Source organism: Mytilus edulis, chromosome 8 (assembly GCF_963676685.1).
Source record: "Mytilus edulis chromosome 8, xbMytEdul2.2, whole genome shotgun sequence".
Taxonomy (NCBI): domain Eukaryota; kingdom Metazoa; phylum Mollusca; class Bivalvia; order Mytilida; family Mytilidae; genus Mytilus; species Mytilus edulis.
In genome coordinates, this window is record NC_092351.1 from 80,860,161 (window position 1) to 81,004,339 (window position 144,179).

Sequence of the window (144,179 nt, forward strand, 5' to 3'; positions counted from 1 at the left end):
AAGCATTGTTAGGCTAAATTAAATGTTTTTAAACAAAAAAATGTATGGTTGATAAATTGTTTTAATCAAAAAAGTAAACATTCCTTCACATACGTTTTTAGAATTCAAAATTTATTTTCTCAAAATCAATATCTCAAAAAAAGTTCAGGTTCATAATTTGAGTCTTTTAGGTATGTGTAGACATTCTAGTACACCTATCACTGACGGTTTAACTAGGATTTTGCGGTTATTATGTGAATGTTTATAAATAAATATATATGCATAGCTGTTTCCAAACCTAAGTAATTTTGATTTATTTGAATACAAGTGTTTCTAATTCCTCACTGACTTATCTGTTTCCTGACCTGATGAATAAATGTATTTCTCTAATTCTGAGCCGTTTATTTCTTTTCCTGACCTACTGATTATTTTTTATTTAATTACCCTGTGGTTATTTGATCTGTTTTCTTCATTAGTCAAAAATTAATAATGACGTTATCTTCTACTCTCCCACCTACATTTTTTAAGGGCACTCCAAACCAAACGTTTTGATGCAGGGCATATCCATGAAACTTGATTTTCAAGGGCAAGATTTAAAAAATCAGAATTGAATCTTTGATCTGTAGGAAAATAAAGTACCTTTCTCCTGCCATCATAAGTTAATATGCACTTCAAATGAAAATAAGGACATGTGATATGATTGCAAATATATGAGACTATTCAATAAAGATCAAATGAAGTGGAATTAATTAGAAATAAATTGACAAATATAAGGCTGTTTTTAGGAAAAAAACATACCGTTCAGTCAGCTACAATAGGCCTAGACATGAAAAATATGAATTAATTTAATTGAGAAGACTCACAGTCTACATGAACCAACTCCTGACTGGGAACAGACACATTAAAATATGTGGTGGGGTTAAACAATCCCCCTTATCCATTACAGTGCTACCTTGCATAAAGCAGATCTGACACATCTATACGTTATTAAATCAACATATGGCGGATTTTAAAATTTTTTGATATACATGAAAATTTAGTTAAGAATATACAAAAAAATGAGTTTTGTTTCTGTTGTTAATGGATCTATGCAACTGTTTAAAATATAACAATCTTGTCCCAAATTGATATAAATGTATCCAAACAAAGAAGTTTAGAAATATTAAGTAAAAAAAATGAATAATAATTTGAAAAAAACAACAACATTAGAGTTGTCATGACATGATCTGTAAAAAAATTAACTGTTGTTACTGAGAAGAACAAATGCTTCAATTAGTTGTCTTATATCTAAACAGGTTGGTGAAGGAACATAAAATGATTCTGTCTGGCATCTATGAAGAAGCAGCGCTATGAAGTTACTGTGTGTGTAACTGTTTCAGCTGACGAGAAAACCATGACAATTGATTTTGCTTATTGTCAGTGTTCTGTTAGGATTGTTATATTAATGTTTTCATCTTTTTTCTAATCATAATGTGTCATTCTTCTTAGTTCTATGATAGGTTAGTTACTACTGACAGTAGTTGGGATGCATTAACAATTTATACATAGCTTAGCCAAGTCATGCAGTCATATTGGCGGATTGCTATTTGCATTGTCTAACAGCCCCTCTAGTAAGCAACAGGAGGATAAGAGCTGCACATTATTGTCCTACCAGCGGATGGTCCATAGAACAGTCAACCAGAAGGCTCAAACACTAAATAGTTTGGATTTATCAAACCCAAAGATAAACAACAATAAACACGGAAAGACCACCAGTATGGCAACTTTTGACCCAAGACATTCTCCTGACAGAACTCCTTATATGAACAGAACACTAGATCATCTAGCAGAACTAAAAGCAGTATTTCCTAACAGTTTTTAGAATGAGGCAATAAGACAATTTTATCAAATGTTGAAAAATAGCTGTTTACTTACAAATGCAGAGACCACCAATTAAATCACTCACTTTTATTTTTGTAGAAATTTTAAAATTCAGACAACTTACATTTTTATGTATAAGCACTTTGGGACTCGGGGATCATTTTCTTTAACAAAGCAAGCAACACAGATTGAGTTTTAAAACTGAATTAAACATAAATATGTGTATGTATTAATAAAAAAGTGTAATTGACTTGATTGTCTCTATTCATAATTACTCTTAATTATCAATTTTTATTTTGTACTTTTTTCTCATTAATAAATTTTTAATATTCACTCCAAAATGTAGCAATTTTATAGTTATGAGGAGGACAGATTAAAAATTACACTCCGTAAATTTTACGGACACCATCACGAATTGGTTGCTCCATACGATGTATCTCTGTCCAAACTAACTATGGACATTTTTACCACGTGTGAGATTGTGGTCTGTCACTACGTCGTCTGATCTTTTTATTACCGAACGTGACTTATTCCTGATTGTAACTGATTTGCTGATTGTGAACTCGCCTTGCTACAAGACGTGTCACGGTACTTTTCCATCCTACATTCATTTATTTAGTTTTTATGTTATATTTTGTCAAATGTAATAACGTTTGTAGTTACATATCTTATTTTGTTCTGTTGTATTCTTGTGTTATGGTAAAGATATTTGATCATCCAGTTCATTTATTAGATTTTAGTTTGGATCAACAAAATTTACACTATATGTTTGGTTTACAGTTTGATTCAATAGAAAACCATCATAGCTAAATAATACAATTATTTATCTAGTAATTACTACTACAATTTTACTGTTAATAATAAACGTTAGAAAAGTCAAACACATCTAATTTTAAATTTCATTTAAATTCTTTCTTAATTTTGGGAACTCCTTTTAGAAATTCAAAAGTGACGTCACTTTGAGCGTAACACTGGTTATGGCTAACAAGGCTGTGAATTTTTGAAATTCATCCGTTTTTTTGTTCTGTAGTTAGTCACCACTTCAGTTTAATCATGTATATCTATTAAATAGTCATTTTATAAAATTTACTGTTTGCAAAAGAACGTATTATTCTGAATTCTAGATAATATTGAAGGATGTTCTTGTCCCAGGTGGATAACCCTGGCCGTATTGGTCACAACGTTTTGAAACTATTGGTCCTCAGCAGTGTACTTGTTTTGGCTTTCAAACTTTTGTCATCTGGGCGACGCTGGTTGGTGTTGTGTGGACGTGGCGTGCGTCTGGCGTTTTACATTTTTAACCAGGTACCTTTCAGAGGCGGATCCAGGGGTGGTCACCCGGTGACCGTTACCACCCCCTGGGTTTGCAAATATGGTGCACCATGTACCAAAAAATGGTGCACCTTGAACATTTTGAAAAATAAATTCGTCGATCAAATCAATTTGTCTATCGTAATCAACAGTCATAAAGTTGTCATTACTTACCTTAAGGCTAAATACATGTACCTTGACAGGTATGTTTATACAATGAACATGTAATCAACAATCGCTAATTACTTGGTCGATTTCTTTGATGTTAAGGTGTAAAAATGAAGAGACAGTCCTCAATCTTAGATGTTTTTAGCAGGTAATTTATATTTTTTTTACATTACGTTTATCAAAACTTTTGGATACATGTCAGACAAGGGTTTATTGAAAGGCATGACGCATTTGATGTATTTTGTGGGTTATATGATACAATTATACTGTCTCTTAATGACATGTCTCAAAGAAAAGACTTCAACAGGGAAACAAGTTCAGAATCAACAACACTTTTGGCAGCTATTACAAGTTTTAGTTTTGTCATTACTCTTATTACTGTAAAAAAATCTTATGGGTTACACAGTTGGTTTAAGCAGAAAACTTCAAGGAAGAAGTCAAGACATCAGATCTGCATATACTAGGGCAAAAATGCCACACATGTGTCACGCATGTACCTAAAAACGCATGTGTCACAGGTGTGTTACATGCGTAATACACATGTTTCTTGCCACGCATGGGAATCATGCGTTGTACACATGCGTTCACGTGCGTTACACACGCATGTGAATTACATGTGTCAGAAATACACCTGTGTGACGCATGTGTTGGATAACGCATGTGACACATGCGATATTTGCATGTGTAACACATGTATAGTAAAACGCATGTGTATCGCATGTGTAAATTACACAGGCAAATTTTGTTGACATGAAGTTAAATTATTTTTTTCATATAATTTTTACGATAAATTATTCACTTGAAATTCAAATAAAAAAAAAAAATAAAAAAAAAATTGTTTATTAACATCTTATACCTTGCAAGACAAGTATTCCATTGAAAATCTTAATTTACTTTAAACATGTTAAAAACAATCTAATTTCAGTGAAATTCATGTGAATAGTTCACACTAAATTCATGTGAACAATTCACACTAAATTCATGTGAACAATTCACAATAACAAAGTTCATGTGAAAAAATTATATTTTATGTTAAGTAACTGAATTAAAACATGGAATTCATTAGAGAAATTTAACATTCTTGAGTTCATTTTTTGTAACATACAAGTATGAGAAACAAATTCACCTGAATATTCCAATATTTATTCCATATATCTATTTGAAGAATTTAATCATTAAAGCTGTTCACCTTTGTCTGAAGATTTTCCATAAAAGGGGCACATATAATCATTGAAAGATTTTAATACTTATCTTTTTATATGGCATAAATTATGTCCCTTGATAGTGGATTAGATGCAACTACAAAAAGTTTTATATTTATCTCTTGTAGAGTCATAAGGGTGGAATTTGTACATATATATGTGTGTATACATTTTTGATTTCCAATTCCTAGATACCTAGATTAATTTGAAGGACTAATATTGCTTTATCAGTAATATAATATCTCAATGATTCTAGGATTAAACATTTTTTCTAGAGGTTATTGATGTATAAACCAAGGCGATTAACTCACTAACTGAATAAAGTCCTTTGGTAATGTTTGTGAGTAAGAGCCCCAGTTTGAAAAATGTGTTTAATCCTTATAATTCTTAAACCAAATCTGAGAATACTAAATCAGTTACACATATGACAGTGTTATAGTAGTCTAAGAACAAACAGGTGCTTTATACAGTAAGTTCTGGCACTTGATTAATAGATTTGCATATCTTATTTAGGATTTTCTTATTTGTAACCCTTGTGTTATAAAAATGACTGAATGTATATACATTAACATTGTACATGTGAGGCTAAATTAAAAATTACCTGGTTTTGGATGTTCAAACAAACGTGGCCAATTAACATTGCCAATACATGATTGTTGATCATTCTGATTATCTGTCCAAGTACAAAACTATGCTAACAAGAAAATACACATGAGCATATAGAAAGTACTTGAAAATGTTTCAGAGTGTAACTGTTTGAGGTCTGAGGTAATCTATCCTGTTCAATGCGGCTCATAAGGTTTAGGGGGAAAGAAATACTACTATCGTGTTTAAATCACGACAAACAGTGGTCTAGTCACTTAGTCTACATACTTCGTTCCGTACGGTACTGGATACCAATTAAAGTTGGACTTACGATGACATAAAACTAAAATTGTGCCAGTGACGAATCCAGCAATTTTCATAAGCAGGGCTGATCTAGAAATTTTCATAAGTGGGGTCCCATTGGCTGCCTAAGAGGGGGGACGCTCCGCTCATGAATGCTTCAGTGATTCCTTATATAATCAATCAATTTTTTTCTCAAAATCCGCCTCTGATAAGGGGGCCCACTGACTGCTAAAGAAGGGGCCTCTATCATGCTTCAGTGATACCTTAAAAAATCAATTAAATTTTGCCCACAAAAAGGTGAGGGGTAGAGTGCTCTAAATCCGCCTCTATGACGTGCAACACAAACCTCCGAAATATATGAGTGAATTCTGGTACAGTGACTGTGAATTATAAACAGTTAGGAACTTCAACATTAGAATATTTCACGGCAAATTTAGTATAGTAAAATTTTGATTTGATTGGTCATTTTGACAAACATTTGAAGATAAGAACTGGTGAGCTTTTTGTTGAATATAATGAGAAGATAGTGTTAAAAATGTTTGCATAGTTCATGAGTTGAAAATTATAAAACAAAATATATTGTTTAACCTTGGACAAAAAGATCAAGTCCAACATTTAGCCCCCCTCCCAATTGGATCGCTTATGATGCAATTTTAAATGAAGGAGGCAGTAGGAATTTGAAACTTCTAGCTGACTATGCGGTTGGGCTTTGCTTATTGTTGAAGGCCGTACGGTGACCTATAGTTGTTAATTTCTGTGTCATTTTGGACGATCGACAAATGGAGACATAAAGGCCACACCCAGCAGCTGCTTGCAGTATGGTCTTGAAAAAAAGGTATTAAATGTATCAGTTCGGCCAGAGACTTATATATGTGTATATATGTCTCTGGTTCGGCGAAATTGACATTCAAGTCACACATGCAAACCCCTGCCCTAAAAAAAAAATATGTCCATTTTTTTATTCATCATGTTTATTTAATGCTAAATAATTCTGTTGGAAATTTTCAACAGAATCATTTAGCATTAAATAAACATGATAAATAAAGCACTTGGCAAAAAAGTGGACAAGATTATTGTTTTCAATCCAGTTACGACCAGAATTTTTGTTTTTAAAAGGCAAAACCCAGAGTCAGATTTTTTCTTTCAAATATCTCAGACTGCCTTCTCAAACAAATGGTTCGTATCTAGAGCTTATGCGGACTGGGGATCATCATTCAGTTCATTCATGTTATTTCTAGTTAAAAAAAAAGGCTGAGGCGTTTTGGGTAACACATGTTTTCGTAGGTAAATAATATTGCTTTTTTTCATGAAAGTGTAATAGAGTATAACTTTCTGTCTCGTGGAATTGTGAAATAGAAGTCAATACATTCTTGCTCAATCCTGTGTCGCTTTGAAGATGTCATGATTGTCATCCTCAGTCTATCCATAGGCTTATTCTCATTTCGCCTTAGCTGTCAAAATTATTATATAAAATTAATCCCATTTCGCCTTAGTGCAAATTTTCAGGTTATAAAGAATAAACTAAGGTGAAATGGGAACTTGTGTAAACAATGGAATTAAATTATTCTTTGTTTGTATTGCAATTATGTTTGATATTTTTTATTTTAATGTCAAAATCTGCCTTGAAATACTTTTAAAAAGATTTTTTTTGTGTCTTGTACATGTAATATAGAATACTACTTCCATGCTTAAACTATCCTGGATTTGTACCAATCTTGGACAGAAGCTTGTTTATGATCATAAGATAGTATACAGTTCTAAGTAAATTTTGTAAAGTAAATATTCCATTTTTTCAGTATTTTCATATAAATGGACTCAGTTTTTCTGCCTGGAAACATTACATTCACTATAGTCACTATATGGTTAAAGTTTGTTTTAAATTTTAAAAGCTTTCCTGGATTTGTACCAAACTTGGACAGAAGCTTTTTTCTGATCAAAAGCTAGTATCTAGAAAGAAACTTAGTTTTAAAAAATCTTCTTTTTCCGTATTTTACTTATAAATGAACTTAGCTTTTCTTCCAGTTACATTACATATAGTTTGCAGTTAAATTTTGTAAAACATTTATTAGATTCATAAACTATCCAGGATTTTTACCAAACTTGGACAGAAGCTTCTTTCAATCAAAAGATAGTATAGAGAGGAATATTTTTATTATTTTTTTCCTCATTTTTGTTGAGCCTGCGATTAACAGCAAAAGTAGGTGAGACACCAGGTTCCGCGGAATCCTTACAAATTTATTAGATATAATTAGCACAGTTTTTATTTTTTTTATTAAAGTTTCTGTTATATAATAAACAAGTCTGTGGGAAGACATGTTTTTTTTTTGTTCTATTAAACTTTTTGTGTGTTTCATTATGTAAAGGATGAATAAATTATTTAGATTTTTAGACAATATTTCAAGAGAAGCAACTTTCCTACTCAAAAATGTTTTTATTGTAGATTTTTCCTGATTTCACAACTTTTGAAATAAAAAAAAATGGTCACTTTTATTAAAAATATTCACTCAAGAGAAACAATTCCCTAATTACATGTCGTTTAAATTGCTATAAAAACACAGAGGTTAAATTTGTTTATTTAGTATTTTTATCTAAATTCACATTTCGCCTTAGTTCAATTCCCACCTGGCCTTAGTATATTTTTTACCTTTTTTACCTGGAATTCACAGTTAAGGCGAAATGAGAACACACCTATCCATGTGTTACTGTAATTTGAATTTCAAAATGACTGAGTGACGTTTTTACGGCGAACTGGTCAACTCCACCATAACGAATCACGTGACCTTAAATAATCAGTAAATACCAGCAAAAATCATCATTATAAGTAAAGAATTGTCGCATAAAAAAAAATGCACGGGAAATGGCAAAGTTCTCGAAGTCTTGTCTTGAAGCTTTGTCTGATTAATCAGTTTACAAAAAAAATGTCCAAGCAAAGGGTGCGTATGCCCTCTACGCACCCCGCCCACCCTCTGGAACCGCCACTGACAGTGATACTAAAATTGCAGACTCTTATTAGTAATAACAAAAATCTGTGTTTTCTGTGGCCTCATTTTGTAAAATATATATTTTATTTATTACACTCTAACTGTCTAACATTTACATTCTCTGATTTAGAGTAATTCTCGTTTGTCAATTTTCCAAACTTCACCATCATGCCCCCACCCCCCTCAGCACAGTTATTTAATTATGAATGGAACAAAATGTGAATGAGTTATAAAATAATAGATAAATGATTGAATATTCTTTATTTAGTTTTTCTTTATTCTCATGATTCTTCCAGAGACATATATATATGCTCTGAGAATAATGATCCTTTATTCTTTATTTTTGCTTTTTAACTAACTTTGTTTTTTTTTTGTCCTTATTTAATTCCCCATTCTCGATTCCAGACTAAGTTAACTCTCACATATGATATTATACGTAAAGGCCGTAAGGGACGACATCAAAAGTTCAATGTAGGATAAAAAACTTAATTCACATAGTTTTTTCACTGACCCCCCCCCCCCCCTCTTAACTTAATTTGGGAAAAATTGAGATACCAATAGGAATATATATGTAAAAATCGATTTTACAAAACTTGCAGAATTTTACCCCCCCTTCCCCCCCCCCACCCCCAAACTATTTGATTTAAGTTTTTTATCCTACATCGATCTTTTGATGTCGTCCCTTATAAATGTACGAAAGCTTGGATCCTCGAGGGAATACGGAAAACCGGAAATCTTTTCACCGTGGTCGTTTTTTTATAATATGACGCGAAAGGACGCTCGTCTGCTGATGTTTGAAATGGTCAGACAGTTGATACAAAGAACTTGATATGTGATAGGTGGCGCTGTTGTCAATCAGCTGTTTTGAAAGGAGCTCCGTATATTTTAAAATTTAGTAAAATTCATATATATTGAGGAATCATTCAGTAGTGAAAAGATCAACATAGACTTATTACAGTTTTAAAAACATTTTGCAGCCGTTATTACAAACACTTTCAGTAAATTTAGTGGAAAAAACATTGATCGAAGTGAACTTGTATGGAAAGCGTCCATGGCAACAGGACAAATGCTAAACTAGATAACTGAGGAAGTATTCATTGTTTGAACATTTTTTTAAAAGGATAGGAGAATATATTTCAGAAGAATAATGCGGTAAGATTAGATTTACTTACTTTTTTGAACAAACGTAATCGGATTAAACCAGAAAAACATTCGTTGTTTACAAACATTAATTGTGACGTCACATATTCAAAATGGCAGCCCCCATGAAATATGTTGAGAAGAAGTAAAAGAAACGGGAAACCAAAAGATTTCTTCAGCCCAAAGGCACCAAAACAGGTAAAAAACTAAATAAATAAAACTGTGACCCCAACACAAACACCTACAAAAATAAAAGATACAGATATTGAACCCATATTTAAAGAATATGACATTTGCATTGGATGCGGTCAACATAAATGCTCATCTGAAACAGACTGAATGTGATGACTGTAGATGCTGGTGGCATTGTAACTGTGCTGGAATTAGTAATAGAGATTCAAATAAGTATACAACTTTCAGAATAAAATTTAAATGTGCATTTTGTGTCATCAAACAAAACCACATAATCCAAAGGGCTAAAAGAATAACAGAGAATCATTTAACTGTAAATATAGAATTAAACAAGGTACAAAAAGAAGAACCAAAGACAGAAGACATAAAGAAAACCAAGTCTGTTGAAAGTGACAAACAATCAGAAAAAGAAATAAAAAAAAACTACAAAAAGGATTGAAAAAACCGATCCAAACCTTATATTAGTTATAGACAATATAGAAAATCAAGAAATATTTTCAAGCAGTAAAGAAATAAGAAAAGAGCTCTGTACCCTAGAAAAGAGAGCAGAAAAGGTCAAACTAGCTTACAAATTACCACTTGGTGGAATAGCCTTACACTTTGAAAAGAAAGAGGATTTGACAGAATTTAAAACCTATAATACAGAAAAAATATTTGGGAAAGAAAGTAATATACATCTTCCAGCGTCTATAAGACCACACAGAGAATCAATTGGATTCATTCGTGATATACCTATACACAAAAATATCCAAGATATTAAAAGCCAAATCGAAAAACAAACAACAGCACAAATAACAAAGGTAACCAGAATTAGATATTGGGATACTAAAAAACCTATGCCAATTGTAAAGATAGAATTTGACACTCCACAAGACTTAAGACAAACCTTAAACCAAGAACTTCATAATTTATCATATGGGAACAACACTATTTTTGTGGAGAAAAGAAGAAACTATAGATTTATTCGCTGTTTTAAGTGTCAACATCTTGGTCATTCTTCTAATCAATGTAAATCTGACAGCTGTTGTAACAACTGTGGCTCTGAAAGTTGCAAGGAACAGTACTGTACTAAACCATCCCAATGTTGTAACTGTGGAGGGTCTCACAAATCATCATCATCAAAATGTCCAGAATTCATTAGATTTGTTAATCAAAGAAAATTTAGAAACACCATTTAAGCAGAAACATACCATAATATATTTAATCACCATGAGACTGTTATTTATCAATGCACAATCATTTAAAACTGCAGTGGAATTAAAAGATATTGTAAGAAATTATGATATAGATATTTTAATCATCAATGAAACATTTGAATCAAAACAAAATCCATTGAAATTTGAAAACTGGCAAATTTTTAGTTCACCACGACCAGATAAATCAAGAGGAGGATCGGCAATATGCATCAAGCCAAATTTGGAATTTGTGGCAGAAAGAAGACAACAATATGAAAAATATGATTTCGAAATGGTCTGTCTGGAAATAAAAGACCAACAAAATAAGAAGATAAACTTATGGGTGCCATATATTACCCCAGAAAATACAGAACATATGAAGAAATTATGTTTAGAAATTAATACACAGAAGCTGGAAAATTTGGTAATTCTAGGAGATCTCAATGCAAAATCATTTGAATGGAACAACAAAACAGAAAACAAACATGGAGAACTTTTGGAACAATGTATGACAAAAACAAGTTTAATTTGTGTAAATGATGGACAAGCAACACGTAGAAATTGTGACAGTATTATAGACCTAGCCCTAATATCACAGACCATTTATAATATTGTGGAAGAGTGTACAACACTAACACATGAAAAAGTTACATCAGACCACATTTGTATAATGTTAGATTTGAATATGGGAATTAAAAAGGGAAATTCAATGACAAGCAATAAGGATGAAAAAAATTGGAATATAAGGAAATGGAATTGGGAAGAGTGGAAGGAAACCACAGAAGAATATTTCAAAGATATGCTTTTGAAAGATGATGACTCTTTGGAAGTATGGTATGAATGTTTTGAAAGTTGTATGACAGCATGTATGGAACAGGTAATACCGAAATATAAATATCATCAAAATAGACCAAAAGTTAAACATCCTGTATGGTGGAATGAAGATGTAAAGTTAGCAAAAAAAGAGTTAAACAAGACACAGAGACATTTTAAAGAAAGAAGTATCCCTCAAAATTTTAATAAAATAATAGATGCGGAAAAGAACTTAGAAGTAATCAAAGATAAAGCCCAAAATGAATGGTCAACAACACTATGTGATGTGATAGGATCAGGAAAAACACCAAAGGTAAGATGGGGAGCTTTCAAAAAATTAACCAAGAAAACCTCAGACAACATAAAATATGATGGCAATGTAATTTTCGATGAGAAAGAAAAGTCAAAGGAATTGGAAAAAGTATTTTTTGGAGGAAAACACCTAGACCCAAGAAAATTTGACAACAAGTTTTATGAGGAAACAACTAAAGAATACATCAACATAACATTAGATAGTGACAACCAAGAAATGGATGATGACAAATATAACCAAAGTATTACCATGGATGAATTGGAGGGATCCATCTTCAGACTGAAGAAAGAAACTGCACCAGGACCAGATGGATTTTTTCCAGAGCTGTTTATTAATGCTGGAAAAGAATTTTTAGACAAATTATTAGAAATTATGAACAGATCATGGGAAGAAGGAATACTTCCACAAAATTGGAAAATGGCAAATGTAAAATTTTTTAAGAAAGCACACAAACTTAGTTACATTAACCCTTCAGCATACCGGCCAAATTAGTTTAACCAGTGTAGTATCCAAACTGATGGAAAGAATAGTTCTATACAGAATAGAAGAATATGTGGAAACCAACAACATCATTGATAATGAACAGGAAGGATTTAGACAATACAGATCAACAGTCAATGCTTTATTGTCACTCATCCAATCAATATATGGGGGATTCAACAAGAAAATGATTACGCTTGCTTTGTTCATTGACTTTGAAAAAGCCTATGACAGTATATGGCGAGAAGGATTATTAGTAAAACTTTATCAATATGGAATCAAAGGAAAAATCTGGAAATGGGTTCATTCATTTTTAAATAACCGTGAAGCAGTAATCAACATCAACAACACAAAAGGAGAATTATTTAAAACACATACTGGATTACCACAAGGTTCAGTCTTATCCCCTATTTTGTTCAACATCTTTATAGCAGATATTTTTCAAACCGTTCTGGCACAGAAATGTAAATTTGCAGATGATGCAACCATATGGCACACAGGTGAGGACATCAATATTCTACAACAAGATCTTCAAACAGATATTGACAAGGTGAATGAATGGAGCAACAAATGGAGGATGAAATTGAGTGTAGAAAAAACAGAATATTGTATTTTCAGTAAAAGTATACAAAATACTACATCCGTTCTACTTAAGCTTGGTAATTGAACTTTAAAACACAACAACAATCCTAAAATTCTTGGAGTTACACTTGACCAAAAACTGACTTTCAATACTCATATAGATAATGTACTGAAAACAGCAAAAATATCATTAGGAATAATTAGAGAAATTAAGGGTATAGCTAATATTCCAACAAAAAGACTAATAGAAATTTACCAAAGTCTTGTTTGTTCAACCATCACATATGCAAGCTGTGTTTGGCAGATTGGAAATTCAACAAACCTACACAAGTTGGATGAGGTTCAAAGACATGGCCTTGCCTTATGCCTTAATATGCCTTCAACTTCCAGCCTTGAAGTTCTTCAGATAATTGGTGGAGTCTTACCTTTAGAACTGAGAAGAGAAGAAATAGCAATTAGAGAATTGGCAAAAATTACCTCATCTTTAGAGTACATACAATCTAACTCTCTTTCATCTTGTAACAGTATTAAAACATTTGACTTTTCTACTCTGTACACAAGTATTCCACATTCCAAACTAAAAGACAAATTGAAAAAGTTGGTATTACTTTGCTTCATAAAAAAGAATGGCCAACGTAGATACAAGTATCTTGTCTTAGGGAGGGATAAATCATACTTTGTAAAGAATCACTCTGATTCAAACAAAAAATTCTCTGAAACTGATATTATCAAGATGCTTGATTTCTTGATTGGCAACATATTTGTTACGTTCGGAGGACGTGTTTTTCAACAGACTGTCGGCATTCCAATGGGAACAAACTGTGCCCCTCTACTCGCCGACTTGTTTCTTTATTATTATGAGGCTGACGTCATGCAGGAACTTCTTAGGAAGAAAGACAAGAAGTTAGCAATATCCTTTAACTCTACTTTCCGCTATATAGATGATGTTCTTTCACTAAACAATTCAAAATTTGGTGACTATGTGGAACGCATCTATCCAATCGAACTAGAGATAAAGGATACTACAGATACAATTAAGTCGGCTTCATATCTTGACTTACATCTAGAAATTGACAATGAGGGTCGGTTGAAAACAAAACTTTACGACAAAAGAGATGATTTCAGCTTTCCAATTGTGAACTTTCCATTTCTAAGTAGCAACATTCCAGCAGCACCTGCATACGGGGTATATATCTCCCAATTGATACGATATTCCCGTGCTTGCATTTCCTATCATGATTTTCTTGATAGAGGTTTGCTGCTCACAAGGAAGCTATTAAACCAAGAGTTCCAAATAGTGAAGTTGAAATCATCCCTTCGTAAATTTTACGGACGCCATCACGAGTTGGTTGACCGTTATGGAATAACCGTTTCACAAATGATATCGGATATGTTCCTTACGTCGTAACTGCAATCCCCTTCCCTTTCATGAATATGACCTACCGAATTAGACTATTTACCGGATTTGTAATCACATAAGCAACACGACGGGTGCCACATGTGGAGCAGGATCTGCTTACCCTTCCGGAGCACCTGAGATCACCCCTAGTTTTTGGTGGGGTTCGTGTTGTTTATTCTTTAGTTTTCTATGTTGTGTCGTGTGTACTATTGTTTTTCTGTTTGTCTTTTTCATTTTTAGCCATGGAGTTGTCAGTTTGTTTTAGATTTATACGTTTGACTGTCCCTTTGGTATCTTTCGTCCCTCTTTTACAACAGTCCCAATTAAGAAAAAGCTAGAAAACTTGAAAACAGAAACTTATCCGGAAACTTACATCTCTCCAATTGGAAAAATGATACTACAGGCAGATGATATGAAGAAGGAAACATCAATTGAAGTAAATAATATTGAACAGCAATATGAATGTCGTGGCATGTGTGCAATTAGAAGGGCACCGGAGTACTGGACCACATTGGGAAGTTCCAAAACAAGAACCAGTGAACAAGCCATTGAAGGACAAAGACTTATAAAACAACAATTAGAAGAACTTCCTCCAAATACAACAGTGGCATTCACAGATGGCTCATGCATGGGAAATCCAGTACCCTGTATCAAACAGAGGATCAATACTACTAGCAGAGCTAGTAGCCATTAAACTTGTGCTGGAAAAAATAGACAATTATAATTACCGCAATGTTAAACAACTTAACATATACTCTGACAGCCAATCCGCCATAGGCATTATAACCTTAAATTGGAAATCAGAAAACTATCACAAAACCATACAAGAAATCAAAAACAGGAAAATAAAATTGGAACAAAAGGGTTTTAGTATCAAAATCATTTGGACACCGGGGCACTCTGATATTTAGAGGGAAATGAACAGGCTGACCGTCTGGCAAAAGCAGCGGCAAAAGAGGCAGATAATAGGGAGGAAATGTCTTCAATCACGACAAAACAAGACATCAAACAAGCGGCGAGAACATCAGTCATTAAAAAATTGAAGACACAATGGGAATCTAGTGAGGTTGGGAGAAGATTTTTTAATCATCACCCAGATGCATCAAAAAGAATCAAACTCGACTTCCCATAAAAAAAACACTTCAATATACTAAACAGTCTCAGATCAGAATACTCCAAACTAAAGGAGTATCAACATTTCATTAACAGACATGTAGAAGACAACAAATGTACTTGCGGAGAAATAGAATCTGTAGAACATTTTTTATTATCTTGTGACAATTACAGTTTGGATAGAGAAAAACTCCGCCAGTCAATATATTTCAATACAGGAACACTTAATCTAGATCTAGAAGAATTACTTAACACAGAAGACAGTGCAAACATACAATATGCAGTTTCCAAGTTTATAGACGATACTAGAAGATTTGATCATTACCGTATTACCGTATCACCATGGTGATACGGTCTAATTAGTCAGAGGCTAAACGTCAGGTTCGGGTAAATCTGTTAACGGTATTTCTGTTATTTCATTGGTTATAAATACTATCTAATGGCTGCTTCGTGGCTGTTTCCGGAATGATTATGGGGGAAATGAAGGTCATTTTAACGTCTGATTGGCTATTAATGAGTGGCATGCATTATATGTTCTACAACGCGTCCGTAAGTGGGGTCGGATTGAAATCATGGTACTAGGTTATAGGTACATATTATGATAAAGTGTTCATTTGCTATAGTGATTAGTTATGATGATAACTCACCACAAACTGTCAATTTGGTACAGATTATATAATCATGTGACAATGTGATGATTTAATCTTGAAATTATGTTGCTATTTTGGTAAGAAACTGTACATTTATGTATTATTGCTATTCTCTAAAAATAGAACAGTAATGTGTATAATTTACACTTTAAACTGCGTATTAAAACGGTTAAATGATTGAGATACTTTTGTGTTAGATTTCTTCGTATAAAGCTCTATAGATTTTAAATAGTTAATACACAAAACGTATACTCTATGTATAAAAATAATAACCATTTATTTTTCATTGCTTGGACATATTGATTAGAAAATATTTAAATCACGGAATTTACCGAAGATGTAATTTCGTTTCCAGCACTTTCATCGCTTCATTGATTTCTGGTGTAAATAAACAAACCCGACGATAGTGATTAGAATACAAAAATTACAAGGTGAGCAATATGGTTTCTTATGTGCAAAGAAGCCTACACCAAGCATCACGGTATTTTTATTGGCAAGGGTTTTAGTGCACTATAGGATACTATAGTGCATATAAGGCACAAAATGTGCACCATAATTATTCAGTTACCTTGTTTTGTAACCCCCATTGACTTAATGGTTACATTGGTTCCATTGGTTACACTCATACAAACTATCATAAATCATCATATTCAGAAATTCTCAAATCCCGGTACATTTGTAACCTCCATTGACCTAATGGTTACATTGGTTACACTGGTTACACACATGCAAGAATCCCTTTTAGCCATCTTGTTACCATGGCAACCCCATTATTCATGGCTGTGAGGTTACATAAGTTATTTAGGTTACAATGATTTAGGGATTTAGTGTTACAATGGTTACATGTATAGGGAATCAGGTAACAATGGTTATATACATGCATGGGGAAGTCGGGTTACAATGGTTACATATAACATGCATGGGGAAGTCGGGACCTTAAGTAAATGATATGCAATAGTGGCTTTATCTGTTGCAAACTGTACATGTATAACAATTCAAACCAGAAAACCAAGGCCTTATTTATATACAAAAATGAAGGAAAAACAAATATGTAACACATAAACAAACGACAACCACTGAATTACAGGCTCCTGACTTGAGACAGAAACATACATAAATAATGTGGCGGGGTAGAACATGTTAGCGGGATTCCCATCCTCCCCCTAACCTTGGACAGTGGTACATGTATAACAGTACAACATAAGAACAAACTATAAAAAATCAGTCAAAAAAGGCTTAACTCATCAGATTGCCCATTGATATATCAAAAGCACTGAAAACTTCATTTGATATGTCTGATTTCAATTTATTCACTTCATCAGGTCTTACACTTAGTATATTTTTTCGTGACGAACATTAATATTTGGTTGATTATCATTATGTAGGAAATCACTGAAGCATGACTGGAGAAGCCCCCTCCCCCAGCCCCCCCCCCCCCCCCCCTTATTGTCCCAGCTGACCTGAGAATCTGTCCCATTTTAACCATTAACGTCATACAACAATTACTTTTCCATTGTGGCATCATATATTTTGTATTAAAACATCAAAATTTTACATGGAATATATGTGATGTTCATGTACAGTTTGTAATGGCAGACATATACATATTGTAGCAATAAGGTGTATCCAAAGCAAAATAATTAATAATAAATCAACTCAATGGATAGAAGCATACTGGTAAGTCAATTTTTTTTCTTCACACAGCATCTGCATAGAGTGATGAGATATAAATCAGGAGATCAATCACTGGTTTTAGAAGTCAAGAATTTTTATATTTTACTTATTTGGGTAGATACATGTACATGTAACACAACATTTATCTTGTCATAATACCTGTACGCTCAGTGTTCTTCAAGAAAACTATCACACTGATTTTAAATCATTATAGGAAAGCACAGTGTATAAGCAAACATTTCAGGAGGCAAAGAGTCTATTATAGGCTGACTGCAATAGTCTGTATATTATCTGAAAAAGCTTAGTTCTTGTCAACTTTCTTATTACTTCAAACATTTAAATAGATGTCTCCCAAATTTGGTGTATTTCTATTAGCTTTTTTTAAAGCCATTTTCATTTATTTTTCAACCCGGCCCAGAAATATGTATAATATAGCTGATTTAGAGAAAGGCGACCTGGGTCACCTCTAACAAAGGCTATATTTATTGTCACTGCAAACATTTTACCTGTTCAACACCAAATGCTGTCAAGTTTGGGGTCCCTGGCCATGGCTCTTTTTTTCATAATTCATCTTACATGTACATCTCCTTTGAATTGTTTGCTTATTTGTTCTATGGTCTATCTATGCATATCTATCTATATACCACATTTTCATAGTCCCACAAAAATGTTTAAAATGTATACATTTGACTTTTTTCTAGCTTCTCTCATGTGATAGCCATACCTTTTTGGTCACTATTTATGTGTTGCGTTTAAATATGAATTGTAACACTTTACAGTGACTGAACAGGTAAAACAAATACTTCTCAAGAAACAGAAAAAAGAAGACTACTTGGAACAGCACCAGACTACATGTATGTACATGTATGAATAAAAACTCAGATCGGAATAGCATGGTGGATATGATACATGTATGTCATTGTGAATATTAAGCAAGGAAAGCTTTTAATAATAGTGCCTATTTTTTAATTTACTAGATTTTTTATTCATTATCTGTGCAAATTTCAACATAATTTTCATAAATCCTTATCTAACTTTACTCAAACTTTCAGTGGTGGATCCAGAAATTTTCATAAGCGGGAACCCACTGACTGCCTTAGAAGGGGCCAACTCCAGTCATGCTTCAGTGATTCCCTATAAAAACAACAAAAATTTTCCTAAAAAAGGGGTGGCCCAGGCCCCCCCGAAAAACCCTCTAACTCCACCTCTGACTTTAATTTAATATGACAAGTGTTTCATTCACCAAAATACTGGTGCGTTTCTGTGATAAATATCATGCACAATTTTATAAATGAGAGGGGAAAGAAGATCCACATGTGGTGTACCTGCACATGACAATCACAACCAATCAACTGATCATGCTCAGATACTGACATTACCAGAGAGTACACATCAAATGAAAAATCACAAATAACTGATACATATTATCAGATATTACAGAATTAAATATGTTTTAAATTTATTACAAAAACATGTGTTCTCAATCTTGTAGATAGATATTACTGGATCTCATATACATGTAAGTACCAAAGACAACTGTCTATCCAAGTCACAATTTATAAAAGTAAACTATTAAAGGTTGTAATTTGGTCTTCAACGCAAAGCTTGGTTCACACCAAACAGCAATTTTATATAGTCCATATTAATCATGACAATGGCGTTTGGAGTTAAACATGTTTTCGTAGGTAAATAATATTGCCATGGAACTTTTTTCATGAGAGTGTTATAGTCTATAGAGCAGGGATTCCGCTGGCGGTCGCCATTTTCGCAATTTGCGAAAAAATAATAATTGTGGCGATAACAATTCGTCATTTGCGAAAGAATTTGGCGAAGGAAATATATAGAACGATTTATTTTCCTCCATCTTGTTTATTTACTTTTTTCGAGTTTCTCGGACTTTACCCGATCAGGCAATACTCGGAATTCACCTTGACCTCATTAATCAGCTGATTGCATTTTATAGCTATCGACAACAAAGGACTATATTAATAAAGGTGTTGATTGAATTGTTTGACAAAATGATATGGTTAAATGGCTTCTGCTAAATGTCACATACAGAACTTATTTACCACTTTGCGACGCACGTGTTTGAAGCAAACTTTTGACGTCTCCGCTTTTAAAGATAGTTTAGAAAAGAAAGCTGTTGTTGTGACGAAAAATGTCCAAAAGCAAGGAAAATCTCGGATTTAAAACTTTAATTATCCTTTGACTTAAATATCGGTAACTGATAAGGAAGACGTTTTTAAAGTCGTTTGAGTGACACACGTGTTTCAAGCCTAGTTTTACGTCTCAACTTTTTTTATTTACGATGGTCAAGAAAAGAAAACTGTCGTTATGAAGAAATCTATCCAAAAGGTTGGCTCGAATGAGAGTAGCTCTTCAATGTAATGACTACACATGAAACGAGGGATCAATTTCTTGTGATAAAAGCTTTTGTTTTGTTGGAAAAAAACCTTCTTAGTACAAAAGGGAACATCAGTATTTTTCTTTTAAAATAACTTTCCCTACGAACTTTACTGGTATTATATAATCAAAACATGTCTATAATTTTGTTATATTCCAGGACGTATATCTTCTTTATTATTAAAAATATAGTGGCCCAATCAATTAGAAAAGTTGTTTGAAATACAATGAATAGTTTTCCCTTTTAAATTAAAAAAATCTGTTGTTTTAAAGTAAATTTTTAGTGTTTATTCATTAACATGTAAACTCTAAAATAAGTTTGAGAGCATAATCATAGACACAATGGGCAAAATAATCTTATTTAAGGGAAAGGGGAGGGGGTGGGGAGTTAGAAAAAAATGTAAATTTTAAACGAAAAATATAGTTATGTTATTTGGCGAAAAAAATAATAAAGTGGCGAAAAATATATTGTTTTGGCGAAAGAGGTGGCGAAAAAAATTATTGACCCAGGGGAAACCCTGATAGAGTATTACTTCCTGTTTGGTGGAATAGTGAAATAGAAGTCAATACGTTCTTGCTCAATCCTTTGTCGCTTTGAAGGTGTCATGATTGTAATCCTCAGCTTAAGCAATGTGTTACTGTAATTTAAATTTCAAAATGACTGAGCGACGTTTTTCGAAGCACTGGTCAACTCCACCATAGCGAATCACATGACTTTGACAATCAGTAAATTCCAGGGAAAAATATCTCTATAAGTAACGAATTGTCGGATACAAATTAAATAATAGAGTACACAGGAAATGGCAAAGTTCACATAGTCGCGTATGATTAATCATTTTAAAAAAAAATGAGCAAAAGAGGGGGGGGGTACACATTTTACGTCCCCCTCTGGATCCGCCACTGCCTTCTGTTGTCCTTTTTGTCAAGTAGTATGTGTAGGTTATATGCTAATTTTTTTATTATAGACACAGAATACATTTTATTATAATATCATTCCCCATTTCCATTCTCAATTTTATAATGTCTCCTTCCATTATAACACGGGTCCACCAATAATACAACAAAAATGACAAATTAGTAGAAAAAAAGCGCTATGTTTTCATATTGCTTGAAGTGCAATATTCCAATAAAATTAAACTACTCACAAACCACTGATCTCAATATAATCAGCTAAAATACGGCAAGCTTTTTAGAAAAGCTATTACTTGTTTGTTTTTATAAATCAGTATCAACATAACCCGAATAATCCAGTCGTTATATTACGATCACTTCGATCACTCCATTAAAAGAAAAGTAGTGGATAGAGGGCGCTGAATTATTCGAGTTAGTATCAACAGCGCCTACCTAAATTAAAGTGAAAGTACAAAGAGAAAATACAAACGTGTATTCAAACGCGGAAGTGACCAAAGTACATATGAGAAAATCAGTGTCAAGATGACGCATACTAAAGACTAAAGACTAAAGAACTTTGGTTTTTCAAGGGTTACACTAATGACTGGACCGAATGACAGGACCGAATGACAGGACCAAATGAAAAATGCTAGTAACTTTTTCATTTCTCAAAGGATTGAACTCAAATTTGAAATATAATAAGATTTCATCATTTGATAAATAGATTTAAGAAAAAAAATAAAAAAATTTGTAAGAAACTTTAGAAAACGTGACATGACCAACTTTGATAATGACAGGACCAACATCGAGAATGACAGGACCAAATAAAAATGCTAATAACTTTTTTATTTTTCAAAGGAATTATCTCAGATTTGAAATATAAAATGGTATGTCATATTTTGAAACTAAAATGTTATAAAAAATATAAATTTATTTCAAAAACTCTCGAAAGCGAGACGTGACCATCGCTGACTGCCAGGACCAATCTCGACAATGACCGGACCAGATGAAATTTATAATTTCTCTTTTATTTCTCAAAATATTTTTCTGAAATTTGAAATATAATAAGATTTCATCATTTTATACATAGATTTAAGAAAAAAATTAAAAAAAATTGTAAGAAACTTTAGAAAACGTGACATGACCAACTCTGATAATGACATGACCAACATCGACAATGACAGGACCAAATAAAAATGCTAATAACTTTTTTATTTTTCAAAAGAATTATCTCAGATTTGAAACATAAAATGATATGTCACATTTTGAAACATTTATGCAGGAACATATATATTAACGGGACTTGACACTACCTAATTATCGCCGATTTCCTTGTCGTGAAGTTAATAATAAATGACACGATACGGAAACGGACATGGTATAAATTCGTATTCGCTATTATGGTCGATAATTAACGGCTCTACATTTTATATTCGAAACAGCTCAAAAACTATTGGTTTGGAAACTTGTTTTTCTTCATTCATTGAAATAGGAATATAATGAATCACTATTATAAATATACAATATAATAAAAAAGAGAAGAATTGGATTAAAAACGGCAAATTATTGTTATAATCGTCTTCTCTTTTCAAAATTAAATAATTAAAAAGTTTTTGGACACGTTTTTTTTTTTTAAATAAAAACAAACCTCTTCTAGAAAATCGTTTTATCTTGAGAAAATAACTTTTTTGTTCTTAAATGATTTATTTTAGTTTCCATATTAAAATAGAAAGCCTTAAATAATTCTTTTAAATAAAGAAGCATAGTGAAATAATTACAAAATTACTTGTTTATACAAGCCATCATTAAACTGAAGGTTCCAATATGAATAATTGTTTTTATTTAACTGCTTTTTAGCTGATTAAAATGTAATTTCTAATTTGATTGCGGATCAAAAGATTTGATTAACGCAATTAAAACAATTATCATCCTAATTAAAAATGATGAAAATATTATGAAAAACAACCCAAGCCGACCGAGAAAACTTGCTTTGATCATGATTCCTCAAAATTCATGACAAAATACACACAAGCCCACAACATGAGAATGAAGTTTGTAAATCCAAATCATTCATTTGCTAACCATGTACGACAAAGAGAACTTCTTATCTTGGTCTGATGATATCGACCTTGATGCTCTTCTAGAATGCTACACAGAGTCTGAAACTGCCGAGTTTTCAGATGAAGACTTTGAGCCTTCACCTGCCAAAAAGTCTAAGACTGCAGCAACAACACCATCTCAGCCTAGCCAACTCAACACACCCTGTTATCAGTGTCCAGATTGTGATAAAACGTACAAGTCAATTGCTGGGTTCAGAGGTCATGTACGACAAAAGCATGGCATTACAAGTATAAAAGGTATAAATCTTTTTACACATCTATATATACATATATTAATGCGTGTTCTTGACTGAATGCTTTAAAAACCTAATGAGACAAGATGTGGTATGATTGCCCATGAGCTTACTTTTATTGTTTGACAAGTTTGTGCAAGGTTTTCACTTTTCACTTTCCTAAGGAATGTGTTGAACAATTTGTTTGGGTATCCCATTATCTACATAAATTTCCAAAAGGCCGTTAGATTTTATTGTGCTTGATAGACAGATTTGCAATGCGAATGCTTATGAATGGTTTTTTTTGTCCATTTTATATTTTACTATGGAAAATCTGAAACCTCAATCATGACAAGTTCTTTGGTATATATTTAAAGTCTTCATATCCAAGTTTAATAGATTCAATGACTAACAAGCAGGAGACTGTAATTCATTAGTTGTCGTTTGTTTATGTGTTACATATTTGTGTTTTATTCATTCATTCTTTGTACATAAAAAATACCATTTGTTTTTGTTTGAATTTTGACCTTTTATAGCTGACTATGCGGTAAGCACTTTGCTCCTTGTTGACGCCCATACAATCCTATATTTGATAATTTCTTTGTCATTTGGTTTCTTGTGGAGAGTTGTCTCGTGTGCAATCATACCACATCTCCTTTTATATTGCTAGCTTTTGTGAATGTGATAAATTTCAGCATAATGAGATAAATTTGCTTCTTCAAGTTGCAAACATAAATATTGGTTCTTTGATCTCTGGTGAATATGTCTCATTGGCAATCATAATGTGTTTCAGGTTTTTATTTTATACATAATTTTGACTGCTACATAATTCTTGCAATGATGTATAAGCGTTTTCCATTTGTGATGATACCAATTAGACTTTTTATTGGATATGAAGTAAATAACAAACAAACTGGTAAATTGCTATGCTCTCTTTAATACAGAAAGCAGTTATTAATACTGCAGTGTGTATATATAAATGTATAAAACATACCAATATAAAATAATATCATACATTACAGAAGTATTTACATGATTTATATACAAAAGACTAAAACTTAAGCATGAGAAACTTTTAATTAAATATTTCTTTCTAAACATTCATTAATGCAAATAATGAATACTGTAAAATGATATAAATAAACACAGCAGTTCTATGATATTTAATATTAGGCTTAAAGGATCAAAAAGGCTAAATGTATAGGTTGACAATTGTAAGAGAAAGTAAATTTTTCATCATTTTCTGAACTATTAATATTCCATATTTGGTCAAGACTTTGGCCAAAATAAAATTCTTAGTAACAATACAACAGGAAATAAAAATCAGCAAATCTAATTAAAATATAATTATTTTTTTAGTGAAAAAAACACAAAAACAAATTTAAAAACTATTTCAATACATGCAATTAATAAATATATATATACATTGTTGTGTCTATAAGAACGGTTGATTAAATGTTCTTATTTTTAAAAGCTACATATTCAAAAGTGAACATGGTCAATGCTGAAAAAAGCATGATAATTGGTATGAAAATGTCTGAGAATGCCCGCGCATAAAGCACTATTTGAAACGGCTCAAACAAAAGCATCCCATTCATTATCATCACCATATATTACTAATAAAAATTGTTTTGATAAAAGGTCAACACTGAAATAGATTGAAAGTTAATATGAAAACTCCATATACTTGTACATGTATATAGAACAATTTCATGAATTTATGTGATATATTACAACTTTCATAGTAGTCTATTGTACCAAATTTTTTATGAATCAGAATTCTGAATTGTGATGTAAACATTAAACATCCAGATCTTATAAATGCACATTTGCACTCTACTCCATACCTTTTTTAATATCATATATTGATCTCAACATTGACCTTTAAAATAAGGAATAAATAAAAATACAATTTCAATACTACATGTATTATCTAATAACCTTCACTCTTTTCTGTAGAAGCATAAACTACATGTACATTGTAATATGGATTATTTTATACATGTTATATTTATTTCTTTTCTTATAAACAAACATGTATGGAAAATGTTTAAATCTAAACCCAGTATTCCTGATTTATTCATTCACTCATGCCAAAATAACAAAACTTCCCATAAAGGTAATATATACTTTTTCTAGTAGACCTATTTGAATTAATTAACTCCCCAACAGATAGAAAAATAATTAAGGTGCTTGTGCTTTTCAAGATATAAATAATTTGGTTGATTGTGGGTATTTTATAAGACTTATCATTACTTAAACATGTTAATCACTTAAAAGTTAAAATATCTTATGACTTAAATGTGTAAACTCAGATGATTTTGAATTTTTTTTTACAATAACATCAAAACATGACCATCAAACATCCTTATGATACACTTTCAAAAAATATGTCTATATTTGTACTATCTTTACAATGAGTGACGTGGACGCTTTGGAAGAGGATTATTGTCTATGACATGTGGATAGTTCAGTCTCCTTTTGGTATTACCCCTCACAGGTGCAATTGCATGCTGACCTACTGTCCTTATTTTGACCATAGCATGGTTAAACTGGTTTACAGTTGGATTGTTATTGCAACCACCACTGGTCCTATGTATCCCAAAATGCTGTTCAATTGGGTCTTGGTTAAACCTTTCTGTCAATACAAATGGCATTCCTTTACGTAATAACAGACGTGTACATTCCACAACAGAACGAACAGTTATCCGAAAGCCTTCTAATGTCTGGTAGCTTAACTGCATTTGATTTTTCTGTGTCTTGCTGTATTCTCCAGGTCTTGCTTCAACACTTTGCTTCCAATCATCAAAATACTTCAAAAAATCATCAGTCAGATAGTCCAACCTGGGATCATTTGGGTCTGTAAATGGTTTAAGATTGTCTTTTCTCTTCTGGTGACCTTCATTCAAGTTTCTGACATTGAGACAGTCAAAAAATTTGTCCATGTGGCGTATAAACTCTGTTGTAGCACTAGTTCTATCCCCATAAACCATTTCTAGAGCATTGGCCACAGTGGTACTTAAAACTTGGGCTGCCAGACTTTCTTTCATTGCACCAAAGGATGTTATGTCAATGTGGGCCCTTGATAACTTTGGACACAATCTAAAGACTCCAGTACAGTGGTCCTTATATAGATCTACAATATGCATCCATGACACATCTTTACCTCCACACCACATCTTTCTGGTATTCTTGTGTGAGCCTGAATTTGAGAAACAATTCCTTGCTGTTTTGATCAGATGGGGTGGATCTGAAACAAAATATATGTATCGTTCATCTGCAGCAAATCTGTTTATAGCGCGGTACACAGTTGTCTGTTGTTCATCTGTTTTGTGAAGTTTTATGAATCTTCTATTGGGTGAGGCACCATCAGCAGTAATGTACAACACCTTAAGTCCGGCATCAATCTCAACTAACTCTACACATTCCCATAAAATTCCAAACAGTTGGTCCGATGTTATTCCATTGGTGGCGAAATGAGCAAGTGGGAACTTGAGGTCAACTGATATTCCGCGTACCATTACAACTAAAATGTGCGTAGCTAGCTTCTTTGCTTCTTCTTTAATGCATTCCTCCATATGGATTAGACTATTTGACATGCTGTCGAGATCTATGAAGCCAATCAATTCACCTGAATGTTTGTCATATACTAACTCGCTCTTTACTTTTATTTCATCTTGTAGTAGTCCTACATATTGTTGCCATTCTTCTGTTGCACCTTTAGATTCCATTTCTTCTGCTAACATGTCGACGAGTTCAGGCTTAAATCCTACACCTTGCTTAATCACATGAGTGTAGTCGTAAAGCAATCTTTCACTAGGAAGCTTAATAAAACCTGAGTGTCTTAAACTGTCATAAGTTGATGTTGATTTACTTTTCAAATATATGCACCATTTAATTAGCATAGGATGCCACCGCATACCTCTTTTGTCAGCCAAATTGTTGAATTTTGCTTGCTGTGACCAAAATAGGCGCTGGAAGCAGTTTTCATCTGGAAATTGTTCATTGACGGTACTTTCACATGATGTCATCAAATTTACCATATCTTTACTGTTATTTTCACTAAGCGAGACACCTTCAGATCTAATGGACTTTTCGACTTTCTTCTTCAGTGCTGCAACCTGACTAACTAAGTTACTATTGTACTTCTTTAACTGTTTAATTTTTTCCACTTTCTCTGAATCAGTTAATCGACTGTTTCCTTTCCTGGATGTTAACCAGTTTTTACTTGGTGTAGGTGTTTTAAGTTTTCTTCTAGCTGCTTGTTTTTGAACAGTTTTACGATAGGTAATGCAATTCTTACATCTTGGTTTCCACCTGTCAGTCAATAACATACATGATACGGTTCGGATTGTACTTTGGTAGGCACAGTCGCCACGGTAAGCCCCATAATCTGCTTCAACATAGGCCAATTTTCCGGAACACAAATTCTGTAGCTCTTCATCTGGATTACCAATGCATACATCATAATGAAGCAGCACATTCAAAAGACTTTCAACCTGCTGAATTGTAACAAATTTTCCTGGTAACGTGTTCCAAAGGTCATGTTGATCACTTAATCTCTTGCCATGAACAAATACTTCTGCTGAGTAATTCTTCTTTATTGTACAAATGAACTTTACTCCAGGATTGTCACTATCATAAACAGATACATATCTTATAATTTCAGAAGAGCGCATAAATTCAACCTGTGCATATAAAGTGTTTTCCACAAGCTTCTGACAACTTCTTTTCAGTGCGGAATATTGTTCTTCCCTCTTGGTTGTTACAAATTTTTCCAAGTTGTAATTCGGATCGTATTGGTAGACTTTATCTAACACTACATAATGTTCTATATTTTCACTGTTCTCATCTTGCTCAATTAGGAAAGCTGGTGTCTGATCACTGCTTATACATGTATCACCTAATTCATTCAATTCAGTGATGGGCCAAAAACTACTATCTGTATAGGCAGTATCTGCAATAAAAATGAAAAAAGGCTAAAGATAAATTTTACAGCCAGTAAAGGTAAACTGACAGAAATTCAGGCCAAAATTATTAATATGTTTGTTTCCCCTCCCCTCCACTGGGTAAATAAGCCCCCTGGTCAAAAAAATGTTTTCCTATAAAAAAATCAGAAATTATTTTTATTCCTGAAAATGATTTGTTTCTATTCATGTAGCGCTTGAAAGCAAAAGGATCGAAACATTCAATAAATACACTCAAATTGAGCACACATATTGACATAACTGATAAGTGGCCTCAACTGAATAGTCATAATTATATGACGAGGCCATCGTCTTCCTGGTCTGTTTACCAAGGGTAGACCCAGGAGAGGGGAAACAGACATTCTCTTAAATGTGGCCTCACAGGACAAAATTGTTTGAATATCATTGATACATGTATATTTGAAGAGGAAAGATCTTAAATTATTTGCTTTCCATTGCATATTTAGGAAATTGTATATAAAAAATAATTACAAATTTAATAATGAAAAGGATAAATTTCTTTGCCAAATGAAGCCATTTAAAAACCAAGCCACCTTGACATTTTGCTTTCATAAAATTTATTTGATCATCATTGAATAAATTTTAATTACAATGTTGCCTCATCATGCTCATACATTCATATAAGATTTCTAGAAACAATTAACTTATTTTATTTCCAAATAAGTGTTTTCTATTTTTAAGGGAAAAAAATAAAAATGGATTGTAACTTTATGCTGAGACTTAAATAAACACCAGCTTTTTGTCATGCGACTGAAAAAGGGAAAATAATTAAAGAAATTAATAAAATTGATCTTCTGCTTAGAGGTAAACTACAAAGTTATTTGTCATGCTTGGGGCACACCAATCAAAAAGATTTAAATAACATCCACTCAAAATTTCAATATCCTGTAAATCTTTTAAATCACAAGGCCTTTTAAATTCACTAGATAAGTAATACACGAGTTCTAAGAAAAATATGGTTTTTACCTGTATAACACACCTGTTTTAAAATTTTTGTTTTTGCCTTCATAAATTAAAAGCGTTTAATTAGTTTTCTCCTTTGAATTGTTTTATAGCCTTGTATAGGTGACTATGCAGAATGGGCTTTGCTCATTGTTGAAATTTGGTCTCTTGTGGACAGTTGTCTCTTGGCAATCATACCATACCTTCTTTTTGATATTTGGTTGATTATGAATGAATTGAATGAATGGACCATAAACAGGAAGGCCATGAATATACTGGAGGAAGCAATGTAAAAACAGTTGAATGCTTTGATCTTTGAACACAATGCATTTATCCATAACCCTTTCATCCAAATTTTTGGTCATTTAATACAACTTACCATCAATAAGTATGAGCTGCTCTTCGATGGTATTGGCATCTGAATCAATAAGTATATGTTGCTGTTCAATGGTATGGGCATCCAAAACTTTGGGTTTTCTAACCCGCTTCCTTGCTCTACACTTATCCCTGTAGCCAATACAACGTCTCTTTGATGTTCGAGGCATTATCTGCAAATAGTACATAATTAACTCCATAAGTAATAAATATATGAAAAATATCTAAAATTGATTAAAAAGAAAAGCGGTTCACACCAACAGATATGTACAATTCACTTGTTGATTGTTGAGAGCCAAGGCTCCATGTTGAAGGCCGTACATTGACCTATAATGGTATACTTTTTAAATTGTTATTTGGATGGAGAGTTGTCTCATTAGCACTCATACCACATCTTCCTATATTTATATAAAAAGAATAACCATACTGTCTGAAAAAACAAATTTTTACTCTGCTCTACTTCAATGGTTACTTATATGTTTGTCAAAGTATAGGTATATATATTATATTGTTTACTGTTCCTAGCCTACATATTTCACTATCAAATGGTTAAGAAAATAAACAGCAACTTAACAACAAATTGTTTGTATCTCATAAAAAATCAATTATCATACATGACATATATATATTATTAAACTTTACATTCAAATATGAAAATAAATATGATCAGAGAGATTCACCCATAATTGACCCATCAATTGGATAGCATGCATATGATGCCCCTCTATTGTGTTAGGGATGACATTAAAATTATTTAAAATTATTTTTTATGGAAACAAAGAAATTTAACTTTCAAGTTTGATAAATCTGTTTTTCATGGAATGAAAAAATGCAGAACATGTACATGTACAAGTATCACATGTGAAACTGGAATAATGATTTATTCATCTTTATTAAATTTATAAAATGTAGAAAATAGGCTATAATTTTTTCTTGTCTTATAGTTTCAGAGCACAGAAAAGATGGGATTACAGAAAAATACAACAATAAAACATCTTTTAGTATGACCCCAGAAGAATTTACTAAGATCTTTGAAACATCTTATCAAGAAGCATTGGAAAACATAATGAACAGTCCTTTCAGGAACAGTAGCCGTTCTAAGCATGGGAAAGGTATTCTGGCAATTACTTTATATTACGCAACAAGTCAACAGACAAACACACAATTGTCAGAAGAACTAGCACCTGTTTTCGCAAACTTGTTTGAAAAAGTAGAGTCGGATTGCAATACCGATTTAAACACATCTGAGAAACTTTTCTCATCTTTTTATAAAATAACAGCTGATAATGAATTTCAATCGAAGTTATCTGCCATTGTTACATCTGAATTTGAGAACATTGACTTCGAAGGTGAACTTTCCGCTAAACTGTTTTTATCTGTGCTACAAGATGCCCTACTGAAGTCTCTAGTGAAAAACCGTGCACAGCTGTACCAAAAGAATGCAACCAAGCTAGATACCACAATGACCAATTCAGACCAATCAGTGCTTTACTACATTTCAGGGTATATAATTTCAAAACTTCAGAAGAAAACATACCAACACAAAAACTTGAAAAACCAGAAAATTCGTGAAGCTATGACTAATTTTGTGGTAAAACAATCAACAATGTTACAAGAGCATGTTAAAAAGTTTGCGGAGTGGACCGAGAAATTAAACAGAGGAGGACTCAAAATTCCAAGTGACAACTTTTATTATTTCATCCGGCATTGTGAAATTGTTCTCCGGCAAAGTATTGACCTTGGCAATGTGAATTCCCAAACACTTATGATTACAAACCTGAAAGAAGTTATAGTTTCCGCACATATGGTAAATTATTACTGGGAAATTTTGTGTGATAACAATGAATTTTCTTCATATATCATGGAATCATGTGTTTCATTATTTTTAACAATCCGTGGACACTCCTTAGCACGTGCAGTGCAACTCCAAATGCCCAACAGCACATCACAACATGAGAAGCCACTAAGGAAGGTTTTGAAAGACAAATCTGATAACCGCAAACAGTAATTTAGTGAAATTAAACTTTGTGACTTTTGAAGAGATCATATTAATTATGTGCATCTTAATCTGTTATAGTTTTTGGTTCTTTTAGTGCTTTATTTTCTTCATACATTTATGATTTACATGTATGACAACATGCTGTTAGATTTGTCTTTGTGTTGTTTGGTTTTTTTTTAATACCATAAAATGTCAGTGCTTCTCTTGGATATGTACAGACTTTTTATATATATATAACATATACATGTATGTAGCTGTTTATATTTTTAATGTACGTGTATGTTCATGCATTGGTGTGTTGTTGTTTTCAGAAAAATATTTTGAGAAATAAAAGAGAAATTAGCAATTTCATTTGGTCCGGTCATTGTCGAGATTGGTCCTGGCAGTCAGCGATGGTCATGTCATGTTTTCGAAAGTTTTTGAAAATAAATTTATACTTTTTATAACATTTTAGTTTCAAAATATGACATACCATTTTATATTTCAAATCTGAGATAATTCCTTTGAAAAATAAAAAAGTTATTAGCATTTTTATTTGGTCCTGTCATTCTCGATGTTGGTCCTGTCATTATCAGAGTTGGTCATGTCACGTTTTCTGAAGTTTCTTACAAATTTTTTTAATTTTTTTTTCTTAAATCTATTTATCAAATGATGAAATCTTATTATATTTCAAATTTGAGTTCAATCCTTTGAGAAATGAAAAAGAAATTAGCATTTTTCATTTGGTCCTGTCATTCGGTCCTGTCATTCGGTCCAGTCATTAGTGTAACCCGTTTTTCAAACAGATAATGAGATGGTTCAAAAAGCTATTGTAAACAGATATATTGAAATGGGCTACATTACCGATTAACTGGAAGAAACCGGGGAACAAAACATACATTTTAGAAAGTCATCGCAACAAAAGTGTATCGTTGTCCGGATCACTTTTTTGTACTTGTCCAATGAAAGGTAAATATAATCATGCACATTTTTAGAACGGTGTTAGTACTATATTATACTTTCATGAAAAAATATGTAGTCACTTTATCCACGTCATGCATGTAAACCCTGAAAATCAGTCAAAAATTGACAAAAACGGAAGCAAGTCAGCTCGCCCCACTGGTAAAACGCCCCACTTTTTGGAAAGTTTGCTATAGCTTGCTATTGCTACTTTCCTTAGGCGTCGGCCTCAACTTCCGGTGAGACAGACTATCCCAATGTTCTGCTCCAAGATAATGTAGTACTAGTGTTCGACTTCTGATTCTTGGATACTTTGAGTTGCTACTCTTTTGAAAAGATTACAGCTTGAATAAAAAAAGGACTGAATGTTTAACGACAATTTAGATGAATTTAGCTTCATATTGAAAATAAGTATCACAAACACTACTTTGCGGATCTGCCATTGGCTGAAGAGAAAATCAAAGAAATCTACGCGAGACAGCGTTTCATTCATGAATATTTCATGAATGAACATTTTCTCGCACTATTTTTTACTATGTACGATATTTACAACTGTTTATTATTGAATAAGTAAAAGCCCGAGTGCATCGAAAGAGTCCGGTATGCGAGAACAAGTTGATATTTGACAAAATTGTCGGATAATTGACAAGTGATAATGGTTTGATTTATTTTAACAATACACAGGTGATAGAATATAAAATAATCGATAATTATATGGCTTATGTCTCTCGCCAAGGACGATTAAAGGTACCCAGTGGGCACTCAACGTTGTGACAACGTTGAAATTTGGTTGAAATATGGTCGTGACGTTGATCGACCTAAATTCAACGTTGATCTAACGTCATGGTATTCAACGTTGACTACACAACGTTGTTTCAACGTTGAATTTACGTCGTTAAAATCAACGTTTAAACAACAACGTTAATGGCTCTGTTCCGCAATATTTTTTCCGGACGTATTTCCGTGTTTGTTCCGATCTTTAGTTTTATCTCGAAATCAACTTCCGGGGCGTTCAGGAACGCAGTCTTTGCAGTACACCTTGATGAATTTTACCGATAACAACGATTTGCAATGACACAATACAGTGTACCATTCAAGTAGAGATGTTTTAGTTACTTGGTTGAAGTTCTCATAATTGTAAGTATATGATTGACAGTTCTGTATGCGTCGTTCTTTATTTTCAGGGTACATTTCTTCATTTTTTGGCACATTTTTTGGCACATTTTTTTTCGCGCCGGGTTTGCCGTTAATTGTCTTTCAGTTTCATTTTCTGACCAGTAACGTCAAATTGATAAGTTTAGCACAATGGTTTAAAAAACTTGAATTTGTCAGGGTTCTAGGTAGGAATTTACCTGAGTACATGTGTATGTCCCAGGTGAATGACAATGAATGTAGTAAATAGAAAAAAAGAGATAAAGACTTTAAAAGAGTAAATGTGCATGGGTCAAAATTGCACACAATACATGTACATGGAAAAAAATTATCAATGATCAGGCCTTTTATTCCCGTTCTTTATCTTGATAGTCCCTGGAGGGTTTTCAACAATGAATGAATTATTCATACCCTACAAGGTCAAGAAGGCGTCTAGTGCGAGATTACTCTGACATCCAATGGCTGATTTGCCTGACAAGCTGGGCCTTGGCCCCTAGCACCCACTTCAGTGGTATTTAAAGTATTGTACTGTGAGTAAATTAAAGGTAAAAAAAATATTACTTCTAAGTCTAAACTAAAATTAAAATAGAGAATGGAAAGTCTAAACACATTAAAAAACCTAAACAGTCAGATCCTTCATTAATCAGTAGGTACACAATGTATATACGTAAGCGTACTTTCATTCCACCATGTTTTTATTCCGGGTAGCTGTTTTTCCCATGAGAATATTGGATGTAAATAGTGTGAAAGGGTCGATCTTGATATTGTTGCTTTTGTTTATTTTAGACCGATTTATTGTTTACATAAATAAAAGGATAAAATTAGATTTCCAAGGAACCAGTTTAAATAATCTGAGTCAATCTAATGGATAATGAGTACTAAAACACTTCATCAATGTATGGATCTAAAGCACTAGAGTAATCAATCCTGGTATAAAATAACTAGCTATAGTGCAATCATTCTGGTACAAAATCACTAGTGTAATCATTCCTGGTTCAGAAACAAAAGTGTGAACATTCCTTGGACGAGAACTCTCCATTTATTACATAGATCAACTATGCACGTTTCAATTACATGAAAAAATATCAATAAGCCCAATTTTATATATATTTCCCCTTCAAAAAAGCTTTTTTAGAATGTTATAGTGACTGGTGGATGTTTTACACTGGACCAGGATAAAAAAAAAACCTAGAGAATTTTTGTTGGTGGATAAAAATCACTAGGTATTTTATTCCTCCGGATAAAGTGCACTGGCAGAATCAAACCACTGTTACAATATACACATTAAATGGTGCAAGAAAATTGATACCGTTAATTTTATTAAAACTACACTAAAATGTAACAATGAGGTATAAGCATGATAAGAACAGGGTGGTGCTGATATTGAAATTACAATCACACAAGATCATTATCTGTTAATTAGGAAAAAGATAATCAAAATGAAATTAAACATGTTAAAGCCGTTGTAAAAAAAATTGTAATGAAGGCATGAATTTATACTTTTGAAGTAAAAATTGTTAAAAATTTTCAAGGTAAGGGTTGAGCTGAAAAATTTACGGTGGAGTAGCTCCACCATTAAATAGCCTCTGGTGATCCATAATTAACTACAGTAACTATTTGTATATTCATGAAATTTGTATGGCACCAATTTTTATATGACCCCAAAAAAAATTTGGGATCGTATAATGGTATGATGTCGTCGTCTAAGTCGTCTGCGTCGTCGTTGTAAGAAGACACATTGGTTTCCGGATAATAACTTTAGTTTAAGTAAATAGATCTTTATGAAATTTTTTCAGAAGGTTCAATACCACGAAATGAAGGTTGGGATTAATTTTGGGGATGAAGGTCCCATTCGTTTAGGAATTAGGGGCCCAAAAGGGGCCCAAAACAAGCATTTTCCTAGTTTCAGGATAATAACTTGTGTACAAGTATTTCAATTGCTCTGAAATTATATCACAATGTTTAAAACCACAAGTAGAAGGTTTGGATTCATTTTCAGGGTTATGGGGCCAAAGTTTAGGAAAACAAGCATTTTTCAAGCTTCCAGACAATAATTTAACTTGTGTGTAATTGTATGGATCTCTCTGAAATTGTACCACAACGTACCATATAACAAAGGGGAGGCTGGGATTAAGTTTTTGGGTTAATTGCCCAAAATATGTAGGATTTAGGGGCCTTTAAAGGGCCAAAAAGAATCATGTTTCTAGTTTCCAAACAATCATGACGATAACTTGTGTTTAAGTGTATGGATCGCTCTGAAATTGTACTACAAGGTTCAATACTACAAAAGAAAGCATGGGAATGAGTTTAAGGGTTATTGCTCCAATGGGGGTTTGAAAAAGTGGGGGGTGGGGATTTTTTGTTTACCAATTTTAAAGGGATTCCTTTTTTTCAAAATTTTTCAAATTTCAAATTTTGAAAAGTTTCAAGAAGAAATATTAAATTGCACAGTATTGTGCAATAGATTTGTTAGATCTTTGACCACATTAATTTTGGGACAAAAACCCATATAATGTAAAAAATTTGATCACAATCCAAATTCAGACAGTATCAAGCTTGAATATTGTGACCAAATTTGCCCACACTGTTCAGGGTTCGACCACTGGGGTCGTATATAGCTACGCCCTGCGGAGCACCTGGTTTTTCCTGAAAAGGGCAGGGCGTTTAGAAAACAAGGCAGGGCGCCATACCATGCCAAAGCCCCCTTGTAGGAAATACTACATGTATTTTATGTAAATATGTCTCTAATGCATATGTAATTTCAGTATTGCTTTTAAATAAAATTAATGTGGCTAATTGAAACACTAAGTTTATAAAATTTCAACAAAACAACTGAATGTCAAAATTTTTAACCTTAATTTTCTCAAAAACAAGTACAATATCCTATATGCTTCATTTCATGGCAATTCAATATGAAACTACATTGACTCCCCTTAAATGTGTTTTCTTAAACATGTTTTACATGATTTGAATAATTTACATGATTTTTAGTTCACCTGGACCGAAGGGCCGTGAGCTTTTCTCATCACTTGGCTTCCACTGTTGTCGTCGTCCGTCGTCGTTTACTTTTACAAAAATCTTCTCCTCTGAAACTACTGGGCCAAATTTAACCAAACTTGGTCCCAATCATCATTGGTGTATCTAATTTTAAAAATGTGTCCGATGACCCGGCAAACCAAACAAGATGGACGCCATGACTAAAAATAGAACATAGGGGTAAAATGTAGATTTTGGCTTATATCTCTGAAACCAAATTAAAGCATTTAGAGAAAATCTGACATGGGGTAAAATTGTTTATCAGGTAAAGATCTATCTGACCTGAAATTTTCAGATGAATCGGAAAACTCGTTGTTGGGTTGCTTACATTGAATTGATAATTTTAAGGAAATTTTGCCTTTTTTGGTTATTATCTTGAATATTCTAGAGATAAACTGTAAACAGCAATAGTGTTCAGCAAAGAAAGATCTACAAATAAGTCACCTGACCAAAATGGTCAGATGACCCCTTAAGGAGTTATTGCCCTTTATAGTCAATTTTTAACAATTTTCATAAATTTAGTAAATTTTTGTAAATTTTTACAAAATATTTTCCTCTTTAACTACTGGGCAAAGTTCATTTTAGATGGAGATAATTATAAGCAGCAAGAATGTTCAATAAAGTAAGATTTACAAACACATCTCACCATTACCAAGATCACAGTGTTTTCATGAATCCATCTGTGTTCTATTGTTTGATGTGCACATAGACCAAGGTGAGCGACACAGGCTCTTTAGATCCTCTAGTTAATATGTACCTGTAACAAGTATCCTGATGTAAATTATATTTTTTCTTATGTATATTTATTCTTTCAGATTTGAAAATGTTATCAGAAGATCTACAAGAATCAGAAACCGAGGAACCACCCGATTTACATTCAAGTCTTCCAGAGTTAAAATTATGGAAAGTGACAAAACTTCAAGAGTGGTTAGAAAAACACAAATTGAAAAAGTCAGGATTAAAGGAAGTATTGGTAAACCGGGTTTATCGAGCAATGTCTGGTTACATGGATTCAGATCCAGATAGCTCAGATGAGAGCTTAGGTGAGGATTTAATTCCTGTACATGAGATTTCAAATTGGAAGACACTAGACTTTAGTGACATTCCAAATGGTTTGGCCTCAAAAGATGTAGACGGTTATTTTCTCTACCAAAAAAACCCTACAACAGGAGCAAGATTGCACTTTGACCGACAAATGAAAAAGGCAAAACGACTATGCAATGAAGGGTTTATCAGAGATATACTATATAGTGATTTATCAGACTTTTGCTATATCAAGTCCAAGTGTTTACCCTCTATGAAACAGTCTGTTAGTATTGGGACATCTGGCATGACTGCCAAATTTTATAGTTTAAATGTATGCCTAGGTAGAAAATTTGGAAATATCTTCAATGCTAGATGCAACTGTAAGGCAGGTGGGGCTGGTCTCTGTGCGCATGTAGGTGCTTTACTGTATACTTTAGTTAAAACCAAAGATTCATGCACATCAAGTGAGTGTACTTGGGATCGTCCTAGACCTCTGCAGCGAAAGCCAAGTCCTGCAAGAGTCTGCGATATAACTTTTACTAAGACAGAAAAAGAAACACAAACAAAAAAAGTCCGACCATATCCTGGAATATACCAAGCTGGACCTATTAAGGAGATTCAGAATGAGACTTTTCTAGATGACATTTTAAAAGGGTTGGAGAATGCATATCCACAGTGTGTTTTATATCAGACACTTAGGTTTGAAAATGCAAATATTGATCCTTTTTTGGAATTGTTCTACCCGGACTATATGTTTTGTGACTTTGTAAGTCTTACACATGATACCTGTGTTAAAGACTTCACACACTTTTTTGACAACCTAAAAGTTACAGATGCAATTAGTCAAACCCTTGAAGAGGGAACAAGAGGTCAAAGTGTAAATACAAATTGGATAAAGGCTCGAAAAAACTTAATAACAGCATCTGTTATGGGAGAAGTTTATAAAAGAAAAAAGCTTGTGCCAGACAATTTGTTGAAAAAAATTTGTGGCTATGTGACTGTTCCAGATAGGGTCAAGAGCATAAAGTATGGACGCAAATATGAATCGGTTGCTGTAAGTCAGTACATTCAGAAACATACAAAGGAATGTGGAAATACTACAGTCGAGTCTCGTGGACTATTAGTCAACCCCAAATATCCCTTTTTAGGGGCTAGCATCGATTCACTGGTCACTTGCAACAAATGTGGTGTTGGCTTAGTTGAAGTAAAATGTCCGTATGGCTCAGACAGTAAAAAGGAACCATGGAGGAATAAAACTCCAGTTGAGTGTGCCAAAGATACCAACTTCTGTTGCAATGAAGTAGATGGACAGCTTGAATTAAAAGACACAAGTAATTATATGTATCAGGTTCAGGGTCAGTTAGGAGTGTATGAACTGAACTGGGTAGATTTTGTAATTTGGACTAAAAAAGGTATCAGTGTAGAGAGAATTAACTTTGATGAATCTACATGGAATTCTATGTTGCAAAAGCTCAAAGAATTTTATATTGGTTGTGTTATACCAGAAATATTTACAAGGAGAGTAGAACGGGGGAAACCACTGTATTAGAATTTAACTTGTTAACTACCATTTTGACTATCAGAAACCTACTTTAAGGGAGCTACCATTTGATTTTTATGGGGGGGCTAGGATGAAATTTGAAAAAAATAGGCAGGACAGGAGTTTTGAGTAAAAAAAAAGGCAGGATGAGACACTTTGCAAAAAAAAAGGCAGGATGACAATTTAGGTAAAAAAAAGTCAGGATAAACTAATAAAAAAAAAGGCAGGACCGAATAGAGTGAAAAATAAAAAGGCAGGACAGAGATTACAACTAAAAAAAAATGCAGGACAAAATTTTTCATCCTAGCCCCCCCATAAAAATCGAATGGTAGCTCCCTAATATACATGTATATCCAAAATAGCTGATATAAATATAAACAGCAATAAATGTTCCCTTACTTTTTTAAAAGGTGGTACTGAACACCTTGACTAAAATTTATTTGGCTCATTTAATTTCATAAAATTTTTACAAAATATTAACTTTGACACTTTCATGACTTTGACAAAAATATAAAAATTTCCAAAAAAAATTAACCACACACTTTATCAGAAAAAAATCATTGAATATATATAGCAGTTTGACAAATATTAATTTTGATCATTGAGAAGCTTATAATTTTTAATTCCTAGTAATTATTCACACATTTGTCCTTTAGTCTTTTTAATACTATACGGTAGTTATCATGGTTATATCATACCACAAACAAATTTTTCTATGACTATTATCTCTCATTTTTTGGCACTTGTATACATGTAAATGAAACAAACATAAAAACATCCAAAAACTTTGATCATGTTAATGGCAATAGTTTATAGCATAAAGCATTATGGAGTAATTCTTTTATTAAGGTAGAAAAGATGTCATTGATGGATGAGTTGGTGTTTTATATTACATGTAAGTGGCAAATATTATCTTTACCTATCATGCCTATGGCATGTACATGTATGATATTGCAAGTACTCGACATGTCCGTTTACTCAAATAATTTGCTTGTAAACATGAATTTTTATTATATATATTATTAGTATGGGGCTATGACAGATGTATAAGTTTTACCAAAAACATTATGGGACGAGCCATTGTTTAATGTAGTTTCAATTTTGCTTTATTTGATCAAAGCACTTTTATTTTCATGTCGTCGAAATGATTAATTTCTTATTTTAATATAAGTAGCATTTTCAAATTTTGGAAAGGCTTCAGAGTTTCAGAAACTATATAATAATAACCTCTCACTACACATTTCTTTTATACTGGACCTATATATAAGACTTTCCATTGGTATGTACCAGTTGATTGTGCAGCATTGAGACAAATTAAAGTTCATCTCGAGCTCTTATTCATATTTTTTATTTACTTTGGAAATTTCTTATTGAGGATTATTTTGATTTTTGAGACTTTTACATTATGATTTTTTAAATTAAGTTTTTTGAAATTAAGTTTTTATGATTTAGGAGTTTTTTACATTTATTATTTTGACATTTAAGGAATAACTGTAATATTTTTTCTGTCTATGAAGAAATAACATAAAAATTTGGTGCAGACTGAATAACCACGTACAAATGTAGCGGGTTATTTTAAAGTGTACACCACATATTTTATGTTATTTCGAATAGACAGAAAAAATATTAGTTATTTCTTATAATTTAATTCTAAATTTCATTTTAAACCGGAGTAAATCATGAAAAAATGTCACGGTCACATGACTATATTATGTCTATGGGCTGATAAACAAAACGACGTCAGCCAATCAGAAAATGCGTTACATCCAAAATCAAATTATTGTAAATTGTAAGAAATATTTTTTCCCCCCATATTTTTGTACTTAAATGAGAATCTTATTATTGCTGTATGACATTGTTTATTAATTGATTTGTTATCATCATTCATCAAAGGTGTTATTGTTAATTAAATTATTTAAACCTTCTTGGTGTTTTATCATGTTTATCATAGATGTCGGAAGATGTGGTATGAGTGCCAATGAGACAACTCTCCATCCAAATAACAATTTATAAAAGTAAACCATTATAGGTCAATGTACAGCCTTCAACACGGAGCCTTGGCTCACACTGAACAAAAAGCTTTAAAGGGCCCCAAAATTACTAGACGTGTAGAACCATTCAAACGGGAAAACCAACGGTCTAATCTACATGTATATAAAAAACCGAGAAACATGTATAAATTACATAAACAAACGACAACTACCGTACATCAGATTATGTATGCCTATCAGAACATTGAGTCTAGCTATAGACTCATGATACTGACCTCTTGTCCCTTTGTTCAGGTACAATGTATACGTACATGTACATACTATTTAGCCCCTCTTCTTATCTTATTATATTTGTTGAATGAAATGATTGTATGATACATGACTGCCTGGTCGGTTCATCTCAGTTGCAGGGTTCAATAGTCAAAGTTAAGTTTTCATGGTTAGTATAAATGAAATAAATATTAATAAAAAGATGTGGTACATGATTGCCAATGAGACAATTTTCCACATGAGACTAAATTTAAATGTCACAGAAATTTACAAAGACCTGTATGATCTTCAATAGTGAGTGAAACCCATATTGCATAGTAGGATATAAAAGGCCATAACCATGCTAACTGACAAATGTAAAACAATTGAAACCAGAAAACTAATGACCTGATTTATGTACAAAATAAAGAAAACAAACAAAAATAAAAGTAGTCATGCCAAAACATAAATCCAAGAACCATAACTCTGGACAAAATCATCAGACTTAAGACAAAATTCGAAATTGAAAGGAATCGAGTCATTATAAAATTATATACATTACCAAATATCAAATCAATATCTTCATGAACAAATAAATAAAAAAGAGTGAGAAACTGATAAGTCGGACTGACAGATGGACAGACAAACTGTTTACACCTAAAATTTCTCTCCAAAATACACATCTGTTGAGCATGTTGAGGATGGACATGGCGGATGAAAGTGAATTCAAAATAAATGAGGCAGGAACTGAATGTTTTTGTCAATCGAGTTGAAATACTTTTTCTTTGGTAATTTTAGGTTCTATGTTAATTAAAGTTTGTAAAATCCAAGAGGGCAATAAAATCAAGAAATGATTAAAAAAGTTTCATGATTTTTATTAACAGGATATAACCAAAAAAAACATAACATGAACACATTGCTTACTACCTTTTGAAAAGAATTCAAAACCGAGATTGACAGTTTTTTTTGCTCTGCAAATAATTGCAGGAAATATAGTTATTAGTTTCTGTCATAAATACAGTTTGTTTTACATTTTTTTTGGAGGCTCAGGTTCAAAAAAGATTTTATAATGATATAACAAATGATAAGGAAATGAAGATAAATTACTTTCCATGTAAGAGTAACCCTTTTAGAAGGCGTACACCAAAAACAATTATTCAAATATCAATAATAATAAATTAAAAAAAATAGTATATCAACACCGTGTTTAACCAGATTTTGTTGCACTCCGGGGGATCCTGACAGTAGACACTTTCCATTTACAACAGACAGAACAGTTGAAAGAAATTATATGAATTATAAAATGTAGGTTAAAGTTTTTAAATAATATAATCATTTGATAATTAAAGTAAAGGTTATTTTTTTCATATTAGTGTTGATTCTTTTGACAAAAATACACCAAGTATATATTAATTTTGTTAAAATAAATTTGTGTTTTAATCTTTTTTAAAAGAGTTCCCATGATTTAAATTTTTTTATTTTTAATGACAGACATGACAGACATACTGAAAATAACTATATGTATAATTTTAGTCATATTTTTCTATCGATTCTGCTTTTAAGCATACAAAAAAGTATACAACAATTTCAACTGATTATGTTGCATCCCTGACACTGTTTATGTACAACCATTAAATACAAAATATATGAATATCTTGGAATTTCCATTATTTGGTCTTAATTAATAAGTTTTAAATTTTGGAAGTTAAATTGGCATGATTAGCAAGCAAAATACATGAACATGATTTAGGTAATTTTTTTCATGTTTTATTTAAGAAGTGGAGGCAACAAATTTGTAAATGCGGCACAAATGAAAATCATTTGCTCTGATAAATGAGCCTCAGATATTGGTAAACGAGAGTTAAGTATATTATAGTTTTTTATTTGCTCCATTTTCATTTCCACAACTATTCTTGCAGAAGCAATGCTATTGGTCTTAAAAAATTCCAGGTGTGACATCTGTTTCTTCGTTGAGACTCTTGGTGGCATATTTAGTCCCACATCGGCTGGAAGCAGGTCTTCTACGGTGAAGCCCTTATCAGCCATAATTACATCCCCTTTGCTAAGTTTTGGCAAAAATTCATCATGTTGCACAATGTGACGATCTGACACATTTCCTCCCCACAGTCTAGAAATGAAAGTTACCATGCCACTTGGTGTTACACCAATCAGTACCTTGAAGGTGTTAGAGTGCTTGTATTCAGACCAAGTCATCCATTGAGCCTTTAATGATGAAGGTTTTTCAATGTAAAATTCAGTGCAATCTACCACAATTCTTGTATCTGGATGCCCAGTGAAAAGTTTTGGCAAGTTACAAACTATTTGTTCTCGTGTTGGCCAGGTTACTAATGATTTGCAATTATCAAATAGAAAGTTAATCCAAGTGTTCATTATACGAGAAACAGTGGATTCAGACACTCTAAAAATATCAGCTAAATGTTCCTGCAGAAGTCCTAGTCGCAATCGCATCATAACCATAAAGAATTCATCAATTGGTCTTAAAAAGCGTTTTCTTCCTGGTTTTAAATTTCCTTCTTGTTGGTAGGATTTTTCACCCATGGATCGGGATTCTCCTTCCCAATAATTCAGCTTATCTGCTCCATGTTTAAGTAGTACTGAAAAGAACATCCAAAAAACACTAAAATTAACAAATCCAGTGTAAAATCTCACTTTGGCATTATCATGTTTCACATTTTCAATTGTTATTTGTGGCAAGTCTGTCTGAATGCCTACACTCACAGAATGGATCTTGATATCTGTCTCAATATTGTCTGTTGTTGTACATGTACTTGCATTGGTTGTAAATGTAGTATTTTCAGTTTGTGTACAGCTTGTCCCGAATGAACACGTATTTACTTTGTCAATGTCAGAGGCAATATTAAGATCCTTCATGATACTAATGTTTGGTATTTTTATATTTTCATTTTCGTCTAACTCCGCTGTGTCAGTATTTGTATTTTCTGAATGGACTTCTTTTCTAAAAAGTGGACGACGTGTAGTCACCTTCTTCATTGGCTTAGAAGGAAAGATAGTAGGAATTGATTCATGTGTAAATGGTCCATCAAAATGAGCACTACAAACTCTTGTACTGTCATTAACAATTAAGTTTGCCCTCACATTTTTAAGTCTCTGAATCCACAGTTTTTTAATATGGGCTTTTTTTTCTGACATGGGAATACGGTGAAGTATAAATTTTGTTCCATCTGGTCCTATCTTGTCAGATGTATGACTGCATCCTGGGACACAACAATATTTCTTTCCAGTGCTGAAAAATATAAAAATAAACATGATAAAAAAGGTCATTTTATCATTTTATTTCTAAACAATCAATGTAATATAATTGGATATGTTGTCAGACAGTTAGAATTTTAAAATATTTTTATCAATTTTTTTTTCATTGTATTAATTTAACTTACTTCTTTTTTTTTTGGAGGGGGGGGGTCAAATGTGTTCAGATAGGTACACAATAGATTGAAAGTTCTGTCATTTTAGCAGAAAAGTTGGCATCCCAATTTATAGCACTTGACTAAAGTGCAGTATTACTGCCAGTAACTGACTAACACAATTAATAAATTGATACATATAGATTGCTATCCGGTCGTTCCGGCCACATACCGATCCGGCCCCAAGTCAATCCGGCCCAAAGTCGATCCAGCCCAAGTCGATCCGGCCCACGTCGATCCGTCCCCAAGTCAATCCGGCCCCATAATAAAATATGAATTAACTATATTGATTTTTGAGGAATTTGTCACAAATTTTAACAGAATGGAATTTGAAAAAAAGTGTCCAATGATGGATGACAACAGGTCAGTGAAGTATTGGAGTGGCCAGTTAAAGAACTATTTTAAATCGATAAGAAAATGAGTGTTATTGTGTCTGTTTGTATCGCAGTTTCTACATTTTTAAATTATGAAGTTATTTTCCATGATAACTTTTACTTTGAATTTCATGGTGATTTTTATTTTATTAAGTTCACACAATGGACCTTGTAAAACTTGTAAGGATCACAGTCAATTGAAAGAAAATGCTTTGAATTACTGCTGACAGAGATTATATTGTATTTTTTGTCTCTGTTGCTGATTAATTAATGTTGATGTCTGAATTTTTTTATATACGTTTTAATATAATTATACCCAATAATCTTGAAAACTTGTAATAAAAACATAATCAACCTAGTTGTTTTGAACTCATCTAAAGAAAATATTTTCAAAGGCCTTTAATATTATTTTTTTTACCGTACACCTTTAACATTATAATAAAAATAATGAACATTTATGAATTACAATTCATATATATATATATTTCATAGAAATATATTTTTTATTGGGGCCGGATCGACTTTACATATGGGCCGGATCGACGTGGGGCCGGATCGACGTGGGACGGATCGACTTGGGCGGGATCGACCCGAAAGCTATAGATTAAAGCCAATATAACTAGACATTCAATTTTGCCATTCTTCTTCTTTAAATCAAGTCTAAAAAATATCCCTGAGAGATAATTTCATCCCTCTATAAAGATATAAACACCATATGGTATTGTAGAGGGTTTGTTCCCAACCGGTTCTATAATGACGTACGGTTACGCTTAAAAAGTTAAAAAAACAAACATGTAATTTTGCATTTGGGCTTCTAGTTGCCTTTGGCACTCATATCACATATCAAATATAAATCTTAAAGTAAGATAACGCTATTCATGTCTGCCTTACCTTTTTTTCTTCGTTAACATAGTGGAGGATGCTGCGTTCATCTTAGCTGCTGATGATAGTTGAACGCCCCGGAAGTTATACCGGAATACTAATTTCGGAACGTATACGGAATTACCCCCGGATTTGCTATTGCGGAACAGAGCCATTCAACGTTGGGTTAACGTCAGTCAATCGCGACAGAAAAATCTTATTGTCAAAATTGAAGGGTACAGATATATTGGATTAGCAGAACGAACAAGGGGCAGTGCTGCAGTATTATAAACGATTGGATAATAAGTGTCTAATTTAGAATTTATAATACTTATTAGGGGGTTCACTGACTACCATAAGCGTGAGGGGGTTTCCTCCTGTCATGCTTCCATGATCCCTATATAATCAATCATTTTCCCATAAAAAAGGGGGTAGAACGAATTGCATTGTTTATGCATGGAAAGGAGTTTTGGACAAGAACAAGTGGTCAGGACTCTGGAGACATCACCAATAACAAATCGACTTTTTCAAATTAATTTTGTTTTGTGTTTATTTTTTAAGTGTCTTTAAAAAAATCAATTCTAACCAATCTAATTTTGGTTTATTAATTATCTATATTTTGGGAGATCTCAAAACCTGTTCATGCTATTTTAATTATATGTATATCTGTATAAATATGATATATTCTTAGTTTATATTTTTTTTTAATCAAATCGATTTTTTTAATTGCTTTCATTCAATTAAATAAAGAGGTGAAATTATTCGGTATATTTAATTAATTATTTTTACCGATTGATATTTAAAATATAAACTTAAAATATCATCGATGTACAATGTAATCATAATAATTGAGAAGTTTTTAAATTTTCGCGGTTTTTCAACTGGAGTTCCGAATATTTATATTTGGATGCGCACGCAAGCACGCGCACCTCTTTTTAACATCCGTTTAGAAAATTTTGAAAATCATCCTCGAGAAATTATCGCACCAGACTGATGAACAAATAGTGAACAACTGCGTCTAAGAAATACAAAGAAGATAGAAGACTTTTCTGTATAAACCTCTTGATATTAGCGTAAGTCTATTTTACAGTTAAATTAACGAAGAATCATAATATAAACAAACACATTCAAATTATTTATCAGATTATCTGCATGTTTACCTTCACAGAAATTATGAGAAGATCTTATCTTACTGAATCTAATTCAGTTTCATGTCGAAACATAATTGCATATATCCTCTAATTAGCAAACTAACATAAAACATATCTAGCCATGCACAGAGTCAGTAATATCAGAAAAAGGGGGAGGGGTGTCATTGAACACTAGCCATTCGTTCCAATACAACTCGATATGGTGTGTTTGACGCATATAGAAATGGTCTGCTCTTAAACACTGTTTTGGTCTTTTATATTTTTTCGTTAAATATCTCTCATCTTTGATAGTTTGATCTGTATATAAACATTATGGTTATTGCAAAACACAGATCTGGTTTAAAGGATTCATGCTTTGTCTTGTTATTATGCAAGCTGGTACAATTGTTGCAAATGAACATGTTGTTTTCTATGATTTGAAATAATTGTTTTAAAATTGGCAATTGCTTGTAAAAGTACACAACTTTATTTATGTAATTCAAATTTATGTTATTTCTTTTCCATGCTTTCAGATGCTGTTCTAGTTTGCCACAGAGAGACACCAGAATCCAAAATATCCGAGCAGTGATCAGGACATTTGAAGAGTGCCCCACAGAGAGCAGAAGGAGTTTCTAGGCAAAAAGAATAAATCATTAAAAGAAAAGAAATTTTTCATTTTAAAAACCCCTTTTTAGCTCACCTGGCCCGAAGGGCCAAGTGAGCTTTTCCCATCACTTTGCGTCCGGCGTCCGTCGTCGTCCGTCGTCCGTCGTCCGTCGTCGTTGTTAACTTTTACAAAAATCTTCTCCTCTGAAACTACTGGGCCAAATTAAACCAAACTTGGCCACTATCATTATTGGGGTATCTAGTTTAAAAAATGTGTCCGGTGACCCGGCCAACTAACCAAGATGGCCGCCATGGCTAAAAATAGAACATAGGGGTAAAATGCAGTTTTTGGCTTATAACTCAAAAACCAAAGCATTTAGAGGAAATCTGACATGGGGTAAAAATGTTTATCAGGGCAAGATCTATCTGCCCTGAAATTTTCAGATGAATCGGTCAACCCGTTGTTGGGTTGCTGCCCCTGAATTGGTAATTTTGTGGAAATTTTGCAGTTTTTGGTTATTATCTTGAATATTATTATAGATAGAGATAAACTGTAAACAGCAATAATGTTCAGCAAAGTAAGATCTACAAATAAGTCAACATGACCAAAATGGTCAGTTGACCCGTTTAGGAGTTATTGCCCTTTATAGTCAATTTTTAACCATTTTTCGTAAATTAAAGTAATCTTTTACAAAAATCTTCTCCTCTGAAACTACTTGGCCAAATTAATCCAAACTTGGCCACAATCATCATTGGGGTATCTAGTTTAAAAAATGTGTGGCGTGACCCAGTCAACCAACCAAGATGGCAGCCACGGCTAAAAATAGAACATAGGGGTAAACTGCAGTTTTTGGCTTATAACTCAAAAACCAAAGCATTTAGAGGAAATCTGACATGGGGTAAAAATGTTTATCAGGTCAAAATCTATCTGCCCTGAAATTTTCAGATGAATCGGTCAACCCTTTGTTGGGTTGCTGCCCCTGAATTGGTAATTTTGTGGAAATTTTGCAGTTTTTGGTTATTATCTTGAATATTATTATAGATAAAGATAAACTGTAAACAGCAATAATGTTTAGTAAAGTAGGATTTACAAATAAGTCAACATGACCGAAATGGTCAGTTGACCCGTTTAGGAGTTATTGCCCTTTATAGTCAATTTTTAACCATTTTTCGTAAATCTTAGTTATCTTTTACAAAAATCTTCTCCTCTGAAACTACTGGGCCAAATTAATCCAAACTTGGCCACAATCATCTTTGGGGTATCTAGTTTAAAAAATGTGTGGCGTGACCTGGTCAACCAACCAAGATGGCCGCCACCGCTAAAAATAGAACATAGGGGTAAAATGCAGTTTTTGGCTTATAACTCAAAAACCAAAGCATTTTGAGGAAATCTGACATGGGATAAAAATGTTTATCAGGTCAAGATCTATCTGCCCTGAAATTTTCAGATGAATCGGTCAACCCGTTGTTGGGTTGCTGCCCCTGAATTGGTAATTTTGTGGAAATTTTGCAGTTTTTGGTTATTATCTTGAATATTATTATAGATAGAGATAAACTGTAAACAGCAATAATGTTTAGTAAAGTAGGATTTACAAATAAGTCAACATGACCGAAATGGTCAGTTGACCCGTTTAGGAGTTATTGCCCTTTATAGTCAATTTTTAACCATTTTTCGTAAATCTTAGTTATCTTTTACAAAAATCTTCTCCTCTGAAACTACTGGGCCAAATTAATCCAGACTTGGCAATCATCATCTTTGGGGTATCTTGTTTTAAAAATGTGTCCGGTGACCCGACTTTCAAATCAAGATGGCCGCCACAGCTAAAAATAGAACATAGGGGTAAAATGCAGTTTTTGGCTTATAACTCAAAAACCAAAGCATTTAGAGCAAATCCAACACGGGGTAAAATTATTACTCAGATCAAGATCTATCTGCCCTATAATTTTCAGATGAATCTGACAACCCGTTGTTGGGTTGCTGCCCCTGAATCGGTAATTTTAAGGAAATTTTGCTGTTTTTGGTTATTATCTTAAATTTTATTATAGATAGAGATAAACTGTAAACAGCAATTATGTTCAGCAAAGTAAGATTTACAAATAAGTCAACATGACCGAAATTGTCAATTGACCCCCTAAGGAGTTATTGTCCTTTATAGTCAATTTTTAACAATTTTCATAAAATTTGTAAATTTTTATTAACATTTTCCACTGAAACTACTGGGCCAAGTTCATTATAGATAGAGATAAATGTAAGCAGCAAGACTAGTAAAGTAAGATTTACAAACACATCACCATCACCAAAACACAATTTTGTCATGAATCCATCTGCTTCCTTTGTTTAATATTCACATAGACCAAGGTGAGCGACACAGGCTCTTTGGAGCCTCTAGTTTTAATTTCTATAGTTAATTTAGTGTCAGGAAAAAAAGGCAGTGACATTTAGAAATACGTTATTTGGTGCATCTTTTTTTCTCCGGTTTACTCAGTTGTATCGGGTGTATAGAAAATGATTGAATGAGTAAACAGCTTGGTGATGGTATGGTTTGTTCCAAATGCCTTCAAGATAAATTATAAAAAAAAACATACGGTATACCCTCAAAAAGTCAAATTTCAGATCAACATGTATCAATAAAAATGAAAAAAAGACAATAAAAAAGAAGTAAATACATGAAATATCGGATTACAAAAACTTAAAATGAGAACGTTTTTTTTTTAATGGTCCTGCTATGTATTCACTTAAAACAAAGGAGGCATTTTGTGTCACTGTGTCAAACTTGCTGCATTTACCTAATTTTTTTATAGTTGGAAAACTTGATCAACCAGAATCAAACCAGTGTGCTGTAGTAAGTTTTTCTTTTTTCCTTTGCTTTGAGAAATTTGATGTGCTAGAAAAGCAAGCTTTGTTAATATTGATATATTTGGTTTCAAATAAAATTTTGATATTGTAACGGTCTCTTTCTTTATTTCTGTCAGATTGTTATTGTCTACTATTCTCTTCTGGAGTCCCTTAATGAGAAAGGAACTGTTGATGGACACTAAATTGAAATAAAACTTGAAAGTGGCTTTTTCATTTCATAATTCAGGTATTTTGTTATTGTATTTGAACACGTGCCAATTAGGATTAATGTACACCCCAAAACCATCACTTCAACCAACCTACAAATGACCCAACTACAACCTAACTCGACCTAATTTCAACCTAAACCAGACTTGATTTCAACCTAACTCGACCTGATTTCAACCTAAACCCAACCTGATTTCAACGTCACTGGACCCGATTTCAACATGTTATCAACGTCAATACAACGTTGAAACTGCAACGTTGATTCAACGTCAGAATTTCAACGTCATTACAACTTTCAAAACTAACCCAAATTTCAACGTTGTAACAACGTTGAAGACTGACTTTGGATCAACGTTGATACAACGTTTTGTGCCCGCTGGGTAAATACCGGCTTATAGAATTAAATAGAAAAGTGCATTGTTTTTGTCAAACTGACATAGATCTGAAAGTTTTGATGCCAAAAATCATTTGAAAACTTTTAATTTTGTTAAGTACTAGCTGTTTCACATTCCAATGTGGATATAAGGACCTTCACTCGTTCAGCATGTTCAAGTGGATCATACTGACAACAGAAAAAACATTGTCTTAATGACAAGTGCTGTAGAAATTATTAAAATGATTTAATAACATTTGTCCATGTACTAGCAAAATGACTTTCATAGTGCTTAACAATGCAGTGGCGGATCCAGAACTTTTTATCCTCACTTTATTCCTGGGGCAGTATGATTTTTTAAGATTGACCTATAATTAATAATGTGTTCCCACAGAGGCAATGATTAAATAAATGGCTTAAAACAAAAATCTCAAATTATTTGGGTAGATACATGTACATGTAACACAACATTTATCTTGTCATAATACCTGTACGCTCAGTGTTCTTCAAGAAAACTATCACACTGATTTTAAATCATTATAGGAAAGCACAGTGTATAAGCAAACATTTCAGGAGGCAAAGAGTCTATTATAGGCTGACTGCAATAGTCTGTATATTATCTGAAAAAGCTTAGTTCTTGTCAACTTTCTTATTACTTCAAACATTTATATAGATGTCTCCCAAATTTGGTGTATTTCTATTAGCTTTTTTTAAAGCCATTTTCATTTATTTTTCAACCCGGCCCAGAAATATGTATAATATAGCTGATTTAGAGAAAGGCGACCTGGGTCACCTCTAACAAAGGCTATATTTATTGTCACTGCAAACATTTTACCTGTTCAACACCAAATGCTGTCAAGTTTGGGGTCCCTGGCCATGGCTCTTTTTTTCATAATTCATCTTACATGTACATCTCCTTTGAATTGTTTGCTTATTTGTTCTATGGTCTATCTATGCATATCTATCTATATACCACATTTTCATAGTCCCACAAAAATGTTTAAAATGTATACATTTGACTTTTTTCTAGCTTCTCTCATGTGATAGCCATACCTTTTTGGTCACTATTTATGTGTTGCGTTTAAATATGAATTGTAACACTTTACAGTGACTGAACAGGTAAAACAAATACTTCTCAAGAAACAGAAAAAAGAAGACTACTTGGAACAGCACCAGACTACATGTATGTACATGTATGAATAAAAACTCAGATCGGAATAGCATGGTGGATATGATACATGTATGTCATTGTGAATATTAAGCAAGGAAAGCTTTTAATAATAGTGCCTATTTTTTAATTTACTAGATTTTTCATTCATTATCTGTGCAAATTTCAACATAATTTGTCATAAATCCTTATCTAACTTTACTCAAACTTTCAGTGGTGGATCCAGAAATTTTCATAAGCGGGAACCCACTGACTGCCTTAGAAGGGGCCAACTCCAGTCATGCTTCAGTGATTCCCTATAAAAACAACAAAAATTTTCCTAAAAAAGGGGTGGCCCAGGCCCCCCGAAAAACCCTCTAACTCCACCTCTGACTTTAATTTAATATGACAAGTGTTTCATTCACCAAAATACTGGTGCGTTTCTGTGATAAATATCATGCACAATTTTATAAATGAGAGGGGAAAGAAGATCCACATGTGGTGTACCTGCACATGACAATTGCAAACTGCCCCATTTTTCTTATCACAACCAATCAACTGATCATGCTCAGATACTGACATTACCAGAGAGTACACATCAAATGAAAAATCACAAATAACTGATACATATTATCAGATATTACAGAATTAAATATGTTTTAAATTTATTACAAAAACATGTGTTCTCAATCTTGTAGATAGATATTACTGGATCTCATATACATGTAAGTACCAAAGACAACTGTCTATCCAAGTCACAATTTATAAAAGTAAACTATTAAAGGTTGTAATTTGGTCTTCAACGCAAAGCTTGGTTCACACCAAACAGCAATTTTATATAGTCCATATTAATCATGACAATGGCGTTTGGAGTTAAACATGTTTTCGTAGGTAAATAATATTGCCATGGAACTTTTTTCATGAGAGTGTTATAGTCTATAGAGTATTACTTCCTGTTTGGTGGAATAGTGAAATAGAAGTCAATACGTTCTTGCTCAATCCTTTGTCGCTTTGAAGGTGTCATGATTGTAATCCTCAGCTTAAGCAATGTGTTACTGTAATTTAAATTTCAAAATGACTGAGCGACGTTTTTCGAAGCACTGGTCAACTCCACTATAGCGAATCACATGACTTTGACAATCAGTAAATTCCAGGGAAAAATATCTCTATAAGTAACGAATTGTCGGATAAAAATTAAATAATAGAGTACACAGGAAATGGCAAAGTTCACATAGTCGCGTATGATTAATCATTTTTAAAAAAAATGAGCAAAAGAGGGGGGGGGTACACATTTTACGTCCCCCTCTGGATCCGCCACTGCCTTCTGTTGTCCTTTTTGTCAAGTAGTATGTGTAGGTTATATGCTAATTTTTTTATTATAGACACAGAATACATTTTATTATAATATCATTCCCCATTTCCATTCTCAATTTTATAATGTCTCCTTCCATTATAACACGGGTCCACCAATAATACAACAAAAATGACAAATTAGTAGAAAAAAAGCGCTATGTTTTCATATTGCTTGAAGTGCAATATTCCAATAAAAATAAACTACTCACAAACCACTGATCTCAATATAATCAGCTAAAATGCGGCAAGCTTTTTAGAAAAGCTATTACTTGTTTGTTTTTATAAATCAGTATCAACATAACCCGAATAATCCAGTCGTTATATTACGATCACTTCGATCACTCCATTAAAAGAAAAGTAGTGGATGGAGGGCGCTGAATTATTCGAGTTAGTATCAACAGCGCCTACCTAAATTAAAGTGAAAGTACAAAGAGAAAATACAAACGTGTATTCAAACGCGGAAGTGACCAAAGTACATATGAGAAAATCAGTGTCAAGATGACGCATACTAAAGACTAAAGACTAAAGAACTTTGGTTTTTCAAACAGATAATGAGATGGTTCAAAAAGCTATTGTAAACAGATATATTGAAATGGGCTACATTACCGATTAACTGGAAGAAACCGGGGAACAAAACATACATTTTAGAAAGTCATCGCAACAAAAGTGTATCGTTGTCCGGATCACTTTTTTGTACTTGTCCAATGAAAGGTAAATATAATCATGCACATTTTTAGAACGGTGTTAGTACTATATTATACTTTCATGAAAAAATATGTAGTCACTTAATCCACGTCATGCATGTAAACCCTGAAAATCAGTCAAAAATTGACAAAAACGGAAGCAAGTCAGCTCGCCCCACTGGTAAAACGCCCCACTTTTTGGAAAGTTTGCTATAGCTTGCTATTGCTACTTTCCTTATGCGTCGGCCTCAACTTCCGGTGAGACAGACTATCCCAATGTTCTGCTCCAAGATAATGTAGTACTAGTGTTCGACTTCTGATTCTTGGATACTTTGAGTTGCTACTCTTTTGAAAAGATTACAGCTTTAGAGGTATAGATATATAAGAATGTGTCCCCAGTACACGCATGCCCCATCTGCACTATCATTTTCTATGTTCAGTGGACCGTGAAAATGGAGTAAAAACTCTAATTTGGCATTAAAATTAGAAAGATTATATCATAGGGAACAACTATAATCATGATAATACTAAAATGACGATTTTGAAGGCAGAGAACACAGTGCATCTTATAATCGGCATGACTTTATCAGATGACAATCCCAATACTAAAATAAGGCGTAGGCATAGTTATATACTTTAATTCAGTCACAGACCTGCGATATCACGGGTGTGTTCTAGTGTGTACTAAGTTTCAAATTGATTGGACTTCAACTTCATCAAAAGCTACCTTGACCAAAAACTTTAACCTGAATGGGACAGACAAACGGACGGACGAAGGGACGCACAGACCAGAAAACATAATGCCCATAAATTGGGGCATAAAAAGTGATTTTTGGAAATTGCTGGCAAGACAGTGGTTTAGTTTAAAAAATCAAAACAGTAATTTAAATACATATTTAAAAATATACACGTCAATAACCTATTTGAAATAATACACATATACAGTTGCAAACTTTCCAGAGGTGCTATCCAGCACTTTGATTTAACAACACGACCTGTTTTTTCAATTGCTCCACGCTTTTTTAGGGAGCTTAGTCTCATTCATCTACCATTTAAATTATATGGGAGAAAGGGGATGTGTGGGAATTGGATGAAATTGAAATATCGAGGACGAGTTTTGAGTAAAAATCTAAAAGCCAGGACCCCCCCCCCCCCCAGTGATCGGGAAGGTCGTGCGCCCTGCGCCTATAGCGCATATTGACAAGAAATGGCGCATACAGTGACAAATGTAAGCGCCCACGTGGCGCACGATATTTTTCACTTCGTTTCAAAACGCTTAGATATCATCAAATGGATTTCCAACCGTGTTCCGTGCCGCCATGTGTGTGTACACAACTGTGCAATGTTCCTCCAATAATCGCAGCACCTATATATTTTTGGGACGTCTCAGGTGTTTCACTATGACAATAGAACTATGCGGTTTACCGCGTCGGTTTTTTTCCTATTGTAATAATAGAGCCATGCAATCTAACTGATAACCCGAAAAACGTAATTAACCATCATTCATGATAGTTTTTTTTTTTATAAACAACTTTAAATATGTGAAATTTGGCTAGTACAGACGAGATTTAACTCTAATAATAATCTCATTTAGTTAACCTTGCTATTATTTCGATTGAAGAACTCCAAAGACTTTTTAGGTATATAGTTTTTGTCTCCATAAAAGACGCTTAACTGTCCTTGTCATTTTTTGGTCTTTGGCTCGTTTTGACATTTTGTAAACATGACTTCAGCGATTTGTTGTTTTGTTCTATGAATTGATGGTACTCTATACTGTTATTCTTGTCACCGTGATGAAGTTATAATAATACAAGAAGTGCAGAGGAAATGCCTGAAATGTCCTCTGATACGGAACTTCTGGAATAAGTATGGTATCGACGAAGACCCAAATTTAATGTACAAAAAAAAAACATGAACATGAAAAAGTCAACAGTACCAGTTTAAACATTGTTAATAAAGGTTAACTTAAATATTGTTCGGGTTGGAAGAAGTTATTGTATATTCATTGAAATTGAAATTACAAAATCACAGGAACAATATCCCATGATTTTATTTAAAATCATAAATATAAGTACCAACACCTCTTTGCCGAATACTGATACTTTTTTTTTTTACAAAAGTCAATTCAAATGGCTCACTCATTTGACAACATGGCCTATCATTTTTTTAAATGGCCCATTGAATTTTTTTTGAGGGGCCCTGGGCCCATAGGGAAAAAAACTTCCAGATCACTGCCCCCCCCCCCCCTCCCCCCCCAAAAAAAAAAGAAAAAAGAAAGAGTAACGACAATGCAGGATAACATTTTCATCATAGCCCCCCCCCCACCCACCCCCCAAAAAAACCCTTGAAAATCCAAGTGGTAACTACCTTACCAACTCACCCCACTTATGAGGGGGGGGGGGGTAGGAGGGGTCCTGATCCCGAAATCCCGGGCTTAAAAACAAGAAATCCTGAAATCCCGGGCTTAAAAATACGAAATCCCGAGGTCCCGAAACAGAAAAAAGGAATTCCCGGATCCCGAAAGGGTCAATCCCGAAATCCCGAGCTTAAAAACACCCGATCCCTGAGTCCCGATAAAGGTCCTACCCCCCCTCACTTATGCAACTTTGGATTAAATCCAGTTAAATATGATCCGGGTTTGAAATTAGCACTTCCCCCTAAAATTTGGAGTGGGCTTCTAAAACTTCTGCTTTTCTTTTATAGAACTATATAAATTGTGTAAAAAATATAAGATGTGGGCTACTATGCCAAAATTTGAACTTCAATCCCTAATTATACTCCTGCCAACAGTCATGACAGTGGCAACTCGCCTTACTTGGGTAAAATCTGAATGAATACAACATCAATATACAGTGCTCCAGCTAGAAATCAAAGGGGGCAGGGTGCCAGTGGAGGGCAGGACACTCTTTTATGATAGGAAAAGGCACTGCTCATTTCTTTTGTTTACGTTTTTGTGTGTATCACAAGTTCATATTCTTTTTTTTACTGTATATGTTGTCAATAAAGATGCACAAAGTCCGAGACCACAATTGTCGTCCCTTGATTTTCGTTGTTCACGAATATAGTCCCTAGTGTTGACAGTGGGTTACTTGCCATTAATTTTTATACCCCTTCCAAATTTATTTCTCCATGTTTAATGCCTCAAATTGCAAGAAAGGGGGTGAAATTACACTGAAAAAAAATTTGGGTCCCTAATTTTCAAGGAAAGTAGCTACATATAATATAGAGAGTTTGGCCCGGCTGAAAAAGGTTAAAAATTGGCAATTCGGAAGCTGTCAAAAGATTTCAAGACGCCCTATGGGCTATTTAAAAAAAAATGATGCCTTTCCTTTAAACCTTTATCAGTCTCTTGTATGATACTATATCTGTAATGTTTTTAGGTCAGATAATGTATTATGATTAGTTGGTCCTAACTACCAAAGATAATAGCAGTATGTGCTCTGTTTAAAAAATATTGTCCAAAATTGTACCTCAAAATGTCAGGAGTGTAACGCTTTTAGTGTGACATTTAGAAGAAAGCATGTGCATTCATTGATGATATAGAATAAATAAGGGCAGATACAATACCAAACAATATCTTTCATCCAACTATTATATCTTTGACTATGATTTCTTGTTCAATTCTTCCATATATTTACATTTTTATGAGCCTCATAAGGTAAGTCAAATAAGTTTGTGTAAAAAAAAAAATGTTAGTAAAAGTCAATATGCTGCCAGAAAATGTCTTTGTAGGTGAAATAACATGTTTCTGTACATCTTGCACAGTTTATTTTTTAGCTCACCTGGCCCGAAGGGCCAAGTGAGCTTTTCCCATCACTTTGCGTCCGGCGTCGTCCGGCGTCGTTAACTTTTACAAAAATCTTTTCCTCTGAAACTACTGGGCCAAATTAAACAAAACCTGGCCACAATCATTATTGGGGTATCTAGTTTAAAAAATGTGTCCGGTGACCCGGCCAACCAACCAAAATGGCCGCCATGGCTAAAAATAGAACATAGGGGTAAAATGCAGTTTTTGGCTTATAAATCAAAAACCAAAGCATTTAGAGCAAATCTGACATGGGGTAAAATTGTTCATCAGGTCAAGATCTATCTGCCCTGAAATTTGCAGATCAATCGGACATTTCGTTGTTGGGCTGCTGCCCCTGAAATGGTAATTTTAAGGAAATTTTGCTGGATATTATCTTGAATATTATTATAGATAGAGATAAACTGTAAACAGCAATAATGTTCAGCAAAGTAAGATCTACAAATAAGTCAACATGACCAAAATGGTCAGTTGACCACTTTAGGAGTTATTGCCCTTTATAGTCAATTTTTAACCATTTTTCGTAAATCTTAGTAATCTTTTAGAAAAATCTTCTCACCTGAAACTACTGGACCAAATTTAACCAAACTTAACCATAATCATCTGGGATATCTAGTTCAAAAAATGTGTCCGGTGACCCGCCTTACCAACCAAGATGGCCGTCATGGCTAAAAATAGAACATAGGGGTAAAATGCAGTTTTTGGCTTATAACTCAAAAACCAAAGTATTTATAGCAAATCTGACAGGGTAAAATTGTTCATCAGGTCAAGATCTATCTGCCCTGAAATTTTCAGATGAATCGGACATTCAGTTGTTGGGTTGCTGCCCCTGAAATGGTAATTTTAAGGAAATTTTGCTGTTTTTGGTTATTATCTTGAATATTGTTATAGATAGAGATAAACTGTAAACAGCAACAATGTTCAGCAAAGTAAGATCTACAAATAAGTCAACATGACCAAAATGGTCAGTTGACCACTTAAGAAGTTATTGCCCTTTATAGTCAATTTTTAACCATTTTTCGTAAATCTTAGTAATCTTTTAGAAAAATCTTCTCCTCTGAAACTACTGGGCCAAATTTAACCAAACTAAAAGTAGCCATAATCATTATTGGGGTATCTAGTTAAAAAAATGTGTCAACAAACCAAGATGGCAGCCATGGCTAAATATAGAACATGGGGGTACAATGCAGTTTTGGGCTTATAACTCAAAAACCAAAGCATTAAGAGCAAATCTGACAGGAAGTAAAATTGTTGATCAGGTCACAATCTATCTGCCCTGGAATTTTCAGATGAATCGGATAATCGGTTGTTAGGTTGCTGCCCCTGAATTGGTAATTTTGAGGAAATTTTGCTGTTTTTTTGTTATTATCTTGAATAGTAGTGACTCACACAACCAATTTCATACAAAAAAGACACACAGCTAGTGGGTGACTCACATAAACAAGTCCATATAAACTGAGAGACACTTGCAAAAAGGTCACAAAAAAGGTTGACTGATAATTCTTATGAATCAGTCTGTTGCAACTTTTACAAAAGTCTTATATTAGGGCTCTGTTTTATATTATAGATAGAGATAAACTGTAAACAGCAATAATGTACAGCAAAGTAAGAACTAAAAATAAGTCAGTATGACCAAAATAGTCAATTGACCCCCTAAGGAGTTATTGCCCTTCATAGTCAATTTTTAACAATTTATTTAAAATTTGAAGATTTTCAATAACATTTTCCACAGAAAGTACTGTTATAGATAGAGATAATTGTAAGCATTTGTCATGAATCCATCTGTGTCCATTGTTTAATATTCACATAGACCAAGGTGAGCGACACAGGCTCTTTAGAGCCTCTAGTTTTGTTTAGTATCATAGCTTGGCACAGGTGCATCCAGTTGACCCTGAAGCTCTACTACTGGAATATTATGGTTACAATAAGAGGACTACCCAGGTCTGTCAGGAGTGTAACAACTGGGTTAAGATGTATTTTTTTTTAGAAACAATGTTGTTTTAGTTGTTGTTTTTTCATGAATTTCAGTGAACATTACCTGTTACAGTTTATCAGTAACAAAAATGCCATTATTATGGCCTTCATTGCTTTTGTATGCTTAATACTTCAATGTCAGGAGTGTAACACAAAAAAATGCCTTATTTCAATCTTATAAGCAAAGGTAAGTTATTGGAAGAAAAACAAGCTGACAATTATTATAAAATGACATTACTACACCTCAGCTTAACACAGAATACAAGTCTACATCATTACTTTTGAAATTTTTGAACTAGAATTGCAATTGAACTAGCTTGTTTAAATGTGTTACAGTCCTAACATACAAGTATTGAGCATAAACAAGCAATAAAGGCCATAATAATGGCATGTTTGTTACTGAAAATATGCAACAGATGGTGTTCACACTCAAATTCCAGAAAAGAAAACCAATAATAACAACATTGTTTCTATAAAAAATAACATGAATGTTACACTTAAACATTTTAAAGCGTTACACTCCTGACATTTTTGGGTACATTTTTGGACAATTTTTAATATACAGAGCACATACTGCTACCATCTTTGGTAGTACGAACAAACTTATCATAATACATTATCTGACATAAAAACAGCATATATATATAGTATCAAACAAGAGACTGAACAAGGTTTAAAGGAAAGCCATTTTTTTTTAAATAGACAATTAGCAAAATTTGTAAATATGTAAGAAGTATATCATTTTTTTTAACCTGTTCTTAATTTGCACTAAAATAATATGTGAAATATAAAGACTCTACATGATTTCAGGTCAGTTTCAGGTTAAAATATGGTAGCAATAAATTATGGTCAGGAGTGTAACATTTGTTACACTCCTGACAAGTTTCTGATGTAGCTTATCTATAACAAAATTCAACATGATTCTTTATTAAAATAATTGTAACATCTTTACAATGTAATGAGAAAGCCGTCTGTCTTGTAAAAGTGATTTTTCTGCACACTATTCACCAAAGATTCTTAAAAATTAAAGTGTAATTCTCATTAAACATGTTAAAAGTTTGCTCTTTGCTCAGAAATTAAAAAAATATGTAGTCAAATATCTAATAAATTTATTTATTTGTGAGATTGTAAATTTAAAATAGATATCATTACTGATTTTCTAAACATTCCATTAAAAAACAGTCTTACAGTTACTGAAAAAATATGTCAGGAGTGTAACAAAAGGATAAAAAACACATGTTTGTATTTTTTAAATGAAGAAAACTTAGAATTGACTGAAGCAATTGTTGTGAAATTTTCAGAGGATGTAATTAGATCATAGATGTTTGCTTCCTTATACTTTTTATATAAAATTAAAGCTTTTGCAAAGAGATATAAAAACTTTTGAAATAAGATATTAAAAAATACACTAAAAATTGGTGAAATTTACATATTTAAAAAAAAAAACTGTTTATATAAGTAAAAAAAATTGCAGGAAAATCATTTAGTACCTTTATTGCAACAAACAAAAAAATTACATTGATATTTATATTCTTATTTATGTTTGTCAGTTGATATTATTATTGTGTTGTTTCCTTTTAAAAGTGGATGAATTCTTATGAGTAAAATGTTGTTAAAATTTTTGTTTTTATTATTTTGCATTAACCCTTGGTAGTTTTGTAAACTTGAATGTCTCTGGATTAAAGAAAAATGATAGAAAAAAAATTAGCAATGACTTAATTTTTTACCATGTTAAAATGTCACACTTTGGCATCATTTTTTTTTAAATAGCCCCTATACAAAAAATTGTCCATACATTATTTGTATTTTGAGTTAGAGCCTATGAAGTTTTCTATAATTTTGATATAATTTGTCCCAAAAGTATACATTTTACAACACACTGTAAAATTTCATTGCAGGTGGGATTTTAAATATTTTATATATATATGTTATAAAGGTCTGCCAACTTGCCCTACTTTAAAAATGAAAACTTATCCACCCTGGTTTAAAAAAAAAAAATGTGACTGTCACCAGTAAAACTGCATTTGCAACCGTCAAATCCACAATTGACGGTGACAACTCTTCAACTACAGTACTGTTATTCCGATTCTAATTCATAACAAAAAGATATAATAAGATGGAGTTTGAAAAAATGTATAAATTTGACATACAAAAAAAATCTGAAACTTCATGAATAATTTTCGCGCAAAGACGTCATGGCTAAATGTGACTTCATACAAATGAAAACTTACAAATTGGAAGTTAATAAGTTGCCTCTTCGATTCAAATTCGTATAAAATCACTGTAAAACGGCGAATTTTAGATGGTGTTGTTCTTTTAACGACAACATTGTAGTAAATCAAACCTATGTTGATCCAATCAATGCAATATTGCGGATCCCTTTCTTAGTTTTGCCTTGTCAACTGGGAAAATGTATGTTTTTTTTATTAAAGAATTGAATGCTTCTTTTTGTAACTTTATTGGGGTGTAAAAGCGTTGACCGAAGTGCATTTTGTATGAAGCGCGGAAGCGCTTCATTCTTGAAATGTGCGCACGGTCAACGCTTTTACAACCCTATGAAGTTACACAAAAAGAAGCATTCAATACTTATAATTACATTTTTTAGCTAGTATCATGAAAACACGATTCACATCAAGTTTTTATTTAATTTACCTGTGCACTTTATTATGGGACCTCGTGTCATCATGAATGATAGGTTTTATTGTGTAATGCAACTGCTTAAGGAATAACACGTGATGTGCAGTTAGCCAATCAGAATAACGTATTATAATGAAACATACATCTAATGTAATTATTGGAGAATACATTTATTTAACTACTCTTGCATGCTTAATTTTTTTAGTGATTTGCCAAATAATTGCAAGGAAACCTGTTAATTGTATCATAATATATCTTATAGTTTTTTTGCCAACTCAAAATCATGCTTTTAGGACCCCTTGTTGTACTGAGGAAGTGGACCGCTCAAGAAGATGAAAGGTCTTCTTTACATGTAGAGTGGGGTGCTCATTTTCGCCATATCTTTCCATGTTTTCTACATTTTATGTTCAGGTCTATATATTTTTGAAGTATACTGATATATCTATATAAAGATAACTTCAAATGCAAAATATTCTTAAGCTTGAAAATGTGTATGTTTGAAAATAATCATCCGAAAAGTTAGATTAAAGGGTGTTTGGAATTGCCTGATGTTTTGTCGATGGGGGGACACATATTCACCGTTTTTATACATCCATTTAAACCCAAATTACTGCCGCTTTAAACAAAACTTTTCAAATCAATTTCATTATAGATGGCAATAGCAGACATTTTAAAGGTGTACAGAACTGAAATTTAGGGCAATTAGTCAATTATTTACTAAGAAATACTTATTTGAAATCGTGTTTTTCATTCAGGAAATTGGCCGAAAATCGTTGTCCGTTTTTCGGTCTTTTGCGGTAAGTGCCGCAATTTTGTCGTAGTTTAAATAATAATCATATTTGTTAAAAAGATTTCAAGTAACCGACATATTTCTTCCATTTCAGCCATCTTTTAAAGTATTTACGCATCAAAATTATAAAACGGCGAAATTGTGTCCCTGGCGAATATGCGCACCCCACTCTACGTAATGTAAATATAAAAATAAGAAAATGTAGTATAATTGCCAATAAGAAAAGAGAAGAATTTGTAAAAGTGAAGATTCAATTGTTTTCCAATCCTAATACTAATAAAACTGATAAGGATTGGAAAACAATTAAATTACCTAATTATTTTCAAAAAAAAAATTGTTTACACTAATGAGAAAAAACAACTCTCCATCAGAGATCAAATGACATCAAAGTTACCAATTATAGGTCACCAAACATCCTTTAACCATGAGCAAAGCCCATACATTATACCATATATACTGTAAATTCTGAAATATTGTGTGCATTTATTATTGCCACCATTGCCATTTTCAGTGGCAGATCCAGAAATTTTCATAAGTGGGGGCCCACTGACTGCCTTAGAGGGGACCCGCTCCTGTCATGATTCAGTGATTCCCTATATAATCAACAAAATTTTTCCCAGAAAAGGGGGGCCCCCCCTCTAAATCTGCCTCTGATTTTATCATAAAATTTAAGACTTAAATGCAAGTTTAAATTTTACGATTTTGAGAAAAATCCTGTTAAATTCATAAAAAATATTTCAAAATGCGAGTTTAAATTATTGCGTTTACAACTCTGTCTCATTTTAAGCAATACTGTAATAAAAACCTCACAATAATTTCTGAATTTATAGTAGTCAGGCCCGGCTGTGACTCAGGTATATAAAAAGACCCTAAATGACAACGGAAAATGTGTAAAACAATTCAAAAAGAATACTAACTAACAGACTAATTTACATTGTATATATATACAAAATATGACATGTATTATACACAACAACAAAAGAAAATCTGCAACACTGAATTACAGGCTTAAACTGAAATGGGACAGGCACATACTAATTGAAGGATGTGATGGGGGCTAGACTATATCATGTATATAGCTAGCAGTTTGTGGTTCCAAACCCACCTAACCTGCTACATGTATATTGATGTAAAAAGGGCTTAACTAACCAGATCTATACAGTATACAACGAAGAAATGCATCACACAAAAACACACACAAGACATGTTTTTTGACAGTAAATTTATTCACACATTTGCAAGATACAAGTACATTGAAAGGTTGTTCTTTTGTTAAATGCCTGAAGTACGGATTATAACAAGTTATGTTCACGAGTTTAGTCTTTCCTATATCGTGTATATCAAAATGGTGTATTTTAACATTTTTGCCTATTAACTTAAAACAGCAAAACAAGATCCAATAAACATCTGACAGTAATTAATGCCTAGAATGATTTTTTAACTGTATACAGCAGAATAGATAAATTGAAACCAGAAAGTTCATACTGTACATATATTTGTTGATCTTCTCTCTGTTGTTTGCTTACATGTTCTTTGCATTCACTTAAAAGTAAAAGTACATATATAGTACTGTAAAGGTATAAATTAGTGAGCATCAGCTTAATATGTTCATACTACATCTAGTTTTTTTCTGGACTTCTTGATTAAATAATTTAGATTTTATACAATTTTAGCTTGTTACCAAAAGAATGGAAAGTACAGTATTTAAACCACTGGTGAACATGTACTGTACATGTAGGTGTGAATGTCCTGCAAAAAGAACTGATATCAAAGTATGTTCATCTGCAGAATTGCAGTAAATATAAATAATTTGATGCACTCTATTTAAAACTGTTTCAAGTATAATTGTACATGTACACTTGCTTATTTTTCTCTCTTTCATAAGGTCAAGTATGCTTCAAGGCATCCTTACCCTGATCCCCTCCTGCTCCATACACACACACTCAGAAGTTCAAATAATCATAGCATTTATATTACAAACCTACCTAGTCAGACTGGCCTACACAATGTATATTATGAATTGACAAGTTGTTCTTGTTTTGAATACATTAAATATTTGCCACTGGACATAGTTTCCGTACAATAACTTTAGTTTAAGTAAATGGATCTCTATGAAATTTAAATACAAGGTTTGAACCCACAAAAGGAAGATTGGGATTGATTTTGGGGTTATGGTCCCAACAGTTTAGGAACAAGGAGCCCAAAAGGGGTCAAAATAAGTATTTTCCTAGGTTCCAGACAATTACTTGTGTATAAGTGTGTGGATCTTTCTGAAATTGTACCACAAGGTTCCATATCAAAAAAAAAAGGTTGGGATTGATTTTGGGGGTTATGGCACAAACTGTTTATAAATTAGGGGCCAAAAACAATACTTTTCTAATACTTTGTATGAATTGCTTATTTCTAGACCAATTTCAATGCCAATGGGGTTTTATTCTTGAATTCTTGGGGTTCTTTAATATGCTGAATCAAACCCTGTATTAAGTTTTTTTAATTTGGTCCCCGTTTTGATACGACCGCAAAATGTTTGCGTTCGTATATTGGTATCACATTGTCGGCTATATACAATATACAATGCAATATTCACTTAACTACCAACTGATAAATTAAAGCAATCTTCACCATTCAGTGATTACAAGCACTTTGATTACCATTCTAGGGTTATGCCCCTTTACAAGTGGAAAAATTGAAGAATTTTTTAGTTTCTGTTCTCTTAAGTTTGTCTCAACTAAATTTAATGAAATGTGTATATAATGCTTATTACCTCTAAACTCGTTTAAGTTCAATTTTTGGCAGCTTCACTTTTACAGTTATTGAGTTATGTCCCTTTATAACATTATATGCTAGCTGGGGCATCATCTGTGTCCTTTTGGACACATCATTTTTTGCACATTCCCCATTTATTTTTTTAGAAGTTACTATTAATTAATATTAATTCTAACCATGACTGTATGACATTTTATATCTTAATATTTTATGACGTATTTAAATGAGTAGTTTATTGTTGTAAACTCCATTAGAATTTTGAATTGAGATCATTTTTATACGACCGCAAAAATTGAAAATTTGTTGGTCGTATATTGGTATCACGTTGGCGTCGTCGTCCGAATACTTTTAGTTTTCGCACTCTAACTTTAGTAAAAGTGAATAGAAATCTATGAAATTTTAACACAAGGTTTATGACCACAAAAGGAAGGTTGGGATTGATTTTGGGAGTTTAGGTTCCAACATTTTAGGAATTAGGGGCCAAAAAGGGCCCAAATAAGCATTTTCTTGGTTTTCGCACTATAACTTAAGTTTAAGTAAATAGAAATCTATGAAATTTTGACACAAGGTTTATGATCACAAAAGAAAGGTTTGGATTGATTTTGGGAGTTTTGGTTCCAACAGTTTAGGAATTAGGGGCCAAAAAAGGGCCCAAATAAGCATTATTCTTGGTTTTCGCACAATAACTTTAGTATGAGTAAATAGAAATCAATGAAATTTTAACACAAGGTTTATGACCATAAAAGGAAGGTTGGGTTTTATTTTGGGAGTTTTGGTCCCAACTGTCTAGGAATAAGAGGCCCAAAGAGTCCAAAATTGAACTTTGTTTGATTTCATCAAAAATTGAATAATTGGGGTTCTTTGATATGCCAAATCTAACTGTGTATGTAGATTCTTAAATTTTGGTCCCGTTTTCAAATTGGTCTACATTAAAGTCCAAAGGGTCCAAAATTAAACTAAGTTTGATTTTAACAAAAATTGAATTCTTGGGCTTTTTTGATATGCTGAATCTAAACATGTACTTAGATTTTTGATTATGGGCCCAGTTTTCAAGTTTGTTCAAATCAGGATCCAAAATTATTATATTAAGTATTTTGCAATAGCAAGAAATTTTCAATTGCACAGTATTCAGCAATAGCAAGAAATCGTCAATTACACAGTATTGCGCAATAGCAAGAAATCTTTTAACAAATATTTTCAATTGCACAGTATTGCGCAATAGCAAGAAATATCTTATTGCACAATATTGTGGAATTGCAAGAAATTTTCAATTGGAGTTATCTTTCTTTGTCCAGAATAGTAGTTGAATAAACTTAAATCATTGTTTTATACAATATACAATGTATATTCACTTTTACTACCAACTGATAAATTAAAACAATCTTTCCATTCAGTGATAACAAGCACTTTATTTTACATTTTAATATTTTATGATGTATTTAAATGAGTACATTTAGTTATTGTTGCAAACTCCATTAGAAATTTGAATTGAGATCAGTTTTGGGCAGGGTTGGCAAAGTATTACCCGCCCGGGTTTTACTGGGCGGGAAAACCCGTTTTCCCGGGCTGGGCAATACTCCCAGAAACAGGTAATACTGGGCAATATGAGTTTTTAAGCTTAATTCAACATAAAATAGTAAAGACTTGTTGTAGTTTCATAGTATTATAGCTAAATATATACATTTTATACAGATAACCATTGAGAGTCATTTCTAGCAGATTAAAAATTCAAGTTCATTCTCTTCTCCACTTAAATTCTATGTAGGCAAAATGCAAGATTTGCCCAATTCCTTGTTAATTTTGAAGCTTTGTTTCAATAATCTAAACATTTTATTGCAGTGTTTATGAGGATTGTAAATTAAATTGCTATATATGCAATTATGATTGCTAAACAAAGACCCTAGAGGGTCTTGTCATTAACTCTTATAGAAATAAAAAGGCTGATTATTGTTATACAGTGAAACCTGGGTAAACCGAACCCTGATAAAACCGAATTTCAGTTTAAACCGAACAATTTTCAAAGTCCCACAAAATTTCTCTATCAATTAACGTTAATCTAACCTGAAAAAACCGAACCCTGTCAACACCGAATTCCGAACGCTTTTTAAAGGCTCGTAAGTAAATTTGTATCTAAAAATTACCTGTCAAAATCGATCAATACTAATCAAAACAATTAAATATAATTAATTATTTGCATGATTTAATTAAACAAACACAGGATGGCAGAGTATCCCCGAAGGTATTTGAGGTTTAATGAACTTGTGAGTTGTTATTACAAACTAATTAGCATGTCTGTGTCCATGTATAAAGTGATTTTTTTGTAAAGAAACGTTAAACTGGTCAGCTACCCCCATCGCCGATAATGACAAGAAAGGAACTTTCCCTCAGATCAATTAAATGCACCTTACTCAAATAATTACGGCCACAAAATCGAAACTGCCATTCTGTAGCTAAACTGTTTAATTAAATAATAGTTTAAAGCCTTTCACCGGATTAAGAAGTCGTGCAACACAACAAGGTCAATGGATTTCGATTGCTGGATTCCCTGTAGAGGCCCTATATATTATTTTTTTTTATTCGAATGCTCCCGAAGACTTCCGTTAGCTATTTAGCAACGATAAAGTCCGAGAATAAACTGGACCCTGCTGTTGTTTCACTGTTATCATGTGACGAAGTATCAATCAGCGGGTGACCAGTTTAGTCCGAGAACTCGTGTGTACAATGACATTCCCGATTCAACTACGGAATCGTCATATGACAGTGACTGAATCTGAATTGGACAGTGAATTAACGGATGAGAAAATAATTATAAAAAGCAAAATCGCTCCACGTCGGACATATTCCAACGACGAGCGTGATTGACGGAGTGGCGTTTGATTTATAAACAAAAATGTAGCAAAACGTCTATCTTTTATCTTCTTTTATTTTTACATTTACATCTAAATCAACACAAAAATAAACTGTCGGCTGTTGTGTCACCTATTATTCCTGCCAAAATTATTTTGGTGTCGACTTCCGTCTACCTCTACAATCCGAACACCTGTGAAAACCGAACAAAACGCAAAGTCCCGTGGGTGTTCGGTTTGGACAGGTTTCACTGTATAAACATATCTGTGTTCTAATCTGAATAATTACTTATTAATGAGTTTTGTACATTTGTACATATAAATTATTTCAAAATAATTTTTCTAACATGTAATTGTTAAATACTTTATACTCGCTATATTTAGTTTATATATTAAAAAAATCTCAGAGTTGTTAGAATAATTCTTTCTCAAATGTATATATTTGTACATGCATGTACATGTATTATAAGACTCAAACAAGTAAACTTATTTACAATTAAAAATAGGTTTATATATATTTTAAATGTATGGTATTTGTGTTTGATTACTGAATCCTCTTTAAAATTCAGGCCAGTATCTTATATTACCCAGTATTGCCCAGTATTACCCAGTAAAACCAGTAAAACCCGGGTTTTCCCAGTATTTCCCACTGGGCTGGGCAATACTCATAAAACCCGGGTTTTTGCCAACCCTGGTTTTGGAAAAAGGGAAAGGGGGATGTGAAAAAAAAGGGGGGGGGGGTTAAATTTTTCTCATTTCAGATTTCATAAATAAAAAGAAAATTTCTCCAAACATTTTTTTGAGAGGATTAATATTCAACAGCATAGTGAATTACTCAAAGGCAAAAACAATATTTTAAGTTCATTAGACCACATTCATTCTATGTCAGAAACCTATGCTGAATCCAGCTTGAATGTTGTGTCCATACTTGCCCCAACCGTTCAGGGTTCAACCTCTGCGGTCGTATAAAGCTGTGCCCTGCGGAGCATCTGGTTGGAATAAGGGAAAGGGAGACATGGAAAAAAAATACAGGTAGGGGTCAATTTTTTTTTTCTCATTTCAGATTTTAGAATTTAAAAAGAAAATTTCTTCAAATATTTTTGCTTTGCAAGGATTAATATTCAACAGCATAGTAAACATGGTAAATTGCTCAAAAGCAAAAAAAAAATTAAGTTCATTAGACCACATTTATTCTGTGTCAGAAACCTATGATGTGTCAACTATTTAATCACAATCCAAATTCAGAGCTGTATCCAGCTTGAATGTTGTGTCCATACTTGCCTCAACCTTCAGGGTTCGACCTCTGCCGTCAAATAAAGCTGCACCCTGCGGAGCATCTGGTTAAATTGGTCGACATTTGGGTCCAAATGCCATATTAGATACACAGGTGATGTGTAGTACACATGCATGAATAGAGTTAGTTTTCATTATTTAAAAAAAAAATGAAAATATGTAGTATCATTGCCAATGAGACAACTATCCATCAGGTCAAAATGACTGAATGTTAGCAACTAAAGATCACTTTACATGTATGTACAGCTTTCAACAATGAGCAAAACCAATACAGCATCTAGCAAGCTATGAAAGGTCCTGGAATGACAGATGTAAAACAATTCCAAAGAGAAAATTAAGGGCCTCATTTACATAGAAGCGAAAAAAACAACCATGATAAATACATGTAGCAAAAAACAACAACTTTTATTTCTCCACTCCAGTTGTTCACACAATATTTATGTACAGTCGTCTCTCATTATGTCAAAGTCAGCCGGACCAGAGAAATATTTCGAGATACACGTAGTTCGACTCAAACGAACACCGGAAGTTCGACAATCTAAGGGACACAACTCTTGCTTAGCTTGGTAAAGCTAAAATAAATCCGGGTGAATATGGCAAGGGAATCGATATTCTAGTATCAGATCGAAACATTTTAAATACTTTTTCATGAACATAAACAATGTATCACTAATTATTTATCAAAATTCTATAAAAGATAATCTTAGGTAAACACTCATGGAAATAGCATGTCATAAATCAATACAGTGGTCAGTGACCGGAAATTTAATTACACGTGTATTGTCAGATTAACTCTGCAATCAATTTAAATCCCGGAGGTCATGTTTTGACATATGTGTATTAGTTCAAGATAAAAAATGAATTTTGAATGCTTTGTTAACCTTGGGACTGTAAATTTAGTTCGACTGATCTAATTTCGACTCATCAGGAGTCGAATTGCATACTTTTGTATGAAATAAAGTTCAGGACCACGTTAAAACTTTGACTCATCCGAAATTTCGAGTCAACCCAGTTCGAGACAACGAGAGTTAACTGTATATATATATGTTAGTTTGGTAAATCATTACTTATCAAATTTATGATATCATTTTTGCTTGTGTATATTTTTCAACCACAAGTACTTTCAGAATATAATACAATTCAAATTCAAATTATTGTGTCAAAATGACAAGTATAGTCTAAAAATGAATAATGCATGTTTTAAACTGAATTTTATATAAATATTTGAAAAAACAAGATCTTTTATATTATTGTGTAGCCAAGCTTTGAAATTTTCTAATGGTATATGTTTGTTGTTTGTCAAAATCGTTTTGAAATAAGGAAAGGGTTGTAAATAACTGCAAGGCATTCAATATGGCATATCAAATATATTTCAATTTATTAATATAATGCGAAATGAGGTATAAATCAATCAGACAGCTATACAACAACAAAAACACATGAAAGGCATTAAGGTGCTAACATACAGTCCTCAACAATAAACATTTGTCTAAACAATGTCATGATCTACTTAATTAACCAGAGTCTATACCAATCAAAGAGCTGCTATTAACACAATTTTTTTTTAGATATGGTTTTTTTTTAGGATGAGACTTTAGACAACCACTGAAACCCCGGCTTAAAACAGGCACACGAATATGTGGCAGGGTAAACTACTTTTTTTCTTCAAAATTTTAAAAGAAGAATTGGCATCTTTTGCAAGTAAGACAATTTCCACAATGGGATTGGATTGTCTCATGACTGATACCCACAAAATGACTTATATATACATATTAAAAATGAAATATAATTGAATGGCCAATCTTTACATTACTTTTAAAAAAAAATTGTGACTTGAACATAACCAACAAAATTCTAGGAGTGAACTTAAGGTGACCTGGATAATTGCTGGCCTTCTTTGTTTTATTACATCTTATCTCTTGCATTGGAAATATTGTGAGTTGAGATTTGTATTGTTAAGGATCAAGAAAGTAAAATACAATTGAAGTATGAATCCTTTACTGGTAAAAATGCCACACATGTGTCAGAAACCTATGCTGGGTCAACTATTTAAGCACAATCCAAATTTAGAGCTGAGTCCAGCTTGAATGTTGTGTCCATACTTGCCCCAACCGTTCAGGGTTCAACCTCTGCGGTCGCATAAAGCTGCGCCCTGCGGAGCATCTGGTTGGAATAAGGGAAAGGGAGACATGAAAAAAAAATACGGGTAGGGGTCAATTTTTAACCGGATTTTTGTGACAAAAATGTCGGTTATTGATTTGAGGATGTACGGCGGTCGGGCAATCGGGCGGCCGGGCCATGGGGCGAGCGGCAATCAAATGTTGTCCGTGCATTAACTCAGCACGACTTCCTGGTTCGATGGGAACCCCAGCCGTTTTACAGAGTTTAACAATGGATTCTCCAGGGCCATTATTTACATTGTGTATAGCTGTATGTACCCTTCCTTTATAGTTTCTGGTAAATATTACATTGCTAGGTACAGTTGCACGTATTGCACGGTTAGTTGCTTCAGCTTTTTGTGTGTTAGTGTTTTTGCATGTACGGTTTAGCATGGTAGGTCCAAGGCGATATTTTACGCATTCACGTAACAATGCTGCTGTGTTCTCTGATTTATTTAATTTAAAGTTATTTTTCAGATAAGCTGATTTTTCAGTCCATGTCTTCAAACTGTTCCTATTTGAACAAACAAGGGAATATTTTGTACACCCGTTATGATCACCCTGATAGCAAGAAACTATAGCATGACATACATATGATAGGTGAACTTTTACCCGTACAGAGTCCATATTGAATTTATCAAAGGCAGCATTGTACTCTGCCTGACAACGTGCTGCCATATCTAATGCAAACCTTTTTAGCATTTTATCTTTCTCTGAAACTAATCGTGCCGGCATTATTTCCTTCAGACCTGACATTTTTTTAATAAAATTTCTATGATTTGTGGACACATGTCTTGTATCTAGAAAATGAATTGGTTGAGTATTGGTTGTACCAGCTTTAAAAAGAGACTCTGGAGCTCTAAATGCACTGCTGTCAGGGTCAGTGGTAATTTCTTGAACTTCCAGACCATCATTTTTCAGGTCTAACAAGCAGTCTTTAGCCCATCGCTCCTCACTGCCTATGCTGTCATGCATTTCAATGTTTGCGGAACAGTGACCTTTGTGAGATTTAACTTTTGTTTTAGTTTTATGTTCACTCTTATTTGAGCAAAGCTTAGACACTTGTCTTGTGCTTACAATACTGTGCTTATAAGTATTATTTTCTAACATGTTATATGTACATTGGGTAGCTGGTTGAAATGGTGTTTTACCCATTCCGGAATAAATAGGGTTATTATACATTCCGTCGGCCTGAATGTTAATAATATTAGGATTATCACCTCTTAATATGTTTATTTCCTTAATTAATTTTCTTTTCTGAACCAAATCCTTTTGATATTGTACTCTTCTATAATTTCAGAAACAACATTAGCACTGTGTTGCATACTTGAAGTGGAAGGAGCTAGTATATTAGAACCAAGAAATAATTTCTGTAGACCAGTTGTGTTGATAGCTATGTGATTAAGTGCGACTTGTATGGATAGATTAATAGCTGCTGTTCGACGACCACGTTTCTTAGCGATCACCTCATTGTAAAGGTTGAACATTTTTGAATGGTAAGAACACTCATTGCAGCTTGCCTTTTCCCTCCAGGCAGCCCCTCTTTGCTGCTCTGCACTTAAATCCCATGATATGAACCCTGTACACATAGGGGATATTTGTCTGTGTTCTATGAAAACCTCATTCCACATCTGTTCAAGTTCATTGATCCGAAGGAGTCGAAAACTATTTTTCTCTGACCTGAAGTTGAAAAATGTTGCCAAAATTGAAGTGAATTATTTTTTTATTTGTTAAACTAAGTTTGGAAAATGTGAAAATAATTCTATTTTGAATTACCTCCCTTACAATAGTGTTTTCTTTAAATAAGCTTTTTGATCAAATGTACTCTCAAAAGTGCATATTTTTTTCTTTGCCTGTGTTTTTATATATATTATATATAAAAACCATGCACTATTTAGCTCTTGAAAATATATATAGGACTAGAAATTTTAAAATAAGTATAATCCTAGCTTGCATTTTCTTCAGATGTCACATTTAAAGAATTGGCATATAACATGTATAAGACACATGCCTATTTTTGTTTGTTTTTCTTCATAGTTGTTTATAAATGGCTTTTTTAAGCAAGTTTAATTATTTTTGAAAGCTTAATAACAAAAAAAGTATTCTTACCCTGTTTTTGTTTCATTTTCGGCACATTTTTCAACTTCTGTTTTTGTCGTAGGCTTCGGCCTTAGAAAGCGAGCTGACTTTGTAGAGGCAGGAATTAGTTGAACATTCTTTTTATGAACAGATTTAGTCACTAAGTCATACAAGTCTTTTGGTAGTCTCACAAATTTGCCTTTTTCAGCAGGTAAAGTCTTATTTCTGTATTTTTTCCCCTTATTATATGGCTTGTTTCCTTTCTGAAATGTGTATTTCCTTAGACGCCATGGGATTAGACCCATTGTTATTGTAAGAATTGTTTGAAATGCACTTTATTCCAGTATTTTAATATTTAAACATCAAATATAGGACCTTACAACTAAACAATCATGAATGACTAAGTTTTTTGTTTATATCTGATGGAACTGAAGGTGACCCCAGATGTAAGATTTTTTATATAAATCATATAAAAATCATCATGATGGCTAATCTCATTATTTTGTAATTTGACAAGTTCATATAATTTGACCTCTCTTCATTTAATTTTTTTATCAGTGCTGACAGGCTTGTGTGCTATAACATAAACAGAAAGTAAAGATAAGGTGTATGTTTTTGTTATAGGGATAGTTTTTTGAAGCTTGTATGACAACTTTTTATGCATTTTATGGTATAGTACATAAAGAAGACAAAAATTCTACAAAATAAACAGATTGTAGTAAAACTAACCATGATTCAAATAGCTATTACACAAAGGCACAAGAAAAACACAAATATATAATGAGTTTATTAAGTAGACAAAAAAAATAATAATTTGAATAAAAAAAAAAAATAGTGAACAGGAAAAAAACACATCTTGCCGCAAACAGGGTATAGTTACTAGAAGTACTATAAAAATACAATAATGAAAAAACTACCATTGTAACTTATTATTTTCTATTACTTACATAAATAACAACAAGAATATAAGAATATTTTGATACTAAAAGGGGTTTGAAAGTACAGTATAAGGTAAATAATGGGAATTCACCCCTCAGCCTCCATGGGATCCCAATTTCGGACCCCTTTTGGGTTTTCATTTTACAGAAACAACATGGAATCATTTTGGAATGCATTGGCTTTAGCTTTGTCTAAGAAAAGTGAAAAAAATTATGGAAATTATGACTGTGCAGTGTGGGTTGGAGCTTTGGAGCATGGGGTCTATGGGAAAAAAGTTATCAATTGGCCTGATGGCACTAGAACTCTTGAAAGAGCTCAAAGATTATCTTATATGCTAGATAAAAAAATATTAAAAGAAAATCTTACCCGTTTCTCTCCAAACGGTGATCTTTTAGATATTTCACACCTTTGCCATAACCCCAAATGTATTAAACCGGAGCACCTGATTTTAGAGTCGCACAGTATAAACATAGAGAGAATTTTCTGTAGACGGACAAAACAGTGTACAAATAATCATTTACCGTGTTGTCTTATCTGATGCAGGTAATTTATTTATTTTTAACATGTCTTGATCGGAGTTTTTTGGCAAACGAATACTCTTGAGGCTGTTTTGCGGCCAGCCGTTTTGTCGGTAAAAGTTTGTTTTTCTCATAGTCTTTTTCCTCTTGATACTCATCATAAATTTTATATAGTTCATGCTTTTTTGCGCATCTCTGATCTGTGTACTGCTTTGACTGCTTATATAATTTATGTTTTTCATTGTGTTGTTGAATATTTTTCAGACCTCGGGCAGCACGACTTCCTGGTTCGATGGGAACCCCAGCCGCTTTACAGAGTTTAACGATGGATTCTCCAGGGCCATTATTTACATTGTGTATAGCTGTATGTACCCTTCCTTTATAGTTTCTGGTAAATGTTACATTGCTAGGTACAGTTGCACGTATTGCACGGTTAGTTGCTTCAGCTTTTTGTGTGTTAGTGTTTTTGCATGTACGGTTTAGCATGGTAGGTCCAAGGCGATATTTTACGCATTCACGTAACAATGCTGCTGTGTTCTCTGATTTATTTAATTTAAAGTTATTTTTCAGATAAGCTGATTTTTCAGTCCATGTCTTCAAACTGTTCCTATTTGATTAAACAAGGGAATATTTTGTACACCCGTTATGATCACCCTGATAGCAAGAAACTATAGCATGACATACATATGATAGGTGAACTTTTACCCGTACAGAGTCCATATTGAATTTATCAAAGGCAGCATTGTACTCTGCCTGACAACGTGCTGCCATATCTAATGCAAACCTTTTTAGCATTTTATCTTTCTCTGAAACTAATCGTGCCGCATAGATGCCAACCATTACGATTTTTCCGTAGTTTTTCCGATTTTGCGATAAAAACTACGCTATTACGGTCAAAGTCGAATAGTTACGGATTCCCAATCATCGACGTTCAATTTTGTAAAACGCGGATTTTTATCATTACTTTTCCGTCCTGGTCCAGTATTTAGGAAACGCCAATGTAATGCTTCCGGTTTCTCGGGAGTTATCAACCTATTGTTGGGTAACTAACTGACTTCCGAAGAGGCAAACTTGCATTTTATTAAGTAGGGTTCCCCCTTTCTCTACTTCTCCTTGACAAAACAAAAATGTTCGAGTCGAGAACATCTGAACAATTAATGAATGGAATACATACTACAGACAACATGTTAAATGACAAATTTTAGTGTACATCACTTTGCAACCACTCGTCAGTAATTTTTATTGGTAAATGCACGTTTATGAATGATTACTGAAAACTTTTCAAAAATACGGAAAATTTGATAGTTTGTTACTGATTGTGTCAAAAGCGGGTTGGCATCTATGCTGCCGGCATTATTTCCTTCAGACCTGACATTTTTTTAATAAAATTTCTATGATTTGCGGACACATGTCTTGTATCTAAAAAATGAATTGGCTGAGTATTGGTTGTACCAGCTTTAAAAAGAGACTCTGCAGCTCTAAATGCACTGCTGTCAGGGTCAGTGGTAATTTCTTGAACTTCCAGACCATCATTTTTCAGGTCTAACAAGCAGTCTTTAGCCCATCGCTCCTCACTGCCTATGCTGTCATGCATTTCAATGTTTGCGGAACAGTGACCTTTGTGAGATTTAACTTTTGTTTTTGTTTTATGTTCACTCTTATTTGAGCAAAGCTTAGACACTTGTCTTGTGCTTACAATACTGTGCTTATAAGTATTATTTTCTAACATGTTATATGTACATTGGGTAGCTGGTTGAAATGGTGTTTTACCCATTCCGGAATAAATAGGGTTATTATACATTCCGTCGGCCTGAATGTTAATAATATTAGGATTATCACCTCTTAATATGTTTATTTCCTTAATTAATTTTCTTTTCTGAACCAAATCCTTTTGATTGTACTCTTCTATAATTTCAGAAACAACATTAGCACTGTGTTGCATACTTGAAGTGAAAGGAGCTGGTATATTAGAACCAAGAAATAATTTCTGTAGACCAGTTGTGCTGATAGCTATGTGATTAAGTGCGACTTGTATGGATAGATTAATAGCTGCTGTTCGACGACCACGTTTCTTAGCGATCACCTCATTGTAAAGGTTGAACATTTTTGAATGGTAAGAACACTCATTGCAGCTTGCCTTTTCCCTCCAGGCAGCCCCTCTTTGCTGCTCTGCACTTAAATCCCATGATATGAACCCTGTACACATAGGGGATATTTGTCTGTGCTCTATGAAAACCTCATTCCACATCTGTTCAAGTTCATTGATCCGAAGGAGTCGAAAACTATTTTTCTCTGACCTGAAGTTGAAAAATTGTTGCCAAAATTGAAGTGAATTAGTTTTTTGTCGAGCCTGCGACTTTTGTCGCAGAAAGCTCGACATAGGGATAGTGATCCGGCGGCGGCTACGGCGGCGGCGGTGTTAGCTAACTTCTTAAAAGGTTTATATTTTAGAAGGTGAAAGACCTGGATGCTTCATACTTTGTATATAGATGCCTCATGTTACGAAGTTTCCGTCAGTCACATGTCCAATGTCCTTGACCTCATTTTCATGGTTCAGTGACCACTTGAAAAAAAAGTTCAGAATTTTTGTAATGTTGAATTCTCTCTTATTATAAGTAATTGGATAGCTATATTTGGTATGTGCGTACCTTGCAAGGTCCTCATGCCCGTCAGACAGTTTTCACTTGACCTTGACCTCATTTCATGGATCAGTGAACAAGGTTAAGTTTTGGTGGTCAAGTCCATATCTTAGATACTATAAGCAATAGGGCTAGTATATTTGGTGTATGGAAGGATTGTAAGGTGTACATGTCCAACTGGCAGGTGTCATCTGACCTTGACCTCATTTTCATGGTTCAGTGGTTATAGTTAAGTTTTTGTGTTTTGGTCTGTTTTTCTCATACTTTATGCAATAGGTCTACTATATTTGTTGTATGGAATGATTGTAAGGTGTACATGTCTAGCGGGCAAGTGTCATCTGACCTTGACCTCATTTTATGGTTCAGTGGTTATATTTAAGTTTTTGTGTTTTGGTCAGTTTTTCTTATTTTGTATGCAATAGGTCAACTATATTTGGTGTATGGAATGATGGTAAGGTGTACATGTCTAGCTGGCAGGTGTCATCTGACCTTGACCTCATTTTGATGGTTCAGTGGTTATATTTAAGTTTTTGTGTTTTGGTCAGTTTTTCTTATTTTGTATGCAATAGGTCAACTATATTTGGTGTATGGAATGATGGTAAGGTGTACATGTCTAGCTGGCAGGTGTCATCTGACCTTGACCTCATTTTGATGGTTCAGTGGTTATATTTAAGTTTTTGTGTTTTGGTCAGTTTTTCTTATTTTGTATGCAATAGGTCAAGTATATTTGGTGTATGGAATGATGGTAAGGTGTACATGACTAGCTAGCAGGTGTCATCTGACCTTGACCTCATTTTGATGGTTCAGTGGTTATATTTAAGCTTTTGTGTTTTGGTCTTATTTTCTAATAATATATGCAATAGGTCAACTATATTTGGTGTATGGAAATATTTTATGATCTATATGTCAGTTGCTCAGGTTTTATTTGACTGTGACCTCATTTTCATGGTGTCATCTAACTTTGACCTTATTTTTATAGTTCATTGGTCAATGTTAATAATTTAAAGTTGATCCAGTGTATCAGTTACAAGAAGGGACTAGCCAATTATATCATGTATTGAATAATTATAAGGTGTAATTCATTTTTATATTCATTTATTTATTTTTAATCAGAAATGAATTTAATATTGAATACAAGAATCTTTTTAATGGAAATATGATTAAATCATACATATGTGTCATAAGTGATAATTACTGAACACTAATTAAATGAAACATTGGAAGGTGTGGAAATGTCAAAGCATTAGCTCACTCATGCATGAACATTTGTCCTGTACTACAGTTCACCACAACCACTTTAATTTATTGTTTGAATGTGTACAGATTGAACAATATTTTCTTTCCACAAAGTTAAAGAATAACATTTACAGAATTGTTTTATACATATGATCTAAGATAAGTATAATTTGGTTTTAAATATAATCTTGATTTGATGGTAGTAAATATAAATTAAATGACGTAAGTTAACATATTGTTAAAATCATTTTTGCAGAAACATCAATTATAAATTTTTAATGTATTCTTATTGATTAAATTAGTTATTTTTTTTTTTTTATTAAAAGCATAAAATAATAATATTACTATTAAAGTATATAGAATAATAGATGTGGGAAATATCAATAAATAATATATTTAGGCTTAATTATATTATGTAACAATGTCCTTTTACAATAAACAATTATACCCCACTTTAAAAAAAGTGCAGGTATACTGTTTTATCTCTGTCTGTTCATTGGTCAGTCCATCCACCCATCTATTACTCTGTCCATCAATTCATTTGTCCTTCAGTCTGTTTGTCCGTCACATGAATATTTTCATCACATCTTTATGAGGTACTACATTACAAGGATTTCTGAAATTTGGTTTCAGGGTTTATATAAGTTAGCTATACCTTGTGATGCGTTTTCAGATTCATCAATCAACAACTTCCTGTTTACCTTATACTTGTATTATTTTACACATATAAGCCCAGTTGAAAAGTTTCGTCAGATTTTTCTCAGGAACTGCAATACAAGGATTTCTGAAATTTGAGTTTACCATGTGATGTGTTTTTAGATTCACCACTCAAGATTTTCCTGTTTAAGAAAATATTTTAAAGGGTGTATCATAGTTAGTAAGCAGTTTCTCACAGTTTCACTTGTTTGCTTAGGGCTCAGCAAAACAAAAGAATGTTAATTATCCAATAACTTCTTCAAATATTTATTGCCCTATATGGCTAATAAAGGTAACAGTAGTATACCGCTGTTCAAAACTCATAAATCCATGGACAAAAAACAAAATCGGGATAACAAACTAAAACCGAGGGAAACGCATTAAATATAAGAGGAGAACAACGACATAACACTAAAATGTAACACATATAGACAAAATCCCACGAGAATAACAAATATAACATATATATATAACATCAAAACCAAATACATGAATTTGGGATAGACAAGTACCGTGACACGTCTTATCGCAATGTGAATTTACACTCAAAAATAAGAGAAAACAAACGACACAACGTTATAATGTAATACACACAGAAACAAACTATAATATAACAATGACCATATTCCTGACTTGGTACAGGGCATTTTTAAAGGAAAAAATGGTGGGTTGAACCTGGTTTTGTGGCATGCCAAACCTCGCACTTTTATGGCCATGTGAAATATAACATCAAAATGACAACACAGGACTACACAGACAGTTACTTTCTATTTGGTGATAATAAATATTCATATTAAAGGGGCACTAGCAAGAGATATATGAAAAATCTAATATATTATTTTTTTTATCAATCAATAATGAAATGCAAAAAGTGAAATAATAATTCACTTTTAGCAGCCAGTATGGTTCAATTTTGTCAAAATAAGCTAAAAAAAATGATTATGAATTATGTACTTGCAAGTGAATAATTCAATGAAATTGAATTTGTATTCAAGTGACCTTCAATTTAACCCCTTAGCTTTGGTGCTATTTGAAGAAAGGCATTGTTGAAATCTGATAAAACCAGTGTGGCTGTGGTTAATTATTTGTAAGTTATCATTTCTATTTCATTATTTTCATTTTTGTGTCAGATTTTGAAATATATTACAATTTTAAGTCCTTTATGGGAATATATATACAGGTTGCTTCAAAATAAGTACTACATGTATAAAGATTTTTCCTTTTTAAACTTTTTGAAATACAGTACTTATTAATCAAAGACATTCATTGTGTACTAAACTTGCAAGTCCCTCTATTAGTTTTATAATGTATAATGTTATGTTTTTAGTCATGATCATGATTATTGTTTAAATAAAAAAAAAAAAATGATATGAAAATCATAATTAACTGACAATAATTAAAGAATAACTCTTTTAACATGATGTATCAGTTATTTTATTTTCAACTGAATTATTTAAGATTTTCATTTAAATTTGAAAAATATTCCTTTTTTAAAGCAGCCATTTTGTTTTGGTCAACTATAATATTCACGTGTGCAACATGTGAGCAACTGCTCATATGAGCAATCTAATAAAATGCACATGTGAAACAAAAGCTCATATGAGCAGTTGCACGTGAGGTTTTTAACATGCAAATTAGGTTAGTTTCATATGTGCAATTTTTTTGCTCACAAAATGCTCACCTAATTTGCATGTTAAAAAACTCGTGTGCAATCATGTTAGTTTCTAACGTGAGCATCTTATGTGCAACTTATGTGCAACATATTAGCACTTTTTGGTAAGGGTAATAAAACTAAGCTTTATACTAAGAACTATCAATATGATATCAATGATTAGTATAGAAGGCGAGACATTTCAGCATGTGCACTCTTGTTATTTGTTTAACTAAGTTTGGAAAATGTGAAAAAAAATTCTATTTTGAATTACCTTCCTTACAATAGTGTTTTCTTTAAATAAGCTTTTTGATCAAATGTACTCTCAAAAGTGCATATTTTTTTCTTTGCCTGTGTTTTTATATATATATGTATTATATATAAAAACCATGCACTATTTAGCTCTTGAAAATATATATAGGACTAGAAATTTTAAAATAAGTATAATCCTAGCTTGCATTTTCTTCAGATGTCACATTTAAAGAATTGGCATATAAGACACATGTCTTTTTCTTCATAGTTGTTTATAAATGGCTTTTTTAAGCAAGTTTAATTATTTTTGAAAGCTTAATAACAAAAAAAGTATTCTTACCCTGTTTTTGTTTCATTTTTGGCACATTTTTCAACTTCTGTTTTTGTCGTAGGCTTTGGCCTTAGAAAGCGAGCTGACTTTGTAGAGGCAGGAATTAGTTGAACATTCTTTTTATGAACAGATTTAGTCACTAAGTCATACAAGTTTTTTGGTAGTCTCACAAATTTGCCTTTTTCAGCAGGTAAAGTCTTATTTCTGTATTTTTTCCCCTTATTATATGGCTTGTTTCCTTTCTGAATTATTTCCTTAGACGCCATTGGGATTAGACCCATTGTTATTGTAAGAATTGTTTGAAATGCACTTTATTCCAGTATTTTAATATTTAAACATCAAATATAGGACCTTACAACTAAACAATCATGTATGACTAAGTTTTTTGTTTATATCTGATGGAACTGAAGGTGACCCCAGATGTAAGATTTTTTCATATAAATCATATAAAAATCATCATGATGGCTAATCTCATTATTTTGTAATTTGACAAGTTCATATAATTTGACCTCTCTTCATTTAATTTTTTTTATCAGTGCTGACAGGCTTGTGTGCTATAACATAAACAGAAAGTAAAGAAAAGGTGTATGTTTTTGTTATAGGGATAGTTTTTTGAAGCTTGTATGACAACTTTTTATGCATTTTATGGTATAGTACATAAAGAAGACAACAATTCTACAAAATAAACAGATTGTAGTAAAACTAACCATGATTCAAATAGCTATTACACAAAGGCACAAGAAAAACACAAATATATAATGAGTTTATTAAGTAGACAAAAAAAATAATAATTTGAATAAAAAAAAAAAAATAGTGAACAGGAAAAAAACACATCTTGCCGCAAACAGGGTATAGTTACTAGAAGTACTATAAAAATACAATAATGAAAAAACTACCATTGTAACTTATTATTTTCTATTACTTACAAAAATAACAACAAGAATATAAGAATATTTTGATACTAAAAGGGGTTTGAAAGTACAGTATAAGGTAAATAATGGGAATTCACCCCTCAGCCTCCATGGGATCCAAATTTCGGACCCCTTTTGGGTTTTCATTTTACAGAAACAACATGGAATCATTTTGGAATGCATTGGCTTTAGCTTTGTCTAAGAAAAGTGAAAAAAATTATGGAAATTATGACTGTACAGTGTGGGTTGGAGCTTTGGAGCATGGGGTCTATGGGAAAAAGTTATGAATTGGCCTGATGGCACTAGAACTCTTGAAAGAGCTCACAGATTATCTTATATGCTAGATAAAAGAATATTAAAAGAAAATCTTCCCCGTTTCTCTCCAAACGGTGATCTTTTAGATATTTCACACCTTTGCCATAACCCCAAATGTATTAAACCGGAGCACCTGATTTTAGAGTCGCACAGTATAAACATAGAGAGAATTTTCTGTAGACGGACAAAACAGTGTACAAATAATCATTTACCGTGTTGTCTTATCTGATGCAGGTAATTTATTTATTTTTAACATGTCTTGATCGGAGTTTTTTGGCAAACGAATACTCTTGAGGCTGTTTTGAGGCCAGCCGTTTTGTCGGTAAAAGTTTGTTTTTCTCATAGTCTTTTTCCTCTTGATACTCATCATAAATTTTATATAGTTCATGCTTTTTTAAGCATCTCTGATCTGTGTACTGCTTTGACTGCTTATATAATTTATGTTTTTCATTGTGTTGTTGAATATTTTTCAGACCTCGGCAGCACGACTTCCTGGTTCGAAGGGAACCCCAGCCGCTTTACAGAGTTTAACGATGGATTCTCCAGGGCCATTATTTACATTGTGTATAGCTGTATGTACCCTTCCTTTATAGTTTCTGGTAAATGTTACATTGCTAGGTACAGTTGCACGTATTGCACGGTTAGTTGCTTCAGCTTTTTGTGTGTTAGTGTTTTTGCATGTACGGTTTAGCATTGTAGGTCCAAGTCGATATTTTACGCATTCACGTAACAATGCTGCTGTGTTCTATGATTTATTTAATTTAAAGTTATTTTTCAGATAAGCTGATTTTTCAGTCCATGTCTTCAAACTGTTCCTATTTGAACAAACAAGGGAATATTTTGTACACCCGTTATGATCACCCTGATAGCAAGAAACTATAGCATGACATACATATGATAGGTGAACTTTTACCCGTACAGAGTCCATATTGAATTTATCAAAGGCAGCATTTTACTCTGCCTGACAACGTGCTGCCATATCTAATGCAAACCTTTTTAGCATTTTATCTTTCTCTGAAACTAATCGTGCCGGCATTATTTCCTTCAGACCTGACATTTTTTTAATAAAATTTCTATGATTTGCGGACACATGTCTTGTATCTAGAAAATGAATTGGCTGAGTATTGGTTGTACCAGCTTTAAAAAGAGACTCTGCAGCTCTAAATGCACTGCTGTCAGGGTCAGTGGTAATTTCTTGAACTTCCAGACCATCATTTTTCAGGTCTAACAAGCAGTCTTTAGCCCATCGCTCCTCACTGCCTATGCTGTCATGCATTTCAATGTTTGCGGAACAGTGACCTTTGTGAGATTTAACTTTTGTTTTTGTTTTATGTTCACTCTTATTTGAGCAAAGCTTAGACACTTGTCTTGTGCTTACAATACTGTGCTTATAAGTATTATTTTCTAACATGTTATATGTACATTGGGTAGCTGGTTGAAATGGTGTTTTACCCATTCCGGAATAAATAGGGTTATTATACATTCCGTCGGCCTGAATGTTAATAATATTAGGATTATCACCTCTTAATATGTTTATTTCCTTAATTAATTTTCTTTTCTGAACCAAATCCTTTTGATTGTACTCTTCTATAATTTCAGAAACAACATTAGCACTGTGTTGCATACTTGAAGTGGAAGGAGCTGGTATATTAGAACCAAGAAATAATTTCTGTAGACCAGTTGTGCTGATAGCTATGTGATTAAGTGTGACTTGTATGGATAGATTAATAGCTGCTGTTCGACGACCACGTTTCTTAGCGATCACCTCATTGTAAAGGTTGAACATTTTTGAATGGTAAGAACACTCATTGCAGCTTGCCTTTTCCCTCCAGGCAGCTCCTCTTTGCTGCTCTGCACTTAAATCCCATGATATGAACCCTGTATACATAGGGGATATTTGTCTGTGTTCTATGAAAACCTCATTCCTCATCTGTTCAATATCATTGATCCGAAGGAGTCGAAAACTATTTTTCTCTGACCTGAAGTTGAAAAATGTTGCCAAAATTGAAGTGAATTAGTTTTTTATTTGTTAAACTAAGTTTGGAAAATGTGAAAATAATTCTATTTTGAATTACCTCCCTTACAATAGTGTTTTCTTTAAATAAGCTTTTTGATCAAATGTACTCTCAAAAGTGCATATTTTTTTCTTTGCCTGTGTTTTTATATATATTATATATAAAAACCATGCACTATATATTTAGCTCTTGAAAATATATATAGGACTAGAAATTTTAAAATAAGTATAATCCTAGCTTGCATTTTCTTCAGATGTCACATTTAAAGAATTGGCATATAAGACACATGCCTTTTTCTTCATAGTTGTTTATAAATGGCTTTTTTAAGCAAGTTTAATTATTTTTGAAAGCTTAATAACAAAAAAAGTATTCTTACCCTGTTTTTGTTTCATTTTCGGCACATTTTTCAACTTCTGTTTTTGTCGTAGGCTTCGGCCTTAGAAAGCGAGCTGACTTTGTAGAGGCAGGAATAAGTTGAACATTCTTTTTATGAACAGATTTAGTCACTAAGTCATACAAGTCTTTTGGTAGTCTCACAAATTTGCCTTTTTCAGCAGGTAAAGTCTTATTTCTGTATTTTTTCCCCTTATTATATGGCTTGTTTCCTTTCTGAAATGTGTATTTCCTTAGACGCCATGGGATTAGACCCATTGTTATTGTAAGAATTGTTTGAAATGCACTTTATTCCAGTACTTTAATATTTAAACATCAAATATAGGACCTTACAACTAAACAATCATGAATGACTAAGTTTTTTGTTTATATCTGATGGAACTGAAGGTGACCCCAGATGTTAGATTTTTTATATAAATCATATAAAAATCATCATGATGGCTAATCTCCTTATTTTGTAATTTGACAAGTTCATATAATTTGACCTCTCTTCATTTAATTTTTTTATCAGTGCTGACAGGCTTGTGTGCTATAACATAAACAGAAAGTAAAGATAAGGTGTATGTTTTTGTTATAGGGATAGTTTTTTGAAGCTTGTATGACAACTTTTTATGCATTTTATGGTATAGTACATAAAGAAGACAAAAATTCTACAAAATAAACAGATTGTAGTAAAACTAACCATGATTCAAATAGCTATTACACAAAGGCACAAGAAAAACACAAATATATAATGAGTTTATTAAGAAGACAAAAACAATAATAATTTGAATAAAAAAAAAATAATAATGAACAGGAAAAAAACACATGTTGCCGCAAACAGGGTATTATGAGTTACTAGAAGTACTATAAAAATACAATAATGAAAAAACTACCATTGTAACTTATTATTTTCTATTACTTACATAAATAACAACAAGAATATAAGAATATTTTGATACTAAAAGGGGTTTGAAAGTACAGTATAAGGTAAATAATGGGAATTCACCCCTCAGCCTCCATGGGATCCCAATTTCGGACCCCTTTTGGGTTTTCATTTTACAGAAACAACATGGAATCATTTTGGAATGCATTGGTTTTAGCTTTGTCTAAGAAAAGTGAAAAAAATTATGGAAATTATGACTGTATAGTGTGGGTTGGAGCTTTGGAGCATGGGGTCTATGGGAAAAAAGTTATGAATTGGCCTGATGGCACTAGAACTCTTGAAAGAGCTCACAGATTATCTTATATGCTAGATAAAAGAATATTAAAAGAAAATCAATCCCGTTTCTCTCCAAACGGTGACCTTTTAGATATTTCACACCTTTGCCATAACCCCAAATTTATTAAACCGGAGCACCTGATTTTAGAGTCGACAGTATAAACATAGAGAGAATTTTCTGTAGACGGACAAAACAGTGTACAAATAATCATTTACCGTGTTGTCTTATCTGATGCAGGTAATTTATTTATTTTTAACATGTCTTGATCGGAGTTTTTTGGCAAACGAATACTCTTGAGGCTGTTTTGCGGCCAGCCGTTTTGTCGGTAAAAGTTTGTTTTTCTCATAGTCTTTTTCCTCTTGATACTCATCATAAATTTTATATAGTTCATGCTTTTTTGAGCATCTCTGATCTGTGTACTGCTTTGACTGCTTATATAATTTATGTTTTTCATTGTGTTGTTGAATATTTTTCAGACCTCGGGCAGCACGACTTCCTGGTTCGATGGGAACCCCAGCCGCTTTACAGAGTTTAACGATGGATTCTCCAGGGCCATTATTTACATTGTGTATAGCTGTATGTACCCTTCCTTTATAGTTTCTGGTAAATGTTACATTGCTAGGTACAGTTGCACGTATTGCACGGTTAGTTGCTTCAGCTTTTTGTGTGTTAGTGTTTTTGCATGTACGGTTTAGCATGGTAGGTCCAAGGTGATATTTTACGCATTCACGTAACAATGCTGCTGTGTTCTCTGATTTATTTAATTTAAAGTTATTTTTCAGATAAGCTGATTTTTCAGTCCATGTCTTCAAACTGTTCCTATTTGAACAAACAAGGGAATATTTTGTACACCCGTTATGATCACCCTGATAGCAAGAAACTATAGCATGACATACATATGATAGGTGAACTTTTACCCGTACAGAGTCCATATTGAATTTATCAAAGGCAGCATTGTACTCTGCCTGACAACGTGCTGCCATATCTAATGCAAACTTTTTTAGCATTTTATCTTTCTCTGAAACTAATCGTGCCGGCATTATTTCCTTCAGACCTGACATTTTTTTAATAAAATTTCTATGATTTGCGGACACATGTCTTGTATCTAGAAAATGAATTGGCTGAGTATTGGTTGTATCAGCTTTAAAAAGAGACTCTGCAGCTCTAAATGCACTGCTGTCAGGGTCAGTGGTAATTTCTTGAACTTCCAGACCATCATTTTTCAGGTCTAACAAGCAGTCTTTAGCCCATCGCTCCTCACTGCCTATGCTGTCATGCATTTCAATGTTTGCGGAACAGTGACCTTTGTGAGATTTAACTTTTGTTTTTGTTTTATGTTCACTCTTATTTGAGCAAAGCTTAGACACTTGTCTTGTGCTTACAATACTGTGCTTATAAGTATTATTTTCTAACATGTTATATGTACATTGGGTAGCTGGTTGAAATGGTGTTTTACCCATTCCGGAATAAATAGGGTTATTATACATTCCGTCGGCCTGAATGTTAATAATATTAGGATTATCACCTCTTAATATGTTTATTTCCTTAATTAATTTTCTTTTCTGAACCAAATCCTTTTGATTGTACTCTTCTATAATTTAAGAAACAACATTAGCACTGTGTTGCATACTTGAAGTGGAAGGAGCTGGTATATTAGAACCAAGAAATAATTTCTGTAGACCAGTTGTGCTGATAGCTATGTGATTAAGTGCGACTTGTATGGATAGATTAATAGCTGCTGTTCGACGACCACGTTTCTTAGCGATCACCTCATTGTAAAGGTTGAACATTTTTGAATGGTAAGAACACTCATTGCAGCTTGCCTTTTCCCTCCAGGCAGCCCCTCTTTGCTGCTCTGCACTTAAATCCCATGATATGAACCCTGTACACATAGGGGATATTTGTCTGTGTTCTATGAAAACCTCATTCCACATCTGTTCAAGTTCATTGATCCGAAGGAGTCGAAAACTATTTTTCTCTGACCTGAAGTTGAAAAATGTTGCCAAAATTGAAGTGAATTAGTTTTTTATTTGTTAAACTAAGTTTGGAAAATGTGAAAATAATTCTATTTTGAATTACCTCCCTTACAATAGTGTTTTCTTTAAATAAGCTTTTTGATCAAATGTACTCTCAAAAGTGCATATTTTTTTCTTTGCCTGTGTTTTTATATATATATTATATATAAAAACCATGCACTATTTAGCTCTTGAAAATATATATAGGACAAGAAATTTTAAAATAAGTATAACCCTAGCTTGCATTTTCTTCAGATGTCACATTTAAAGAATTGGCATATAAGACACATGCCTTTTTCTTCATAGTTGTTTATAAATGGCTTTTTTAAGCAAGTTTAATTATTTTTGAAAGCTTAATAACAAAAAAAGTATTCTTACCCTGTTTTTGTTTCATTTTCGGCACATTTTTCAACTTCTGTTTTTGTCGTAGGCTTCTGCCTTAGAAAGCGAGCTGACTTTGTAGAGGCAGGAATTAGTTGAACATTCTTTTTATGAACAGATTTAGTCACTAAGTCATACAAGTCTTTTGGTAGTCTCACACATTTGCCTTTTTCAGCAGGTAAAGTCTTATTTCTGTATTTTTTCCCCTTATTATATGGCTTGTTTCCTTTCTGAAATGTGTATTTTCTTAGACGCCATGGGATTAGACCCATTGTTATTGTAAGAATTGTTTGAAATGCACTTTATTCCAGTATTTTAATATTTAAACATCAAATATAGGACCTTACAACTAAACAATCATGAATGACTAAGTTTTTTGTTTATATCTGATTGAACTGAAGGTGACCCCAGATGTAAGATTTTTTATGTAAATCATATAAAAATCATCATGATGGCTAATCTCCTTATTTTGTAATTTGACAAGTTCATATAATTTGACCTCTCTTCATTTAATTTTTTTATCAGTGTTGACAGGCTTGTGTGCTATAACATAAACAGAAAGTAAAGATAAGGTGTATGTTTTTGTTATAGGGATAGTTTTTTGAAGCTTGTATGACAACTTTTTATGCATTTTATGGTATAGTACATAAAGAAGACAAAAATTCTACAAAATAAACAGATTGTAGTAAAACTAACCATGATTCAAATAGCTATTACACAAAGGCACAAGAAAAACACAAATATATAATGAGTTTATTAAGTAGACAAAAAAAATAATAATTTGAATAAAAAAAAAAAAATAGTGAACAGGAAAAAAACACATCTTGCCGCAAACAGGGTATAGTTACTAGAAGTACTATAAAAATACAATAATGAAAAAACTACCATTGTAACTTATTATTTTCTATTACTTACAAAAATAACAACAAGAATATAAGAATATTTTGATACTAAAAGGGGTTTGAAAGTACAGTATAAGGTAAATAATGGGAATTCACCCCTCAGCCTCCATGGGATCCCAATTTCGGACCCTTTTTGGGTTTTCATTTTACAGAAACAACATGGAATCATTTTGGAATGCATTGGCTTTAGCTTTGTCTAAGAAAAGTGAAAAAAATTATGAAAATTATGACTGCAGTGTGGGTTGGAGTTTTGGAGCATGGGGTCTATGGGAAAAAAGTTATGAATTGGCCTGATGGCACTAGAACTCTTGAAAGTACAGTATAGGTTGCACTTTGTAAATCACGTGTGATTTGCAAGTTACGCCTCTTTTGGGGAGAAATTGAATGTGCATTAAATACTGCTACTGTTTACATAGTTGTTGCCATGGATGCAAAGTAATTCTTTTTTAAATAAGACTTGATTGGAGAATTAAATGGATATAAATAAAAATGTCTATTTATTTAACTTATTTTTCAGGAGGACTGGAAGACATTTGGGTGTTGAGTCAAATTTAATGGAAAAATTCAGTGCGAACCTGCAATGTTTATAAATGGAGGGCAGTAAAACTTGAAAATATGCCGCACAGCTATATGTTTTTATTAGTGCAAAAAAAAGTAGTGCATGTCTCCTTTCCAGGGAAATATAACATTCTCCTCAAAACTTCCTGAATGAAGAGTGACTGCATATGCAATTTAGGCAGTTCCTATGGAAAACTGCATTGCTGGTTTTACACAAGTGCAACTTAAAGAAATGTATCGGGTTGAAATTACTTTAAATAAAGATAATACTAACAACGACCACTGCCTTTTCCTTTATTTTGAAATCATTAACGGAAAGCTAAATACAAAAAAAATATGATAAAAGAGATGATTTTTTATTTCCAATCGCTAATTATCCATTTTTAGATGGTGATGTCCCTTGTCACCATCTTATGGTGTTTATATATCTCAACTTTTACGATTCGCTAGTGTATGTAACAACCTTTCAGTTTTTGGCGAGAGAAATTTATTTATTACTGAAATATTATTAAACCAGGGTTTTAGATATCACAAACCAGTCAAAACATTTACTAAATTTTATCAACGGTACAAGGACATCATTATTAAATATAACTCAACATGCAGACATCTTATACGTTCAGGTATTTCACATCCAATCTTTTATGGTAATATGCTTTACAAAGCACAAAAATGTCAGTATTCCCCTCAAAAGCTAACAAAACCTTTAAACAAACTTATCAAGAAGGGATATAGTTACGATACTGTTGTCAGGTTATTGAAGATTGCATATTTTGGCTTTAATATTGATTCACTTATTGGGTCTTTGCATCGGAATTACAAATATTTATTCTAAAACCAGTTGTTTGCATGACATGTGTTATGTTCTTCTCATATATTTCATGATGCTGTAATACTAAATTCCCTAACAGGAGGGATTTTTTTTACTGATATTCATATGATGAAGACATAATCTCTAAATCAGTTTAATCGAGGTCGGGAGCTGGCATGTCAATAACTGCTAGTAGTCTATTGTTATGTATCATGTTTATGTATTAACGTTTTATTGTCATTTTGTTTATTGTCTTTTGTTACGTCTTCTGACATCGGACTCAAACTTCTTTTGAACTAAATTTTACTGTACGTATTGTTATGCGTTTACTTTTCTACATGCATTAGAGGAATAGGGGGAGGGTTGAGATCTCAAAAAATATGTTTACCCCCTCCACATTTTTGCGCCTGTCCTAAGCCAGGAGCATCTGGCCTTTGTTAGTTTGTAGGATTTTAAATTTAAGCTTCTTGTGTAAAATTCAGAGTTTAGAATGACGTCAATTATCACTGAACTAGTATAAACATTTGTTTAGGGCCAGCTGGAGGACGCCTCCGGTTGCGAGAGTTTCTCGCTGCATTGAAGACCTATTGGTGATCTTCAGCTTTTGTCTGTTCTATGGTCGAGTTGTTGTCTTTTTGACAAATTCCCCTATTCAAATATACATCATTCATAGTCATGCATTTAACATTGCAGTGTCATCTGTAACAGTGAAGTGGCCGTTAAAACTCTTCAGCTAGAATTCGTTTGTTTTTGCATCCCTTGCAATAGCAAGCAGACAATGAGGCGGGTTTTAATGATAAATCTCTCCAGCAATTGCTTGAGGCTAAACAAATATAGAACATGTGGACAGGTACAGATCTTGGATAGTTTTGGATATTGTTCGATTTGCTTCCAGTTTTCGAGGAGCAGGTGTGATAACTTATCAAGTCAGCGCCATCATCGGGACCTTTTTGTCTTTGTATTGTACACGTTCATCTCGGCTGAAGTTGTCCGCACGAGAGAAACCGTTATCAATAACATTGAGAACGGAAATGGGGAATGTTCAAAGAGACAACAACCCGACCAATGAAAAAAAAAACAAGCTGATGGCCATCATAGTGTCTTCAAATTAAGCAGCGAGAAAATCCAACATCCGGACTCGAGCTTCATCTAGCCTCTAAACATAAATGAACGTAATACTAAACTCCGTAATATATAGAAGAACTTGAATTAGAAATCATTGCTTGAAGGCTAACAAAGAATAGAGGCTCCTGAATTGGGAAAGGCGCAACAAGGTTATGTCTTTTTTTTTCTAATTTCTTGTAGACGCCTTTTTGTAGCATCATTGGTGGTGCAAATCCGTTTTATTTTAAAAATAAATTGAAAGCCTAGTCCGATAGATACATGTAAGATTCCGCTTACGATATAATTATAAATATATTGATACGAAGTAATAAAGATGTCACACGTACAATATCAAGAAATACATAACTTGCATAGTCAATTTTATTAACAAAATATGTTGCATAATTAGCTTTCATATTTGAATCTATAAAAGTAATATATTAATATCATACTGAAATAATATACTAATAAAGAAATGAAATTCCATAGTTTCTGTTAACCATACTCTACATATATCTCAAACGAAACATATTTATATTTATGATAAGAAATCATAGTGAAATTATGTGAAAGAAATGTCCTATCAATGCCAGAAAATTTTATTGTATTAAATGGAAGGAACACAGCTTGAGAGGTACATGTATGTGGTCTGTACCATCTATAAACTTAGCCAATACCTTCATCATGAATTCGTTCGCTTAAACACACTTACCTACTTTGAAGATTGAATATTTATCGTATGTTAAAGCTATACCAAACCAATTACAAACACGTTTTTCAAGATCTCAATATTAACAAATTTGAGTGTAAAACACCAGATTCATTATTCACAAATAATTCAACTGGCCTCGTTCCTAATATTGACCTAAATATTTATCAAAGGTACCAGGATTATAATTTAGTACGCCAGACGCGCGTTTCGTCTACATAAGACTCATCAGTGACGCTCATATCAAAATATTTATAAAGCCAAACAAGTACAAAGTTGAAGAGCATTGAAAATCCAAAATTCCCCAAAGTTGTGCCAAATACAGCTGAGGTAATCTATGCCTGGGATCAGAAAATCCTTAGTATTTCGAAAAATTCAAAGTTTTGTAAACGAGAAATTTATAAAAATGACCACAATATTGATATTCATGTCAACACCGAAGTGTTGACTACTCGGCTGGTGATACACTCGGGGACGAAACGTCCACCAGCAGTGGTATCGAACCAGTGGTGTAAATAGTTATCAAAGGTACCAGGATTATAATTTAGTACGCCAGACGCGCGTTTCGTCTACATAAGACTCATCAGTGACGCTCATATCAAAATATTTTTAAAGCCAAACAAGTACAAAGTTGAAGAGCATTGAAAATCCAAAATTCCCAAAAGTTGTGCCAAATACAGCTAAGGTAATCTATTCCTGGGATCAGAAAATCCTTATTATTTCGAAAAATTCAAAGTTTTGTAAACAAGAAATTTATAAAAATGACCACAATATTGATATTCATGTCAACACCGAAGTGTTGACTACTGGGCTGGTGATACCCTCGGGGATGAAACGTCCACCAGCAGTGGCATCGGCCAAGTGGTGTAAGTAGTTATCAAAGGTACCAGGATTATAATTTAGTACGCTAAACATTGTCAATAAAACTTCTCGGCGAAATGTGTTATATGAAGGCCGAAATTCATCAATTTGAAACACCAAAAATAGTATTATAATAAGGATAATGTCATGCTATTAGCTAAAAGAAAAATAAAGGTGACACATGCTCAGAATAATTTAAATCTGTGAGGTCGTTGGTGTAAATCAGAATTTAATCTATCTATAAATACACATCCTAGCCGATCTTTAATTATACCGCATAGTCAGTAATCAAAAGCTCCGGAATGACAATGTGAAAACAATTCAAACGAGAAAACTAACGGCCTAATTTATGTACAAAAAATGAACGAAATACAAATATGTCACACATAACCAAACGACAACCACTTGCAGGCTCCTGACTAGGGACAGGCACGTACATATGTAATGTGGTGGGGTTGAATATGTATGCGGGATTCGTTTGTTCTTTATTGATATATAGTTCAGCTGGCCATGTCATTAATTGTGACCTAAATTTTGTCAATAAAACTTCTCGTTGAAATATGTTATATGAGGGCCGAATTCCATCAATTTGAAACACAACAAATACGAATAGAATAAGTTCACGATAATGCCTTGCAATCAGTTAAAGGAAAAGTAAACGTTGACATTCTGTCAGAATATTCTAAATCTTTGAGGTCATTTGTGTAAATCAGAACGTTATCAATCTATAACAAATACACATCCTCGCCGATTTTGAAATACATCAAATGTGGCTACGGTGATGACTGCTAAATCAAAAATACTATTCCTTATTCTGGAACGTTACTTTAAGCTTTGTAAATAAGTGACATATAAAAAGCAGATAATGTAATATGCCATACACATGTATATATACGTCTATAAACCAGAAAATTGAAGATGTACTGGAACGTATTGAAAATAAGGAACAAAATATTATAATAATATATATGTGCATATTATTTATATTTTGCAGTGTTTTTTGAAAAATACATGTGAAATTTTGCTGATGAAATCATAATTTATATATTGATGACGAAATAAGAAAGATGTTACACAAACAACATCAAGAAATTCATAATTTGCATAATCAATTATATTAACAAAGAAAAACAGTGCTGTATAATTAGCTAATATCACCAAAGTACCTTAGTTTGCCCTTATAAGTTGCATTTATAGGGCTGTGCGGCATATTTTCAACGTTTATATGCCCTGAACTTTTCAGAGTTTAAACTTACACTATTCTTTTTAACTACCCCTACCTCGAATGAAGGGTTACCACAGATTTCAATGTAAAAAATATGCACATGTATATTTACTGGTAACATTCCCAAATTATGTCTCTATGAGATTGAACACAGAGAGCATAACTTGGAACCAGTATGTAAACAAAATTAATTTTCTATGAATATTCTAAATCTCCCCAAAAGAAGCGTGGTTTGAGAAAAAAACAGCTGTTTTTACAAAGTGAAACCTGTATTTGAATCTATCAAAGTATTATATCAATATCCTGCTAATACAAAAATGAAATTCCACAGTTTCTGTAACCCATTCTATACATACTCTATATATACAGCAAACGAAACATATTTATATTAATGATAAGATATATTGAAATTATGTTATTGAAATGTCCCATCAATGCCAGAACAAGTTATTGCATTAAACATGAATGGAAAACAGCCTGGGAAGTCTATGTCTTCCAATTTGATTTTTTTATTTTCTGATTCTGAAAAAGACGAATGTCAGGCAAACTTGATGATTGCTTTGTCAAGTATAGTATTCCTTTTCCTGATGTAGGTAATCAAAACTTTGCAAATAAATGGCATAGTATATGCAGATTATTTAATATGCCTTATACATGACAAATGTTGTGTATGCTGCAATTAGATCCCTCTACAACGATTTTTTTAGATGCACACGTATACGTTTTGCGGTTTTTATCCAACGCAATCATAGGTTTGAACGTAGTTTTCAATTTAAAGTTGTATTATATATATGAATAATTCGTAAACGTGCGCAAAGTTAAACACAAATACAATTAAGATTTGTAAAATATGGATACCTTATATTCTGAATTACTAAATTCTATTTCACAAAATTTACCATAGCGTGAAATATTTTCTCTGTTTCACCTTTGAAAGGTATAAAAATGTTGATGTCGTTAACGTCTATTGTTGTGGACTTTGAAGGCCCATTTAAATTGTGATATACATGTAGTTTAATAACATTTTACTTGTTTAATGGAGAAAATATAATATTGTAATTTTTACATTTTTTTTTTAATCCTTATAATATATTTTATTCGTCTCAATATCAACCCAACAATAGTAGATCAGCAAATTTGCGGAAAAGATTTATTGTTCTTCTCTGGCCTTGACTTGAACTCACGCCACTGAGATATTATGGCACCGAATCGCCCTTCTCTATGCACAACGCGCTAAACCACTCGACTATCTAAGCTTTATACAATTAATAAAGCTCTCATCATTTTTTGTCTAGCGTGTTAGCAAAGAAAATGATATATTAAGCATGAAGATGGAATTCATACACCTCAGCTGAACTATCAATCGCTAAGGATTTTACAAACTGATATAGACAATTACAATCAAAACCAAGGAGTAAACAAAGACTCACAAAAAACCAAAGGACATTTTCATCAACAGTTATAAATAAGAAATAAGAAACAACACGAACTGCACTAAAATCCGGGAGTAAAATCAGGTGCTCCAGAAGGGTAAGCATTTCCTGCACCGTATACGACACTCGTCGTGTTATTTCTGTGTTCAGTTCGGTATTGATGGAAGTTTATTATGACTGAAGAAGGATATCCAATATGATTTTTGACACACTTTTGTCATAATGGCCAATCAGCTCATGATGGATGCAGTTACATAAATAATTATATTATGAGGACGTCTGAACCAGTGACTACTCTACGACAGATTTTAGACATCAGATCACCAGTGATGGTAATACAAGGCTGAATACACATTCTATATATACATCATTGTCGTAATACCAAACCAGATGTACCGGATCGTCTAGAATAGGCGATACTACGCAGATAAGGACAATTTATATAATAATAACTAATAAAATATATAAATTCATATTATCTATATTTCTAGTGTACTTTGAAAGTTACATGTAAAATTCCACTGATTCGATCATATTTAACATATTGGTGACTAAGTAAGAAAGATGTTACTCGTACATCATCAAGAAATTCATAACTTGAAAAATCAATTATATTAACAATGGAAAACAAGGACTGTCACTATTCATTTTTGCATAATTAGCTAGCAAAGTATCTTTAATTTGCTATTATAACTGAATATGATATCAGAGTACCTTATCAACACGATAATAACATAACATACAAATAAATAAATAAAAACCATACTCTACACATGTATCAGATATTTTTTTAGAAATGGTTAAATGTATTAAACAAATGATTACAACTTTTGTGAACCAACTGTCATATCAATGATTGAGTACGTTATTCTGTTTCACTGTTTTTCTCATATTAATAGTTTAATCACTATATTTGATTGGTTGAGACTATCCAAAATATCATCTAACACACATTTCCCTCTGAGCATTGTATCCCCTTTTGACATGTCGGGACTACACCATGCGACGTTTCGCTCGGTTTTTGACACACTTTTGTCATAATGGCCAATCAGCTCATGATGGATGCAGTTACATAAATAATTATATTATGAGGACGTCTGAACCAGTGACTACTCTACGACAGATTTTAGACATCAGATCACCAGTGATGGTAATACAAGGCTGAATACACATTCTATATATACATCATTGTCGTAATACCAAACCAGATGTACCGGATCGTCTAGAATAGACGATACTACGCAGATAAGGACAATTAATATAATAATAACTAATAAAATATATAAATTCATATTATCTATATTTCTAGTGTACTTTGAAAGTTACATGTAAAATTCCACTGATTCGATTATATTTAACATATGGATGACTAAGTAAGAAAGATGTTACTCGTACATCATCAAGAAATTCATAACTTGAAAAATCAATTATATTAACAATGAAAAAACAAGGACTGTCACTATTCATTTTTGCATAATTAGCTAGCAAAGTATCTTTAATTTGCTATTATAACTGAATATGATAGAGTACCTTATCTATACGATAATAACATAACATACAAATAAATAATGAACACCATACTCTACACATGTATCAGATATTTTTTTAGAAATGGTTAAATGTATTAAACAAATGATTACAACTTTTGTGAACCAACTGTCATATCAATGATGGAGTACGTTATTCTGTTTCACTGTTTTTCTCATATTAATAGTTTAATCACTATATTTGATTGGTTGAGACTATCCAAAATATCATCTAACACACATTTCCCTCTGAGCATTGTATCCCCTTTTGACATGTCGGGACTACACCATGCGACGTTTCGCTCGGTTTTTGACACACTTTTGTCATAATGGCCAATCAGCTCATGATGGATGCAGTTACATGAATAATTATATTATGAGGACGTGTGAACCAGTGACTACTCTACGACAGATTTTAGACATCAGATCACCAGTGATGGTAATACACGGCTGAATACACATTCTATATATACATCATTGTCGTAATACCAAACCAGATGTACCGGATCGTCTAGAATAGACGATACTACGCAGATAAGGACAATTAATATAATAATAACTAATAAAATATATAAATTCATATTATCTATATTTCTAGTGTACTTTGAAAGTTACATGTAAAATTCCACTGATTCGATCATATTTAACATATTGGTGACTAAGTAAGAAAGATGTTACTCGTACATCATCAAGAAATTCATAACTTGAAAAATCAATTATATTAACAATGGAAAACAAGGACTGTCACTATTCATTTTTGCATAATTAGCTAGCAAAGTATCTTTAATTTGCTATTATAACTGAATATGATATCAGAGTACCTTATCAACACGATAATAACATAACATACAAATAAATAAATGAAAACCATACTCTACACATGTATCAGATATTTTTTTAGAAATGGTTAAATGTATTAAACAAATGATTACAACTTTTGTGAACCAACTGTCATATCAATGATGGAGTACGTTATTCTGTTTCACTATTTTTCTCATATTAATAGTTTAATCACTATATTTGATTGGTTTAGACTATCCAAAATATCATCTAACACACATTTCCCTCTGAGCATTGTATCCCCTTTTGACATGTCGGGACTACACCATGCGACGTTTCGCTCGGTTTTTGACACACTTTTGTCATAATGGCCAATCAGCTCATGATGGATGCAGTTACATAAATAATTATATTATGAGGACGTCTGAACCAGTGACTACTCTACGACAGATTTTAGACATCAGATCACCAGTGATGGTTATACAAGGCTGAATACACATTTTTTATATACATCATTGTCGTAATACCAAACCAGATGTACCGGATCGTCTAGAATAGACGATACTACGCAGATAAGGACAATTAATATAATAATAACTAATAAAATATATAAATTCATATTATCTATATTTCTAGTGTACTTTGAAAGTAACATGTAAAATTCCGCTGATTCGATCATATTTAACATATTGATGACTGAGTAAGAAAGATGTTACTCGTACATCATCAAGAACTTCATAACTTGAAAAATCAATTATATTAATAATGGAAAACAAGGACTGTCACTATTCATTTTCGCATAATTAGCTAGTATCGCCATAGTACATGTATCTTTAATTTGCTTTTATAACTGAATATGATATCAGAGTACCTTATCAATACGATAATAACATAACGTACAAATAAATAATGAAAACCATACTCTACACATGTATCAGATATTTTTTTAGAAATGGTTAAATGTATTAAACAAATGATTACAACTTTTGTGAACCAACTGTCATATCAATGATGGAGTACGTTATTCTGTTTCACTGTTTTTCTCATATTAATAGTTTAATCACTATATTTGATTGGTTGAGACAATCCAAAATATCATCTAACACACATTTCCCTCTGAGCATTGTAACCCCTTTTGACATGTCGGGACTACACCATGCGACGTTTCGCTCGGTTAATGTACATACCGCTTAAAAGTGTTTTTGATAGCGATAGCAAACAACATTATCAAGTTGAAATTAATATCAGACGTTAAACATGTTAAAACAAACGGGGAAGTATAATTAACTTATGATAAGTACTGTTAATCAATGTGTGAGTCGTGTTAAGTGATAAAAACAAACGGATAAAATAGTATAGGCACACTTACATATTATGTTTTAAGGGAGTAAACGAAACATAGGCAGTAAAATGAAGCATTAATTTCCTTTGGATTCTGGAGATATGAAGATTTGTCATCTCGAAAAATTATGTTTCCCTCGGACACAGCCGTCGTGAAATATGAATATTATTTGGAGAACAAATCTTCATATTTTAAGCGCGGGAAGTTCATGTATTACATTGACCAAGAAAGTACGGAACATAGCATCATACAACTTTGGCACATTTTTACTTAACTTACAGAACTCTGTACTTAATTATCCCGCCATTTTGTTATTGTTCTATAATTTTTTTGTGTATTCTTTTCTTTCATGTTTGACTTTATACCTTTATGTGTTTCCTTGATACATACGACGTGGCTCTGTATTTATACATCCCGTCATTATGTTACTGTTTTATGATAAGTTTTCGATTCTTGCTTCTCACTTTTGCTGATGTTTTCTTATCGATATGCCTTTTTGTGTTTCTTTGATACACATGGCGTGACTCTGTACCTATACACCCTGTCATTATGATATTGTTCAATGGTAAACATCTGTATCCCTGTCTTTCATTTCTGCTGATGTGTTTTGTACATATGTCTCTTTGTTATTCTTTGAAACAAAAATTATTTTATAACTGTTAATAGTGATAAAAATTATAACATAATGTTGACTGCTTTATCCCTATGTTCACCTATTATGTCTATTTGTTTTGTTCACGACAAAGTGTTGCCAACATAAGAGCAATGTAATTTCTAAAATCATTAAATAGATTCTGAGGAAAGATCTTCTTATACAGTGTGTAAGAAGATATTAAGTGCTGTTGATGGTCCATTTGATTGTATTGCAAGTTTTCAGCTGTTTTTACAACTCTACCACACAATCTTATCAAACGAAAAGTTTTATTATTTAATTAAATAATCTTTTGGTAAGGGACGACATTAAAAGTTCAATGTAGGATAAGAAAAAAACTTAATTTATATAGCATGTCAAATGTGTACGGGTTGACAATTTAGTCTAAGATGCATGATTTTAGTCAATCCTGTGATTTTTGTCGCAGAGCACTCAACATAGAGATAGTGATCTGGCGGGCGGATTTGGCTAACTTTAAAGCTTTATAGTATAGAAGTGGAAGACCTGTATTTTGCATACAATGCATATATATGCTTAAGTTTACGAAGTTGACATTGTCATTTATCTGCTGTTCAGAGACTACTTAAACGAAAAGTTGATACGTTTTTGTAATATAAACATATTTTATATCATGAGTTATAGGACAACTATATTTGGCATGTGCATTCCTTACAAGGTCTTCGTGCCCGTCAGACAGTGTTCACTTGACATCGCCCTGATTTCGTTGATCAGTGAACACTGTTAGACGTTTTAATGGTCAACTCCATATCACAGATATTATAAACAAAAGGTTTAGTTTATTTAGTGTATGGTATGATGGTAAGGTGTACATGTCTACCGGGCAGGAGTTATCTGACCATAACCTTATGTTCAAGGTTCAATTGTCGAAGTTAAGTTTTGAGTTTAAATCTTTTTCATATACTGTATGCATTATAAAGTCTGCTATATTTGGTGTAGGGACATATTTTATGATTTCCATGTTAGTCGAGCATGTTTTATTTGACTTTTATCTCATTTTCACAGATCATTTCTCAGTGTTAAGTTTGTGTGTGTTTGTTTAAACTATAGAATAAGCAATAGGTCAGCTATATTTTTATATGGATGGAATTTAAGCTGAACATATCTGTCTGTCAAGGCTCATCTGACTCTGACCTCATTTTCAAGGTTTATTTGTCAATGTTTAGTTTTCTTTGTTAAATATGTTTCGTAGCAACTATATGCCATATGTCAACCCTATTAAGTGCAATTAATGTGTGTAAGGTGTACATGTTTTTTTTTCTTGTTTGGTTGTTAGTAAATAAACTCAACCTAGATACCAGGACTAAATTTTGTATATACGCCAGACGCGCGTTTCGTCTACAAAAGACTCATCAGTGACGCTCGAATAAAAACAAAGTTAAAAAGGACAAGTAAAGTACGAAGTTGAAGAGCATTGAGGACCAAAATTCCTAAACGTTTTGTCAAATCCAGTGTAGGTAATCTATGCCTGAGGTAAAAAAGTCTAAGTATTTCAAAAATTCGAAATTTTGTAAACAGATAATTTATAAATATAACTATATCAATGATAATTCATATGTCAGCACAAAAAGTGGACCATGGCCTCATTTTGTCTGGATCATGTTTAGTCTATATTATAGTCGTAGTAAAGCTTTATATTAAAAGGACTAGCAATACCATATCAATTGCTAGTAAAGGAGACAAGATATTGTAGCGTGTGCAATCTTGTTTTGTTAGTTTTTGGCATTGCGCTAGTTGTTAGTTACTGAGAGTACTCTCAAATCTGTTCTTAGTGTATTTTATGCGGTTCGGATGTTGAAGTTCCTGTCCACGTCTACGTTTCGTGTTGTTAGATGTATTTCTATTTGTATTCATTTGATGGTTTTTGTAATGGTGTACTGTTGCACTAATGTCATAGGGGGAGATTGGTACATTTAAACTAGTTTAAGCCTGTCACATTTTGTATGAGCCCGTCTATAACACTTAGTTTAGTGGTTGAAAGGGTCATAGGCAAGACAAAGGGTTAGAATCATGATAACATGTTTACTCCCGCTTCATTTTGTATGTGCCTGTCCAAATTCTGGACTATGTAAATAGTTATCAACGGTACCAGGATTATAATTTAGTACGCCAAATTATGGTTGTCGTTTGTTGATGTATTACACATTTATTTCGTTCATTATTTTGTACATAAATCTAGCAGTTAATTTTTCTCGTTTTGATGGTTTAACATTTGTCATTTTAAGGTCTTTTATAGCTGACTATGTAGTTTGGATTTTGCGCATTTTTCGAGGCCACACTGCACCTATAACTAATACTATTTTGTGTCATTTTCTCTCTTGGTCAGGGTTGTCTCATGGCAATCCTACTTTTTTAATTTATGTATAACTTTGCTGATTTAATAACAATATCGATCAAGACATGAAAAATATTTAAGTAACAGTTAAAGCAAGTAACACGTTTAAGAATATTTGCTGATTCAGTAAATATTAAGACAGACAATCAACATATGTTACTAATCGATGATATAAACCACGCAGAAAATTCACCAATCCCTTTATTTTAACTTGTTATTTAAGTAGCCACTTTATTAAAAATTTTATCTTTCTATCAGTAGGTCTTCTATTACACATTGTGGTAAGTTTTTCAATATTTTTATACAAACAGTATTCTTGTTATCTGAATATGTTCAATAAAATAAAAAGGGTATTACAGTGAATAATGGCTAAACCGAACCCTGTATAAATCGAAAACCTGAAAAAAACCATGTTTTAAACACCAACGGTGTGTGTTTCTGAATCTGATAAAACAGAACATCGGCCAAAACCAAACGAATTCTTAAGCTCAGAAGAAGTTCGGTTTAGAAGGCTTTACTCTAACAGAGTATTCCATTAGATAAAGTTAAGCTCAGTCAAATATGCAAGTAATTTAATTAAAATATAAAAATCTTACTTTACTTAAACAATTTACCAAAAGTTGCTTATTCGTTAAATTTTATGTAATCTTTTTACCTGACATTAGTCTATTTGTTGTTTCCATGGTCTGAGCATGATAGACTGATGTCTTTTGTCGAATAACACCCTTTTTATACTCTCTATATAATAATCATACAGTACACTGTTAGTATTCAAATCAAACAAACAACAAACTTAATTAATAGGCAGAAATAATTTTAGAGTTTGACAAGACACACAGACATTCGAACACCGAACAGACTAAAATACAAACCTTGCTAGCGATGAAAAATCATTGTAAAGTCACAAGTCATATTTAAGTGTACTGAAATTTGAAATCAGCTACGTTAGCCATACGACATTATTTTTTACAGCCTAGTAACAAATATATATTATGAATTAGTTAGTCCATTGTCAAGCACTAATCGGGTTCTGTTACATTTCTGTTATAGAATAACTTCTTTGAAATATTGTATGTTGATATTCCACAACACATTCTTTTCTTGGCATTACGATATTAGGAACTAGTAATTAAATTTTATCTTACAATACGTCATACCAAATTTGTAAATGTTCGGATGTTTTCTTACCCCTGAACTAGACTGATCCTGTTGAATTTCTAACACGTTTTTGCTAAATAAAACTGTAATCCTTATAAACAACTATGACACTTAAAATTGAAAATCACAAAGAACAAAATTTAAAACCAAACAAATCAATACGAATCCCTAACAAAAATAATTAAAAAACAATTGTTTGACAGTCCGATTACCCACTTCCAATTTTAACTCATAAAAAGTGAACTACAGTGGTATTGGTAGTTAATGCTCGTTATCAATATATTTTTAAAGCAAAACTAAAATCCACTGCAATGCTTACACGTCAATGTGCTTTCATACATCATCCAAACCCTTATATTGGTAAGTTAGGACTTTGGTTTAAAAACTGTTACAAGTTTTTGGAACTTCAAATCGGCAATCAAAATATAACATTTAATACATACATGCTCACTTCGCTAACTTCAGGTTTACGGTTCTTTCTAAATTATGCCATATTTGTAGACGAAACGCGCATCTGGCGCAAATATAAATTTCAATCCTGTATCGATAATGAGTTTATTTCTAAATAACTTGGAATATAAATTCATATAGACGAGTTTTCATTTCAGAATTATGATGAAGAATTGTTGTTTGATTGTTTTCATCTTTTGCACAATTGATGTGTCAAATGGCGGCAGTAAGTATCCTGTATCTTTAAAACGCTGTAGTGAAGATTAAAGATTAGGCTGCCTGACTCTCTCATAACATATAAAGTACGATACTTTCACTCTGATCAAACGTTCTACATTCGAGAGCCAAAATGAGACAGACAGAGTTAAAACCTTTTTATATATGTCACAGATATTCAATCATGTTAATGAAATTATCTACAATTTGTTTTTATAGTTATTTGGGGATACACACCTTCAGTTTACAACGATAATATTAATACTTTCGTCGAGCTACAGAGCTGTACAAAACTGTTCAACACTATTTCCCTAGGTTAACCTAAGAACAATAACAAAAAAAAGTTTTTAAGAAGAACAAGTTTTAAATCTTCTAAGCAGAGTTACGAGCATCTCGAGCAAATTGCGAAAATGTTATTCATGAGAAATCATACTGCAACAACAATATATATATAGACCTTTTCTTAAAATTAACAAAATTCTTCATTGTGTCCTATATTCAACATGGTTAAGCAAATCAATTTGAGAAATAAACTATGACTTTATATCTATATTCTGATTGTGTAATGTTAATGTATATATATCAAAGTAAATCATGCTATATTGTATCGGAGTACTGTACTATTCAGTTCTTTCTGGGATATGCCTCGCCTCCAATGGTACCTGTGGAAAGAAAGGTGTTGCATGTAATGAGACATTCGGGTCTGAATGGACGTACAACGGAAAATGCTGCAATGGCAAACCATGTTGCAAACGTAAGTAGACAAATAAAGCAGGCAGTAGTGTTTGTCACTGTTGATCAAATCGAATGAATGCAAAGGAATTTCATAGACATAGATAGTTATATTTGGACAAAAAAAAGAAACATGGAACAGTTTTCATTCCTTTTTTGAAATATTTTGCGCTCAACAACGACGATGATGGCGTTTTGTACAACCAACAAAGACAAAACATCTAAGTATGACATGTTTGTACTTAAAATATCACATTAGCAATATTCTAGTAAAAACAAAGCAATTAATTAAAGTTGTTTCAGCTGCCATTTTGTCCTTGAAGATTTCGTAATGTTTCAGATTTTGATACTGGATGTCTCATCTACTCACTGCTTAAATAAACAAATTGAAAGTAGGCACTCACTCCACTAGTATTTCAGTAGAATATTATAAATATATTGGAATGTATTGTGTAAAGAGCGAATGTATGATTTAGCATTTGGCTTTTTCTGTAGAATTTTCCTCGGAGTTCAGTAATTTTGTGATTTTTTTGGATTAGAAGACACATCTCCTTTAAAACTCTTTTAGTTTATCACATAGAACTTGCGTTCTTCTGTATAATTTGATTATTTACTTATATAATGTGTACCCTTATTTTAATGAGGTTTTAATTTTAATTGTTATATTTAATATCTTTATAGGAAAAAGCATAACACATTGTTTCTAACTTTGCAATAAATGATTTTTTGTACACCAACGTTAAGAACGGTTTTAATTATTGTTTCTTTTTAATTTTGTACAAATACAAGAAGAAATAACCCATCCAAAATCAAAATAATAAATTCCATTTGTTTCCTTTTGTGAAATCAAGTTTAAAAATATCGTTATCATCCATTTTCAAATCAGCATAAAGGTCAAAGGGAAACAACTGTATTTCTTCGCTGGAATTCGCTATGTGCTTCGATTGCAATATGCAAAATTAAAAGAACATCACAACTAAGGTATTCTGTTCCTTTACAAATTATTTTAACGACAAAAGAGTATTCCACTGCATTAAGTGTACCTTTTAAAAACTTTAACTTTTACACATAAATCTGATATTTACTTGCAACGTAAGTATTGCCCTTCCGTCTTTCTTTCCTTTCTGTTTTTCTTTTGTTCTTATATTCATTTTATTTATTTATATCTCATTTGTGGGGCTTCTGTTTCATAAACAGATGTGTACAAAAAAATGTCTATGCATTAATTGCACAACAAGCTTGCCTGTTGTGGAGAGTGGTTTTATTGCCAATCATTCCAAATCTTCTTAAACAAAGAAATACCTGTATATTCTGTATTTCAATATCCCTATATTATGTTTGTTTCATTCAAAATTTCAAAATGAAGGAATATATTTTCCACATGCAAAGCTTTGATTCTTTTTCCAGCTTTGGCTATATGTTTGTATCCTTTTTTGGTTGATAGCTCTTCATGTCTTTAATTAGCTTTCGTTTTACAAATATTTTGGCCTCGAGCATCACTAACGAGACATTGATTGTCGAAATGCGCATCTGGTGCAGACATTTGGTATCGTTTATGTTTAAATGACGTTGTGCAACATTTGATCAAAGTGATTCATTCATTACGTTATTATATGTACGCCATCGCTTCATCTGTTTATGTTTTAATTGCGATTACGGATCAAATTTAACCAAATTGATTTTTAGTGTTAAAAGCGCCATGTGTTCCGGAAACTTGTCCAAGGGGGTTCATTCTTTTAGAAAACCAGACAAATAGTGCTGATTGTTATTTCTATGATGGTCGGTCTGAATTGTGGGAGAAAGCCAAGGTGAGTATGTTAATTAATCACTATTAATCAGTAGGAAGAAAATAAGATTAATTCAGATATTTTTTATGTATTTATCAAGTGACATTACAGAATTCTTTATCACTGACTTAAGTAATTTACTACGTTATCATTACATTATAAGCGTAATGAAAGATTACCCAAGGCTCCGCGTTGAAGACCGTACTTTAACCTATAATAATGGTTAACATTTTTTAAAAGTTTTTTTTAACTTGGATTCATAGTTGGCTCATTGGCACTCATACCACATCTTCTTCTATCTATTTCAACTCCTGAATCAACAATTTTTCTACAGGTTACCTTCTCTGTGGTGGAACATCCTGGTACGCGGTCAAGCACGAGCAAAAATATCCATCTGCACAATTTTGAGGGAAAGTTTTCTGTAAAATGCTTTCTATACACGACGCAGAAAACAGTAATCTGTCCCCAAAATTGCACCGATTGTATATTTGATTTTACTTCTTTTGGCTGTTCGTTATTACCTGAGTACCAGGATATCCTATCAAGGTGGGAACCTGACGAAAAATTATAAACCGGGAGTTCAAAGTTGGTATTATGATAAAAGACTACTGCTGTCACGATATGGGAGACATAAGTATATGAAAAAACAGTCTGTTTACCAAAATAAAACAAAATCGGTCTATTTACCAAAACAAAAAAATCAAAATAACCTGTATAAAGTATATGTTAAAACGATAACAATACTGAGAGGGCTAATACGATGACTAGTATTGACACTCTAAGAACATTTTTCTGCTTAAAATATATTATCTACTGTATATTCGTTTATGTTCGTGGTTACCAATTTTCGTGGATTAAGGAAAACTTCCATGTTGGTGGATACTTAATTTCGTGTTTTTTCTAAAGTCATCATGAAGCCTATAAAACATGTGTCATTGGTTGAATATTTAATTTTGTGGTTTATCTTTACCCACTAAATCAACGAAACTTGGTATCAACAAATATTAATGAATCAACTAAGAACAGACAAATTTAGTGACCGAAATGTAAAATTTAGATGAATGTTATCTTACTAAATTTCAGTTGATTTGTGCCAGTACACCAGGTGCCTATCTGTGGAGACCGAACACTATACAAGAAGCCAATGATGTTAGAGATCAAATCTGTAAGTTGAGAATATAACATTAATTCTGTGTGAATGAAGTTATTCAGTAATTACGTATTACAAAAAATCAACAAATCAATAAAATTCGTGTGAACGAACTTAATCCGTTATAATCCATTATAACGTATTTGAAAAAATATGACAACGAATATAATCTGTTATTAAGATATACGAAAGACTGTTATAACTAGTCCCACAATATTGTCATGACAAATTTTAGCTGTGATAACAATTTTTCCACTTCGTAATAACAATTTTAATTCGTGATTTTGACTTTATCGAAAAACTAGGGAAGTTTTTATAATGCAGAAGCGTTAGGGAAAAAAGACCTTTACAGAACAGCAAATTCACCTAAAGTTGCCTTTGCCTGATTAAATATTAACTACTGTGGTTCAATTATTTTCGTGGGGACCAATTTTCATGGATTAAGGAAAACGTATATTTTCGTGAATATTTAATTTCGTGGTTTTGATGGAATATGCATACACGTTTATTGGAAATATGTAATTCGTTGAACTTTTAATTCCGTGGTTTCACCTTTACAAACGTTATCCACGATAATTGGGATTCAAAGAATAATTATGAATCCGCAGTAATTTCATTTGTTCAATTTTAAGTCTTCATATCAATGAAGCAAATGTAAATATAAAATAGAAAATGTGGTATGATTGCCAATGAGACAATTCTATAAAAGAGACCAAATGACACATAAATTATTATATAGGTCACCGTACGGCCTTCAACAATGATAAAAGCCCCCGAAACGACAAATATAAGAAAGGTATTAAATATTTGATATATGCTACCTACTTTTGCCTAAATTTACCATTATCATTAGGAATGAGGAACTATCAATTATCAATAGTTCAATATTAGAGGAGTGTGTTTACCAAATCAACATACACATACACAAACTATACTAAACAATCTGATTGAGTTGAAGGCCTTGTGAAATAAAAAAATCAGTTGATTTTATGATAACAAATTTAACATGTTCATCTGTTTTGTTTCTATCAGCTGTTTAATGTTTGCCTTGTGTTTTGAATTTTTGATAATTTAATTTTGATCATGACCATTTGGTGCAGAAAACATTGCATCGTGCAAATAATTATCTTTATCATACAAGAACATCAATTCTCACATCATGTGAACAATTTTCATTATTTTCGCAGTACTTTAGTATTTAAAAAAAATTGCATCACACGTTCTTAAAAACATAGTTCACAGTACAAATAGTTTGCAATTCTACAAGAGTTGACTTAATAATAGAACTTGCAAAAGATAAGGCAACTTCTTTAATTGAAATTGAGTTTTATTTTGTTAAATATATATGTATGGGTATCTGTCTAAGTCGTTGAATTATAGTAATTTCATTTCCCGATTTCTTACCCTTACAAAACCCATTTTGTACCATGATTATTTCGTACGATCACCAGTTCATACCCCAACGAATATTTATATGTAAATCATTTTGTGTTTCACAAAAAAGACTTATGTTTGCTATTTCATACGCAATGGAATATATCTATGTTTACCATTAATTGTCAAGTGCAGATTTATATGTGTGCCATTTCGTACAGGACGGAAAATATGTATGACAATGGTCGTATGAGGGAGGTTCAAATCATTTTTCAAACATATATATTCATGGCTTTCTTTTTTGATTAAGGTGGTATGGGTGTCTTCCTCCATCTTGGGTTGTAAAAAACAGAGAATCAAAGGTCCAGATTTTCCATCAAGTTAGCAAAATTTGATGCAGGAATGCAGATGTTTAATGTACATTTTCATTTAAAAGTACCAATTTATTAGATTATAACTTCTAAATATTGATATTTTTGCAAATGTTAATTATTTTCGGTTGTTTTTATCTTTTCTTAAATTGGCATTTTAAGGGGAGGTAACTCTAAAAAAGTGCATTTTCTGAAGGATTCTGTATGGAATTTTCCTATTTTGGATTTTAGCCGGAAAAACGTACGGTGACCCTATCTTTTCTTTTGATATTCTAAAAGCAGTGTCTGAAAGCTATCTTTTGCTGAAGTATTTAACAATTCTATCATTTTGTTTAGTTTCTAATCGCAAAATGGTGTTTTTTCCTGTATAATCAATACAAAATGTGTCATTTTGTCCCGTCCTGTAGCTTGAGAAAATGCGCGGTGACCTATCATTTTTATTATATTTTTCAACATGTATCAATAGATACAACGTTTTGGCAAAGTATGAACAAATTCTATCATTTTTATTTTAGACTCCCATACCACCTTAATATCTCATTTCACTGTATTTCATGATATTGTTCACGATAAAGCAGCTGTTGAAAACTATAAAAATTGTTCAGAAAAAAAATCCTTTGTTAATTAACCTCATTTTCAAAAAATATTCATAAAAAATGTAAATTGGTTAAGGATAACCCCTTCAAACAAAACAAAGTACATAAAAAATATCCAAGTTTCTATGTATTGCCTAATTCAACGAATTATAGCTCTTTTTATTGTAAGGTACATTGTTATATTGATTAATAAAAAATCCACTTTCTGGCTCTTTAAATTCTCACTCTAGAAAAGAATTTATCTTTGATTATGTAGATTAGGTTCGTTGTATTTTAGTATCGAAGCGATTTTAGAAACATATATGTAACTTAGTCAATGTTACAAAAACCGTTTCATTTGATATGTTTATTTTATATTTATATTTTCCATATTTACAAAACTAACTTTTATTACGACAAACATTTTTTTTAAATCTGTTCCTATATGGTTACGCGTCATAACAGTTTACATCGTTGTAACTTATGTGTGTTGTTCCCTTCAACCTCAACAGTATTAATTTATCTTGTTTCTTTGAAAAATTCCAGTCAGGAATATGAGAGTTGTTTCCCATCAGTTTCGCTAAGTATTAAGTTTTAAGGACGTTTTTAAAATATTTCATTGGAGTTGGTATTTATGTTCATACTTTATTTTTATTCTACTGATTTTCAATTTTACATTTAATTCTTTTTACAGTCGGTAAAAATGATGTATGGACTGGTGCAAATGATAGAGACAAGGATGGGAACTATATATTTGACATAGAAAATAGTCCATTTTCAAAAACATCTCTCCCATTTGGATTAGGTAAATTTTACGTACTTATTATAATTCATTTACAGTTTATACACCAAACGTCAATTAGACAGTAAACAAACAACACAAAAAAAGCGTCAGAAGAACAGTACTTGGAACAAACAATAAATGTATATAAAAAAAGTTAGAACAAAATCAATAGACTAATAAGGATCAGCACTTTTACATTAGGTACTATATAACAGATAAAACAATAACAATATTGTTTACGAATTGGACTAAAGAACGGGTATTTACTTACATTTAAAACCCGTCGGTGGCCACTATTTGAGCAGAATTTATTACAATTCTAGAGCACCTGATATTACTTCTATTTTTTATATGTTGTATTTCGTATACTGCTGATTTCTTTTAGTTAAATTTCGTTTTTTTCCCATGGCGTTGTCAATAGATATAAGAAGATGTGGTATGAGTGCCAATGATACAACTCTCCATCAAAGTCTCAAATTGTGTTAAAGAAAATCATTATAGGTCAAAGTACGGTCTTCAACACGGAGCCTTTGCTCACACCGAACAGCCAGCAATAACGTTTGTTTTCGACTAATGGGTTTGCAATTCGATCGCTTTTGTATATTTCGCATGTTTTTTAATACAATCTAAATATGATTTAACTCTAAAAATGGTATCGAAGAAGACAATTTTTAGGACTAGTGCAAACAATTGCAGCATTTACACTGATGTTCATATAGTTCAATATATCGATGTGTCGCTTTAAAATACACTATCTCGTAATATAACCGTGGGCTCATTTAAAAATAAATTTAAAAAAAATATACCATAGACAAAAAGTAATTACTTTAAATTAGATGGGTACTGTTCAATGACATTACATTTCAGAATATGTTTTCAAATAAAAAAAATTCGAGGTAAATTATCGCTAACCAAATATTATCCTTTAATTTGCCGTTTCAGATTCTAATACTTCTTGGTAATATTTTCCAAAGTGTACACAAAGCGTCTTGATTGGTTAAAAACGTCATAAACAGTTGAAATTCAACCAATGACGTGACGTTATTTCCAAGAAAAAATTATAACAATTATTCTTTTTATAATTCGGAAGATAGTTATCGGAGAAAGCATCGGCTTCAATGGCACTCGAACAGATATCGGTGACTATTGTGGATAGAGATATTCTTTCATCAATTGTAGAAAAATATTCGAATATAACAGTGCCTCTAGACATTAAGGAACAATTTGTTTATAAGATTATGAAACAGCAGATAGATCTTCCACAAGACGAGGCAGCGTATACATTGAACCTGTATTTTTTTTTACTTGATAGGAGGATTGACAAAATAAATATATGGTTAATTTTTTCAGGCAATTTTAATAATGCCGCTGATGCAGTGTATGTGGATATATATTTTAACAATCTTCGAGGAAGGTGGTTATGGAGAAATCGGAATTCTGATTATTTTAAGCTCTACCTATGCGAGTATCAACGAGTAAGTATACTCCTTCGTTTAGCCTTTGATTAGAAATATTATAAACCCTTCGAAATTTTAATATATAACTACTAGTACAACATCATCATGAATCATGAAAACTTAAGGTTAGTCTCGCCTGGTATTCGGTAGTATGTCTTTTTTAGAAATAAAGTATTCATACTCGTATTCGTACAAGGGATTCTTGCCAAAAAAACCTGGTTAAGAGCAAATTTCTGAAGCCGTACGTACGAGGGAAAAATGTTAACCTCGAAACCGGTATTTTTGGCAAATGCCCCTTGTTAGCATGATTTAATTGTTTAATTCTAACGAATGCTCTTTGTATCCATTTTGACCTCGGAATGTTTATTGTAATCAGGTATCCTATGAAAAGTTTAGCCGAGGTTTCAGAATTCGCGTTATCTTAAGACATGGTACTTCCTATATGCCGTGGTAGTTGCTAGCCAATACTTCAGCAAATGGAAGTCCCTTGTTAAAAATACACCAACAGAGAAAAGAATATTTCAATATATAGGAAATTGGTGAAACATATTTCTCGTCAAATCAAAATACAGCATTACTACATAAGACAGAACTGTATGCAATAAAAGACTCATATCTTGAATTTGTTCTTGTACATTTGAACAAATATCTTAACCTCATTTGTATTGTAAACTCTGTTATATATAATCCGTAGTAGTAAACATGTAGTACAGTCAATGTCGAGTGTTGTTCATTAGTAACATCTTTATACGAAATGTCATCATTGCCCGACGCGGTCAATAATTGTGGATTGCGTACCAAACTCAAGAATATCTTTCTTGTCTTGTATTGGCTTTAGTGTATCATTTTTTTTTTAAATTGATAAAGGACACTGTAATTCTAAAGCAAACATATGCCTCTTAAATACATTGTCACTTTTAATTACATCTTTTTGGGCATATCGGGATGGCTAGATTTTTTTATTGGTAGAGGAAGCTGTAGTGCCAGAAGAAAACTACCGACCTTCGATAGAAAAAAACTGACAATTATAGTCAATTAGAATTGAAGTCAAGTGCACCCGCACGAGCCATGTTTGATTCACAACTTCGGTGTTGACTGGCTAAGGACTATAGTAGTTACTATTTATACACTCGACCACCGAGGCCTCACATGCGCAAACGATTGTAAATGTAAAAAAAAATATGATAACAAATTTTAGAAAATTAACATTTTGGTTTATATTTATCATTGAATTTTATAATTTCTAACACATCGACTATCTTAAACTAACAATTGACCATCAATTTTCCCGTCACCTTTGAGAGAATACTAGTATTGAGATAATAAAGCTGTTCAATTTAACATTTTACAATGTATAGATGCGAGTTTATCGCTGCATTGAAGACCCATTGGTTGACTTTGGCTGTTGTCTGCTATATGGTGGGGTTGTTGTTTTCTTGACACATTCCCTATTTCCACTCTCAATTTTATAGAAATTAACAAAAGTAAAAGAGCCAAATATAACAACTGTTGAAACATCATCACATCGAAGAAATCAAGAATATCAGGTTTCACCGGTTTTACAGATTTCCAATTACATTCATATGACTTGAATGTGTGTAAATAAAGTAATGATGGTTTTTACATGATGCATAACAATTTAAATCAATACAATGTTCCGTATAACTATATCCCCACTTGAAGGAAACTGGGGGTATACTGTTTTACTTCTGTCTGTTCGTCCGACCATCCATCCATCCGACAGTCCGTCCATCGAATGGATATTTTTTTCGCATCTTTCTCAGGAACTACAATACTAGTATTTCTACAATTTGGATTCAGGGTTTATATAAGTCAGCTATACCGTGTGATGGGTTTTAAGGTTCATCCCTTAAAAACTTCCTGTTTACCAAACACTTTTATCATTTAAAACATGGTAGCCAAATTGAAAATTGCCATCACGCTATTCTCAGGAACTACACAACAATGATTTCTGAAATTTGGTTTCAGGATTTATTTAAGTCAGTTGTACTGTGGTGTGCGTTTTCAGTTTCATCACTTAACAACTTCCTGTTGAACGTATGTTTTTAGAGGACGGATGTATCATTAGTGAGCAATAGCGCACATAATCACTTGTTGACAAATATTTTCTAACCTATACAAATATATACAAAAATGTAGCATGATATATCAATTTTTAATTCAGATAGTAGTTATTTTTTTTGTGTCTGTTAATTTATAATATTGTGTTTTTCAGAGAGTGTGTCCGTAGAGAGGATGTATGCCATTGCAGTACTTGATGCAATAAAATCGTTAAAGTAGATATTTTTTTGTTTTAAAAATAAAAAAGAAAGAATAAAACAATGCTTCACAAAGACTGTTTGAAGAACGCCCCCTTCCCCCTAAAGAAATTACAAAATTAACAAAACAAAAAGAATCAACTATGAGAGTGATCAGTTTCTTTTCTACTATTGCATTGGTTGGTATGGTCATGCCATGCATGCAGATATGAGTGTTTCAATAGTACGTCGACTTCAGCTTGATATCAAACACCTTGACTTAATTTAAATTGTCTCGTTTAATTTTCATAACATTTTGACAAAATATTTACTTTGACACTTTGTCAAAAATAAGAAAAAAATTCAAAAAGTTTGATTGTTATCAAAGGCACCAGACTTTAATACGCTAGACACGCGTTTCGTCTACATGAGACTCATCAGTGATGTTCAGATCAAAACAGTATAAAGCCAAACAAGTAAAAAGTTGAGGAGCATTGAGGACCCAAAATTCCAAAACGTTATGCCAAATGCTAAGGTAATCTATGCCCGGGATTAGAAAATCCTTAGTAATTCGAAAAGTTCATAATTTTGTAAACAGAAAATTTATAAAATGACAATATAATTGATATTCATGTCAAGTCAACACCGAAGTGCTGACTACTGAGCTGATGATACCCTCGGGGATGAAACGTCATCCACCACGCAGTTTCTTGAGAAAAAAAATTCATTGGACATATAGCAGTTTCACAAACACTAAGTTCGATCACCGAGAACTTTTATCAATAGAATGTATATTAAATCGTTTTTATATTTTACATAGTCATCTCCCCGTAGTGTTATGTACCACCTCAATTGCAACTATTAAAATATAAACTTAAACAAAACCATTGATTCAAAAAGCTTCTTCATGAGCCTGTAATTCAGTGGTTGTGGTTTATTTATGTGTTACATATTTGATTTTCGTTCATTTTTTTTTATATATATAAGGCCGTTAGTTTTCTCGTTTGAATTGTTTTACATTGTCTTATCGGGCCCTTTAATAGCTGACTATGTGGTATGGGCTTTGCTAATTGTTGAAGGCCGTATGGTGATCTATAGTTGTTAATGTCTGTGTCATTTTGGTCTGTTGTGGACAGTTGTCTCATTGGCAATCATACCACATCTTCTTTTTTATATCTTTATAGGCAACATACTAAGGGAAAATGAAAATAGAAACTTTCGGAAATTAAAAGACAGATAACCCATACACGAGAGCCGCTGGAGTAATTTACACACAAAAGAACAGACAGCTAGAATTGTATTATTTTTCAAATAGGTATTGAAATTGTGTCATAAGTCTATTCGATTAGTTTATGTTCACTTGTGTTAAAAAAGAGGGACGAAAGATACCAAAGGGACAGTAAAACTCATAAATCAAAAACAAACTTGCAACGCCTACCTAAGAATGAAAAAAACAAAAGGACAATCAATAGAACACATGACACAACATAGAAAACTAAAGAATAAGCAACACCAACTCCACCAAAAGCTACGGGTGATCGCAGGTGCTCCGAAAGAGTATGTCTTTTGATTGAGTAAGGCCATCACAGTTGACATTTTGTAGTTTGTCTGTCGAGGTTGTGATGCAACACTATCGTTTAAGATAAGGGTCAATGTTGGTACCTATTAAAACATTTCAACCCACGGTACATCTGTTTGCACCTGTCCTAAGTCTGGAATCTGATTTTCAGTGGTTTATAAAGGCAAAAGTAGTATACCGATGTTCAAATAACTGTTTCTCGTTCTCGTCTTTATATGAATTAATCCGTTGGTTTTCCCGTTTATAAAGTTTAACATTAGTCATTTTTCAGACTCTTTATACATTGTTATAGCTTGCTGTTTGGTTTTATGCACGACTCGAATGAAAAAAATCTGATCAACAAAATTGTAAAGTTCGACGGATGAGCTGTTGTCAGCAGTTGGTGTGTAAACATGTACGAACTTTTCAACTGGTTCTCTTTTAACTTATAATGAAATGTTACTGCAATGGACACGGATATGGATGACAATTTTCACAATGTGTAAGGATAGAATGAAAATAAAATGATAAAAAAGACTACTGTGGTATACCGCTGTGCAAAAGTCATAAATCGTTTTGGTAAAAACTAATCCGGGTTACAAACTGAAACCGAAGGAAAATCAACTATAACATGTATAAGACAATAACAATCAAAACCAAGGAGTAAACAAAAACTCATAAAACCAAAAGACATTTAACTGAATACTTAAAAATTCCAAAGATCTCTTATGGTACATACACTCTAACTCTCCTTCATCTTGTAACAGTATTAAAACAATTGACTTTTCTACTCTTTACACAAGTATTCCACATTCCAAACTAGAAGACAAATTGAAAGAGTTGGTATTGTTTTGCTTCATAAAAAAGAATGGCCAACGTAGATGCAAGTATCTTTGTCTTAGGGAGGGATAAATCTTACTTTGAAAAGGATCACTCTGATTAAAACAAAAAATTCTCAGAAACTGATTTTATCAAGATGCTTGATTTTTTGATTGACAACATATTTGTTACGTTCGGAAAACGTATTTTTCAACAGACTGTCGGCATTCCAATGGTAACAAATTGTGCCCCTCTACTTGCCGACTTGTTTCTTTATTATTATGCGGCTGACTTCATGCAGGAACTTCTTGGAAAGAAAGACAAGAAGTTAGCGATATCCTTTAACTCTACTTTGCGCTATATAGATGATGTCCTTCACTAAATAATTCAAAATTTGGTGACTATGTAAAATGCATCTATCCCATCAAACAAGAGATAAAGGATACTACAGATACCGTTAAGTCGGCCTCATATCTTGACTTACATCTAGAAATTGACAATGAGGGTCAGTTGAAAACAAAACTTTACGACAAAAGATATGATTTCAGCTTTCCAATTATGTACTTTCCATTTCTAAGTAGCAACCTTCCAGCAGAACCAGCATATGGGGTATATATCTCCCAATTGATACGATATTCCCGTGCTTGCATTTTCTATCATGATTTTCTTGATAGAGGGTTGCTGCTCACAAGGAAGCTATTAAACCAAGAATTCCAAATGGTGAAGTTGAAATCATCCCTTCGTAAATTTTACGGACGCCATCACGAGTTGGTTGACCGTTATGGAATAACGGTTTCACAAATGATATCGGATATGTTCCTTACGTCGTCACTACAATCATCTTCCCTTTCATGAATGTGACCTACCGAATTAGACTATTTACCAGATTTGTTATCACATAAGCAACACGACGGGTGCCGCATGTGGAGCAAGATCTGGTTACCCTTCATGAGCACTTGAGATCACCCCTAGTTTTTTGTGGGTTTCGTGTTGTTTATGCTTTAGTTTTCTATGTTGTGTCATGTGTACTATTATTTGTCTGTTTGTCTTTTTCATTTTAAGCCATGGCGTTTTCAGTTTATTTTCGACTTATGAGTTTGACTGTCCCTTTTGTATCTTTCGTCCCTCTTTTACATCATTAGTTATAAATAATAAATAAGAAAATACACGAACTCCACTTAGAACCGGGTGTAAAATCAGATGATCCAGAAGGGTAAGCATTTCCTGCACCGTATACGGCACACGCCGTGTTATTTCTTTGTTAAGTTTGGTAAGGATGGAACGTTATAATGACCGAGGAAGAATATCATATTTGAGTTCTGACACACAATTTTGTCATAATGGCCAATCAGCTGATGATGGCGACCAGAAATTCCTTGAGTGATGATCTTAATTTGAATGATTTATAGCCCTGTGTTAGCAACTGTTGAGAAAACAGTATTCCTCGTTCAACAAAATCAACGTACTTTGAGCTAGCTCTAGAGTAACGTATCAATTGAGACACATATACTCCATATGCCGGTGCCGCTTGGATGTTGCTACACAGATATGGAAAGTTGACTATTGGAAAATTAAAATCATTGCGTTTGTCAAAACTTTTGGTATTTAACCTACCATCAGTATTCATTTCGAGAAAAAAAGGTCTAAATATGAAGCAGATGTATCTGTGTCGGTAGTATCTTTAATTTCAAGTTCACTTGGACATATTAAATGTTAGTGAATATAATCATTAAGAGACAGTACATCATCAATATACCGAAAGGTGAAATTAAAAGACCATGCTAATTTCTTTTCTCCTTTCTGTACAAGCCCTTGGATAAATTTTGCTTCATAGGAATACAAAAACAAATCTTCAAGTAGAGGAGTGCAATTTGTACCCATATGGATTCTTAAGAAGAAAACATATAACGAAACAACAGAATCACTGAAGTACAACAACGACAAAACACTACAATACAACATACATAAATACGAACTATCAAATAACAACTGCCATATTCCTGACTTGGTATAGGACATTTTAAGAAAAAAGTGGGCTGAACCTGGATTTGTGGCTTGCAAAACCTCGTGATTTATGGCAATAATAATCAATCAATCAATATTCCTCGACAAAACCACGAAATTAAATATCCACAAACATTCAAGTTTTTCTTTATCCACGAAAATTGGTACCCACGAAAATAAATGAATCCACAGTATACCGAACGTGATATGAATAAGTGGTACCAATATATTTTTAATTGTGTTGGCCTATCCAGTGTGATAATACGAAATTTAATTTTTTTTTATTTTAATTTTACGAGAAATTATTTATCCTTCACATCAAAATCATGTCGATTTGTACATGTTGTATTTGTCAACACTTTTTGGGTTCATTTCAAGATATTAATGCACTGTTGAACTTGAATAAAACAATGAAAAAAAAGAAAAAAAATATATTTTTTCATTGAATTTTCATCTAGATGAGACACATCCACTTTGTTTATCTCCATATTCACAACCTGTTGGATACGATTTTCAAATATACTTTCAGATGTATAAACTTCGTGTTCCGATTCCGTACGGACAGAAACGAGATTACACGATTGCTTGCTTAAACATTCTTAGAACCAGAAAGGTTTCATCTGTACGTTCAACCTTTTATTTCAAGCAATAATAATCTTTCAAAGTTCTGTTCATTATTGGATTATCATTTGAACTGAAAAGACACGACCGTTTAGATTAAAAAAACAATCACAAATATTTGCATATGTTAAAAAGTTCATATTTCTATCATTAACAAAATAAGTATCATAATATATACATAATTATCCTTTATATTCATATCATACATTACAATACAAATATGTTTATTATAGTGATATTGTGTATAACAAAAATATATACAATATTGAAATATTTTAATTAAGATTCATCATAACCTTTTGGCTTAAATGGTCATATTTACACCACAAATTTTACTCTGAGTACAGACAAACCTATGAACCTGCAAAATTTTTAAGGGATGGCAGGAACTAGATATATAAATTTTAAATACATTTTATGTTTTAGAAAATTAAAAACTTTACTAGATTTTGCTGTCCATTTTTTTTTTTTGTTCCTGTAGAAGGTGCCAAAATAAACTAAGTTGGGGAAGAGGTTTGAGGATCTCCCCTCATATTAGACATGTTGTGAGTAGTATTGATTTAAATAAACAATAGATGGACAATAAACATTTGCAGACAATAGGTGATTTAAACTGTGTAACTGAGTGGACCGTATCAAATGAAACTCGGGTGTTTGTTTATTTTGCTATCTTCTGCAGACTGGTAAAAACTGGACATCAAAATCCAGGTAAGTTTTTAATTTTCTGAAACGTATACTACATATAACTTTTATATATCTAGTTCCTGCCATGCCTTAAAACTTTCCTAGATGTACCAGTTTATCTGTACTCATAGTAAATTTTGAGGTGTAAACACGGCCATATTTTTCAATTCCTTATGATGAACCTTAAATTACATCCGGCCCAATGGACCTATTAGTCATAACATATTAATAAAGTCAGTTGCATTACTTTAATTTTAATATCCGAATAAAGCATCAGTGCTTCCAATTTTGTCATGATTATTTATTTCGGGGTGAAAACTGTTTGTATGCATTATTCCTTGGTATATAACCTAAACACTAACTAGTTGAATGACAAAATGAATGAAGTTTGACGCATTTGGAAATTAAATTTTCCGACATTTTGACCATTTCAAAACAACTAATGACGCACTATGTGTTACAATGTATGAAGGCAGGACAAACATAATCTCACATATGCGAAAATTAAACGGTACGTACCATGATGTGCCATATTCCCATATTTAGAACACGAACCGCAACATAAATCTGCATTATGTCCCCAGTTACACATCTGTTTATCGTTCTGTGAGGCTATGTTTGTTTTGCACCAATCACTCTTGTCTCCATATTCACATCCTGTCAGAATAGTAAGTAATACACTAGTTCAGGGAAAAGTTAAAGGTGGCACTTGTGATTGTGTAGCAGGGTAAGTACATGTAAATTGCTGAATTTCATTTGTAATTAACAAGGAGAAGTTAAATTTACATCAAACAAGTTTTTTGTTTTCAAAACATCTTCCGTTTCATTACTTAAGAAGTTTGTTATAAAAAGGGGAAAAGGGGGGGGGGGGGGGGGGGGGGGGGTTCAGATTATTTTTCTTTCCTATTCGTATTTTATTTTGTTTTTATTTTACAAATTCTATTTCAGTATTGAACCACAGTAATCTTTCATTTCATTTTGAAAGAAAATATTCGGTCTGGTCTGTTTGCTGCATAATTATATGTATTATTTATTCGTAAATAAAGGCAACAGTATTATACCGCTGTTCAAAACTTTAAACAGTAGTATACCGCTGTTCAAAACGTAAAAATTTCGTTCAGTTATCAAACGTAATATTTATCCCATTTTTTTATGAGGCAAATAGATTATATTGTATTAAAAAGATAAAAAATTGAAATAGTATAAATCAGAATTTGTTCCGTTTGCCCTTTTTTAAAAACGAAATTTCTACTCTATCTTACAGGAAAGGTGAGGCATGTAGTCACATCGCTGCTTTACTATTTGCCATAGATGACTTTGTTTCAAAAGGCCTGAAAGAACTTCCAGCTGATCAGACTGGCATTGAAAAGCTATGCACGTGGAACCGACAAGCAAGACGGAAGATTGAACCCAAAAAAATACACCACATACGAATTGTGAAGTTCGTAAATTTTTACTTTTATTTTTTTACTAAAATGACATTGATGTGATAATCATCAGCTCCATATACGAATATGCATGTTACCTATATTCCCTGATGTCTTTTTTTTCTAGGTAGAGAAACATAACAAAACTTGTATGCAATATGATTAAAAAGAGATTTGGAATATACATTAGTCCTATATATGATATAAGCCTCTTGTAATTTCTATATCGTATGCAGGCAACGTTTTTATCGGGGTTTTTTTTTGGACTTTTAGAAATACATGTTATTATAAAGTTTTATTGGAGTCAGGTAAATTTTTGTATTTGAATATTTATATCTGATGTAACACATATATATTTAAATCGTCAGTTACATCCTGTGACATAATGAAGACAAATTACCAGCACAGCATCCTTAACGTGTGATTTTAGATATAATTTATTGGGGTGGTGTCATTTAACAATTGACTGTTAAGGAAGTAAAATATTGCTACCTGTTGAGTCTATTAACATGCGGTCAACCAGATGTGTAATTAACGGCCACAGGTCGGCTTAATATGATTTATCTAAATTTGTACCTGCAAAGAAACATACCCGTTTTTTCTAGGTGATATGAAAAAACAAAACACCAATAAAATGGAATTTGATGAAGAAAAAACATAATTGTGTATAATCAGCAAGTGTCTGATTATTTGATATATTTGTCTTTCATTATTTGTTTTTGGTTATTTTTTGGCAAGTAATTATACATGTATATTTCAATATAAAGTTATTTACATGTATGCATTTTCTATTTGTTCAGGCAGGAACATGGGAAAAGTCCAAAAGAGAGGGATACACTTGCTAGTCTAAATTTTGACCCCCGCCATCCTGCAGATAGACATTTAAATCAGGGAGCTTTAAAACAATTATACGATGCACTTACTTCTGCAAACCCTACATGTGGATTTATGAAATACCACAAGATTATCCTTACAGATAAAATAGAGCCTGAAAGTTTAGATTCTTTACATACTGTACGTAACTTCAATGATTTCACCTTACTTCCAAGCATTAAAGAGATTAGGGAAGCAGGCCTTTACTTTAAAAGCACATTAAAATTAGACCAAAACGGCATTAATGAGTTGGAATTTAGTACCAGAAGTCAATCAAATTCAAGTGCATGGCACAGTGCAAAAAGATTTAGAATAACAGCATCCACTTTCCACAAAATAGGATTCAGACGAAAGAAAACAGACCCTACATGTCTTTTAAAGACTTTACTCTATAATGTTAGAAAACCAACAAAAGACATGCTTTTTTACTTACAACAAGATGAACCATCAATTACAAGATTTGTGCAGGAATTGGAGAAAAGGGGAAAAATGGGATTAAATGTCCAAAAGAGGGGTTTAATTTTACATCCTGAAAAATGCTACCTAGGAGCATCAGTTGATGGAATTGCGCAGATGGACGGAGAGACTTATGTTCTTGAACTAAAAAATCCGCCCTCAACCTGGAAAATGAATTTGTTAGATGCAGCTAAAAAACTTGCATGTCTGAAAATTGATGAGAACAATAAGGTTTACTTGAATCCTAAACATGAGTATTTCACACAAATACTGGGACAAATGGCCGTCACCAGAATTACTTTGTTCTGTGCACAGAGAAAAATATTCATACAGAAGAAGTACAATTTGATGAACAATTTTGGAGTGATTTGCAGAAAAAGTTAATATTGTTTTATAATAATATTTTTCTGCCAGAAGTTAAATCCATCTGTAAAATTTGGATTACCGCCACTTAACTTGAGCTTACATGAGTGAATGACATAAAAAATATTTCTTGTATGCTATTTAGGCTTATTTTGTTTTTTAAGGGTGATTGACATAAAGGTGCGATTGATAGATTGGTTATAGATATAATTATTATTTGCATGCAATATGTATATTCTGCAATCAATCAAAAGTAACCGTCTTATGGGGTTGTTTTATTTTTTCTCTTGGGAGTATTCAATAGAAATATTTTGATTCGCGAACGCATTAAAAATACAAATAGCATAATGATAAAACAGATGCAGTGATGACACTTGTGGTGCTAATAGCTTGTTATACACATGTCAACATTTACATATTAAAGTGAATTTTTTAAACGTCGATCAAATATGATGTAGGTCGGAATACATACGTTCACACTATCTAAAATTTCCTGTTTTATTCTACATGTATTAGATTTGTTCAAACATTTCTTACCTTTTTTACAACTGTTACAGCAAAAAAAATATCACAAGAATAATAATCACAAAAAGTATACAACCAACAGTTATACCAGCAATCTCCCTAAAATATTTGAAAAGAAATAATTGATTTGCAACATATATGTGTACGATATTTGACGTCTTAAGGATGTACTTCAGTCAGGTTTAGGATAGGAATTGTTGTCAAAAGTCCAGACGTCTTGGTGTTTTCTTATGATACATGGTAAAATATTTTGCCTCATAACCCCCATCGTTTTTTTCTTTCATATAAAACTTTATAAAAGGTCTTTTACCATAATTTAAGCAGTTTTTAAATTTCATTCTTTCGATAAGAGACCTAAATAATACCGATGCAAATATAACGTAAAAACACGAGTCAGCCTTTATGTCGAAAAACACAGCAACAAATAACTCGACAAGGAGCTCATATATAAATCTATCAATATTTTTAGGTTACTTTATTCCTAAACTAATGATCCTTTGACTTATAGTATAAAGTTTTAAATCTAGTATTTTTCCTTTAATTTCATATGAGTACACCTTTAACAATATTATATTATTTTTATTCATCACCACATTTTGTTATTGTTTGTTTATGTGAATTAATCATATAACAGAAAAAAAACTCACCATTTCCATGCCAGGTACATTTGTGTTTAATTCCCTTGAACAACAATGTATGTTCTATGTTTTGTATGCGGCAATAAATAAAAGAATATGAATTTTAACAAAAAATACCAGTTCAGGTATAGTTGCCTGTTTTGAATGATGTATCTCTAAAATCTATTTTATTCAGCGTCCTTTCATTTTATTCTACATAACTTGGTCCGTTAGTTTTCTCATTTGAATTGTTTTACATTGTTATTTCGGGGCCTTTTATAGCTTACTATGCGGTATGGGCTTTCCTCATTATTGTGACCTAAAGTTGTTAATGTCTGTGTCATTTTGGTCTTTTGTGGATAGTTGTCTCATTGGCAATCATACCCCATCTTCTTTTTTATAATCCTTCGAATAATATTGATAAAAAAAATCTGCCAAATGAATTAAAATTTTCCTGTCATAATTTAGTCAACAATCACAAAGAAGTTTACAAAATGTTATGCACATTTAGCATGATTTGACTTCCACAGGGCACTTAAAGATATATTGAATTTCCAAATATGAGTCTAACTAGAAACATTTACATGCATGTAAATACACATTAATCATCAAAATTTGTGCATATGTACATGATCTACAAAGTTTATACATGTGCAAGCTTAAGGTCCCTATATAAAATAATAATACAATGAATTATTTTTAGTCACTGTACATGATCTCTTTTTTCCACTTGCATGATTAAGTAACATTTTTGCTTTGTTTTGGTATTGAATTTTTTTAACTGAAAAATGACTTGAGACAAAGTTTGTATTTTATCTTTCAAAACTACAATTTATATTTAAGTTACTACATGTACTATATGGAGGCCATCTGTTTTAGAATTAAAATTCTAGACCTGATATAAAAATAAACTACAGTTTTTATTAGAATTCTTTGTCTGCACTACCTACATGTACTTATCTTTGGGTACTATGTGTAATATTTATAATATACATATATACATGCATCATTGTAAATTATTTCTCTTTCTTTTAGGAATATGTTACTCTTGCATCAGAAAGTATCCTGTATCTCAAGACATCAAGCAGGCTTTGATAACTGATATTGGTATGTACATACTAATGTAGATGAATTCAAAATAAATGTGCATAAGTGTACTCCTTACTTCTTGAAGTAGGCAAGGTACATGTTCAAGAATATATATAGAGATAGGGTTTTAATTTAGTATGGTAATGGGGAATATGTCAATGAGACAACAACCCGACCAAAGAGCAGACAACAGCCGAAGGTCACCAATGGGTCTACAATGCAGCATGAAAATCCCACACCTGGAGGTGGTCCTCAAAAGTTGTGTACTAGTTAATGAAAATTGACATCATTCTAAACGCCAAAACATATTTATGAATGAACTGTATGTTGGTGGTATTTTTGTGTGTGGATTTTTGTTATAATGCCTGGTTACAATTATAGAAAAACAAAGGATATTGGGTACATGTATCCATCACTGACACAAAATTAGTACATGCACTGCCAAATAACACAAAAAAAAGCAAAGAAATAGCACTTTTTTCTGTTGCTTTTCATCCCAAAGAGTCCCTAGCACTTGGCTTGAGCATAATTCTTTACAAAAATTACAAAAACTTTTCAAGTTTTCAGTTTATATTGTTTGTTTTCATTATTTTCATAATGTTTTAGGGAAATTTAACGACAGTTCAGAAAGACTACTCACAACAGAAACAGGAATTTCAAATGCAGAAGAATCTGATAATTTAGCTTTCACCGGTTAGTGTTTACAGTACTATTCCTTATCATAATAGAAAATTATCAATTCAAAAATTATTGTGCACACTGTTTTTGTTATAACAAAAAAAAGGCGACAGGGTTATAATCGCAAGAACTCAAACTCAAATTTTCAAATTTTTGTACGAATTTAACATGATTTTTCTCAATATCAAAAAAATTAAAATCCCATTTTAGTCTAAAATGACAAAATTGCAATAATAAATGCATGCAATTAATTCTGAATTTACAGTTCCTATCCAAGATTGAAAAATCAACATTGATAAAAGCCTTTAGGTGTATACATATAAAAAAAGAAGATGTGGTATGATTGCCAATGAGACAACTGTCCACAAGAGACGAAAATGACACAGAAATTAACAATTATAGGTCACCATACAGCCTTCAACAATGAGCAAAGCCCATACTGCATAGTCGGCTAACGAGAAAACTAATTGCCTTATTTACTTATTTCATATATATAATACATATATCTACATATGTATATAAGATATATGTATTTATCGGACCACAGATGAATTATCACGTTGTGATTGGTTAAACGCCGTCACGTGGTGACCCCCTATGAGACCGTATGGGGTTAGTAAGTTTCATATGGGGTTCATGACGCGTTAATGGCGACGTCATCTATTAATGTTGTTGTGTTTCATTGTTTATTTTTCAACAAAACGCCGCAGAAAAAGTCCGATAAATTCGTTATACGGTTAACTACTGACCCCCTACGGATCCATAGAGGGTGAATAAAATTCATAGAGGACTCGGCCTCCGGCCTCACCCCCTATGGATTTTACTATCCCTCTATGGATCCGTATGGGGTCAGTAACGAACCATATAACTTATAATATAAAAAGAATGAGGATATGTGGTTTGATTGCCAAAGAGACAATTTTCCACTACATTTTTAAAAGTGAAGTGGCTTTATCAATAAAAAAAAAGTAATAAAGTATAGTTGGCTGTAAAATTTTAAACAGTAAAAAAGATGAAAACAAATGGCCCATATTTACAGCATATCAATTAACGAACAACAAATATGGCAGACATGAACCAACAATGTACAAAAAAAAACTCTGAGACAAACGGAATATTAGTAAAATTTCAACAAATAATGAACCATAACCATGCTAACTTGAGTTTTCTTGGAGTGATTTAGGTTCTAATTAATATCAGCAATATCTCAGACAAGTTCTATGATGGTGGACAATGGATTCTTTGAAGTGCAAGCAGGGGACATTGATACTCTGTTATTTTGCAATTTTGGAAAAAAGCATTGGTTTTGCTCCTAAGCCTCCATTTTGCTAAGATATCAATTTATAAAATATTAAAAGAAAAACAAATTTTTTTTAGTTATTGACCTGGGACAATGTGCAATGGGGGTAACATTGAAACTCTCATTTTAGGGCAAGAATCCTTCAACAAAAAAATCTATGATTTCCTTCTCTCTGATCAGAATATATATGTACTTTCTTCAGTTCAGTTATAAAAAAACATCCTCTATCTCTATATCCCGTTTCAATAAGTTTATCAAAGCAATCAGATCTCATATGTTTATGGCATATAACAAGTGTCTGCCCATTACATCATTAATTTTTTTTTTGACCCACTTATATTCATTATGTTTTTCGGTCTATGCTTCCGTTGTCCGTATTCTGTCTGTCCTGCTCAGTTTAAAGTTTTTGATTAAGTTGAAGTATAAAAAATTAGTACACATGTTCCCTATTATATGATCTTTCTAATTTATATAGATATAGGAAGATGTGGTGTGAGTGCCAATCATGAATGAGACAATTCTCCATCCAAATAACAATCTATAAAAGTAAACCATTATAGGTCAATGTACGGCCTTCAACATGGAGCCTTGGCTCACACCGAACAAAAAGCTATAAAGGGCCCCAAAATTACTAGTGTTAAACCATTCAAACGGGAAAACCAATCTATATAAAAAACGAGAAACGAGAAACACATATAAATTACATAAAAAAACGACAACTACTGTACATCAGATTCCTGACTTAAAACAGGTGCAAACATTTGCAGCGGGATTAAACGTTTTAATGGTACCAAACCTTCTCCCTTTTTATGAAACAATAGCATAACATCACAACATAGAAAACCACACGATAAAATATCAATTTGAAGGCTTAACTCAATCAAAAAACGTAAATTAACACACTATGAACGAATAAATTTGATCTGCAATACCTGAATGCAAATGCACAGTTAACAAAATTTTAATTTGTATAATGGTATCACGTTGCCGTCGTCAGAGAAGTCTGAAGACACTTAGTTTCTGGACAATAACCTTAGTTTTAGTGAATGCATCTCTATAAAATTTAAACACAAAGTTTTAAACCAAAAAAGGAAGGTTGGGATTAATTTTGGGGCTTAATAAAGGCAACAGTAGTATACCGCTGTTCAAAACTCATAAATCCATGGACAAAAAACAAAATCGGTGTAACAAACTAAAACCGAGGAAACGCATTAAATATAAGAGGAGAACAACGACATAACACTAAAATGTAACACACATAGACAAAATCCCACGAGAATAACAAATATAACATATATATATAACATCAAAACCAAATACATGAATTTGGGATAGACTTACATATGGTTCTAACAGTTTAGGAATTAAGGGGCTAAAAAGGGGTCCAAATAATCATTTTTCTACTATCCAGACAACAACTTTTTTGTAAATAAATGGATCTTTAAGAAATTATACCACAAGGTTCCATAGCAAAAAAGGAAGGTTGGGATTGATTTTCTGGGTTATGGTCCAAACCGTTTAGGGAATAAGGGCAAAAAAGGGGCCAAAAAGTTAAAAAAACAATACTTTTATAATACTTCGTATAAATTGCTTACTTCTTGAGCAATTTCAATGGGGTTTTTATTCTTGAATTCTTTAATATGCTGTATCGAACCATGTATTTAGATTTTTGATATTTGGCCCTTATCAAATTGGTCCACATTGAGGTCAAAAGGGTCCAAAATTAAATTTTGTTTGAATTCATTAAAAATTGAATTATTGGGGTTCTGTGATATGCCGAATCTTACTGTGTAATTAGATTTTTAATTTTGGGTCTCGTTTTCAAATTGGTCTACATTTTGGTCCAAAGGGTCTAAAATTTAACTTGGTTTGATTTTAACAAAAATTGAATATATGGGGTTCTTTGATTTGCTTAAACTATACATGTATTTAAATTTTTGATAATGGGCCCAAGTTTCAAGTTGGTCCAAATTGGGGTCCAAAATTAAACTTTGTTAGATTTCAAAGTGTACCAAAATTCTAAAAAAAACATTATAATTTGATTTTTTTTTCAGATTCAGAATGTGACTTTCCACTATCATCACAGTCCACTCTGACATTTTCCCAGACCACAACCTCTGATTGGGAAGAAGAAAACATGGCTCCAAGAGAGATTTTCAATGCTGCAATGAAAATGCTTTCCAGAAATTTTCCAGCACTAAATTCACAGCTACAGTTGCCATGGACTAGCCTCTCAAAAAGTTCATCCTCATATTGTACCAAAATTATTACAGAAGCTATCCAGCTGATTGCACAGTATGTTGCACCAGGTCAAGAAAATAATCTTTTGACGGATATGTGCAAGAAGTGGATATCATTAAAAGAAGACAAACCTGACACAATGACTGAGGCATTGATTGCATCCTATCAACAGCAGAACAACAGATTAAGTCAGATGCAAATTTTATCCCTGTTTGCAAATAAGCATACAAAGGAAAGATTAATGGAACTGGTACCAGGACTTAGTGTTTTTAAAATTGATGCTGCCCGAAGACATGCAACACTAACATTTCCAGGACAATTAATAAATCCACCAAAGGTCTACCGTTCCAGATTGAGCATGCCAAGAGTAATGCATTTCATTGAATTTATTTCTTGCCCCACTTACCATCAGGCTGTTGGTTATGGATCCAAAACCTTAAAATTGTCATCTGGATTAGAGATAACTATACCTAAGGTTGTAAGAAATGTCATTGCATCTAGACTTGTGAGTTCATACAGCCAATACTGCAATGATGAGAGTTATGAGTGCCTAGGCAGATCCACACTGTTTAACATTGTTAAGGGTTGTGCAGCATCACAAAAGAAAAACATGCATGGACTTGACAATATCACATCTGAAGGCATGCGTGCAATTGATATTCTGCTAAAAATTGTGTCCAAATTGGAAATGTTTGGTTTATCTTCTGAATGTGAAGTCAAACTTAAATCATTACTTGATCATGTGAATCAACACCTGAAGTTTGAGATGAAGGGGCATGTGGAAAACAAATCAAAATGTGCAGAACACTGTTCTACATACAGCCTTAGTGATCCAACATCAAAATGTTTCAGCGACAAATGTGATCATGAACATGACCAATCTTGTGATGACTGCTCAACAACAGGGGTATTAGATAAAGTTATGTTGGATGCAGTAGCATCTGTCAGACAAGCGATTCCTACTGACATCCAAGAGGAGATTAACCATGACTTGCAGATATCCACTTTAAACTTAGCAACTTGGAAAGCTCATTGCATAACTGTAAGAAATTGATTATGAACAATTGAGATAAGTTCATAAAATACATTTAAAGCTAACAAGTTATAATTGTTGGCATTGTGGTGTTATGTAGACAAATAGAAGTGGGGTTTTTTAATACTTAGTATTGAAGACTTATTTTCATTGCTACATGCTAGCCACTAGTCTAAATACTACATGCTGATAAAGTCGGTAAGATAAATTCGTTACACAGTGTGCTAGTGACCGAACAAGATATATATGGGGTCAGTAAGTTCCATATATGATGATATGATTCAAGATCATTGTGTTGAATCTACTGACCCCATATATATCGTATTACGTCACTATCATAATATATAACTTATAATATCTAGTTCATTCTTTGGTATAAAATATATATATTTTATGAAACTTAAACAACAATTAAAAGTGATGAGAGTACTAGTTTATGCCTTTTGACATACAGACGAAGACAAAAATCGTTTGCACCTTTTTTATAGATTGACATCATTGTTTTATTTATATTGAATGTCATACATTTCAATGTAGACTTTTCGTAAAAGCAAATTCTGCCACAATGTTCGAAAACGAACACGTTTGAACTTTAAAACATTGGACAATATTTATGTAATCTCCTTTGCTAGAAACTTGATATAATTCATTTTGTAAATCTGCAAAACGCGGCATTATAATTAAGGAAAGATCTGATAAACATCCAAATTTGTGTGATCTAGAACCATATCACCAGTAGGTGAATTTATGTTTCCGGTTAACAACGTTAACACCCATTTTCAAACTACGATGTTGAATGATTTCCCTTAAGAATAAGTGTATTCAATAGATCAATAATTGTATATGCATCTTTTTTAAATTTACATTTTATATGAAAAAAAATACCGTTAAGTTAGTTGTGATATCTCGATTTATTTACGAATTATAAAGGTACAGCCACATTTCTAATGAATAGAGTTTAGGAAATTTATGGTAACAAAACTCTTGACTTAATAATTTACAATATAGAACATTGATATCCTGCATTGAATCTTCTTCACTGCACTCGTGATGAGAGCAGGCTGTGTCATTATAACTTTTGTAATATTGCTGGATGTTTTCTCATTCACTAAGTTTGGAATATACAGTTAGCCAGACTGTAGTAGATTTAAAGTATAAATTGTGCTTTGGTTTTTTAGAACAAACCTATCGCTAGTTCATCAGTTGTGTTGTAATTACAACCGAATAAAATACAAAAGCAATCGCAAAATATTTAACATATTTAATTATACTAGAAACAGCATATGACTGATAAAACGATAGTCTGGTACGCTATGAAATAAAGGTCATTATATTTTGCATTAATTATAACTCTCATGTAAATTATTACACGCCATGAAACATCATAATTGTATTGAGTTATACGACTTCCATCATTAAAAAATATATATTTCACACAAAAGTATAGTATACCTAAGTATTTTTTCACAAACTCCTAGACCAAGAGGAAGGCTTCTAACTTGTACATTAGTAAAAATGATAAGCATGCTTTTAAGTAATATCCATTCCATACTTTTGTGTCTGTTAATGAAAACAAAATAAAGTTAATACAAAATTCACGGAATTAAAAACAGGAAATACTTTTGATTCATTGAACAAACATTAGGAAGTTGTTAAAAAAAATCAAGTGTACTTCAGAAAGGTCAAGTACTTCCGGTGATTTCATAGTTTAGACAAAAACTTAATTTTGACACAAGTGCCCCTTTTAACCATTTTTTAATAGCACTATTTCAATTTATTGGGATACTTTTTTTTTGTCAATTTACTTTATACACCATTATATGATAATTTTACATAATTATTATAAATAACAGCCCAACAATGTTTAATCTGAAAAATTGTGAAAACATACTGTTGTTCTTCCCTCGCTGGGCTTCGAACTCATACTATGGTGATACCGAGACAACACCGCCTGCTATGTGTCCATCGGTCTTGACCCCTCGGCCATCTATACTGAACGATTATTTAGCTTTTGGGGTGGCCTTGTGTTTTATTTTTCCTAATCAGTTAAATCTAAGACTGAAACACAGTACCTAATATATTAGGCATGAAGATGGAACTGATTGCAGATTAGCTAAATATCTATCGTAAAGGATCGTATTTAACGATAAAGTCACAGAAATAATTATTTTGATATAAACAAATTTAATATGTGTTTTCAGCGCTGTATCAACTGCAATGGATAGATCTGTCGTAGAGTTGTCACTTGTTTAGACGTACTAACAAATAACTATTTCTGTGAAATGTAAAATAACAAAAAATAACAAAATTGACCGCAGCTTACGACCCAAAACGATAAATACCATAAAATAATTAAGTAAATCTGCAATCAATTCCATCTATATACCTTATATAGCATGTATTGTGTTACAATTCTATGTTCTACTGATGAAGAAAGACACTACTTGTCAGCCGGTGGCTGAGTTTGTACAGTCTAGGTGACTGAGAAGTCTAAAGCGCTAGACGCAGTGCAGACGGTGAAATCTCGATAGAACACATGTCACAATAGCATGAGTTCAAATCCGGTGATTGCAAAACAATAATTTGCTACCACACATTTTTAGATTTATAATTGTTGCACTGTTACTTAGAATAATTATGTTTAAATAATGCATATGAAGACAGAAAGTAATTTCAAGTACCACTGTAAGTTAAGTATGCGGCGGAGATCGTGTTTTTCGCGTGAATCGATTCACTGTATCGAGTGAATTTACATGCGACCAAATCGATCTATTGCTATAGTTAGTCATCTTATTCTGAATGCTTTGTATCATTTGAACACAAACGACCAAGAATTTCTTCGATGTTCACATGCAATAAAGTGTATTTTTTCGAGAACAACATTTAAAAGATCTGGATATATCAACATGATCAACAAATAGACATCTTTCGAGTTATTTCATTCCGTTTATTTTTGGAACTTAGTTTGTACCTATGTCATGTTCACTTCCGGTCAAGCAAAACTGTCCTAATAATCAGTTTATTACTTAAAGAACGCTCGAAAGGATGCATGTAGGTGTAATACCACCGTTGATTTTTCCCTATTAGTCTTTGTTAAATTGGCACTTTTAAAAGCATTGGACAGTATTTACCCTTATTTCAACCAAAGAAATACTTTGCATGTATACAGTTTAATCCTTTCCAGTGCTACAGTGAAAATTTCACACTACATTTCATTGCATATAAGAAAGTAACCATCACCGGAAGTAAACAACCCAAATTTTACACTATTATTTACTGGTTACCTGCTTTGGTAACTATGTAACCTTAACGTTCCAAAATATTTTATAAGACCATCAAATAAAAAAGAATGATGCTTTCAGACACTCAACAAACATGTATACGACTCAGAAAAAATTAAGTGCATTGAAATGCAGGGTTAATTTTCTACAACTGTCAAATTCCAGGGAATATTTTTTTAGGCCTACTTTTGTATACAACCGGATGTGACGTACCATGATTTGGTGGTATTACACCTATAGAAAAGATCCTTTCTATTTATTTTTGTGATTTTATGGGGTTTTCATGACAAATAAAAAATAGTTTTGTCTATATAATAAAATGCACATCACAATATTAAATGAAACAACAAATAGATGAAAATATTGCACTTCTAACTATGACCAAAATATTCATTGCATAGCTATGTGTAGACGTAGGAACATCCCTGATAAGGTCCCAGAAGCAATGGTTGTTTTGGAGGTCACTGCAACAGAATGTCCACTTCTGCTCGCTAAGAGAAAAATTGTGTTTTCTTTAGACAATAGTAAGTGTTATAAAGAACAACAAAATCAAGTCATAAAATAAATAAATAAGTTATATTGCATTGAAACAAAATGTATTCATAGGTAATATTTTTGTCAATGGATTATCCCTCTTTGATCATGATAAGCACCATAAATACATGTTTAGTTTGTAAGTTATTTTACACATAATAATTATGTAGAAATATTTTGTTACTTTGTTTAACATTTATATTTTAAGTTCAAACAGTTGAGATAAGCACGGAATTAGTAACATTTATTGAAGAGGAAACTTGTGACTAAAGAAAAAACCAAATGTGGAAAGACCTTCACATAATATTTTACAATATTAAATATCACAATTTCCTGGTTTATTACAATTACACAAATACATGCTGTCAAAGTCGACATTCAGTTTAACGCATGTTTATTTAAATCTAAAAAAATAAATAATAATTGATTAATTAACAGTTAGTTATTTAAGAAATTTTATTGTGTTATTGATGATATTATTTTCTTGCTTTGATATTTTGCAGTATAAAAGACTGAATTTTACTAAGCAAGATTTTAGAAATAAATAAAAAGGGCGAAAAACCTTGAGATGGTACAGCAGATTTGAATTATAGATCATTTATATTATTTTGAACTAATGAAATATCTAGATTTGTCAACCAACATGTTTGAAACATTTTGATACTTAGTGGTGCAATCGACCATATTGGGACCCCTTCTAAAATATGGAAGTTTTTAACACGTCCAATACTTCTTTCCACATGAATGCGAAGGTGTGCTATTTCTTGTGTCTGGAATTATTTCTCTGTTATAAATTGGTCCTTTATACCTCTGAATGGTGGTAACTGAAACACAAACAAATAATTTTGAATGTCTTGAAAATGTTTAAAGAATAATTCTGGCTTTTTCATATGTCTAGCATATACATGCCGTAAATCACATGAAGATTTTGATTGTATTTTGATTTTAGCATAGGATTCTGACACAGAATGAAGAACTTAAAAATGTACTTTTTATAGAACAATAACCAAAATCTAAATACAAAGATTCTACATAATTATAAAAGAACACCCAAAATTTTTTTTTTTGATAACATCGAACAAAGTTCAATTGTTTACCCATTGGACCTCAATATGGATCCATTTGATAAAATATAACTGCACAGTTTAGTCAGCATAATAAAAGAACCCCATGCAATAAATCAACTTTTGATGCAATCAAACAGAGTTAAATTTTGGACCCAGATTTGAACCAACAACATATCTGGGCTCAAAATAAAAATTCTGAATTTCTGTTTAGTTTATAACTTAAACATATGTATTGATAGTGGATTGGGAAACAAGTTTTTCAACTAATATTAATCCCTTTCCACTTTGCGGGTGTGAGTGCTACCTTTTTTCGAAATCTACAAGGGTTTTTTGAACGTGCAAGAGATATGGCTCTCTCTTAACACGGGTCATCGATTAATCGTCCCCTTCAGACTATCATCGTTTCCTCAAGACCATACTCGCTAATAGTGTCAAGAGAGAGACGGAAATTCAGTTCCTGAAATTTTCATCCCGGATCGGGAATCGAACCAGGAACCTTGTTTTGATTCGGCATATCATAGAAACCTAGGAATTCAATTATTGTTTGAAACAAACGAAGTTTATTTTTTATCCTTAGGGCCTTAACATAGAGTTACAGACCAAAAAAAAAAACAAATCTGAATATACAGATATATTTGGCATATAGAAGAACATCAATGATTAAATTATTTATGAAATCCAACATATTGCAATTTTGGACCCTAATTTGGACCTCAGTGTAGACTGATTTAAAACAAACCTTACTTGGAAACCAGAGAAACACCGTGAATGTTGATAACCCAGTGTAGAAGTTGGTAACAGAGTCATCATCTGTAATTCTATGGATACCACTATTCCTCTGAGATTCAACAGTAAGCTGGTCCTTTAATTCCATAATCTCTTTCCTTAGGAGTAGATTGTCAATTAGCAGTGAAAACCTTTAAAAAAATTTAATGAAAAATGATTGACCAATGGGGAAAGTAATAAGATGGTACAATTACATGGAATCTATATGCCTTCCAAAGTCTTAATTTGTTTTTTTCTATGATTTTTTTTAATAATTTTTTATTGTACAAATTTCAACATTTTTTTCACAGCCAGCATTTTCAAATGCGTTCTTCACCTCAGGTTGTTTTATCAAGGTGTACAGATGCGTACGCTGTCATTTGGCTCCTAATTAGCTCTATTCACGGTTGGTAAGGTTGTCCTGCGAGAAAACGTTATGTGCTGGTGGTTCGGTCCTGACCGGTGCTGGTGATCATCGAAAATATAAAAACAAGACCGAAAATTATGATTTTTGACGTTTTTTCTCATGGAATGGAAGGAAACAGTTGAGATTTTTAAATTTTGTTTCTTATCGGTTCATATGCAAACCATTAAAAATGTGACCCTCTAAACTGTTTCAGTGAGCGTAACACAAAAATTCATTTTTTACTATTGAAAACACAAATTAGCTGTCTCAAACTCATTTCTGAAAATACAGTCGAATGTAACTTAGTTTACCGACGTATCAATAATCGATATCCTTTCTCAAAAGGTAGATACTTTAGTATTCCAAACAATCGATGGGAATTTTAACGATTGCTTCTCAACAGTAAAACAAAATCTCTGATTAAAAGAATGGCCATGAATGTTAAAGATACACAAATAATACATTTCATCTCGACAAAAAAAAAAACCATTTGCGATTTATACCGATATATCGTAGCGTCACAACTATTACATATAATATCACTTGGCTGTATGTATAGTGAAGGTAAATGTAGGTGCGCTATTACAAATTTGACAGTGAAATCAGGCGAAGAATGAACATTACCAATTCGGTGTCCAACAGTTGTAGATAATTTGAAATTAGAGGTCAACGACAACATGCAGTTACTGGATATTTTACTGTGAAATGTTCAAATTCGACAGTGCGACTGATGGGTACTTACAAGTTATGTTTAGATAACATTCAGAAATATCAGAACACGTACACCCTGAACTTATTTGAACTTATTTGTGATTTATTCTAACACCAGTTGTTGGCATGACATGGGTTATGTTCTTCTTATATATTCTTATATATTCCATGATGGTATAATACTAAACCCCTTAACAGGAGGGATTGTTTCTGATATTGATATGATGAAGACATAATCTTTCAATCAGTTAAATTGAGGTCTGGAGCTGGCATGTGAGTAATTTCTAGTAGTCTGTTGTTATTTATATATATATTATTGTTATTTTGTTTATTTTCTTTTGTTACCTCGTCTGACATCGTACTCGGACTTCTCTTGAACTGAATTTTACTGTACGTATTGTTATGAGTTTACTTATACTCGTTTGTTTTTGCATCCCTTACAAGAGCCAGCAGACAACGAGGCTAGTTTTAATGATCAATCAGATATCTTCAGCAAGTGTTTGAGGCTAAAACAAATCAGGTACATTTGGACAGGGATCGATCTTGGATGGTTTCGGATATTGTTCGATTTGCTTCCAGTTTTTATCAGATCAGCACCATCGGGACTCTTTTGTCGACCGTCTTGTCATTGTATTGTACACGTTCATCTTGACTGAATTTGTCCGCACGAGAGTAACCGTTATCAATAACATTAAAAACAAAAATGGGGAATGTTCAAAGAGACAATAAGCCGAGCAAAGAAAAAAAGCCGATGGCCACCAATGTGTCTTCAAAGCAGCGAGAAAATCCAACATCGGACTCGAGCTTCATCTGGCCTCTAAACAAAAATGTGTACTAGTTCACTGATAATGAACGTAATACTAAACTCCGTAATATGTAGATGAACTTAAATTAGAAATCATTGCTTGAATGCTAACAAAGATAGAGGCTCCTGGATATGGATAGGCGCCACAAGGGAATGTCTTTTTTTCTAATTTCTTGTAGGCGCCTTTTTGTAGTACCATTGATGGTGCAAATCCGTTTCATTTATTATATTTATTTCCTTTGCAAGTGAAGTCCGATAGATACATGTGAAATTCCGCTGACGATATAATTATAAATATATTGATACGAAGTAGGAAATATGTTACACGTACAACATCGGGAAATACATAACTTGCATAATCAATTATATTAACAAGAAAATGTTGTATAATAAGCTTTATATTTGAATATAAAGTACGATATTAATATCGTACTGAAATAATATACTAATAAAGAAATGAAATTCCATAGTGTATGTCAAACATACTCTATATATACCTCAAATTATATCCCGAATTTGTCAATTAAAACAGAAAAAGACGTAAAAAAATCTGCATTTTTGGTATTAGAGCAAGTGTAAAATCATTTGTTCCCCGGACTAATGCTATACCGACCAGAAACTAAAAAAAATACGACACTGCAGAGACAAAAGTCAATAATTTCCGTCCGTTCTACAGGTTTAAAGAAAGTAAGACATTAAAACATGAGAGAAAATACAAAAACTATGACATCTTGTGTTTTAGAAATTGAAATTTAAGTTAAGTTAAGTTATTTGATATTATATAAATCAACCGTCGTTGCACGGGTTTCGAACCGTTGCCCGGTTTGATTGCATTGATATCAGCATCGTAAGCGAGTGTATTTTCGTTATTGCTACCGGAGTTAACATTATCAATTGGCAAATCAAGCCATTTAAACTGTACTTTGAAAATGATTGAAATATATGAAATAATTCATTAAAAATCTTGATAAAACTAAGGGGGAATCTCAACACTTGCAGGTGCGTGTAGCTCGCAGCTTAATGATATGAGGAAAAGTAAAAGTGTTTTATAAATCACAAGTCTACTACCAATAATTATGCACACTTTTTAAAATTTCGTAAATTTTTCGTTTTTGTACCTTTTTGCATGGATTGGCTTATATATGAATAATTCGTAAACTTGCGCAAAGGTAAACACAAATACAATTAAGATTTGTAAAATATCGATACCTGATATTCTGAATTACGAAATTCTATTTCACAAAATTTACCGATAGCGTGAAATATCTTCTCTGTTTCACCTTTGAAAGGTATAAAAATGTTGATGTCGTTAACGTCTATTGTTGTGAACTTTTGAAAGCCCATTTAAACTGTGATATAGTTTGATAACATTTTATTTTTTTAATGCAGAATACAGCTTTTCTACCTCGGGCATAGATTACCTTAGCTGTATTTGGCATAACTTTTAAGAATTTTGGTCCTTAATGCTCTTCAACTTCGTACTTTATTCGGCCTTGTTAACATTTTGGGATTCGAGCGTCACTGATGAGTCTTTTGTAGACGAAACGCGCGTCTGGCGTATATACAAAATTTAGTCCTGGTATCTATGATGAGTTTATTTACAATATTGTAATTTTTACATTTTTTTTTTAATCCTTATAATATATTTCATTCGTCTCAGTATCGACCCAACAATGGTAGATCTGCAAATTTGCGGAACAAATTTATTGTTCTTCTCTGGCCTTGTCTTGAACTCACGCCACTGAGATATCATGGCACCAAATCGCCCTTCACTATGCACAACACGCTAGACCACTCGACTATCTAAGCTCTATACAACTAATAAAGCTCTCATCACGTTTTGTCTAGCGTTTAAACAAAGAAAATGATATATTAAGCATGAAGATCGAATCCCTACAGATCAGCTGAACTATCAATCGCTGAGGATCTTACAAACTAATATAGACAATAACAATCAAACCCAAGGAGAAAACAAAGACTCACAAAAACCCAAAGGACATTTACATCAACAGTTATAAATAATGAATAAGAAACAACACGAACTCCAATAAAAACCGGAAGTGAAATCAGGTGCTCCGGAAGGGTAAGCATTTCCTGCACCGTATACGACACCTATCGTGTTATTTCTTTGTTCAGTTCGGTATTGATGAATATCCAATATGATTTTTGACACACTTTTGTCATAATGGCCAATCAGCTCATGATGGATGCAGTCACATACATAATTATGTTATAAGAACGTCTGAACCAGTGACAACTCTACGACAGATTTTATACATCAGATCACCAGTGATGGTGATACAAGGCTGAACACACATTCTATATATGTATAATTTTCTTAATACCAATCCAACAATGTGATACTAACCAGCAAATGTTAGATGAATCGGATCGTCTAGAATAGACGATACTACGCAGATAAGGACAATTTATATAATAATAACTAATACAATATATAAATTCATATTATCTATATGTCTAGTGTACTTTGAAAGTTACATGCAAAATTCCGCTGACTTTATCAAAATTAATATATTGATGACGAACTAAGAAAGATGTTACACGTACATCATCAAGAATTACATAACTTGCATAATCAATTATATTAACAAACAAAAATAAAGACTGTCGCTATTTAGTGTTGTATAATTAGCTACAAAAATGTAGTATAATCAAAGTACTTTTATTTTGCTATCAAAATTGAATATATATAATTGACATCTTATTGACATCCTAATAACATAATATACATACGAATAAATGCAATATTACAGTTTTCCTAAACCATACTCAACACATATATCAGACATTTTTTTTAAATGATTAAATGTATTAAACGAATTATTACAACTTCTGTAAACCAACTGTCATTTCAATTTTCAAATAAGTTATTTTATTTCACTATATATATTGAGAGTTTAGTCAACCTTTGATTGGTTGAGACCATTCAAAATATCATTGAACAAATCTTCATGTTTACCTCTGAATATCATATGCCCCTCTGACACGTTGGGACTTCATTATACGGCGTCACGTGCGTTTAATGTACAAAACGTCTTAAACTTTTTTTCAATAGCGATATCAAAAATCATTA

General features: G+C 32.5%; 5 protein-coding genes and 3 long non-coding RNA genes across 8 annotated transcripts; 6 read left to right on the top strand and 2 right to left on the bottom strand.

Moving 5' to 3' along the window:
- Positions 1–24,463: 24,463 nt before the first annotated feature.
- Positions 24,464–30,775, bottom strand: LOC139486369 (uncharacterized). Its single transcript, XM_071271236.1, has 2 exons — positions 29,856–30,775; positions 24,464–28,503 (listed from the first exon to the last, which is right to left on the bottom strand). The coding sequence occupies exons 1-2, from the start codon at positions 30,049–30,051 to the stop codon at positions 25,958–25,960; spliced, it is 2,742 nt and encodes a 913-aa protein (XP_071127337.1). The 5' UTR covers positions 30,052–30,775; the 3' UTR covers positions 24,464–25,957.
- Positions 30,776–33,713: 2,938 nt separating this feature from the next.
- LOC139486370 (uncharacterized) lies at positions 33,714–41,467 on the top strand. The gene is made up of 2 exons (XM_071271237.1): positions 33,714–33,926; positions 37,793–41,467. Exon 2 carries the CDS (start codon positions 37,801–37,803, stop codon positions 39,550–39,552), a length of 1,752 nt encoding a protein of 583 aa, XP_071127338.1. The 5' UTR covers positions 33,714–33,926; positions 37,793–37,800; the 3' UTR covers positions 39,553–41,467.
- A 2,061-nt stretch (positions 41,468–43,528) lies between these two features.
- LOC139486371 (uncharacterized) lies at positions 43,529–46,635 on the bottom strand. The gene is made up of 2 exons (XM_071271239.1): positions 46,492–46,635; positions 43,529–45,048 (listed from the first exon to the last, which is right to left on the bottom strand). The coding sequence occupies exons 1-2, from the start codon at positions 46,530–46,532 to the stop codon at positions 43,551–43,553; spliced, it is 1,539 nt and encodes a 512-aa protein (XP_071127340.1). The 5' UTR covers positions 46,533–46,635; the 3' UTR covers positions 43,529–43,550.
- A 612-nt stretch (positions 46,636–47,247) lies between these two features.
- Positions 47,248–48,275, top strand: LOC139486372 (uncharacterized). The gene is made up of 2 exons (XR_011655565.1): positions 47,248–47,534; positions 48,125–48,275. It is a non-coding gene; the product is annotated as an uncharacterized lncRNA (long non-coding RNA).
- A 6,344-nt stretch (positions 48,276–54,619) lies between these two features.
- Positions 54,620–92,377, top strand: LOC139486378 (uncharacterized). The gene is made up of 9 exons (XR_011655567.1): positions 54,620–54,845; positions 74,388–74,583; positions 76,888–76,987; positions 78,541–78,736; positions 85,128–85,226; positions 86,254–86,449; positions 88,741–88,840; positions 89,868–90,063; positions 92,080–92,377. It is a non-coding gene; the product is annotated as an uncharacterized lncRNA (long non-coding RNA).
- On the top strand, positions 63,350–71,937 carry LOC139486379 (uncharacterized). Its single transcript, XR_011655568.1, has 3 exons — positions 63,350–63,572; positions 65,697–65,795; positions 70,838–71,937. It is a non-coding gene; the product is annotated as an uncharacterized lncRNA (long non-coding RNA).
- A 12,742-nt stretch (positions 92,378–105,119) lies between the features above and the next one.
- On the top strand, positions 105,120–117,313 carry LOC139486380 (uncharacterized). Its single transcript, XM_071271260.1, has 8 exons — positions 105,120–105,197; positions 106,683–106,750; positions 107,369–107,494; positions 109,159–109,280; positions 110,343–110,424; positions 113,424–113,534; positions 114,864–114,988; positions 117,207–117,313. The coding sequence occupies exons 2-8, from the start codon at positions 106,687–106,689 to the stop codon at positions 117,219–117,221; spliced, it is 645 nt and encodes a 214-aa protein (XP_071127361.1). The 5' UTR covers positions 105,120–105,197; positions 106,683–106,686; the 3' UTR covers positions 117,222–117,313.
- A 6,753-nt stretch (positions 117,314–124,066) lies between these two features.
- On the top strand, positions 124,067–133,537 carry LOC139484418 (uncharacterized). The gene is made up of 6 exons (XM_071268150.1): positions 124,067–124,071; positions 124,179–124,355; positions 125,109–126,049; positions 128,211–128,282; positions 128,871–128,957; positions 132,297–133,537. The coding sequence occupies exons 1-6, from the start codon at positions 124,067–124,069 to the stop codon at positions 133,535–133,537; spliced, it is 2,523 nt and encodes an 840-aa protein (XP_071124251.1).
- The last annotated feature ends 10,642 nt before the right edge of the window (positions 133,538–144,179 follow it).

Excerpts from the sequence above, each read along its gene's own strand:
- LOC139486380 (XM_071271260.1), top strand. The coding sequence starts at position 106,687 with ATGATGAAGAATTGTTGTTTGATTGTTTTCATCTTTTGCACAATTGAT. Across the intron at positions 106,751-107,368 it reads TGATGTGTCAAATGGCGGCA|TTCTTTCTGGGATATGCCTC; the intron begins GTAAGTATCCTG and ends TGTACTATTCAG. Across the intron at positions 109,281-110,342 it reads AATTGTGGGAGAAAGCCAAG|TTGATTTGTGCCAGTACACC; the intron begins GTGAGTATGTTA and ends ACTAAATTTCAG.
- LOC139486369 (XM_071271236.1), bottom strand. The coding sequence starts at position 30,051 with ATGGAGTTAATTATGTACTATTTGCAGATAATGCCTCGAACATCAAAG. Across the intron at positions 28,504-29,855 it reads GCAGCTCATACTTATTGATG|ATACTGCCTATACAGATAGT; the intron begins GTAAGTTGTATT and ends TTTTTATTGCAG.
- LOC139484418 (XM_071268150.1), top strand. Across the intron at positions 124,356-125,108 it reads CACCACATACGAATTGTGAA|TTATTTACATGTATGCATTT; the intron begins GTTCGTAAATTT and ends TTCAATATAAAG. Across the intron at positions 128,958-132,296 it reads TGATAATTTAGCTTTCACCG|ATTCAGAATGTGACTTTCCA; the intron begins GTTAGTGTTTAC and ends TTTTTTTTTCAG.
- LOC139486371 (XM_071271239.1), bottom strand. The coding sequence starts at position 46,532 with ATGAACGCAGCATCCTCCACTATGTTAACGAAGAAAAAAAG. Across the intron at positions 45,049-46,491 it reads ATGTTAACGAAGAAAAAAAG|CACTGGAAAGAAATATTGTT; the intron begins GTAAGGCAGACA and ends TATATTTTTCAG.
- LOC139486370 (XM_071271237.1), top strand. The coding sequence starts at position 37,801 with ATGTTATCAGAAGATCTACAAGAATCAGAAACCGAGGAACCACCCGAT.